The sequence below is a fragment of the Vitis vinifera genome, chromosome 10, assembly GCF_030704535.1.
Source record: "Vitis vinifera cultivar Pinot Noir 40024 chromosome 10, ASM3070453v1".
Taxonomy (NCBI): Eukaryota; Viridiplantae; Streptophyta; class Magnoliopsida; order Vitales; family Vitaceae; genus Vitis; species Vitis vinifera.
This window is the reverse complement of record NC_081814.1, coordinates 12,354,747-12,498,925: the sequence shown is the minus strand read 5'-3', so window position 1 is coordinate 12,498,925 and position 144,179 is coordinate 12,354,747. Positions and strand designations below refer to the sequence as shown.

Below are 144,179 nucleotides of genomic sequence, written 5' to 3'. Positions count from 1 at the left end.
AATGAGATGGTTAAAAGGATAATAGTTTACAGGACACCTATGTTCTTAAGTCCAAGAACAACCCCAACCCCAATTATGTGACCTACAGTTCCACATGCCAAGGTATCTGCAAGGGTGAAGCCAGCTGGGTCTCCAGTCTGCAGCCCTGAGTCCCTTACCTCAAGCTTCAATCCCGCAGTCGCCTTCCTGTTGGCCGATGGAGCCAACCCAAATCGCCCAGCAAACAGCATTAGGCTTGTTGAAGTCACCATAATCTGTTTCCCCACACGCACGTAAAAAGAATAAAAGACCCGTATTAGTACCCATCTCTTTACATAAAAGAGAAATCAATCAGCAATGGCTTTGCTTGAAATGGTTACCAGATTGGTGGGTGAACCAATGAAATCACAGCGAGCACCCAAAGCTCCCTTCCCCTTGCGCCTCATTGGTTGAACTGCTGCCTGTATGCATGATGGAGACAAAAATCTGAGCATGGATTTTCATCCCATTCATTTCTCTGACTTTTTCTGTCCTCCAAATCATTCAAATACAGTTGTCTTACAGATGCCAGCCACAACCACCAGCAAATTCAGTTGATGGGGCATTCTTTTGAATGTCATTTCTAAAGGGTTTTCAATCTGTTCATCATTACTGATGGGTCTGGTCTTAAGTTCTCAAAATTCAGAAAACTTCCTCCTAAATTTTAGATTTGGGCACTACCTCACCACTACACTAATAGCAGATACAGAATCAAATAGTGCCTAGAACATTCATGTAGTAAAAAATTAAAGAAAGAGAAAACCAAGAAAAGGGAAAAGGAGCACTGACCAGAGTTTGTACAGGAGATGTGGAAGATTTGGGTCTGAGGCCATTGAATTGTGGGAGAGTGGTCATCACAGTGGTTGCCATTGCCTGATTTCAAAGAGAATGATCACAAAACCTCTCTCCCTCTTCGGTTTTTTCAGAATATTTGCTTTCAATATTAGGGTGTTAAAAGAGTTATAAGGACTAGAGGCCAGGTGTGCATCACAGCCACATGAGGAGTTTGTGGTTTGAGGGTGCCAAGCTTGGATACACTTAGATACTTGCTGCTGACCTGGCACTTACTTATTGGGATTGGGTGATCCACATTGGATAAGGTTTTGGGTGTTACACAATATTTTGGAAATGGATATGTTGGATCTGTGAGTATTGAAATCATGAAATGAAACAAAATCAGTAAGCCCTCTCTATTAGGCCTGGGCCTAGAGCCCATCATATGGTGGAATCTGATTTTGGGCCCAGTTTGGCCCACTTAAAAAAAAAAAATATTATGTCAATGCATATTAACACATTATTTCTATAATTCAATACTTTGGTCCCATCAAAAAGTTGCTTTGGTAGTATTTTTAAAATATACTTTTAATTTAAAAAGTGTTTTTCAAAAAGAGAAAAAATAAGGCATTGGACAAAATCTGAAAAACACCTTTAAAAATTTAAACAATCATTTATGGTATTTTTATGGGAGAAACACTTGAAAAATGGTTATTGTAAAACCATATCAAGTAGAAACATTGTCAAACACATTTTTAGAGGACATTTTGATAGTATTTCTATTTGAAAATTTTTTATTGAAAGTGTTTTTTCTTAAAATATTTTTACGAGAATCATTTATCAAATATTTTTTCAAAAAAATACCATAAAAATATTTCAAGTAGAAACACTATCAAACACATTCTTAGAATGCTTTTTATGGTGTTTCTATTTGAAATATTTTTATTAGAAGTATTTTTTTAAAAGTGTTTTTAGGAGAATTAAAAGCTCATTTAACATTGTTTTTAGTGAAAGTGTTTTTACTGAAAGTGTTTTCTTCTATAACACTTATGTGAAAAATGCTTTTATGATAATCTAAAAAAGTAATTCTAATAATGTTTTTGATGATATATTATATAAGTACAAAAAGACTTTTAATAATAATGCATTACTAAAAATGATATTTATTAAAAAAAATATTATAATAAACTAAAAACTTTTATTAAAAGAAATATATAAACATTAAAAAAGAAGTGAAAGAGGAAGAGGAGCTCGAGAAGACAGCAAAGAGTGAATGGGAAATAGAGGATAGTGGGAAAATAATATTTTAGAGCCCATTTGGCACAACTTCTAGTGGAAGTGTTTTTACTAAAAGTGTTTTCTTTGTATTTTTGTGAAAAACTTTTTTATGAGAGAATTTAGAAAATTAATTTTAATAGTGTTTTTTATGATATATTGCATAAGTATAAAAACACTTTTAATAATAATAAATTACTAAAAATGACATTTATTAAATATATATATATATATATATATATTATAATAAATCGAAAACTTTTATTAACAAATATATATGAACATTTATATTGTTAAAAAAACTCAAAAAATTATTTTTATGGAAGAGAAGTGAAAGAGGAAGAGGAAAATGAGAAGAAAGCACAAAGTGAAAAGGAAACGGATGATAATGAGAAATGATATTTTAAAAATATATGAAATTTTTTAAAGTGTTTTTTCAAAGAAACATCTCCCCATGCTTCTCTAAAACCACTTTTAAGTGTTTTTATAAATTAGTAAAAGTATTTTTCAAAATATTGTCAAACACCTATTTTTTACTTTTAAAATATTTTAAAGTGTTTTTAAGACTAGAAACACTTTTAAAAAACACTGTCAAATGAGCTTTAAGTCTAATAATGATTTAAAAAAGTGTTTACAACCTTTTTAACACTTAAAATTTTTTATATTTTAAGTATTAGAAGGATTAAAAACACTTTCTAGAATTACTACTAAACGCACTAAGAGTGTGTTTGACAGTGATTCTGTAAAAAAATTTTTGTATTTCTAACACTTGAAAATTTTTGCTTTTCAAGTAAAAATTTTCAAGTATTAAAAATGTTAGAAACACTTATGAAAATCATTGTCAAACGCACTCTAAGTGTGTTTCACAATAATTTTAGAAAGTGTTTCTGATACTTCAAAAGATAAAAAATTTTAAGTGTTAAAAATAATATAAATATTTCATAAAATCACGTACTCTAAGTATTTATATAGAAAATAATATAAATGATTTTTTAATACTATAAATAATTTTTCAAAATTTAAAATTATTTTCTAAATTTTATCAAATACCTATTTTTTAAAAAAAAAAAACACTTTTTTAAATTAAAAGTTTTTATTTTTAATGGAAAAAGTGAGTTTTGATTCACTAGTATGAAAATATATAGAAAATAGTATCCGAAAATTTTTAAATGGATATTATATTTATTTTTTTAAAAATAATTTGAAATACATGCACTTTTAATGAGTTATCTAATTATTCCTCAAAATATTCATTTTACTTGTCATATCATCAACATCAATTGCCGACTAAACTCTTTTATTTAATTATTTCCCTTCTTTTTAGATATTTATTATTATTATTTCATTATTATTTGAGTTTTTTTTTCCTCCATAAATAAATACCTAAGAAAAGCTGAGACTTTTTTTTTTTCATAAACAAACATTTCGTAACAAAAGGGAGGTAATTTGAAAAATGTGACCATTAAAAGTAGATGAAACCCTAAGTAACTATAGATGAGTTTGAGTCGTGGGGAATAAGGTTTATGGTTTTTTGTATAGCCTTTGTAGGATTTTTTTTATTTATTATTATGGCAAGTTAAAGTTAATTTCAATGACTTTAATTATTTAGGGTGTTTTTTTTTTTTTTTGGCTTCATCATCAATTTATGAGATAGAGATACAAATAAAAAAAAAAGTAACATATTATTGTTTTTAATTTTTTTTATGGAAAATTCTTGATGTGATTATTGGTAGCCAAGAAAATCCAAAATGAAAAAAGAATTAAAATATAATAATAATAATAAAATATCTAAAATAAGGGAGAATATTTATATCAAGAAATCTAGTTGTGTAATTGATACTGATACTGATGATATGATAAGTAAAAAGAGCATTTTAGGAAATAATTATATAACACATTAAAAAATATATTATTTTAAATTATTTTTAAATAGATACTTTAAAAATTGGGTTTTTTTAATATATTTTTGTAAGTCAAAACTCTTTTTTTTTTTCCTCATTTAATTATGCTTTTTTATTATTATTATTGTTATCAAATAATTCCATAAATAGAATGGAAGAAAAGAAGAAAGAGAGAAGAAGGGTAAACGTAGAAACGAAAGTTGGAGAAGGACGAAGGCGTGAGTGCATAGAGGAAAAACCAAAAAGGGTGGGGAGCTGGGGAACAAAAGGCTTGTGAAGAGTGGGGTTACTTTCTGTTATCCATGCAGAGAACTCTGCCCGAGAACCCCCTCACCATGATACATCCACATATACCCCGTCTTCATAGTCATAGTATCATACCTCTATCTTATTATTATTATTTGGAAAAAAAATAAAAAATAAATATATATATATATACATATATACATATATAGGTAAAAATTGAATTTAAAAAGGCTGACCCAACCAATTACGAAGGACAAAGGATATCTCCGCAAAGATTCTATGATTTGGGCCCACTTCCTCTCCTTTCTATTTTCTCATATCTCTTTTCTTCGTATCGTCTTGTTCTCGCTTCTTTGTTTTGTGATAATTACTAAAGTCATAAGATTTACCTTATTTTATATAATTTTTTTTCTTCTCTTAAAGCTTTTTGATAACCAAACATAAATTTAATAATTCTAATCAAGATTACCCATAATTTTTTAAAATTTTAATTTATTTTTATAAAATTTTAATAGCATGGGGAATTATTTTTTTTTATCATATTTATTCCTATGAATTTACATGTTAAATTATGATTTTCTTTCATCAAATAACCTCGTAGATTGTGGACAATATTTTATTTTAGAATAAAAATAAAACACGAAATTAAAGTATTAATTATAAATAATTTATTTACCTGGGGTTACTCAAGCGTTATTGGGGCGATTAATGTGATCTTGGTGACATGACAAGTTGACACAACATGGAAAATACTTTCTTTTACTTTTTATACTTCAAAGACAATATAAATTTTAATATTATATTAAAAATATAAGGAATCCCACCGTATATTCTTATTTTTAAATATAAAATTTTCTTTTGGAAAATAAAATAAAATAACTTTCAAGCAAAATTGGACACTCCATAGAAAAAACTATAAAAATGATGTCAAGTGACAAGATTACTTGAGAGGAGGAAGGCAAAGAGGGAAGAAACATCTGATTCCCAAGACAAAAAATTGCAAAAAGAAAGAAAAAGAGAAAAAAGAGATAATTGCATACCCCATAGATTCCTAAACCTGATAATAAGATAGGAATATCTCAGCAAATCACAATTACAAAATGCTTGTCCAACCGCTTTCTTAGAGCTCTCCTCTTGCCTTTGTCCTTAGATTCTCAAGCACAAAAGCAGTAGAATGGCGCCTAATGCCCACCAAGTGAAGCTAGGTTTATACTTGGACAGTGGAGATTTGGAAGAGTTCAGAGACCTGAAGAGAAACCAAACATATCATGATCATAATTAAGAATCGTAAATTATGCAACACATAACGTTTGACAACGATTTTAAAAAGTGTTTCTAACATTTATCGTTCTCGAAAATTTTCAATTATGCTACCTAAAATCACTATCAAACAGACTCTCGATGTACTTTCACCCATTTGATTTGATTTCTGAGTTTTCTAAACTCATGTGCAACACTTAAAAACTCAAGTCGTGTGTAATTATTAAGTCAGTCTTTCCCCTCAGATTGGTTCAGAAGCTTAGACGAACAAAACAAACAGCACTTAGACGTGAATTGAAAAAACACCCAACTCATCTCAAACAAGGGGAATCATACCCGGATGTAGAATATGAACATTTTCCATAACCTGCAAGGAACCAAACAATGGATTCATCAGTACAGCAAGATGGCAAATAATAATGCAGAGAACCATTGAAGAGAGGAGATTTACTTGGGTCTTTTTTACTTAAAGTTGCAGTGCCTCCAAAATTGCAAGCAATATCCGAATTCCCATTCTGTTGGTAATAGCTGTTGAAGGCATAGGAGGCGTGAGAGACAAGGGTGTCGGGTTCAAAACATGCTCCACCGGCTTGGATGGCACCGCAATCAGCCATTCCCAGGCCACAGGCCCAGTCCAAAGCATTCTGCAAATCAACTTGAGACACCCCCGGCAGTGCCACACACCAATTGGTGCCGTCCAGGAATGTGGTGTTGCCTTCTGGAGGCGACAGTGTTGTGATCGGAAGTGCCGCCTCTGCCTTCTCTTGCACCACTCCCTCCATTGTTGACACTATAACAAGTATCGATAGTTACAATGAAATATTATAATAATCATGACCTTGTCTCTTGCTCGCCCACTCTCTTATACATCAAGATTTGGTCACACATTTCCAGGGGAAGCATTTGTATTTTAAGTAGAGCGAGTATAAACCCATTAAGGGTGTGTTTGGCATTAATGAATTTTTTACTATTCACATTCTAAAAAATAATCCAAAGACTGGTACCAAACAGGCAGCTAGAAAAACCTGAAATCCGAAAAATAAATGAGGAAAACTGCATCCTCTCAGTTTTGGGCGCCTTAAAATTCATTGAAGATGAGGTTTAGTGGTGACTTAATTGCCTTGATTAATTTTTGGTAACCCCCACCCTGGTGAAACTATGATAACAGAAAGACGAAATTGCCACCAAATTACCAATACCATACCCTTGAGAGGTCATTCAATGGGGATATAAGTGTCTATTGACTAACATGGGCAAGAAGCTGCCAAAAATTAGTGGGTGCCCTAAGTCAGAACCCTTCGTTTACTGAGATTTTCTCCCACTAACTGGGGAGATTATTGATTTTTGCCTCCATTTCCCCCCTATAGTAAATGAAAAGACAAAGAAAGAACAGGCATTTTGAATTTAAAAAAACAGAGAAAACAAAGATGAGAATATAATAAAAGAAGAAATTAACATGAACACAAAAGCTCAGCTTTAGCACTTAACAAGCAGGTTTACTCAGATTTCTTCCAAATGAACAATAAGAAAATCAAGACCCATCTAGGAGTACGTTCTTAGATTTATGGGTATAAACAAACAGCACCTTTACCTGCAACTGGCATCTTCTCAGCATGAATGTTTCAATATGAAAAAGAAAACAAAACCCAAAAAAAAATAATTAAAAAAGAAGAAGAAGAAGAAGAAGAAGGAGGAGGAGGAGGAGGAGGATGTGACCTTGCAGACCATTAGACTTCAAAGAAACAAGCTCTATGCCGAGGAACCAAAAGGAGGAAGAAGAAAGGACAAAGATACAGCTAGAAACAGAGAGAAACAGAGAGAAAACATACCCAGATAGCATTCCAGCAAAAGAAGGCTCTGGAAAATCCATATTTTCTTTCTCATGGTGGACATATGATATATGGCTAAAACATTAAAACCTGCCTTTTTTTTCTTGTAACACAACCGCTCTCTGTAAGCTGTGAGCTAGAGTGAGAAACACAAGAAGAAAAATAAAGGCCTGCTATATTAATGCAGGAGCATTTGAAGAATCAAGCGTTTCTTCGCTAAGAAATCATGTCCTCTTTTTTTTGTCTCTCTCTTTTCCTTATTAATTTTTTCCTTTCCTTGGCCCTTTTGGCTGTCCCTGTGAAGAGTGATGGATGCTCCAAGGAAGCTAAGTACTTTGACAGTGCAGAGAGGGAAGTGGCCAGTGCATTTAACGAGGGTTGGAGGACCAGTAGAAGCCACCCCATAAAGCAATTTCTCGTGATATTTTCATTTTTTTTTTAATTTCTTACCCATAGTCCTAAGACTATTGCATTATATCATTGGGACCAACATGCCTCATAAGGAGGTTTCCCCATTGGAACTATTTTGGGTTCAATTACTTATATGTTACATATGGGTGAAAAAAAGTACCACCGAGGAACTTTGTCTCAAATCTTATTACTTTAATCCTATTGTTCTATATTCGGAACTCATTTTTTTATATTTTAATCATACTTTACTTCGATAATTTAAATTTCATCGTACACTTTAAATAATATAAATTTAAAATTAATAAGATCCCGATACCTTAAATTTTTCTTATATATCATATCCAAATACAACTTAGGAACACAAGTTCATGCCTTTGGCCACATTAGTTTCAACTTTGAAATTTTTTTAATAAATTTTGACCACGAAAATAATGAATGACATTAAATAGTTTTAATTATCTTACATTTATAATTTGCATATCTTATGAAAAATTCAATTTAATTCACATATCCTAAGTCTAAATTCCATTACTAATATTTTGATATCTTTAATTATGGTAATCTTACTTATACTATGAAAGATCTCTTTAATATCAATATATATATTTTTTTATATTTCCTTTTTCCATCATTTTTTTTAAGATGCCAACATACTCTAAATAGTTCTCAATAATAAAAAAAATAATCCTATGACCAAGAAAATTTAATAATTCATCTTTTTTATTATTAACTATTGATAAGATGTTTTAATATAAAGTTAAATTATGTTTAATAATAAATATAAATATAATTTTATTTATTATTTATAATTAAATCACATTAATTCGAAAAATTATAGTAGTCATGAAGTACATTAAATAAATTTTAAATTAAAAATTAAACTTTTTAAAAATAAAGTCTTTGTATATAAAATAAAATTAGAATTTTAAATACGAACTTTATTTAATAATTATTATAATTTGGACATTTTACTTTTTAATTAATTTTCTACTTTAATATACAAATTCGTTACATTATGTGTTCATAACTTTTATATATATATTTAATAGAAATTTTCAATTGATGTAATTGAGGATTTCAATCATAGCTAAGATTAAAATAACGATTTTACAGAAAAATTATATTTTTATCTTTAATTTGAGATTATTTTTTATCTTTAATTTTGAAAGTATTTTTATTTTTATATAATGGTCTTGGACTCTTGGTTGCATTCTAATGTAAGGGGAATTAGGTATGAAATCACTTTCTTGCACTTTGGGAGGATTTTTCACCATTGTTGAATTAAATTTCCAAAATATTAAGAGAGCGTTTGTTTTTTTAGCTTTTTACCGAAAGTAATTTGCTTTCAAACTTTAAATTATTTATTTTTATAATTTTTCATAATTTATTATAAGCTTTTTACTGAATAAAAAAAGTCAAACATTTTAAAAGTTCTAAATAGAAAAAGTATTGTGTTGGTTTTGTTTTACTTTTTAAGGTTTAATATAAATAAAATATTAAAAAAATAAATAATATAATATTTAACACTATTAAACATTAAAGTTTTATTTAGAATTAAAATGATGATTGTTTTTTTACTTAATTCTAAATAGAACTTTAATGCTTAATAGTGTTAAATATTAGGTTGTTTGTTTTTGTAGTATTTTATTTCTATTAAGTATTAAAAAGTAAAAAAAAAAACCAATATATTATTTTTTCTATTTAGAAAAATCTACATATTTTGGCTTTTTTTATTTAGTAAAAAGTTTATAATAAGTCACGAAAAAGTAAAAAAATAAACTACCTAAATTCTGAAAATAACTTACTTTCAGCAAAAAGTCAAAAAAAATAAACACTACCTAAGTAAATAAAACAAACACCACCCTAAATTTTTAGAAATCTCAAAATGGACTAGAATTCACTATTCCAAATCAAGAAAATTTATAAACGAATTAAAAAAGGAATAATAAAGTAAGAGTATTTAAGATATTTTATAAAATATTTTATTTAATTCCTATATATATATATAATAGTTAAATGATATAAAATTTTATTATTAAATAATTTTATTGTAAATTTTTTCTTCTTTTAAATCAAAAATTTTATCACTTCCCTCATATAAAAAAAATTAAAATTGTTATTTTAATTTATTTATAGAAATTTTATTAAATCAAAATCTATGTTAATTGATTTTTGTTGAAATTGTGATTTATAATTAGTTTTAATGAAATTGAATTTCTTTTAGAATAAAATTCTTTATTTTTAGTTATCTAATATAATAAAATTAGAATTCAAAATAAGCTCTACTTCATTCATTTATTTTAAAAAAAAAACTATTTTTTTCTATTAAAGGGTTGATGAAGAACTAAAAACTACTATTAGACCTTATTTTAATTGATTTATAAAAATTATATTGAATTAAAATCTGTTTTAATTGATTTTTTTTTTAAATTATCTATTTTTAATTCATTTTTATTTAAATTTGAATTTCTATATATAAATAACTAGAATATATAGATATATTAAACTAAACTTTTAGGATATACAATGACAAAAAAATTTCTTTTAGATAACTACATGAATTTCAAATCTTATCATTCTTTCTTTTATAATGTTAGGATTCTTTTTCTTATAAATGGAGGAAACATGGGTGAATTTTTTTCCATTGTGAAGTTGGAGATCCTTGTCTTCTTTGAGAGAGAAAAATGAGTCTTCCAAGGTGGAATCGTATAACGAATGCAGGTTTTGATGAGGATTTTAATTATGAGGATGGCCCTTGGAGTAAGTATGAAAATATTATTCTTTTATTTTTAATATTATTCATTTATTTTTTTTCAAAATTATTAATATATTTATTTTTTAGGGTTTTAATGATGCAATTTTTTTTTTTATTTCAAAGCCATTAACATATTTTGTAGCGATGGAAAATCTTGAATGAAAAAACTTTATATGATTTTTGAAGATAGCTCATACTAAATATTATTGCTATGGTTTTTGCATATTTTTATAGTTATGATTTTATATTCCAATGATTTTTTCTTTTTCTCCCTTTCATAGATTTTTTTTTTAAATAATAATAATAATAATAATAACATTTTTAAATCGTTGAATTTTTTTTCCTATCCTTAAATTAAGTATGAATTTTGCCTTTTTTTTTCTTGGTAGGATCTAATGATCCTTAGTTGCTATGTAACTTTGGATGGATAATATTATTGTATTTTTTTTCTTTTTAATAATTATTGATAAAGATGTATAGATATACTAACTTCAAAGAAATCTTCTCGTGATGGGGGTGAGGTGTTTTTTTTTTAATTACTATAGATAAATAATTAAAACTTTAAATCTTCTCATGTTAGGATTTTTTTCTCTTATTAACAAAGTAAACTTAGAGTTTATTTAGGTGTATGATTTAAAAACAATTTTTCTATTTTTAAAAATAGAAAATTAGTTTAAAAAATTCATAATACTATTTTATCATTGTTTTCTGAAAATAATTTTAAAAAATAAAGTGAAATAGAAAACAATTTTTAGAAAATAAGTGAAGTTTTTTTTTTATTAATTTTTAAAAACTAAAGAAAAATAGAAGGCTTGTTTGACCATATTTTCTAAAAGTTATTTTTAAAAATAGTTTTTTTATTTTTTTAACTTAAAAACAAGTTTTAAAAAACATGGCCAAACATGGCCTTACTTTTTCTATTATAAAATTAGAAGTTCTTGTTTTGTTTAAGACGGAAAAAATTAAAGTCTTGTAGCGGGGTAGAATTGGTGGAGGTGTTAAGATTAGTAAATAAATATGAAACAAATTTAGGGTTAGCTATGACACCATTATTATGTAATTTTGGATGGATTTTATTATTGTACCTTTTTCTTTTTTCCTTTTTAGAAAGTTCTAAGAAATCTTTTCATACAAGGGTGAGGAAATTATGCTATGAACTTCTATGGTCTTTGTAAAATCACTAATGGTAAATATTTTTTATTTGAAAATTTTTTAAAATAAAAACAAAAAGCCTCAGTCATCTTATTTTAATATATATTATGTGATTTCTAATTCTAATTTTTTTTTCTTGCTTTGGTAGATGGTTTAAAAAAAATAGAAGCATGGTACGAGGTTCTACAATCTTTCTAAAGTTACTCATGCTAAATATTTTTTACATGATCTTTTCACGAGGGATGTTCATTTAAGGATATGTTTGGTTGTTGAAAATTTTGAAGGAAAAAGAAAAAATAAAAAGTTCAAAGCCAATAAATTATTTTATATGTTTCTTTAAATTCATTTCATTTATTTTCCTTATTATATAAAAATTAAATAATTTAAAAATGTATAAATTTCTATTTGATTTTCTTTCACTATTTTTCATAAATCAAATATGGGAATCATTTTTTTTAATATTTTTTTCTTTCCTTAATCATTAAAAAAAAATTATATATGATATTTATATGATTGGTGTTCTAAACATTTCTGATTTTTTTTTTTGTTCTTATCCCTTAAATTATGTATGGATTTATGATATGTTTTAAATTGTCTTTAACTTGGATTGAAATTCATTCATTTAATTTTTTTTTCTTCAGTTGAGGAGCTAGACGAGTTTGCGGGGATGGAACTGGGTGAGGCAGTGCCACTAATTAGATCCTTGATCAGAAATCTAAATCATTTTCATGCTGAGGTTCACCCACCGCCATTAATTAGATCCTTGATTAGAATTCGAAATTATTGTCATGCTGTATGGTTTTTAATTAGATCTTACAGGCTCTTACTTGAGAGCCTATAGGCGACCAAGATGCCTATCCAATTGTAACCAATCATATTTATGATACAATTTTTATTTTTTATTTAAATAAGACAACTCCATTAGAGTTTTAATGACACAAAATTATGTTTTTATCCGTCGTTATTTGAAAATAACGAAACAGAATTAAGTATTAAGACTTGAGTCTCCTGACTTATGAGATTGTCAACTAGGTCATATCATGTAAAGAAGAAAAAAGCTGGATTATGATTATAATTGGAAAACAAAGGTGATATATCCAGCAAAACCAAAGATCTTGTGCTTTAGGCTATGTTTGGTTCCCGGAAAATGTTAAGGAAAGGAAAAAAAATCATATGGAAAATTATTTTCCTTAGTTTGGATTACATGGAAAATATGATGGAAAAAAAATATAAAGGAAAATATGATGAAAAATATCATAATATTTTCCCTACTATTTTCCTTAAAAAATAATGAGGAAAATAAGAGAGAAAGTTGGGAAAAATTTATCGGGTTCTTCACACAGCGCCCCCCCCCCCCGCCCCCGCCCCCGTCTCTCTCACTGCAAAACTGAATTCACAAACATGATTTATTTATTTGCATATTCCTCATAGTCATATTCAAAACAAGCCAACCTGTATCCCATCACTTCACTATCCATATAAACAAGCCCGTCACCAGAGCCACAGTCACTGCAACCTAGAGAAATACAACCCCTGTAATGGCGATAAAGCTCGGGTTATTTGCAATTTTTATGCTTTCCTTGTCATTTTTCTCTTCCACCCTATCGGCTTCTGACTCCGGCGACGTCAACTGGTGGTGCGACAAAACGCCATATCCGGCACCATGCAAGTACTTCATGAGCCATGGTGGGCACAAGTACAATGCGCCCAAGCAGAAGTCCGAGTTCCGAAAGATGGCTATGGAGGTGGCCATGGAGCGAGCCCTCACCGCGCAGAGCCACAACAAGTGGCTGGGGTCCAAGTGCCGCAACGAGCGCGAGAAGGCTGCATGGGCTGATTGCTTGAAGCAGTATCAAGACACCATTCAACAACTCAACCAAACCCTGGACCCTGCAACCAAGTGCACAGACTTTGACCAGCAAACTTGGCTCAGCACAGCCTTGATTTTTAGAAAATAAAAATATAAAATTTATTTTATTATTCTATAAATTGATAAAGACAAATTATTGAATTTATTTTTCTTTCATTTTTCTTTGACTTTTTTTTCATAGTTAACCAAACAAAAGAAAATAATCCTTTTTTTCCCTTGAATTTTTCATGGATAACCAAACAAGCGAAAAAATTTATATTACTTTCCTTACCTTTTTCTTTCTTTTCATTTTTCCTTCCAATTTTCTTTCTCTCGCATTTTCCGGGAACCAAACATAGCCTTAATATATCTATGTCATTCCAAGTAGCCAGATATGAATAGATCCCCTGAATTCCCATAAAAACTGGGGTTTAGAGGAACTTGGGATTAACTGCCTTATGGACTAGTTTAGCTTACCTATCATTGCTCTTCTCTAGTTTTTTGGACTTTGCATTGTTTTGGCTTACTCCCCAAATGCGCCATATTTGCCATCTTGTAGTTGTAGCTGCAAATCAGAAAGAACCACTAGAAAAAACATTGTAAGTCGAGGATTGTCAAATCTCGAAAACAGATAAATTATGAAGCATAAACATCCTATTTTGCAGCTTTCTAGCAATAAGCTATCACTGTTCATTGATTATCATATACTTATATCATTTGTCAACAGAATGGGATCCTCCTTCACCAATGATTTAACCCTCCAAAATTGAATACAATAAATTATTTACATGAAACAAATTATCGCCTTCTAACCACACTGTTTCTTGTGTCAGGCAAAGAAGCATTGAGTTCCATGTAGAATAATCAGGAAGAATGTCTTTTTCTACCATTTGCAGAAAAAGCCTAACAGCCTTTTGGAAATCCCCTTTGTTACAAAGCGCATCAACCATAGGACTATAACTTCCCATATCAGGCAAGCAACCTCTCCCAACCATGTCTTCCATGAGCTTTAAAGCACTTCCAACTTTTCCTTGCCCACAAAATGCACTAATCAGAGCATTAAAAGTTGGTGCTGTGGGAAAATAACCATGATCCACCATCTCATTTATTAGTTCAAATGCCTCCCGCACATTCCCATCTTGGCAAAATCCATGAATTAGGCAGACATAAACAAGGACACTTGGAACACCCCCCTCCTTGATCATCTGATCATAAACCCTCTTTGCATCCCCAATACTGCCCTCATTGCAGAAACCTAAAATCCTTAAGCTCCTGTCCACAGCTCTAGGAAATAATTTCTCCATCTTGGTTAGAAATTCAAGTGCTTCCTCAAATTGGTTTTTCTTATACAATCCATATATTATACTATTATAAGGACTAATACGCCCCCCAGCTCCACCTCTACTTTCCTCCATTAGTTCCAAAATCTTGAATCCATCTTCCATCCTTCCTCCTGAACACAGACCTCTTATTAATGTATCATATGTCATGAAATTCCAGTTGATTCCATCAGTTTTCATGTCATTAAACAGGTCAATCGCTGAATCCAACATCCCAGAATCACAGTACCCAGATGCCAGAATATTGTATGTGTCTACATTTGGAAGACAACCCTTAATCTCCATATCCTTCAAAACACGATGCCCAACTTTTGCTTTGCCTAGCATACAAAAGCCCTTAATCAGGGTGTTATAAGCCACCACATCGACCACACCACCCATGCTCTCCACTCTTTCCAAAACCTCTACACCCTCTGTGACTCGGCCTGCTTTGCAGAGAATTCCCACCACCTTAGTTGCTGTAACAACATCAGGAACAAACCCCATAGAGAAACTCTTCTCCAACAGCACAAGAGCTTGAACTAAATTCTCTTCTTGACAATAAGCGGATATCAAAACATTGAAGGTAACATCACTGGGCTCCACCATCTCATTCATCAAGCTCCTAGCCCTCCCAACCTTCCCATTCTTGCAAAGGGCGTGAATCATTGTATTGTATATCACAGTATTTGGTGTTTTACCCCGTGATTTCATCACTTGCAGAAGCTTAAAGGCATCACCTATTCTATTCGTCAAGCACAGCCCCTTCATCAAAATCCCAAAAGTATAATCATCACCTGAAACACCATTCATCATCATCTTCTTCCTATAAAACTCCCTAGCTAAATCAATATCTTCCTTAACAAGAACATCGAGTATGGAATTGAAAATCTTCAAAGACGGGTTCTCTCCAAACTTAGTAATCAAATCAAGCACTTTAATCATTTGTCTGACCATTCGGGCACGTCCTAGGCCTCGCACAATTGTGACAAAAATACTCTCATCTGGGGGAGACCCAATTGAGCTGGGCATTTCGTCGAGCACTTCCTTTACAGTTTCAAAGCGACGGAAGGAGCAGAGCTTGTGGATCAAAGCTCTGTAGGTCGACTGATTGTGGATGAAATTGGGGAGATTTGAGGCCCATCTGAAGGTTTGAAGGGCTTGGGACGCTGATTTCTGTTCAAGTATGAGATGGGCAATGTGCTGATGAGTTGGGACGGGGGTGGTGGAGATGGGTTTTGATTGCAAATTTACAACTGATGATCTCCCAATATTTGATACATTGCAGAACATGATAAGTTTTGCATATTTGGATATGTTGAACATGGATTTTGAAGCTTTCCGGACTCCTTTTCTACTATTTTCTGAAACTACCTGAGCATTCTGGGGCTCCGAGTTAATGGAGTCTCACAGGAAAAATCAAATAGGGATGGAGAAGAAGCGGGATCCTCCCAGAAAACGTCCGTTGCAACAGTCGCCCGAGATGGAGGCACGGTCGCCGGCGCAGAAAGCAGGTTGAACATGGTTGGGGATGAAAGGTGAGATTGGTGGACCTAAAGAGAGAGGGTAAGGCCCAACTTCAATAGAGGCCTCTAATGGGCCCTGTAGAGACGGTTTGAAGCCCATATTATTGAAACTAGGCTTTCTGGGCCAACAAGTAACGGCATGGGCATAATTTTGTGTACAAGTTTTGAGCCCACATTACATTGAATTCTCAAGGTTTCTTTTCTAAAAATAAAAAAATAAAAAATAAAAGTAGTTAAAAACTTAAAACTTATATATTTTCAAATTATTTAATTTTCATATAAAAATAATTTATCAACATTTCTCGAAGATCTTTAAAAAATATAAGGCAGTACCACAATTGGAAAGGGCACTACAAAAATAGCAACGGATCAACAATAATGCAAGTCTATCCATGCGACAACATACTTCACAATTGTGAAATCATTTTCAAGATGCAACCCAATATACACCAAGCCATGCATTTGAAATTATCCAAATTTGTAACATAGATATTACACATATATACTCAAGCTTTGCCCCTTTAATTAAATGCATGTCGCCTCCCTAGTACTCATCAAATGCCCACCAAACCTTCAACTGCATAAATCCTTTTTGTTCCCTATCTGCTGACATGTCACTAAGCCCGTCCTTTTTGCCACCTGGCAAAACCTTTTCATACACGTCAGCAAACCACATTGCTACCAATCTCATTAAATAATAAACCCAAAGGTCTTAATTTGCGGCATCCACATAAGTGGAATGGATGTGGAAATCTTGTGATGATATAATGTGATCGCTGTGGGATATATTGAACTTAGGGACCATCCACATGCACGTCTTCTTCTAGTTTTTCTAGTGTGCTACAAGTTCCAAAGTAGATAGTCATTCCAAATCTCGATTTTTGGTCATTTCTTAATTCATTATATCTAGGTTTTGGTCTCACCTTTTTTAATCAAATAGCCCAAAATTATTCCAACTTCCTAGTCATCATATGGTAAATGTCAAACATCCACATTAAATAAGTAATTTATAAAAAGATAATATAATGTTAAAGAGCTTGTGGGTCGTGGTTATATTCTTGAAGTAGCTAGGGTTTACATACAAAAGTTAAGAGATGTTAACCAAATCCTGCGAACATAAAATAAAGAAAAATATAAAAAATTTAATATGATTTAACGATCAATATGATTTAAACATTCATAAAATGTATCAATGTTTAAGAAATCTACTGATTAAAGAAAAAATATATATAATGATAAAACTCTCACTCTCTTTTCAATTACAATTGTACTATCTAAAAAAACCTCAGATTATAATAGGATTAAATATACAATGAGAGCAAACTTGTCATTTATCACTTAAAAAAAAATCTCCAAAAGCGTTATCCCCTTCAACCCTGTGAATTGATCTGACAGCTCGATTTCCAATAGCGCAATAGGAAACTCAACCCTCGATATTTCATGCAAAACACAACAAAATCGATTCAAATTTTACAATCTAACAAAATAACTTAAGACTAATATTAATTTATTCCTAAGTAAGTTACATTTAGGTCCAAACCTAATCTTGTTATTTAAAGTAGTAGATTAAGCAAAAGAAATAATATTATATATCTGATTTGAATCAAGGGTTTAGGTAAGGGGAAATTGGAAAATTAGTATGATTTAGTAACATAATCATTTGATTAGTGTTTGGGGTAATTTAGAGTAATATTATATCATATGGGTGGGACAAAATCTAGCAGTTAGATGAGCAACCACACATTATTAAACTTAAAAAAAAAAGGGGAAAATGAAGAGACATAGAAGCAAAGCGAACAGCTTCGGGAACACTTTATATTAGTAAATGGCACTAATAAAGAGGAAGTTGGATTCCACAACATATTGTTTATTTTGGTTTGAAAATTTGGGGAGTTGTTGATACAGTGATTATGTGAAATATTATATTGAGTTTGATGTGATAAAATTTCAACCAAAACTGCATGCTTTCTTTACGTTATAAATTTATACATTTTTTTATACAGAGAGAGAGAGAGAGAGAGAGAGAGAGTGAGAGAGAAGAGTGTTGCGGGGATGTGACATATTTTGTCCGTTTGTCTCCCTATCAAAACAGCGGGAATATTGGTGGGGTGTTTGCTTTGCCTTGCTTTTTCTTCCAAATATTCTTCCTTAAAATACTTGTGCGAATCGCTTCTTATTTATTCACTTTAATTATCATACGTCTTTGCTCTTTCAATTACTAGTAGTTTCATTCTCTCTCTCTCCTCTCTTTTGAACATATATATTCAACTTTTGTTTTTCAAACGTCTAAGTCTCAATTGTCCACCACGTGCATGGAATTCCTATTTTTAGCTTTAATTGATTAATTTAATTTATATCATCAAAGCTTTTCCTTTTTCTTTTTTCTGTCCCTTTTTCTTTATTAATTTACATATGGTTATAATTTAAAAAAGGATATTATCTTTTTTTCTTTCAAAATAATGATTCTTGTCTCCGCGGATCATAGAATGTGTAAATAAATTTAAAAAAAGAGTTTAATGATATATACAACATGACAACTAAATATTATACCTTTAGAATGAAGGGTTTAACTATTAAGTTAATAATTAACCATAAAAAGATATGACCAATTAGATCGTATCACATATACATTTAATTACATTGGTTTATACCTAAAAAAAAAAAAAAAAAATGGAATAAGAATATGCAGGTTTACTTGACAAACCCTAAACGAAAAAAAAATATGCAGAAGAGAAAGAAATTCACTATATAAAAAATTGGTATAAAATGGGAGAGTGCTACTGATAACAAATTTCTCAAAAAAACCTCATAATTATAGTTTTGCCATATATATATATTACATCACAAACTTTTCGGGTCGGATCAAATAAAATTCAAGTCACCAAATTTTAACATTAATCACATGTATTGATCAAGAAAAAGAATTATATATATATTTCATGTTCATATGGATGATAGCATATGGTAAAAACTTCTCATAATAATTGAGAATAATGTTTGTGACCCATCAACTTTTTATTGGTTGTCACCACACCATACAATAAATGGTGGGACCTTATATTATTTGGGATGTTGAATCAAGTGATAACCTCTTAGATAAAGGGTAATAATTAAGAAATTTCTTGAAGTTTATAGTCTTGCTAGCTAGGCTTGCTTATAATCTTGGAGACAATGTTTTTTGATTTGCAAGAAAAAAACAAAACATTACTATAAAGTATGGATCTTCACCTAATTTATGAGCATTAAAAGAAGAATAAAATATAGAAAAACAAGTATAACACTACAAATTTAAAATTAGAAAGGAGAATCATAGTACAAACAAGTGTCTTAAAAGTAGTTCTGATGAGATCGTAATGAATCGGAAAATTCAGTGGGGCTGCTTCTTTTGGACACCTGTAGTTCGATTATATGAGCTGTAATCTCAGTGATCGCGTAAAATTTAAGGCTAAGATTTTAGGTCTTGTATTATTGCTGGCAACTTGCCAATCAATATTCTCATGGAACAGAAATAAACATGAGAAAATGCCAAACATGAAAAGAAACAAAGGACAACAATTGAGTTAAAAACGTTGACCCACAAAATCTCCTAAGTGGGATTAGCATTTTGGCTTCTTTATATTTACATCTCCAATTACTACTCCATCACAATAATCCATGTCATGTACACTGCCCTATTGCCTTTTTTAGGGTTTAGGTTTTTGCCCATTGCTTATTCCTAATTATATATGTATATGACCTAGAAAAAGTGAATGATTTGTCCGCCCCCGAGTATTTTTTGGGTTTCCAACATCTTTAGCATCTGATTATCATCTTATAATTATATGAAAATGATATGAGAGAGAGGCATAGAAGATTGAATCTCGATATGCTAGCTTATATATCTATTGTAACCATTTAATTATCACTTGTTGGATTAATAAATCAAGTGGAAGATGGATCTAAGCGCAGAATCTATGAGGATTGGATATTATCATGTTGAACTATACTAAACTATGAAAATCTATGGATTTTTTTTTGGGGGGAGGGAGGGGGAGGGGGGTCCTGAGATCTGAGTGTCACCCATGATTCAGCTCCAGCAATTGAAAAATACTGGAGTTGCATGCATGCAGTGCACCGAGATATGCATGGGAAGCATGCATTGCACCAAAGTGAGTGAGCAGTGGAGATGCAGTGACTTGGGTTGAAGGCATATTTATTCTAGTGTATGTGGAGCGGGGGAGTGGCGTTGTAGGTTTGTTCATGTGAGTGAATAGTAAAAGATGAGGTTCATGGAAGCTCCAAGTTTGTCATGGAGTAAGGCAACAAACAAAGTGACATAAATGTGGATGTTTGGCTTCCCCTTTTGAAGAAAAATGAGTTGCTTTCATGGCACCACAGTTCCCACTTGATGTACTTTTGGATGCTTCTTCCAAGACACGCCCATTTCCATCCAAACTTTGATGGGTCCCTCTGCATCAATTTCCTCTCCATCTTCTCCCCCCCAAAAGTGTGAAAATGAGGAGGAAAATCATCCATTACTCATCTGGTCTTTTGGAGACTTGTGTTTTCAATGGGTCCTCCCCCTCCTCCACTATCAAACTCTATGGGACCCCTCCCTCTACTCCAACTGTGAAACCTCCCCTTTTGCTTCTAATCTTCCTCACATCTCATGCATCTGCCTTTTCTCTTTGGCCCACCTCATTTTGACATCAATCAATTCTGTCTCCTTCTCTTTGCCTCCATCCCATTCCTTGTGCATTACTCGGACATATACTTGAGGAGGAATGTACTTATATAAATACATATACATCACTACCAACTCCCATCTATATGTCTATGGCTTAGTCCTTGGTGAAATTACTAGCTACTTTTATAAGAGACCAAGTATTAAACATATTACTTGTTCAATGAAAGTAATTAATTTCATGAACAATATTCAAGTACATATACTATACTCGTCAATAAATTAATTGAAGTCACACAATTTTGAAACAATGAGACTATAGTTTAATTAATTAGCTTGTAAAAATGATACATATATAGTTGGGTACGTGTATTAACTTCTTCTAATTTTGCTTGAAAGGGGACTTAGAGAACATCCCTAAGCACGATGTACACATAGCCACATGGGGTTACTTAAATTTTGCTAACAATTATGTAATTCCGTTATCAAGTGTTTGTGAATGAAACCAATTCGACAAGCCTTAGCCCCACATGTGTCTTGTCTTGTCCAACCTCTGACATTGAGTCCTTCCCAACTTTTTCATAAAGCAATGGCTCATTGCTTTCTAGTTACTCATGACTCACGATCCACCAAAACCATTTTATCCATCATTAAAGTTAATTATTTCTAATTCAAGTTATTCAAAATCATTCATAAAATCTAGCAAATTCAAAGTTTCAAAGATGACCTATAATTTCTTCTTCGGATTTTTTAAATTAACCCTCAAATTAAGACCTACACTTCTTGATCATATCGGCCAACAATTAGCTACCATACCACATTTTTTAATTTCCTATCTACTTTGTGACAGTATGCACTGATCATTTATTCGCATGGATGTTTCCTCAAAGTGACATATTCTTCAAAAAGACCAATTAATTACGATTCGTTTGTCTACTTCTCCATGGAAGTTACATAGCTTTTGAGCTCGTGATGAAACCAGAGTGGGAAACAAATGAAAACAAAATGAAAAGAAAGGTAGGTAGACATCCATGATTTATTCACCATTGGAGTCTACTGTTTGATTTGGTGGGGTGTAGATGAATCACTTGGAGCTCAATTCATTTCATTACAGTCTAAGCACTATCTTCCTTTTTATCTTTACTGTCCTCAAATTTACTAAAGAAGAATATTCCTAGACATGGTGCGGATAAAGCCACATGGATTACTTCTGTTTTCCTCACAATCATAGCAACATCATTATCAATTGTTTGTCGCGGCCATGCATGTCTACTTCTCGGTGGAAGCAAGAAAAGAAAAAATTCCTTAAAATTAAAATAAGAAGGAGTGCAATGTCCTTTATATTTGAGGGGCATGTCTACATTAATAAATATTTTTCCATATATATAAGGGTGCAATGAGCATAACCCACGTACAAAATTAATTAATTGTTTGTTTGCATGAGAGCAACGTCTGTGCATTAGATGCAAACAAAGCAACAAAGCCTAACCCCACATTTGTCTATTCCCTCTTCCAACCTCAGACACTAAAAATCACTTGTAATCCTCTGACATTGCCTTTAAACTAATAGCTTACCTGCTAAAATTCTTCCTTCTCATCATTGAAGTTTACTATTTCTTGAAGTTACTTAACCTATGTTTCATTTCTGAAAAGTGTTAAAAGAAAAATATATATATCAATAAGTAAAAGTGCATTTTCATACACTTCAAACACCTATATAAAAATAATTAATATTTTATACATTTTTTTATCAAATATATCATTTTCATCAACCATCTAGGTAGTGCTTTTTAATTATATGAATATCATCTTTAATCATTTTAGATATTATCTTTAATCGTCTTAAGTACTATCTTTAACCGATGAGTAAATGAAACTTAAATTATTTTTAGATGATTTTTATTTTGTAATTATTTTTTCATATTTGATTTTATTATGAAAAATATAAAGAAAAGTCAAATTTATATATTTTAAAATTATTTAATATTTATATAAAAAAGTTAAACAAGTAAAATAAGTCTGAAGCAAAATATAAAAATAAATTATTAACTTTAATTTTTTTTTTCTTTTTATTTTTCATTTATTTGTTATGGACTTTTGTAATATATTTTTTTTCCATTAATTTCATTGTACTTTGATGAGATGGCATGAAAAGAAGACGCAGGAGAGAACATGGTGCACCCATAGGCACATGGGTTATTTGAATTATGGGAATACCGTTATCAATTCAACTGTTTGTTTGCATGGGGGCAACATCACTATTTTAAATACAAGGCCTTGCCCCACACTCTTCTTCATTCCTATCCTAACCTCCTCACAACACTAAGCTCTTCGTAGGCCCTTGGAGCAACAGCCCATTGGTTACTACTACTTGCCAGTACTCATCAACTGACAAACTTCTCTATTCACTTCAAATCATGTTGCATCCCCACATGTCACCCTGAATAAATTCCATAAGATATACACACATTTTATTAATTTCCATGGAATTTTATTAGGAGCTTACCTTCTATTAAAATCATCATCTCAAATTACTTTTAGGTTATGTTTGGTTTTGGAAAATACCAAAGAAAAAAAATATTAAATAAAATAGTTTTCTTATGTTTAGTTTTTTCCTAATGAAAAATATAAAAAGAAAATAAAATATAATATTTTAAAATTATTTAATTTTTATATAATGAAGAAAAATGAATTTGAAGAAACATAGATAAGATAAGAGAGAGAGGTCATGACATGTGAAAATTAAAGCAGCTTTCATGTATGATAACTTTTATTGGAGATGTCCATGGCCCTCAAAAGTTTCTCACCTATATGCAAAATGTCACCCCATATGGCAAACCCAATCATTGGACCTTTATATATTCAAATCAATGCAAAAATAATTAAATGGAAAAGCAAAAGGCTGTGCTTGAGCTAGCTGGCTACACTGTACACATCTATGTGGGTCGACATGGGGGGCATTGGGAAAAAGCTGAATTTATAATTTGTGTTTGGATTTAGATGCATTTGCGTGCCACCCAAGACAAACTTATCACTTTAAACCATGGTGAAGACAAACACATGCACCGATATGAAGTCTCCTGAAAACCCAGGGGGATTAGGGTAGAAAAAGTCAGCTCAAAAGGACACTAAAGGTGGGGAGCCCTTAATTATTTCGAAATGTTTTCAGTTAGGAGGCATTTAAATTTCCATCCAAACACCCCCCTTTTATACAGTGGTGAAAAAGCAAGGTTTATTAAGAGCTGATACATATTGGGAGAGACATGATGACTAAGCTTCCTTTACCTGTACAGCCTGTTTTCTATATATGTAGATATGTGTGTACACATAATGCCAGTAGTACTTCTTGAAGGAGCTGATAAATAAATAAATAAATTTCCATGGTGTTTTTGAAAAGCAATGGTACTTGCTACCTTCTATTAATGAGTATTGACTTCTTATGTTCAATTTTCTAAAAAATAAAAATGGAAAAATATCATCCCAACATTTTTTACCCTAAAAAACCAGGAGAAAAAAAAGAGGGGGAAAATCCAAATAAATAAGAACTAAACTTTCCTTATTTTTTGTTTCCTTAAGTTATGTTTGGTTCTCGTATCTCATTCAATAAAAAAATATAAGATATAATTTTTAATATAATGTTGTATTCTTGAATATACATATCTTATGTATACGTTATTTTAAGGTAGCATATTCAATGAAATATGTTATATTATGTTATATTTATATTTAATTTATGAAATAAATAAAAAATAATATGAAATATATGTTATTTTTAATGTTTAAAATAAAAATTATATCACATTCTCATATTTTTTATTTATTTTTAAATGAAATTTATCTTATATTTAACAATATTCATTATTAAAATATTTAATTTTTTTATATTATGTTATTTAATATATAAAAATAATTTATATGTTATTTATTCTTCCTAAAATTTAAACAAAATTTTAAAAATGCAAAAAAAAAAAAAAAAAAAACCACACACACAATCATCTCAATAATTCACCAAAAATCAAAGAATAAACTCCGAATACTAACTAAAGAATAGTCCCTACAAAAGATAAAATGAAATAAAATAATTATAAGCTAATAAACTCTACAAAATCATTTAAAATAAAATCTAAAATAAACTATTATTATTTCTCCTTTCATTTCTATTATTTTTTATTTTATTTTCATTTTTCTATACTTTTGTTGCCGATATTTTTTTATAGGTAAAAATGAGATAATTAAAATATGAAAAATATGACTAGTGTATAAAAAATACATGGGGTTCTAAGAAATGAAAATTGTGACTAGGATAAGAATAATGGGGAGTATGAAAAATATTATTAAGTATAAAGAATGTGACTAAAATATGGAAAATACATCGAATATGACAAGGTGAGTAAAATGTGACTAAACAAGAAAAATGTAATTGGGGTATGAAAAATATGACTAGGTTACTAACGTATAAACTTATAAATTAGGTAGGAAAAATGTTAGTATATATAAAGTCATTTATGTATAAACAATGTGATTAAAGTATAAAAAAATATGACAAAAATATTAACCTAGATGGAAATATTGTGATAGTTCAAAAAATGTAATAGAGTATTGAGGTAGGAAACATGTATAGCTTTAAATTTGTATTATCCATATATTCATATAAATTACATTTTTGTATTATCCATATATTCATATAAATTACATTTGGATGACCGGATATGATAAGATAAGATTTATATTTCTAAAGATATCATATCCTATTGGATATGATATCCTTGATATTCGTATTGACATGATATTTTAAAGTAGAATATATTATATTTAATTTATGAAATGAATAAAAAAATATAAAATATGCATTATTTTAAATGTTTAAAATAAAAATTATATCACATTCTAATATTTCATATTTTTAAAAAATAAAAATTATTTTATGTTTATAATAAAAAAATTGATAAAAAATAAATCTATAATACATGAGACATGAATTTATCGTATCTTAGTATGAAATTAACATATCTCATAAAATGATAAAAAATAAAAATAAATAAATAAATAAAATGATGGATATTTAATTGAATATAGGACAAAATAAATAATTAAATAACTTGTCTTATCCTATCACCAACTAAATATGAGACAGAATATAATATTTTTTCTTTTATCCTATCCCATGGCCAACCAAAAATCATCATAAACTTTTACTTTAACTTATTTTATATATTTTTACTTAATATCAAACTACATATATAAAAAATTATGAGTGGCTTAGGAAGTCTTTTCAAATACAATTTTTTGTTTTCTAAAATAAAAAACACTTTCAAAAGACTTTAACATATTTGATAATTTCATAAATAATTATATAAATATGAAAAGTAATTTAAAATAAAGTATTACATATAAAAATATATTTCAGATCCTAAAGAAGAATACCTTTGTCAAGTTGTCGGTGGATTTTATCAAGATTTATTCCCATTGATTTCAATAAATTTCAAAAATTTAAAGTTCATGGATTTGTATAAAGAAACAACGTCAACAACTTACAACTTTAATATGAAGAAAAATTACAAGTATCATTAAAACACCCGGCCATGATGAAAACAACAAAAAATCAATTTCAACTATAACCACAAAATTAGGTTTTCAACCACTTCTAAATAATCAACAATTCAATTTCTATCACACCTTTCAAAATTCCAATAATAAAATACGAAACTCCCAAATGTGCATATTTTATATTTTAGCATGAGATTAACACATCCTATAAAATGAATAAAAAAATTAAATAATATATCTCATTATTTACCTTATCTCATATTTGATTGAATATAGGATATGATATGAAATCTCATTTCTTATCTTATTCTATCGTAAAAAAAAAATAATGATAATAACCATAAACTTTTATTTTAATAATGCTATGTTATTGACTTGTTTTGTGTATATTTTTATTTAATAAAATTATGAGTGATTTAGGAAGTGTTTTTAAATACAATTTGTTTGTTTTTTTTTTTTTAAAAAAAACATAGTTTCAAATATTTTAACGTATTTAAAAAAATTATATAAATATAAAAAATAATTAAAAATAAAGAATTGTAGATAAAAAATATTTCAAATCCAAAAAGTATTTTTAAAGATAACGTTACAAGCTAGTTTGACCAATGAAAGACGATCAAGTTGGAGGAGGTTTATAGATACGGATGAGATTTTTAGAGATTATAAGAAGTAATTCCTCCAAATCTTTCCAAACAAAGGATTCGTTTAGATATGTTTGCTTTTTATGGCACACGCTTTGTTACATTACATAATCAATCTATTTTATTTCATCTTCTAACAACTTTTTTAAAGATTTTGATTTTTTTAATCATAATTTACTTAGGATTTTCTCAAAGCACTTTTTGTTGCACACATTCTGAATATTTCAAAAAAAAAAAAAACACATACACACACAAAATTTATATGAAATATTTTTTTTTAAATTTTAAAAAATATGAATTATTTTGAATATCAGGAAAGAGGGTATATGGCAGTGGGTGAGTTCTTATAATTAATGTTTGAAAGAAAACAGGGAAAAGTGTTGGATTTATTATAGAAATAGTGTTCCCATAATTAATCTTTAAAAGAAAACAATGAAAAGGGCGGAAATTATTATTATTGTTATTATTATAATTTACAGTAAAGTGAGCGCATTATTGAGGATTGAGAGGGGAGGGCATTTCTGACATTTGCTCTCAAACGTCTTTGTAAACCTGCAAACCACACGCGCTGCAGAGTCTGAAACCCTGTGGAAGATAAAAGGACCCCTACTGCCACGTGACAGCCTAATGACGCACGTGCCACCATCCCCACCCCACGTCAGCACCAGTCTAATAAGCGCTAAAGTCTCCTTCAGACGAGCAAACCTCCCGTCCTTCGCACGTGCGAAGCAAACCATGGTTAGTTAAGTGACCTTTAACCCTGATCGCTTCCACTCTCCGCCCTAAATGATCTCCGTACGCTGTACCATAAATACCCTCAACCACCACCTCCTGTCTCTCTCTAAACTCCCATTTCTCTCTCTCCAGCGAAACTCGAACCAGAGAGGAGAGAAGAGAAGACCCCAAAAAGCCTCCTTGGTTTCTCTCGCTAACTGATTTCATTGTACGGAACTTGAGAGACTGCTCTCTAACTCTGAAACCCTAATATTCTGGTCCGACCCCAAAAAGCCTGCCTCTTCTCTCATGCATTTATCTTCAACTCTGCTTTTTTAGCTCCTTTAATGGTGGTTTCAACGCTGTGAGGAAATTCAAAACTACGAGCTCCAACGTTTGACTTTAAAGTGGCCATTCTCTCCTGTCGTCTGTTTTTCTTCGTATCTGATTCGATGAAATTCTAGAAAAAGGTGAGAGTCCATTGTTTCTAGCCCCGTCAACGAATTTGGAGAATATATTTTGGGTCTTTGGCTACAGTTGAGAATCGATCAAGTGGCGTGAGGAAGTGGGGGTTGGAGATAAAAGGGGTTAGGTTTTGGAATATGGTGGAGTCGCAACGGGATTCGGACGGTGAGGTTTTGAATTCGAGTCACAGCTCAATGAGCAGTGAGAGTTGCAGCAGTTTGAGATTGAGTTTCAGTCGGCTTTCGTTCGAGCACTCGCCGGAGAATCTGACGCTGAAGCCGCATCGCTCGTCGGACTCGGCGTACGAGGCCATCCGCTCCGCCGCATTTAGCCGGAAGTCCGGGCTCAGTTTCAGGGACTTCAAGCTGGTTCGCCGGATCGGCTCCGGAGACATCGGGACCGTGTACCTCTGCCGGTTGCGGAGCTCGTCGGACGATGACGGGTGCTTCTACGCCATGAAGGTGGTGGACAAGGAAACTTTGGCTATGAAGAAGAAGATTCAGAGGGCGGAGATGGAGAAGAGGATCCTGAAGATGCTGGACCACCCTTTCTTGCCCACGCTGTACGCCGAATTTGAAGCTTCCCATTTCTCAGGTATCGTCATGGAGTACTGTTCTGGTGGCGACCTGCACTCCCTCAAACACAAACAGCCTCAGAAGCGCTTTTCTCTCAGCTCTGCAAGGTACATTCATGGATATTCACACATTTTCCCATTTTCTTCTTTTATTTTTTATACAGATATTAATCCCCAGATACTATATAAAATTCAAAACAAAGAAAAAGCTGCAAAAAGAAGGCGTTTTTATATAAATATTTATTTGAATTATTATTATTTTGCATGCATGTTGGCTGTGTGGTGTTTTTTGTTTTTTCTTCTGCTATAAGGAGCCAACCCAGATGTTGTTTTCGTTCTATCCAGAAATGTTGTGTCTGTTTCAGCGCTGTGCAGTAATGGAAAGTGCTTTCATTTTCTCATTTTCGGAATTTTCCGGGAAACTGTCTTTCCATTTTCCTCCACGGCAAAGATTTTCTTGGATTATCCGTTTGGTTTAGCCGCAAATTTCCATTTGTAGAATGTTGTTTTTATGGTGCTATTTTTCGAACCGAATTTACCAAATCAAGTATCAGCTTCCATCCTTTTGTTGCAACTTGCAAGTAATCAGAAGATTTCTCTTTCTGCGTTGAAGCTTTAAATGTGGCCGATTCAACTCTGTTTTTACCTCCCCTCAAGTTTGTAATTTTTTCTTTCCAGGTTTTACGCTGCCGAGGTTCTTGTAGCCCTGGAGTACCTCCACATGTTAGGCATCATCTACAGAGACCTAAAGCCTGAGAACGTATTGGTCAGATCCGACGGTCACATCATGCTCTCCGACTTTGACCTCTCCCTCTGCTCCAATGCGATCCCAGCCGTCGAATCTCCTGATTTTTCCCCAGATTCCCCATCCCCCGCGTCTCCACCCAACTGCCGTACACCCTCCCCTTTCTCCTGCCTCTTCCGGTCCAGGAAGGTCCAAACCCTCTCCATCAACCGGCTCTTCGTGGCCGAACCGGTCTCCGCCAAGTCCTGCTCCTTCGTTGGGACCCACGAGTACGTGTCACCGGAGGTGGCATCCGGGAGGTCCCACGGCAACGGCGTGGACTGGTGGGCCCTGGGCATCTTCATCTACGAGATGGTGTACGGGGCCACCCCGTTCGCGGGCGCAACCAACGAGGCTACGCTGCGAAACATAGTGAAAAAGCCTCTGAGCTTCCCAACAGAGACGCCGGCGAGTGTGAGTGAGATGCACGCGCGGGACCTAATGTCGGGACTATTGGTCAAAGACCCGGCGAGTCGGCTCGGGTCAAAACGAGGCGCCGCTGACGTCAAGACCCACCCCTTCTTTAAAGGCCTCAACTTCGCTCTCGTACGTTCTCTTACACCGCCAGAGATTCCGGGTCTAAGGCGACACAAAACGCCGTCGTTTCGGCCAGACTCTGCAAATTCAAACAAGGGGCGATATCATCATCAGCAGCAGCAGCAGCAACAACAGCAACAGCAATCAACGGCGTTTGATTACTTTTGAGAGCGAGGGAGAGATGTAGTGAGTAGTGAGCCACGTGGTGGATCATTGATGCCTGATTTTGTAAACGTATGGGGACACATGTATATTGGAGATGGTAGTCCTAATCACAACACCTCACTTGCCTTTTTGTTGCAACTGCCTCCATACTAAAGAAATACAAAATATATATATATTTTCTATCACAACTAGTATAAAAATACTACAAAAGATGGAGCCAAATCAGCTAAATACTAAACACTGAGAATGCAGGCTGAATCAATCAATTGATATGCACATTTTCTTCTTAAAAGAAAATATAGGAAATATGGAAAATGTTTGGCCCCCTCCATAAGTAACCTCAGATGATGGGACATGACATGACCAATATGATGCAAGCGTGTGATAAAATGGTCACGAAGGAACATGGGGTTGCCTTCTTCGGCTCTAGGGCTGCAAATTCAATAATTGAAATTCGGTTACCACTGTAGGGAATTTTATTTCTTTTTTGGTCTACACCCTACTGAATAAGATATTTTTTTGAGGGAAGCTAACCTGCATAATTGTCTACTAAACAAGAAGGCAAGGCTAGTTGGTCATCAAAATTTTAAAAAATATGGTAATAGTAAGAAAGTACCAGAACATGGACATTTGAGGTGGTATTGGTAAAAGAGATGATGCATGCCTACCTGTGAACAAAAGTTTTCTACCTACGATTTTTAGGTTTTGACCTTTTCACTTCATTCAAGTGGTTACAAAAGTTACACATAATTATCTCATAAATCTACTAGTGTCCTTTCCTTTTGATCACATCATCCTCCTCCCAACCTTGGGCCTTTGGGGGAACACAGGGGATAAGCATCATGTGCAGAATTGGAATCATGTGGGGTACAACCAAGGCAAAGCATAAACATTAACATCAACGGCTCATATTGTCTCCCCTCACGACTTCTCTTTTTAATTAATTAAATTTTAATCAGTTTTATTTATTTATTTATTTTTTTAAAAAATCATTGCTTCATAATTTTTAGTTGAAACTAAAGCCAAAAGGACTGTGTGGGTGTCCAATTTTGCATAAGCCGAGGTTGTGAAAAGATGGGGCTTGGGACAATCCCTCATATCAAGCGCCCCAAGGGCGGTGAGGAGCACCTACAAGTGAAAAAGGAGGCGCGTGTGGTGCAACTCATAGAATGAACTTTGGTAGGGACGTATAGAAAAATGAAGGGTGTGAGCAGAGGAAGGTGAGTCCTTTGACAACACATGGAGGTGTCCATGTGACCACCACCTGCCAACCAGGCAGCCCTACCAGCTGACTTAAAGGCACTGTCCCCTTACTGTCCTACCCCTACCCCACAACCCCCCTACAAAAAGCTACCCACAGCTGTCCCACCTCCCCACCCAATCCCACTCCCCCACGTGGCACCTGGCCCTCTTGTCCACGTGTCATCCTACCCACTTGGACACGTGGCCGCCCCTCCATCCCACCTCACTTGTGACTCCCGCTTGGTCTACATAGTATTGATGTATCCATACATGAGTTGTACATGTCATCAAGTGATTCGTAGGAAAGAAAAAAAAAAAAAAAAAGTGGGGTGGAAGGACATGGGGGCATCAATGATTTGAAGGGGATGCTGAAAAGCTTAGAAATAATGATAATGGTGATGATGTTGAAGAGAAATGAGGGGTGTGGGTCAATGACTCTTGAGTCAAATATAAGATGCCTTTCATATTAGTGGATAGATTCAAATGGGAGTTTGTGAAGTTGTCTTTCCTCAAGTGGTAATAAGTAATAACCAATTTGGGAACTTAATTTATTGTATAAATAAATTAGCCCACTCCAATAATATTCATGGGTAAGAGAGATTTGGGGTTGATTTTCTTTGGGTTACCCATATTTCTTAAAAATTGGGCCAACTAAGACCATCCTCTATTTAAATACTTTGACCTTTTTCCATTTTTTGCCGACACAATCAAACTCTTCGTCCTGCAACCATCTTTAGAAACCAATATAATACAACAAAGAGAATTATTATAAGATTTGGGGAGAATGGTGTGCGATTAAATTTTCTAAATAAAGTTAATTTTGATGCAATTGGTTCAAGTATCTTGAGCCTTGAGCACCCACTCCTAAGCACATTAATTATTGATAGTTTTCACAAATTAAGGAAGAAAAAAAACACGAGGGGAGTCATTAAATTAAGTGGATTATTCTCCTAATTATTTGACAATACCTCTCATTGTTTATAATCTCAAGTGTCATATTCAAAACCATAAATGACATTAAAAGGCTTGATATGTTAATCTCTAAGATAAAGACTGGTGGTGTAGCATTAAAGTCCCCCGGGCCTCATGAAAGCTACCTTCCTCTTCAGAGTACACGCATGTACACATTTTTATGTGTGATATTTTCATTTTTTTCTTTCATTTTCATTCATTGATTATCAGATCCATGCTCTTAAAAGTATATATGCTAAGTTTGGTTAGTGGGGTATGATAAGATTGAACATTTATATTTTAGAATATCATCATCATATATGGATCTCAACGAATAAGTAATTGTAGTAGTTTAATCTTGATATAATTCTAAAAAGCAAGCAACACATCCAAGGAAATAAAAAAAATAAAAATGTATTTCTCATATTTCTAGGATTAAACAATTAAACAAAAAGATTCACAAATAAAAGTGTTAATGATACAACTAGTCCATAAATTGTTAAAGCTTTCATAAAAGCCAGACTAAGTAATAAAGTACCTCGTATTTTTCCTTCCACCTCGGGTTGTCTTGGGGTACCTTCTACAACTTGGCTCGCAACAGTACCTTGACCAACGCCAGGTCCAATAGAAGCAAGCCCTACAACCAATCCAACAACAATAACAGAAGCGACAGAAATCAAGTGGATTCATGATAAGTTCCTCGCACCAAAATAAAGAAATAGTTAATGATACAATCAACCAATGAATTATGACTTAATTATTCCATTGATAACATTCATTCCGTCAAAGTAACTAAGAACTCTAAATTGAAGCAATAATATTATTGAATCATCGGATAAAATATGATTTCTAAATAAGATATGATATCTTAAGATATAAATATCATATAGACATGATATTTTAAGGTAATATATCTAATAAGATACGTAATACTATATTATGTCTATATTTAATTTTTAAAATGAATAAAACATAATATAAAATATATATTATTTTTAGTGTTTAAAATGCTAATTATATCATATTCTAATTTTTTTTTGTTTTAAAAAATGAAATTTATTTTATGTTTAATAATATTCATGATTAAAAAAAATTTAAACTTTACAAATAAATTTTTTATATTATGTTATTTAATATATAAAAATAATTTATATATCATATATTAATATTATTTTATAAATATTTTTTTCATTTTTCCTTTTTAACTATAAATTTAATTTATAATAAAAAAATTCTTATTTTGTAAAATGAGTATATTAAAAAAAATAAAAAATTGATAAAAATAAAATAAAATTTTGATATATGGGATATGCATATCTCATATCATAACATACATTAATATATTCCATGAGAAAAAAATTAAATGGGTAATATATTACATCATTTATTTTATCATATGTTTGGTTAAATATAAAATAAGTGATATGATAATTTATCTTATTACCATCCAAACATGAGATAAGTCTTATCTTATCTTATACTATATCCTTCTAATGACTATATTTGATTGATCTAAGATACTATGAGATATAATATGAGAAATGATATTATATTTTATTTTATATTTGGATAATGATATCATATTTTATGTTCAATCAAACATAGATAGGACAAGTGGTGAAATATATTATCAATTTATTTTATTTTATTTTTTATTTTTATCCCTTTCAAATGAAATATGTTAATTCCATGATAAGATATAAGATATATATATATATATATATATATATATATATATATATATATATATATATATATATATATATCCCATGTATCAAAAATTTATTTATATGATTAATTAATTTATTTTTTAATATACTCATTTTACAAAATAAGAATTTTTATTATAAATTAAATTTATGATTAAAAAATAAAAAACTAAAAAAATATTTATAAAATAATATTAATATATGATATATAATTTTTTTTATATATTAAATAACATAATATGATTTTTTTTAATTTATAAAGTTTAAATGTTTTAATCATAAATATTATTAAATATAACAAAATTTTCATTTTTTAGATAGAAAATATTTGAGTGTGATATAATTTTTATTTTAAACGTTGAAAATAATATACATTTTAGATTTTTTTTATTCATTTCACAAATTAAATATAAATATAATATAACATATTTTATTAGATATGTTACATTAAAATATCATATTCATCTAATATTTATATCATAATATATCATATTTTATTGGGAATTATATCTTAATATATGTATACCATATCCAATGAGATATGATATCCTATAATATATATATATATATATATATATATATCATATTTTATCATTTGATTAAAAAAAATCATATTATTTCCTATCAACCAAACATAACCTAAACATATAAAAGAGATAAAATTAAGATAAAAAAAACCAAAATATAGATAAATTAAATTTAAAAATATGGAGCTCATATTTGAGAATTTTATTTAAATATTCTAGAAAATAAAAAGGCCATTTCAAACAATCCTATAATTTTTTTTTTGTTAAAATAATTTAAATTAATTTGTGAGAAAGGTAGGATCATAATCATCTTTACATGCGAGGCCGGGCCGAAAGTATATTTTTGTCCAGTCGTGGTGGATACGGTTTCATTTTTTCAAGGGGCTGGCCCAAAATTCGAATGAGTTGGGCCTCTAAGCAAGGTCAAGCCCATTTTATCAGCAAGCTTGGACAGTTGGGTCAACGCAAGAAATCATGGATAAATCTCGTACAACAATCCTATTCAATAAATAAAATAATATCTAAGAAAACTTTAATTCATGGTTTTTGGTGATACCATGCCCATTAGGAAGCCTTAGAAGGATGCAACTTTGCTTGCGATTGACCATCCATAACATCGCATTTTTTTAATTAAAATATAGCCAAAAATCCTATAAATGTCTCGTGATTATCCCAAGAATCCAATACACATTTACTATAATAATCTATGTGGAAGTAATAATAAAATACACTTCTAGTTTTAATTTTGAATGATAAATTTAATTAAAAGTAATTGAATATGACGGTGAAAAATACTTTATTGTGTTTTAATTCAAGAACTTGTTGTCAAATAAATTACCTTTTATTTTTTATTTATACTTCAAAGCGAATTAAAACTTAAATTTAAATTTTGTCAGTTTAAGATTTAAAAATTATTTTTAATAAAATAAACAAAAAGATAATTCTACGTAATAGTTCAGAATGAGTTTGAAAGCGTTACTTAAAATAATTTAATTTTGAATAAAATAAAAATGGAGGGGGGTGGGGGAATGTGTTAGTTAAACCGCTAGTGGTGATCTCTGGATTCAGAGAACGTACTCTCTCCAGGCTCCAGCGTCCTGGCAAAGACGGCGTTGTCAATGCCACTCCCATGCTCCGTAACTTGTGCCTACGCTCTATTCTTCACTAAGATGATACGTAGGCCTGCATTCCTCTCACTTGTCCTACTCATTTAACCTCACCCAACCCCATTTCAATTTTTACTTCATACCATACAAGGCCTTTCTTCCATTTTCGTATGCCCCATAAAAATTACCAAATACAAAAATTGGTGCTCATTAAAGAGGTAACATCAATAAACGCGTCTTTTTGGTGTAGATCGAAAATATATTATCAATAAGATGTAGGATTTGAGTTTGGTATAGATATTATGTTTCTTTAATACTCTTTTCATATGTGGCCACATATTCGAGAATACAAATAAAAAATACAAAAAGGTGACGCGAACTCGTGGCCTCCAACCAAAAAGTTCGAATTATCAAATTTTTTAAAAATTTGAATTCAATATACATATCATGCTTCTTAACAATTTTATTATTCTGCACTCGAGTTTCATTTATTTTTATCATACAAATCCAATCTTTGGAGCTGAGTTCTCTTACTCTTAGGCATCAAAACCTGCCTGCATGCGAAATGTAAGATATTATTCATCATGGCTTTCCCCCCATCTCCATTTCATGATATCAAGCCAAAGTGCAATTCAAAATGGATCCGTCTTTGCTGCCTTCTGCTCTACATTTTGTTTAATTCCACCAACCAAATCCCTCCACATTTGCACGTATACCATTGTAAATCAAAATTGTCTCACTCTATGTTTTTGAAATCTTTTTCCAAAATATAAGGTAAGATCTTACCATCGAATGAGGAAGAACGTGAAAAATGCTACTAACCAAAACACAAATTGTTGCAAATCAAAAAGTGGGAGCAATCATGGTGGGAAACCCAATAGAAAAAGGAAGGTATCATACCGGTTGGGAAACTAAGGGTCTGTTTGGTTGCTGTTTTTGAAAACTGTTTTGGAAAATAGTTTTTAAGAACAATTTTTTTTTTTTTTTCAGAAAAAAAAATTGTATTTGAGAACTGAATTCTAAAAAACAGTTTTTATCCTCAAAAATAAAAAAAAAAACATGTTTAGTTGAGTTAATAAATTTTTTTTTAGAACAAGTAAAACAAAAAACATGTTTGAAAGTTATTTTTTTAATTAATAAAGTGTTTTCTTCCATTAACTTGGTATTATAAATATATAAATAATTTTCATATGCATAATTCATTTAATTTTTTTTTAAAATTATTTCATTTTAAAAATTTTATACCAATTATAATTTTCTTAAATAAAGGATAACTTTGTCACCATATGTAAGTATATTAATTTTAATAATTTAAGGAAGAAGAAAAGGTTTGCGGGTGGGGGTGTGGTGGTTGGATAGAGCTCACCTTTGTGGAAACACAAAAAACAGTTAAGAAAACATAAAAAGAAGGAAAAAAAAAACAATGAAAACATTTTTTTATTGTTCTAAAAAAAATGATTTTTAAGAACATAGAAAACACAAAAAACAAAGTTGGTACCCATTAAAGAGGTAACATCAATAAATGCATTTTTTTCAGTATAGATCGAAAATATATCATCAATAAGGTGATATCATACCTGCATACCTCTAATTTAAGTTTTTATTTTTTATTTTTTTTAAAGCGTGTAGGATTTAAGCTCAGTATGCATATTATGTTTCTTAACACTCTCTTCATATGTGGCCACATACTCGTGAATACATATAAAAAAACACAGAGAGATGACATGAACTCGTGACCTCAACCAAAAAGTTCTGATATCATAATGAACTATCAAGTTTCCTAAAAATTTAAACTTATAAAATTTGAGTTTAATATACATATCATATTCCTTAATAGTTTTACTATTTTGCACTCGAGTTTCATTTTTTTTATCATACAAATCCTATTATTTTATGCCTTATTTTTATTCATTTATATCTTGATATTATTTTCTTTTATACTTTGATATTGTTTATTTCTATAATGATCTCATATTTTTGTACAATAAAAATAAACTATCAAAAAATGGAGTAAAAGGGCTAATTGTGATGCAAATATGAACGTATAATTCCAAAAATGGAAAACAAAAATAGAGAAAAAAGGAAAAAGAAAAAAAAGAAAGAAGAATGTGTCCATTTATTTGCTTTAGCAACCCATCATTAAACAACCTCAACTAACAACAATCAAGTTGAAGCATCTTTAGATAAAATTATTCACCAAGTTGAAAATGTGCACATTAATCAGAACAATTACTCCACCCTTATCTATAAGGGAATATGAAGCTTAATTTATTGGAGATAAATAATTCTCGCTGCATGTCCCTGGGCATGAGTTCACACAGCTTTCCACCTTTGCCACACCTGGAAAATACAAACAAGAAAACTATTAGAAAAAGAAACCAGATAGGGACTAAGAAGGAATAGGGATGACAATGAATCATATTTTTACGGTATTCCATCATGTCTCACCTTGTTTAATCTTTTATTAGGATGAAGATGAGAATTATTTTAAATAAAATGAACGGGACTGGAATGGGACCAATTAGTTAACCCGTCCCGTTACAATCTCCCAAAAAAAAAAAAAAGACATACCGGGATTTTGTTTGGTGCTGATATTAGAGCACAATTTGAGAGCGCAACCAAGCTTACAAAAGTGAAGGGAATCAGGGTGGAGAGGCGAGGGAATTTTGATGCATTTTGCCAGACATTTAACGGAGCATGTGACAGGAGAGTCTAAATGTAGAAGACAGAGAGAAAAACAATTGGAATAACAGCTTCCAAAAGAGGCTGTGGACTGCCCTACAAACAACCCAATCATCAAACCAACCATTACAAACTTCCCGACCATTCCTCCCTTCATATTCTCCTTGATGACGATTTAGTATACATGCCCCATCCTAGGTTTATATAGAGTTGAAATGGGAGACTGAAAAAGTATGTGCAACTAGGCTAATTCTTTACATGGAATAGAAATAGTGAATATTTGGATTTATTTGTTAAATCATATTTATATTAAGAATTTTTTTTTTAAAAAAAAAAAAAAGCAAAAAGGAGAAATTATGACAATTATAATAACAAAAATTATATGGTATTATAATATAAATGACAAAAGGAAAAATAATGATATGTGAAGGCAACGTTTGTGAATAGGCACTTAGAATTGTTGTGTATGGGTTATTTTTACCTCACAACAATTATAATAATTATGCTCTTATTCTTACGTGGATTAATATTATTTCAACAAAAGTCTAAGGTTATGTTTAGTTTTAGGAAAATTTGAGGAAAATAAAGTAAAAAGGAAAAATTAGGAGAAAAGGAAAATACAAAAAATTAAATCAATTAATTCTTTTTACACATGTTTTAAATTTATTTCATTTATTTTTTTCTCTTTTATGTAAAATTATATAATTTAAAAATATATAAAATTTTAATTAATTTTAATTTTTAAAAATAGTTTTTATAATAAAATTAAGCATGAGAAAATTACTTTCTTTACTATTTTTTTGCTCATCTTTCAGTCCCATTTTAAAAGATTTATTATAATATGTAATATCCTATTGATTTATTATGTTAATCATCTCTTTTTGTTTGTGTCTTTGTGTTTTTATAATTCATATGATAAAATGGTAAATTAGTAAATTAGTTGCTCAAGGATGGATTTAAGTAGAAGGAATAAGTGATGAAAAATGAAAAATGTTGGTGACTAAACTCCTTTATAATGAAGAATTTCTTTTATTTTGAAAAAGTTTCAGAGTGACCCCTAATTTTATTTTATTTCATTTTATTTTTTAAAAATAAAAGATATAATCAGAAAATTAAAATCCTAATAAATTCATGCTAAAAAATTAGGGAAACTTGTGTTTTGATGAGGCCATTTGACAAATATATATTTTTCGGAACCCAACTTTATGAAATCTGAAAACCAGCTTTTAATATGAAAAATTATATCTTTTTTATGCATTCTAAGTCGATTGCATTTTTTGTACCGAAATTGCCCTTTTTTTTTTCTCCTGTACCCACCATCTGCCTCTCCCTCCCTCCCCAGCGAAACCGGCCGATTGACGTCATCACCGATTGACAGGCAAAGGTTATGTTTTTCAGCCTGGCTTAAAAATCTTGGATTTAGGGTTCATGAAATTTAAATCCAATAGCACAAAAGTAAAGAGACCCCTAGAAAATATCTAGAAAACACAAGGAGAAAAAAAAAAGCAATTTTTTTTGTTTTCCTTGGGGTTTGCATGGATTTTCTCGAAAATCAAACGAGGATGAATTTTCTCAGAAATCAAATGGGGGATAGATTTTCTTGGGGACCAAACGGGGATTTTTTTTCTGCTTCCGCCGTCGCCGTCAATGATCGCGAGAGTTGCTGGTTGCCGCCGTCAATGGCAACCAACTATGCTTTCTTCCCTCCGGCCCTGGTTCTCCACCATTGCCACTACCTTCTTCTTTCTTGGTGATGTCGAAAGGGAAGTAAAGAGAGAGAAAGAGGGAATGGAAAGGGATAGAGGGGGAGATTGCCGACCGGAGAGAGGTGTGAGTGGCGATTGGTGATGACACCAGCCGGCCAGTTTCACTAGGGAGGGAGGGAGAGGCGGATGGTGGGTATGGGAGGAAAAAAAAAGGACAATCTCGGTATAAAAAATGCACCTGGCTTAGATATAAAAAAGATATAATTTTTCATATTAAAAACAGATTTTCAGATTTCATAAAGTTGGGTTCCAAAAAGTATATATTTGCCAAATGCCCCCCATCAAAACACAAGTTTCCCAAAAAAATTAAGGTAATGGTTATGAAACCTAAATTTAGTTCAAAATTAGATTACTTATATTCAAAAGCTATAAAGGCACCCTTTTAAACCTTGAGTTCAACTTAGTTTCTACTAAGGAATTGAGGAAAAGAAAGACGTTTAATTAATTAAAAAATTCAGAATCTTCTATTTCAGTTTTTGGAGCTGAGTTCTCTTACTCTTAGGCATCAAAACCTGCCTGCATGCAAAATGTAAGATATTCATCATGGCTTTCCCCCCATCTCCATTTCATGATATCAAGCCAAAGTGCAATTCAAAATCGATCCGTCTTTGCTGCCTTCTGCTCTACATTTTGTTTAATTCCACCGACCAAATCCCTCCACATTTGCACGTATACCATTGTAAGTCAAAATTGTCTCACCCTATGTTTTTTAAATCTTTTTTCTAAAATATAAGGTAAGATCTTACAATCGAATGAGGAAGTACGTGAAAAATGCTACTAACCAAAACACAAATTATTACAAATCATAAGGTGAGAGCAATCATGGTGGTAAACCCAATAGAAAAAGAAAGGTATCGTAAACCGGTTAGGAAACTAATTTGATTGTTGTTTTTTATAATTGTTCTGAAAAACCATTTTTTGAGAACAATTTTTTGTGTTTTCAAAAAAAAAAAAAAATCATTTGGGAACTGAATTTTGAAAAACAACTTTTTTGTTCTTAAAAACAAAAAAAACATGTTTGGTTGAGTTAATAAAAAAGTTTTTAAAATAAGTAAAACAAAAACATGTTTGAAAGTTATTTTTTTAATTAATAAAGTGTTTTCTTCCATTAACTTGATATTATAAATATATAAATAATTTTCATATGCACAATTCATTTAAATTAAAAGAAAATTATTCCATTTTGAAAATTTTACATCAGTTATAATTTTCTTAAACAAATGATGACTTTATCATCATGTGTAAGTATATTAATTTCAATAATTTAAGGAAAAAGAAAGGGTTTGCATGTGAGGGTGTGGTGAATCATTGTGGAAACACAAAAAACAGTTAAGAAAACATAAAAAAAAAGAAGAGAAAACACGAAAAACAATCTATCATTTGAACAATGAAAACATTTTTTTATTGTTCTCAAAAAAATGGTTTTTAAGAACACGGAAAACACAAAAAACAAAAACACACCCCCTTTCCTAAACAAGTTTTTTTGTGTTTTTTGCTTTCAAGAACAAAAAACAGTTCTTGAAAGTAGGAACCAAACAGGCCCTAATATATTTATCCTCACAAGACCTTATATATCCTAGGCAAGGAGTATGATAAGCCAATTCATATGCTCACCCTTAGAGAATGTTGTATGGATGCATACGGGATACCTAAAGTGGACCACAAGCAAAGGACAATCATCTTCATATTGAAGTATACAAATAGAAGAACAACATCTAGCTATTTACACATTTGAGGAAGGACGAAGTAATCAGTGGTAACTAAATCAAGTGCGACCCTTCAATTTGAGCAATGGCTCAAGGTATATGTGAATCGCTATGAATCAAAATTCTACTTTAAGAAATGAGAAAGGAATCTCCATCTCCTAAGGCCAGATTATATTTCCTAGAAGGTTGTACATAGTTGAACATTTGTTAATGGAAAACCGAAAACTTAAAATGGAGGGAAGAGGGAACCCAGGAATAGCTGATGATGTAAACATGTAAATAATTTTGCACTATATAGTTTTGAATAACAATAATAATTATAAAAGACAGGATCCTGAAAATGGACAGTGGTTAGTGAAAACCTGAGGTTTGCTCTACATAATCATTTGGTTCAGAAAAGACACTGGTGGAGGCTGACATTATCAACTTTAATGATGTTTCAAAAAAATGGTTTAAGAGTTGGTAACCATCTTTTCATGTCCATTTCACAATCCGTCTCAGACATTGCGGGCTTGTGCTCTTTATCTTGTTTGATTCCCACTCATTTAGCCACTGAAACAGATCTCCCCACATTTTCAACTACATATACTCAGCCTGCACTTTAAGCCTCCATATTTTCAAACTCCAGTAAACACTTTAATCAAGCTGTCTTTGTATTATTCTACTCTCACAATTATAATTCTTGCCACTCCAATTTAGGACACGTTTACAGCCCACCAATCATTTTAGTCTGCAGTTCAAGAGGTACTAGTTTCCACAGTTAAACCTCCTGGAGGCTAAACCCACCACTAAAGCCCTACCCCTAATCCCCCCATCTCCTTCCCCTCCATCTCCTGCACACCTGTTTTCTTCCCTTCACCTTCCATTTCCATTCGCATTTCTTCTTTTTCATCTAAAATTTAAAAATAATTAAAAAAAAAAAGGAGAACAGCAGCTATGGTGGTGGCAGCACCACTGCAAGCCAGCCACCATAGGCCACAACATTTGCCTCAGGCTCACACAAGATAGCCTTCTTCACAATTGACAGAAGACAGACCAGTCAACAAATGAACCATCACCACCATTACTACTGGTTGCAGCTCAATATTTTTCATGTACATCAAATATAATGCCTGTGAAGTAACCCAATGACATCATATTCCATGATAGGCAAAATAGAAGAGTCACCAAAGCATAAAACAACACTAGATGTTTATCAAAATAAGAACGAAATATGTCTGAAAGACAGATAAAGGAAAGCCAGAAAAGTGAGTATAATATGGACAAAGAAAACAGGAATGCTGATGGTTGGTTAGGGGCAACTTAAACATACTGTTGTTCCTAGATGCTGATAACAAAACCTGCTTCACATTTGTTAGATCAACAGCAACCTGCAAAAAGAGCACTGCTGGAACCTTCTAATGCCATTTCAGATATCTTCGCCCAAGAAGCAAATGATGGGGATTATTGCATCCCCCGCCTACAAAGCTTCAAAAACAAAAATAAATAAGAAAAGAAAATCAGTACTTGTAATTCATTATAATGGTCTAGCGAGAGGAAATCCAGGCTACTTGAGTGCAATGCAGTTATTTGGTTGTCCAAGTTTGTCGATGAAACTCTGGAATCTAACCTGAGTGGCATGAAGCTGAAACTGGCCATATGGGAAATATATTCTTGTAACCCTTCAATAAAACATAGCGATATCGCAATAAAGACAACTCAATGAACCCCCAGTCCCCTCCCCCTCCCAACTCCCTTCCAGAGATGGAAATTTTATAATGGATGAAAGAATGGGGCTAATTGCATTGTACACATTTAGCCTGGGTTTCCTCAAATGGGAAGACTTTAACTTAATCAACAAACCATTAATCATAAAAATGATGCTGCTCAAATGGATCATAATCAGAGGGATCATATTCAGAGAAATCGCTGCCATCAGAGAAGTCATAGTAGTCACCATCAGACAATAAATCAAGGTCAGAAATCCCAGATGGGTATTCTTCATCAAAAGAAGCATCATCATGAATTTCAGCATCAAACTCGTAGTCATCAGTGGAGTCATTGGGATATCGCAAAATTTTTATCTGTTCAGCACATCTTTTCGCCAAATTCCCTCCCAAATTTACATTGAAACATTGACGCAGGTCAAGGGATTCAAGATGACAACAGCCATCAAGAATAGCCAGCAAACCATTGTTTGTCAGCTTATTCCCAAACAGCTGAAGGCTTTTCAATCCGGGCATGTTTTGTGCAATGGCTAGGGCCTCCTCATCACACTCTATGTGTGGGTGTCTGAAGCCCTGGCAGTTCAATCTGAATGACTTCAGCCGCGGGCAACACTGCCCAATAGCTTCCAGGACCTCTTTTGAGAATGAGCAATAGCAAAGGTCAATCTCAACTAATAATGGAAGCCTTTTAATCCCTTCACTCAGTCCATCATCTGAAATGCCATAGCAAGATACAAGTCTAAGATGTCTGATATGACTGGATCTGTAAACACGGAAGAAAAAGACCGTAAACACCAGCAATATCAAACATATAAATGTGAGTGTCTAGTTAGATGCAGTGCTCAGGTTGGGTTATTTTTTCAATCAGAAAGTACATGCACTACAACCATTGATCTAGGAATTCTAGTGCCCAGATTACTCCCCCTCCCCCACAAAACAAAAAGAAGGGAAACATATGCACAGCATATGTTGGCTGATAGCTGCCATCGTCATTATTCCCTATCTGTCAAAGGTAAATCTCCCTACATAATACACATCAACCTAAGATAAAAATAAATAAATAAAATAAATAAAATAAGATAAGATAAAAAAGGAGTAAATGATACTATACAGATGTGAATTACCAGTCTAGTACTGGCAACCAAACACAAAAGTCAAATTAGATTGATAACTTATATCGGATAGGTGCATTACTAAACAATGTGTGGTGCAAATAATGAGGCATGTAATGAATCTTTCTTATGTAACCAGCCTAATTACTATACAGGGATTGCTAACAAAAAAAAATTGAAAAGAAAATTGCACAACAGAAACTCTGTAACAAAAAGAAGTTGGTGAAACTTTCAACCGCTACAATCAGCTTATAAGAAATGTTTTCTACCTCAAGAGTGTCGTGACAGAAAGCAATTTATCTTGAAGACTACTGCGGCCTTTGTAGACCAACATGGGAACAATTGAATTTGCATAGTCACAAGGACCTGTTCTTCCTGAAACTGAAAACACTAATGGTGGGCCAAATGTGAAGTTGTTACATTAGTAACCTAATAGAAGCTAGACTGACATGCAAAGCTTAACAATTTAAAACCATGTAAATTCTTAAAAATCTTAAGCTTGCTATCCCATTGAACTGTTGACAATTTTCTGTGAACTTCAGTAATTTCATGGAAAAATCACAGAAAAGTGCCTCAAATACAGCCCTTTACAATAGAATAAGTCAGCTACCAAGCATTGGCAAAAGCAATATGGATACAGTGGCATCACAAGTCCACATAATTTGATGTCACTGAAATTAAGAGGGAAAATCCTCATTTAGAAGACACACTCAAATGTTCCAATACTGGAGACCTGAAACTCTACTTACCTAGATAAGTTAGCCAACTGTTAGTACAAATATATTACTACGTTCCCACAACCTTTTTTTTTCCTTGTTTTGGGATATATGTTTACATCAAGAAATCATGATAACTTTTAGCACGCCTGAGCATAGCTCAATTAAGCAATAGGGCAAGCCTCGATCAGCGCAAAAGCATTAAATCTTTCTTTGATTGCATGTAATTGTGGCCCTACACTTGGAATTTGGACGCCCAAAATTCCAAATTCGCAACTTGATTGCTTTAAACACGATTGTTTGGAACTGTATGTGAATTCCACTAAACCTCAAACCCGACCGAGGAAAAACGCAATGGAAATCATACCCAATTAACACCATGGCTCATAGAATCCAAATGAAATGAAATTCAAGAGACTATAATAGAAAAAAATTCAAAAAATATGAAAAGAGCAAATATTACCTATCAATGATATAATTGAGAAGATTATCAGTAGCGAAGTCATCGATACAGATACTGAGCAGCTGACCACCGCTTCGATCAACAGCGTGCCTTGCCATTTCCTCGAGATCGTATCCCAAGTCGCAAAGATCACCCAGATTGTGCATATCTATGTTTCGCCACATCATAGGTTCTCTGCACAGTTTACGCCAGAAAGAACAGACGAACTGGGCACTAGATAAGATTTCCACGGCATTGAGCTTGGAGAGTATCATTGAGGTCACATCTCGGGGCAATTCCTGCCAATTTCTCTCTTCCTCTTCCTCTTCTCTGGAGGTTGAATCTGGAGTTGGGGGATCCATGTTTGGAAAAAGAGATAATGTTCTGGGGAGAGATATTTGAGTCTAGGGTTTTTGGGAAAATGGTAAGAGGAATCGGGGATTGGGAAGAGGGTCGGTTGAGATTTGATGTCGTCTTTGTCATTTTATGCTCCTACATTCTTAATTTCATGATATCAAATGTCAAGATTTGGTCTACTCTCAAAGCATGAACGCCGTCCACTTTTAAATTTCATTTCCGGAAAATATTAAATCACCCGATTATAACCTATCTAACTTCTCATCCCCACCATTAAATACTTCCGATACAAAACTATCAGAATTAAATACGTATATATGACGTCATTTGATTGGTAATTTTTTTTTTGAATATTTATATGATATACCTTTCAGTATATATCGAAAAGTACTTTATAAGATTTCTTAGTTAATGGTGTTTTTTCAACACTATCAGAAATTAAAATTTTAGGCTTTTTTTTTTTTTAAATAATCTTATACACAAAATTAACTCTTAAACTCATCTAACCTTTTTACTTTATTGTGTAAAATAACTCATTTATTACATGACCATTTATCACTCATTTTATATTTAAAAGTTAAATGTAAATATAAAATACTTTATTTATTTAAAAATTTAAAATTTAATATCATATAGTTAAAAAATTAAATAACCGAAGTAATATTTCATTATAAAAATTAAAAATCTTTTATAATTAAAACATTATGTAAAATACTAAACAAATGTAAATAAAAATTTTAATTTATTTTCTATATTACTAAGTATATATAATTAAAATTAAATAATTAAGTGTCTTTGATAGAATCCATGTTTTCTGTTTTTAAAATTAGAAAATTGTAAATAATTTTTATAAAAATTAAGAACTTTTGTAGGTTTAGATATAATAATTTTACAAATGGTTTTAAAAAATTGAGCTATCAAACAATTTTTACCAAAAAAAAAAAAATGCAAATTTATACTTTTTGTAAAAGTTGTTATACTTTTATATAAAATTTTCTAATTTCATACCAAAAAAAAAATGTATCCAAACACATACTAGATTGATTAAGATTTAAAAAAAATTATAATTTAAAAGTTAAAACACAAACAGTATTTTAAAAATAATATTTTATAAATTCAAAATTTTAAATAAATTTTCTAGCTTATATCCGCGTTTAATATATTTAATAGATTAAAATCATTTTAATAGGTTATTTAAATCATTTTAATAGGTTATTTATGTTCATTTATATAAAATCTAACTTAACGCATTTATTAAATAAGTAAAATAGGTCATCTCGTGCTATTTATGTAATAAATTGGTGGTTAGGACCAACAATAGGTCATGTCATGTTCAGTTGAAGTAAAAAATAGGGAAAATTTACTCGACTTGAAACGATATGTTTAATAATGCGCGGGTAATGCGACATTACTTGTTTAATAAATGAGTTAAATTAAATTGTGTATGAATTAACACGGATAATCCATTAACACGATTTTAACTTATAAATCTATTAAACATGATTCTAACTTGTTTAACATATTAATATGATTCTAACTCGTTGAAACTATTTAATATATTTAAAATTTAAAATTTATAAATGTAATATTTTTTAGATGCTTTAACTTTTAAGTTTTAAGCTTAATTAATTTTAATTACGAAATGTTTATAATGGAAAAATAAATTAAGAATTTATTTTTCATGTGTTTATAATTTTATTTAATTTCTCAATTATAAGATATTTTTAATCTTTATAATATATTTCAAAATACAAATGTTAAAGTTTTCAAAGTAAATACACGATTACTTTTTGAAATTACAAAAAACCAAAATTTTAAAGTTTTAATAAAATCAAATTATTAAATTTTATAAAAATTATTTTCATAAGAAAATTAATTTAATAAAAATTATAATTTATAAATATAAGTTTTTGATCATCTTAATTATATATATATTGTGATGTAAACAAAATTAATTTCATATAAAAAATCTCTTTAATATTCTTACTTGTTATTTTTTTTAAAACCTTTAATAATTTTTTTTATGGTGGGTTCAAGTACATTTTGAGATTTATAAAAATTTGGTAATTTTGACATTTAATTAAACAATAGTAAATTTATAATAACACCTATTATATTGTAGATAATTTTTTAGAAGAGGTCTACAAAATTTTTCTATTTTATCATTTTGTATTGTGGGAAGCCTTTCTTGATAAATAAACTGTTCATACATACTTTTTTTTCTTATATATATATATAAAATACATTCAAACATAAAGTTTATTACTAAACTTAAATTAAAGCAATCTCAACTTTATGTTGTAAGAAAATTCTTTATTCTTAGCATAAATCATTCACTCTTATTCGTGATACATACATGGGAAGTTAAATTTTTTTTTAAATATATATGATATTTAACATCAATAATTTTACAAATGAAGTTTAGAACATGTTTTGATTTTTTTTAAATATATATACAATTATAAATTAAGTTTTTAAAGAACTTTGATGACCGAAACCCTAAAGAATGTAAGATCGTATTAAAAATATTTAAAAGGACCAATTATATTAAAATACATAAAATTCTTTTCTTCTAAAAACTTCCATAATTAAAACCCTAAAACAAATCTCAAAATCATATCAATAATATTTATCATGATGTCATAGAATTAAGTGTTTCTTAAGCTCAAATATGACACTTCTTGTCACAAACTTAGATGTTACATAAGCTCGCGTCCACACCTAGGTCTATGACAATGAGCAATCTTAAAAAATTATATTAATTTTTTCTCTAAAGAATTTCCATCAAATAGACCATAAAAAAATATATATATACTTTAACTTTGAAAAGAATTTTCGTCCTTAAAACCCTAAAATAAATAAATAATAGCTTCCAAAAAAATAATAATATTTTTCATGCTTACTTTGAAGTTGTCAAGGCTCATAGTCATAAACGTTGAGTTCTTTGATAATACCACCATGGATTATTCCATTATTCAACCGCACCCATAAATATTCATTTATGAGTTCTTCATCAGTCGGTAGAAACCTCATACCTACACTCCAATTTTCAAGTTTACAATAGAAAATGGTAAGTTTCCCCAATTTATAAGAGTAAAAACCCTAATATGATAACATTTCTTAGAAGTTTAGCACATGTATATATTTTAATTATTTATCCTAGTTAAATTAAAAATAAAAAGAAATTATTCCTTTGTTTTTAAGAGAACCCTTGCATGAGAAGCTTTCTTATAAGTTTAATACATGTATATATTTTAGTTATTTATCCATAGTTATTAAAAGAGAAAGAGAGAGAGTAATGCTATCCTTTCAAAATTATCCACTACGTGTGCCATAGCTAATCCTAGATTTGTTTTATATTTATTTAATTGACAAATATATCTTCTATTTTCTAGAGGTTAATTAATCTATATACTTTCCAAAGACAATATAATATTTCTTGACTCAAAACAATTATCCCTTTAAAACAAAAAAACCCCTTTTTAATTAAAAAAAAAAAAAAAAAACTGGGAAGTGCCATTCCAATTATCTATTCACAATTTTAATATTTTTAATTCGAGTTAAGGTTATCATATTTTACATAAACAAATTATTTCCATTTCATCATTTAACTTTTTTTACGTGGACGTCAAGTTTTATTACTAAAATTAAACTAAAACAAACTCAACCCTACGTATGCAATCAAATGCAAGGAATCATTTTCTAAAAAATCCTTTATTTTCAACATAAATCATACACTATTATTTAACTTAATTTAAAATTCTACATGCATAAAAAATAGTTGTAGACCTGCATTTTTTACATGAGTCCCCACTTGAAGGTGAGATTGGTTTTTTTTTTTTTATATATATAAAAATTGATTTTTAGAAAAAAAACTTGGAGTCACCACTTATTTTTGTTTTATTTTTAAAAGGAAAAACAAAATAAAAAAGAAAAACTTTATGTGTGACTCCTTAAGGAAAAACAAGTGTGTGAAAAATCAAGTCTGGGTTCGGAAGTTAGGTTACCAATTGCAAAGATACGGTGATAAGTCATCGTAGCACCCTTCTAAGCCCCTAAAAAATGGGTCTCTACTAATCAAGATGAGGCAAGTGTGGCAATTGATTGGTTAATCGTGGATACCAAAGAGTAATCAAAGATATACTATGATTAGAGTGTATATCGGAGAAAGAAAAAAATGATCAAGCAAGTGAGAAAGAATAGGATGCGTACCTAAGTAGCGAATCAATAATGTGCTATCATGGAAACAGGGTTAGTGGACAATTATAGAATAGTCATATGCATATCACAAAGCAAGACAAAATCGATTAATTAATCACTTAATCAACATTGCAATTAGAGTTGGGAGTGTCATGAATGTTGGGCTCCCACCTAGGAATGGCAACGGGGCGGGTTCGAGTATGGGAATTTCCAACCCCGCCCCGTTTATTAAAAACAATTCCCATCCCTGTCCCCTTTAAAAAATTAAACGGGACGGGACGGGTATGGGAATTTTCCATACCCCACCCTGCCCCGTTTAGCTTTTTTTTAAAAAAAAAAAAATTAAAAACAGAAAAAAGAGAACATTGTGTTGCCAAACATCCAAAAATGCAATCACAGTCATTTCTCAAATCCCACAAAACAATCCCAGATTGTAATGCAACTCCAAAGCACCATGTCTCAAAAACAATCAAATACCAAAACACCCAAAAACTCCAACCATAAAAAACTCACAGAAAAAGGCCTCTGGATTAATAAGTTGAAGAAGTCCCTGAGCTTCAATGTGATACCCATGGACAACATGATTAACCCAAGTGATAAGCTATAAGAAATTGGGCCTCTCGCCACAAACCAAGCAAAAACAGATGGCTTCACACATGCAACAACCCCTCCAGTAGTGACATAGAGAGGGTACAAGCTTGCTGCAGTGGAAAGCATGTTATCCCATCTAAGTGTTGATCGAGTAAGAGGCTGGTGATCAAATTGTTCTTGGACAGATCTGATTGGGTGGAGTTTTGAGAGCTTTCGTGAAGGAAAAATGGTGGGGTTTCTAGGTTTGGGAAGAGGAATTCTTGGGTGGAATTTAAGCTCGTTGAATTAAATTAATTTTATATGTAAACGGGGCAGAATGGGGCAATACCCGAACCTGCCCCGAACCTGTCTCGGGTTTAAAAAAAATATCATACCTGTCCCAAACCTGTTTATTAAATTTAAACCCCGTCCCATTAGGGGTGGGGCGGGGCGGGTACCCGAAAAAAACCCGCCCCATTGCCATTCCTACTCCCACCAAGGCCCGGTTTATTTTTACATGAATTAATTTCACAAATTCCCTTATTTTGGAAATTCATTCATGTTTATAAAGAGATTTAAAACCATTTGAAAAACTGATTTTTGAAAATCAAGTTTTGAAAACAATGGTGAAGGATTAAAAAATGAGCAAATAGTCTATTAAAGAATGCAGAATTGAATTTTCAGCACAAACGAATATTTAGGTATCGACAAGAATTCTCTTGGATTCTGAAACAAGAGCGATCATATGAGATCCAAGTGCCTTTGAAGACTTTACATGTAGCAATATCTAAAATCATGGAAAAGAACTGTGATTAGGGAAATTTTGTAGAACCAAGCTTCATAAATGACATTTTCAAAACTTACTCTCTCATAATCATCCTAGTTCAAACAACCATCTTTTCGCTTCCTGTTTCTCATCTTCTGATGTTCCAGTTTTAACTAATCCAGTGTAATAGGCGGTTGACCCAGATTAAAGAAGATTAGGCAGGCAAGATTCTTAGAGCGAGTAACAATCTCAACACCACCCAAAAGAACCTCAATCACCCTCAACATCCATGAGTTGAGATCTACTTCTAACCATACCTATGACCCATTTTGAGCATTCTCACAACTTGACGAGCATGTTGTAACCCTTCACACCCACGAACTAAAAATATTGTATATGTAGTTCCCAACTCCTTCAGGTAGAGATGTGAAACCTGATGCGCGCCATGGGCAGATACCAGAAACAGAAGAAGATGGCAAGACAAAGCACAAATGATGGGAACAAAATGAACTAGCAAAAGCCACGTTTCATGTTTCAATCAACGGGCTTAGATGTAGGTGAGTGAGCCAAAACATATTTTAAATAAGAATCAAAACATGGTTGCAGACATCTTACAAAGGAACTAAAATAGAGCCAAACTAATCTCAACAAAACTAATTAAAAATGAAACATGAACACATTCTGACCTGGAAAATTCTAGGGTACCTCTTCGGTACCTACCCAAAAAGCTTTTCAAGCCATTGGATGTCCAAGATTACATCTTGGCCATCCATTTTAAATTTGAAATAAAAATTCCACTTAACCAGTTAAGGGAAGAACCGGTTGTGGCATTCTTTCTTCCTCCATTCTCAACAATTTTGGGTTTAAATAAAATAAATATTAGATAAAAATAGAATTGGAAAAAAATAAAAAATAAAATGATATAAAATTTGAAAACATATTTATTAACAATCATCATATATCATAATTACATTATTTTATTTTTAACAAATTATTAAACATTTAAATTCAACATAAAAATGAATATGGTAATATTTTAATATGAAATAAGTATTTTAATAAAAATTCAACATTTTGGTAATCATATGTAAAGTTTAGGTAATTAGATCGTCCTAATTTTTTTCCGTACTCTCCAAATTTTACATTTTTTTAATTTAAGGTTTTTAAAGTTAAATTACAATAAAATAAATTACTAATACTCTTTTAAGTTACTAATGATAGTATTTTCGAAAATAAATTTGTAATTTCAAAAATTTTAAAACTAAAAATCAATATGAAAAATGTGATAAAAGTACCAAACATGTATTTATCACATTTTTCATACCGTTCTCATATTTTTCGTACCCTAAATTATTTATATTTTTAAAATTTTAGATTTACTTTTTAACTTGAAATAACAATAACATAGTTTAATAATATTATTTTGAGTTATTATTGATAGAATTGTTAAAAAAAATTAAGCATTAAAAAATTTTTAAATTGGAAATAATGTAAATTATCCTAAAAAATTAAAAAATTAAAACACTAAAAAATTAGAGAGGATATGAAAAATGTGAGAAAAGATATGAAGATTATGAGAAATCCTCACATTCTTCATACCTTACCTTACATTTTCCGCACCCTAAAATTTAACAATTTTTCGATTTTTTTTCCACTTAAAAATATAAATAATATTGTTTATTGATATTAATCAAGCTTAGAAATGATGAATATTACTTTTAAGAAAATTAAAAAATTAAAACACTAAGTAATTGTAGAATGTACGAATAATGTGAGGAATTGTACAAAGAATGTGAGAAATCCTCACATTCTTAGCACCCTTTGTCACATTCTCTTTACCCTCGAAAATTTTACAAATTTTCGAACTTTTCAAATTTTTTTTCCACATGGAAATACAATAATATTATTTATTGATACTAATTAAGCATAGAAATGATGGAAATTACTCTTAAAAGAAATTAAAAAAATTACTCTTAAAGAAATTATGGAAGTTCGTACCCCATCTCACAAAGTTCGTACCCCATCTCACAAAGTTCGTACCCCCTCTTACAAAGTTTGTATTATCTCTCACAAAGTTCGTACTCTCTCTTAGAAAGTTCGTACCCTCTCTTAGAAAGATCGTACCATCTCTTAGAAAGTTTGTAAGTCCGTACCCTCTTTGACAAAGTTTGTACCATCTCTTACAAAGTTCGCATCATTTCTTAGAAAGTTCGTACCCACTCTTAGAAAGTTCATACCCACTCTTAGAAAGTTCTTACCCTCTCTTAGAAAGTTCGTACCCATTCTTAGAAAGTCTGTACCCTCTCTTAGAAAGTTCGTACCATCTCTTAGAAAATTCGCATCCTCTCTTAAAAAGTTCGCACCCTCTCTTAGAAAGTTCGTACCCTCTCTTAGAAAGTTCGCACCCTGTCTTAGAAAGTTCGCACCCACTCTTAGAAAGTTCGTACCATCTCTTAGAAAGTTCTTACCCTGTCTTAGAAAGTTCGTACCCTGTCTTAGAAAGTTCGTACTCACTCTTAGAAAGTTCATACCCTGTCTTAGAAAGTTCGTACCCTGTCTTAGAAAGTTCGTACACTCTCTTAGAAAGTTTGTACCCACTCTTAGAAAGTTCATACCCTCTCTTAGAAAGTTCGCACCCTCTCTTAGAAAGTTCGCACCCACTCTTAGAAAGTTCTCTTGGAAAGTTCGTACCATATCTTAGAAAGTTCAAACCCTCTCTTAGAAAGTTCGCACCCACTCTTAAAAAGTTCTCTTAGAAAGTTCGTACCATATCTTAAAAAGTTCGTACCCTCTCTTAGAAAGTTCGTACCCATTCTTAGAAAGTTCGTACCCTCTCTTAGAAAGTTCGTTCCCTCTCTTAGAAAGTTCGTACCCTCTCTTAGAAAATTCATACTATGTCTTAGAAAGTTCGTTCCCTCTCTTAGAAAGTTCGTACTCTCTCTTAAAAAGTTCGTACCATGTCTTAGAAAGTTCGTACCCATTCTTAGAAAGTTCGTACCATCTCTTAAAAAGTTCGTACCCTCTCTTAAAAAGTTCGTACCCTATCTTAGAAAGTTCATACCCATTCTTAGAAAGTTCGTACCCTCTTTTAGAAAGTTCGTACCATCTCTTAGAAAGTTCGTACCCACTCTTAGAAAGTTCGTACCCTCTCTTAGAAAGTTTGTACCCTCTCTTAGAAAGTTCGTACCCTCTCTTAGAAAGTTCGCACCCACTCTTAGAATGTTCGTATCATCTCTTAGAAAGTTCGTACCCTCTCTTAGAAAGTCTGTACCCTTTCTTAGAAAGTTCGTACCCTCTCTTACAAAGTTCATACCATCTTTTACAAAATATTGATGACAATTTCATAACAAATTACTAAATGCTCTCAATTTGATTAAAAATAACTCAGAAAAAAAATTAAAAAATCTAGATATTATAAATCATTATATATTTAAATGTCATTTAACATGACATTTCTACTTACAATAGTTATATGTAAATGGAAAAAAAAAAATCAAATGTTACCTTTTAACATTTGTAATCACTTAACATCCTTCAAGACATATAAAGCTTCATCTTCAAATTTAATCTTTGAACAAAAAAAAAAATTATATAAAAATATTAATAACAATTTGAGAACAAAATTTTATAATAAACTCATAAAAAATTCTAAAATCGTTATTTAACATCACATTTCTTCTTACAACAATTATATTTGGATAAAAAAAATATCAAATATTACCTTTGACACTTGTAATCACTTGAAATCCTTCATCTTCTTCATATAATACAAATTTTAAATTTTCTCTCTCAAAAGGTTTTAAACTTGATCTTGAAATTTGATTCATCAAAATACATCTTACATATTTTGTAATTTGGTAGTTGAAATTATGTAATTTTCATATTAAATTACTATCTTTTTTTTTTATATATGAATAATGAGAGTATAAAAGTAGTAGGTAAGATTTTCCTTTTTTAGATAGAGTTAGGTAATGCATTAAATAACAAATTATATTTGATATTTAATAATAAATTATAAAAAAGTTGTAATATTTAGATATATATGAAATGCATGTGATTATTTCTCACCAACAAGTCATCTTTACCTGTTTGATAAGTTTTTTTAAATTTTTTAATGATATGCACTTTACACATGTCATATTTTTATTGGGGTCAAATGTGGGTAGGTACCTCAAAATGAAGAATAGGTACCATAGAACAACCCTTCTGACCTAATCTAAACAATTCAAAGATCAATGAAAAAGTCAAATGCATGACATGATATCCATACTTAAAGTCAATAGCAAGCAGATAGGGCTTGGGTGGCCACACCAAAGTGTAGGGACCCCTTCCCCTGATAACACGTGGCGCGCCTCGCTGTCCGGAGTGACTCCATCCGGACTCCCCAAAGAGGGACACGTGGCGCGCTCCCCTATCCGGACTTCCTCAGGGAGAAGCACACAACACTCGCAAACATCACATCCGGACTATAGCATATCCTATCCGGATATGTTGTCCGAATCATTGACTAAAGTGAGCAAGTCTTACTACGTCATTCCGACAGCCTGCTACAGCCCACGTTCCGCCACCTGTAGAGTGAAAGGATAGGAATGATGGCAAGTCACCTTCCACGATCTCTAACAGCCGCGTCGCCTCCCACAATCTCTAACAGCCGCGTCGCCTCCCACGATCTCTGACAGCCGCCCGTAGGGTGATGATGGCCCTATCACCACCTAGAGGCATCATAACAAGCCAAAAAGTCTTCCCACCATTAAAGAGGGAGGCAGAGCTTCTGTCACTATATATATGGACCTTCACACAAGGAGGAAGGTAAGCTTGCTATACCTAGTAAAAGGTCAACTGTTTAAGCTCTCAAACCATGGTTGACAAAACCATCGGAGGGTGTGTCCGGACATTTTTTGCAGGGACAACTGAAACAGAACTTAATCTTGGTTGAAAGCGTGCGTCCATTTGGCAGCTACGTGGATCATCGGGACGCAAGGCCTCAACATTGGCGCCGTCTGTGGGAAATTCGCTGATTCAGTCACCGGCAAAGATGGACACACCTTTCAGAAGCCACTCGTCTGCTAGGGAAGAAGAAGATAATTCTGAATGGCGCCAAGCCATCGAGAGAAGACAGTTGGCAAGCGAGCGACAAGTGCAAGCTCTCCTCTAGGAGACAGTGAGATTGAGAGAAGAAAACGTTGTGCTGCGCATCCAGGCTTCATCGACGGGGCCTCCCCGTCGTCAGCTTTCAAAAGGCCAGGTAGCAAACTCAAGGCCTGACCCAGAGTCAATATACCCTAGGGCAGCAGGAGCAATCCCTGAAACATGCAACGTTAGACCACATGAGCGACACATGCCCATGCACCAAGCTCCCCATGAGGAAAGCTCAGACTCTACTCATTTCTCAGCAAAAAGACAACGCGACAAAAAACCCCAATTGTCATACGCAATGCGTGCGAGGCTAGGCCCGCACGAGACTGGGAGGCCAAGGCCGCCAGTAGTCACAACCTAGGGAGCGCACCCTGACCCTATGGTCACCCCTATGGTGCAGAACGTTCCCCCGCACCAAGTGGTACAACAAGTTGGGAGAAACCTCCCAAACGAACCACCTAGTGCCTCCATCAGCAAAAGGCTGGACGACATGCTCTCCACGCCTTTTTGCTCTCATATTATTCATTACGAGCCCCCAAGGGGATTCCTCGTGCCTAAATTCTCCACGTATGATGGGTCCAGCGACCCCTTCGACCATATCATGCATTATCGACAACTCATGACTCTCAATATAGGAAACGACGCGCTGCTATGCAAAGTATCCCCGCCAGCCTACAAGGGCAGGCCCTCTCATGGTTTCACCGCCTACCTCCCAACTCGGTCGATAATTTCAGGGACCTGTCGGAAGCCTTCGTGGGACAATACTTGTGCTCCGCTCGGCATAAGCAGAACATCAGCACTCTGCAAAACATAAAAATGCAGGATAACGAGTCTTTGAGGGAGTTCGTGAAGCGGTTTGGTGAGGTCGTGTTACAGGTAGAGGCTTACAGCATGGATGTTGTTCTGCAGATCTTCAAGCGAAGCATCTGTCCAGGCACCCCATTTTTCGAATCACTCGCTAAGAAGCCTCCTACGACAATGGATGACTTGTTCCGGCGTGCGAGCAAATACTCAATGCTCGAAGATGACGTGCAAGCAGCCACCCAGCAAATCTTGGTTGCCGGACAAGTATCCAAAAGTGGTGCGGAAAGAAGTGCCAAACTTCCAGACCAGCCAAGGTCGTCCGATCGAAGGCAGGAAGGGCCAAGTCGCCCGGAAATGCCGCCCCTCACACCCCTTTCCATATCCTATGAGAAGCTTCTCCATATGATCCAAGACATGTCCGACTTCAGGTGGTCTGGATCCCTCAAAACGGACCCATCCAAAAGAGATCATAGTAAAAAATGTGTCTACCATAAGGAGCATGGTCACACAACGGAGGTGTGCAGGTGCCTCCATTATTTAGTCGAAAGGCTCATAAGGGCGGGACATTTGAAACAATACCTCTGCTCAGATGCCAAAGGTAGAGACACTTCCCGAAATCACAACTCTGAAACCCTCAGGGCTCCAGCCGCCCCCAAAGCCATTATAAACCATATTGACGGAGGCCCATTCGACGAGGAGTATGACTCTAAACGAAAGAGACAAAGGTTGTTGCGGGCAACATCGGTGAGTGAGCGTGTCAACTCCATCCAACCTGTGATAACTGGGGGGGGGCGCTCGCCCCATACATGGGATAATCATTTTCCCACCAGTAGACCCCACACGGATATTGCAGCCGCACCGCGACACCCTCATCTTGTCCCTAGAGATAGGAGACTTCGACGTGAGACGCATCCTAGTTGACCCGGGCAGCTCGGGCAATCTTGTACAAGCATCGGTCATTAGCCACATGGGACACAGTCTCACAGGCCTCGAAAACCCTAGGCGAATCTTGTCCGGATTCAACGGAGCGTCAACTACTTCCTTGGGAGATATTGTACTGCCGGTCCAAGCTGGCCCAGTCACTCTCAACGTACAATTTTCGGTGGTACAAGATTTATTACCCTTCAATGTTATCTTGGGGCGCACATGGCTGCACTACATGAAAGTCATCCCTTCTACGTATCATCAAATGGTAAGCTTCCTTACCAAGGATGGGCAAATCGACTTATACGACAGCCAGTTAGCCGCTCGCCAATGCTACCAGATAACATGAGAGGTAAGAACCAGTTAGGAGAATAAACCCCTCCCTGAGTCCCCCCACGCGCTGGACCAATAGCAATCACTGAGTCCGGCTGACAAAGATCCCCCGGTAGCGGATCCCTTGCAGACGATCCAAATTTCGGAAGAGGAAACTCACCTTACGTATATCAGTTTCCTCTTGACGCCAGAAGAGCCCCGGAACATCCAAGACGCCCTCCGACAAAGCCATGACGTTTTCGCATGGGCGCATTCTGATATGAAGGGAATTCACCCCTCCATCGTCTCCCATAAGCTTAACATCTTGCCAACAACAAGACCCGTCCGACAGAGGGTTAGACGTTTTCACCCGGACAAGCAAAAGATTATCCAAGATGAGATTGACAAATTGCTGGAAGCCGGATTCATCAGAGAAGTGGAGTACCCGGACTGGTTGGCAAATGTAGTGGTGGTACCCAAAAAGGAAGGCAAATGGCGGGTGTGCGTCGATTACACCAACCTCAATAATGTATGCCCAAAAAACAGTTTCCCTTTGCCACGGATAGATCAAATTGTGGATTCCATTGCTGGGCAAGGGATGCTCTCCTTCTTGGACGCCTTCTCCGGATACCACCAAATCCTCATGTCCCCGGCTGACGAAGAAAAGATAGCCTTCATAACACCACATGGTCTTTATTGCTACAAAGTCATGCCGTTCAGACTCAAAAACGCTGGCGTCATTTATCAGACTGATAACGAAGATCTTCAAACCTTTGGTCGGCCGGACAGTAGAGGTACATATTGACGATATCGTGGTTAAAAGCAAAACCCGAGAGGAACATGTCCTCCATTTACAAGAAGTCTTCCACCTCTTAAGGAAGTATGACATGAAGTCGAATCCTTCTAAATGTGCCTTTGGCGTAAGTGTTGGCAAATTCCTGAGATTTATGGTCAGCCAAAGGGGAATAGAGGTTAGCCTGGATCAAGTGAAGGAAGTCATGGAAACACCACCCCCTAGGAGCAAAAAGGAATTACAACGCTTCACAAGCAAGCTCCTCGCACTAGGACGTTTTATAGCTCACTTCACTGATGAACTGCGACCCTTCTTCTTGGCAATACGAAAAGCTGGAGCGAGCGGATGGACAGACAGCTGTCAGAGCGCTTTTGAAAAAATTAAACATTGCCTCATGCAACCGCCCATCTTGAGCAGCCCCCTCCCTGAAGAAAAATTGTATATGTATCTAGCTGTATCGGAGTGAGCAATTAGCGTTGTTCTATTCCGTTGCCCATCGCCCAAGGAGCAGAAACCTATTTACTACGTTAGTAGAGCGTTGGCGGACGTAGAAACTAGGTATTCAAAGATGGAGCTAACGGCCTTGGCTTTTCGAAGTGCCGCCCAGAAGCTCCGCCCCTACTTCCAAGCCCACCCGGTGGTCGTGCTAACTGACCAACCCTTTCGCAACATCCTACACAAACCGGACTTAACCAAAAGAATCCTTCAATGGGCTATAGAGTTGAGCGAATATGGAATCGAGTTCCAACCCAGGTTGTCCATGAAAGGCCAAGTGATGGCTGACTTCGTGCTGGAATACTCCTGAAAGCCTATCCAGCGCAAGGAACCAAGTGAAAAAGAGTGGTGGACTTTGCGGGTCAATGGAGCCTCCCTGTTATCAGGATCCGGAGTAGGGCTCCTGTTGCAATCCCCAAGAGGAGAACATTTGGAGCAAGCCATCCGACTGGGGTTCCCCGCCTCTAACAATGAAGCGGAGTATAAGCCCATCCTATCCGGATTGGACCTCGCCCTGGCTCTATCCGTCTCCAGGCTCCGGGTCTATAGTGATTCCTAACTCGTGGTAAGGCACATCCAGAAGAAATACGAAGCTAAGGATGCACGCATGGCGCGATATCTGGCTAAAGTAAGGGACACCTTACAACGGTTCACCGAATAGACAATCGAAAAAATTAAACGAACTGAAAATGGACATGTCGACGCCCTGACAGGCATAGTTGCTTCCCTCCCCATCAAAGAAGCCATATTATTGCCTATACATGTGCAAGCCAACCCTTCCGTCACGGAAGCCTCCACTTGCAATACCATTGAGGCAAGCCAAGCAGACGGCCAAGAGTGGACGGAAAACATTATAAGGTACCTCCGGACAGGCACTCTGCTCGAAGAGCCCAAGCAGGCACACAAGATCCAGGTGCATGCCGCCCGTTTCACCCTGATCGGGGGGCACTTGTACAAATGGTCCTTTATAGGTCCCTATCTCAGGTACCTAAACCACTCAGAGGCCCTGTACGTTTTAGCTGAGTTGCATGAGGGGGTATGTGGGAACCATTCCGGAGGTCGATCTCTGGCGCACAGGGCCCATTCGCAAGGGTATTACTGGCCCACAATGAAAAAGGATGCAGCAGCCTATGTAAAAAAATGTGACAAATGTCAAAAGCATGCCCCCATACCACATGTACCGTCAGAGACGTTGAAACCAATTTTAGGCCCCTGGCCCTTCGCGCAGTGGGACATGGACATAGTAGGACCCCTACCAGCCGCAGTTGCCCAGAAAAAATTCCTGCTCGTCGCCACGGATTATTTCAGTAAATGGGTGGAAACTGAAGCATATGTTAGCATCAAAGACAAAGATATCACCAAGTTCGTATGGAAAAACATCATCTATCGCTTCGGAATCCCCCAAACCATTATAAACAACAACGGTCCACAGTTTGATAGCATCGCTTTCCGAAATTTTTGTTTGGAACTAAACATCCGGAATTCATACTCCACACCACGTTATCGTCAAAGTAATGGGCAAACAGAGGCCACAAACAAGACCCTAATAAATGCCTTAAAGAAGAGGCTCGAGCAAGCCAAAGGGAGGTGGGTAGAGGAACTACCTGACGTCTTGTGGACTTATCGAACCACACCCGGACGTCCGACAAGAAACACTCCCTTCGCCCTCGCATACGGTATGGACGCAGTCATTCCTACTGAAATAGGACTACCCACTATCCGGACCAAGGCAGGACAGTAGGATGATGCGAATGCAGAGTTAAGAAGAAACTTGGATTGAGCAGACGAAATAAGAGAGACCGCATCCATCCGAATGGCAGACTATCAACAAAGGGCAGCCGCTCACTACAATCACAAGACAAGGCCTAGGAGTTTCAAAAGTGGAACGCTGGTTCTTAGAAAGGTTTTTGAAAACACTGCTGAGATAGGAGCAGGAAAGTTTCAAGCCAATTGGGAAGGCCCCTATATAGTGTCCAAGACAAGTGAAAGTGGAGCCTATCATCTACAGAAGCCAGACGGAACCCCATTGCTCTGACCATGGAATGTATCCAATCTAAAGCAGTATTACCAATGAAAGAAAGATAGAAGTACAATGTGAATGAGTATGTTTTATTAATATTTGTGAAATTGTATACAAAAAGGTTCTCCAGACTACTAATACAGAGAGAAATAGTAGTAAAAGTTACAAAAAGAAAAGCTCTCGTTGGGAGGGCTTGCGGTGCAAATTTTCTTCCTCGCCTAGGGGAATCGAAGGGATGTCCCGTTTGATGCCACGCTTCTTCATGCAGCAACGGTAGCCAAAGAGATACATTTCATCTACTTGCTTCCGGTACTCCGTCTCGAGTTCCTCCCTTTCCGCAGCAAACTCAATCTTCAACTCTTCTTTTTGTGCTGATAAGCGCAACTGCAAATCCTCTTTCTGTTTTTTCTCAATTAATACCTCTATCCGGAGTTGTCTCACTTCCCCCCTTAGCTGGGCCGTCTCGTTTTCCGCCTCGTGCAGGCGAGCATCTGTAGCTTCCTCCCGGCTCTTCACCTCTACTAGCTCTATCCGAAGAGCCTCGTTGTCATCTTGGGACCTCTTCAAGGTTTCAGCACTCTCTTCAAAGGCTCTTTGGGTAGCGGATAAGTTGACTTCGGCCTCCTCCAATCTCGAGCGCAATTCCTCTTCACCGCTTATGCGCTGGGAGACGAAGGTCTTCATGTGATCGGAAATCCGCAGCAGGTCTATAAAAAGATCGTGTTGACTAACCATGCCGCGAATACCGCTCACCAGCTGCAGAAAAACCCACAACAAGAAGTTCAAATTGCAAGTCATGTAAAAATCACATCAGTATGGCAAGAAAAATCAAAGGAGGATAAGCTATACTATTTCCGCCGCTTCAAACATTTTCGCTGAAGGCGCAGCAACATCTGAGCCGAATGGAATCCGTTTCAATATCTCTCCCAACTCCGCATAGCTGAAAGAGCTAGAGGAGATGCAAACTGCATCATCAACGGGACTCCCCCCTGACAAGGCACTAGGGTGTGACTCCTTCCCCGGCTCTAGGCCCCCATCATTCGCGGCCAGTTGGATCTCTTCGGGCGAACCCTCATTCGGGACCAGCACCGGGTCAGTTGGGTTCTCTTCCGCCATCTCCATCTCACTCTCCTCCGGATGATCCTCCTAGGCGGATGAGTACCTGACTTCGATGGTTTCCAGAAGAATATCCTGAAGCCGCCCGCTGATGCCAGACTTTAAATCGCTGGCAGGACGAGACCTCCTCATAGCTGGCCCCTTCACCGGTACAAGGGCAAGGGAGCTCGACTCACAAGGGGGCAAACCCTGCTTTTCAACCCCCGTTTTTTCCATTGGAGGCGCCATAGGAGGCAACGTTTCAGCACAAGAGGCCCCGGTTACACCCGCGTCCGGAGGGGAAGAGCCGGGCTGATACACTGAGGTTGCTTCCTCAGCCAGAAAAGCCATCCGTTCAGCCGCTGGCATTGAAGGCCCTGATCCGTTTAGACTCGCGAGACATTTGGAACCGCTTGAAATAGAGGGCAAGCCGGAGGGAGTTGGAGATCTTATTATTATTCCCTTCACAGGAGCTGGAGAACTTATTACTATTCCCTTTGTGGGAGATGGCGATTTTATTACTACTCCCTTTGTGGGAGTTGGAGGTTTTATTGATTTTCCCTTTGTGGGAACCTTCTTCTTCTTTCTCGTTGGGGCGCTAGCAGGAGGAGAGGGTGCGAAGCGTTTATCACCAGGGGCCTTCCGCAAAGTCCCCTCTTGCCTTCTTTCCTCCCGTTCGGTGAGACGTGCTCGACGTGCCTAGGCGTCTGCCTTGCGCACCTCCTTGTAGAATGGGAGATCTTTAAGAACGAAATGCTCCCCAGACACTACCTTTTTTGGTAACTTCCTAGGGAGAATATTGATAACGTACGCCTGGGGCTCCCGGACAACGACCAGCAAGTTTCGCGCAGTAAGCAGCGTCTGATGATGCCTCTCAGCGGCAGTAATCTCAAATAGATTGTTCAATCGGTCGAAAGACGCTTTTTCCACCCACTCGACTACACGACCCCTCTTGTCCGTACCTGCATTATCAGCAACCAAATATGTTAGCCATCTGATAACCCCAAAATAAGAAGCACAACAGACGAACGTCGGACAAACCCCACAAGTTGTCTTACCCGGAAGCACCAGCGAACAGTTTGGGGAAAACGGTCTCTCCGGATGCTCCGATAACCCAGCCCAAACACCCCAGACTAATACATGTCCCTTGGCTCCTCCCTTCGTCGAATCCGGAAGATCAGTCACCAAGTGGAGAGAAGGCAAGTGGGTAGCCAGGCTGAAGATGTCATTTTTCCCCTTCTTGATGGAGAAGATGAAAAGGACCTCCAACAATGAAAGGTCTAGGTTGAACAACATACTTAGAATGCTGCACCCCATCAGCACCCGGACTATGTTAGGATGGATGTAAGCCGGGGGAATCTGGGTGAAATGAAGAAATTCTCTGAACAGCGATGGGAGGGGGAACCGGAGCCTAGCATTGAATTGCTCCTTGGTGAAGAAGATAGAGTTGTCCGTAGATTTTTTAGTCGATACGGCCTCTCCGTCCACAAGCTGAACGGACACGCCATTCGGGATGCAGAAGTGTTCACAGAACTCCCTCACGTTCAGCTTGTCCACGGATTTTTCCGCATTGACCTCTTCGGACGCATCTTTGCCGCTTTGTCCGGCTGCGCTAGATGAAGCAGCGTCCTTGATCTCAGACATTTTTTAGAATGGGGTTGAAACGGAACCTGCATGGCAGAATGCCAACAGTCAAAAACAAAGACCAGGCCTCAACAACTCTAAACATAAAAAACGCTCAGAAAACCTAAACATCACCAGCATACCCATCCCAACCCTTGGCTCTACCACAAACAAGAATCGGTAGCCCATAAAAGGCGTAGGGGGACATCAGAAACCCTAACGCACCCAAAACACGATCAAAACCCCCCGAAAAAGCCCTAGAAACCAATATCGACTCCTAGTCGCAAGTAGCTTGCCCAACAAGCCAGAAACAACCACAAAGCAAACACAACAAGGAGAAGACAGGAATAGAGAACATACCGAGCATAAAATGGGAAAACGGAGATGAAGTCCACGATGCAATCACCATCACGGCACGGGTATTGCTAGCAAAAAACCCTAGAACCTCACTCACAGACGAAGATACGCAGAAGGGTGAAGAGAAAGCACTTCTGATAGAAAATGCAGAAGAAAAAATGCAAGAGTGAAGGACTCGATCTGCTATTTAAAACGAAAGACAGCCCCTCGGTATTCTAACCGCTCAACCACGCCATTATTGAAAAGACACGCTGCCTGGGAAATCCCAGAGACGGCGACTCATTATAAATGTTCTTGTTCCTCTTCGCCTCCGCGCACCACGTGGCCCAATGAGCACAAAAAGTAACCTCAGTTTCAAAAACAATCATTTTTAACCCGCCCATTCTGCCCAGGCAAAATCGGCAAGTTAAAAGGGGGGCATTGTAGGGACCCCTCCCCCTGATAACATGTGGCGCGCCTCGCTATCCGGAGCGACTCCATCCGGACTCCCCAAAGAGGGACACGTGGCGCGCTCCCCTATCCAGACTTCCTTAGGGAGAAGCACACGGCACTCACAAACATCACATCCGGACTATAACATATCCTATCCGGATATGTTGTCCGGATCATTGACTAAAGTGAGCAAGTCTTACTACGTCATTCCGACAGCCTGTCACAGCCCACGTTCCGCCACCTGCAGAGCGAAAGGACAGGAATGATGGCAAGTCACCTCCCACGATCTCTAACAGCCGCCCGTAGGGTAATGATGGCCTTGCCACCACCTAGAGGCATCATAACAAGCCAAAAAGTCTTCCCACCATTAAAGAGGGAGGCAGAGCTTCTGTCACTATATATATATATGGACTTTCACACAAGGAGGAAGGTAAGCTTGCTATACCTAGTAAAAGGTCAACTGCTTAATCTCTCTAACCATGGCTGACAAAACCATCGGAGGGTGTGTCCGGACACCCTGTCCAGACATCTTTTGCAGGGACAACTGAACCAGAACTCAATCTTGGTTGAAAGCGTACGTCCATTTGGCAGCTACGTGGATCATCGGGACGTAAGGCCTCAACACAAAGCATCCAACAAGTCTCAGTATTAGCAAATGAAAGAAATGTAGAAAAAAGCAGATATTTAATCGTGAAAAACTTACCTCTCAGAGGATGTAGGCTAATGAATCCTCTCTTCCTACTCTCTACTCCAGCTTCTTTCTCTATTTTTCTTTGGTCTATTCTTCGAATCTCCTCCATCTCCTTCTCACTGCTCGTTTTCTTCTATACTCCCCCCTTCTCCAAAACAATGTTCACTCCCTCTCCTAGATAAAATACCCAGCTCATTCTCGGGTGGCCAAAAAGTGGTGACAAGGAAAAAGCAATATATATATATATTCTCATAAAATGAAATAAATAATAGTAATAAAAAACAAATGTCTATTGGTCCAAAAATGGGTTCTACAATAGTATAAAGAAAATACTAAATCAACCTAATACATAACTCTTCTCTTCAAATATCTACTAACTATAAATTGTCACTATGAATAACAAAAAACTATTACACCATGTTTGGTTGGTCGGAGCATGGGACAGGATAAAGGGAGGGGATATTATGTCATATCTCATGTTTAGTTGATGATGAAATAGGATAAGTTATCGCATCACTTATCCTATCATATGTTCAACCAAACATGGGGTAGGATAAGTGGTGAGATATATTATCTACCTTTTTTTTCATCCCTTTCACATGGGATATGTTAATTTCAAGATAAGATATAAGATATACATTGAATAAAAAATTTATTTATTCTATCAATTTTTTATTTTTTAATAAATTCATTTTACAAAATAAATTTTTTATTATAAATAAAATTTATGATTAAAAAATAAAAGCTAAAAAAATATTTATAAAATAATATTAATATATGATATATAATTTATTTATATATATTAAATAACATAATATAAAAAATTTATTTGTAAAGTTTAAATATTTGAATCATGAATATTATTAAACATAACAAAATTTTCATTTTTTTAAATAGAAAATATTTGAATGTAATATAATTTTTATTTTAAACATTGAAAATAATATATATTTCATATTATTTTTTATTCATTTCACAAATTAAATATAAATATAATATAATATAGCATATCCCATTGGATATGCTACATTAAAATATCATGTCCATAAGATATGCATATCCAAAGATATCACATCCCATTGAAAATCGTATCCTAAGATATGCATATCCTAAGGATATGCATATCCTATCATATCCTATCTCGTCAACCAAATGTAGCCTTAGGTCATATTTGGTTGGTTGGATATAACATAAAATAGGATAAGACAAAAGATATTATATTCTATTTCATGTCCGGTTGATGATTAGATATAATAAGTTATTTCATCACTTATCATATCCTATATTCGATCGAATATGGAATAAGATAAGCAATGGACTCTATTATCCACTCTTTTTTTTAATCTCTTCTATATAGGATATGTTAACTTCATGCTAAGATATATGATATGCATATCTCATGTATCATAAATTTATTTTTTTATCAATTTTTTATTTTTTTTTATATGCTCATTTTGCAAAATAATAATTTTTATTATAAATTAAATTTATGATTAAAAATGAAAAACTAAAAAAAATTATAAAATAATATTAATATATAATATATAGATTATTTTTATATATTGAAAAACATAATATAAATTTTTTTATTTATAAAGTTTAAATATTTTAATTATGAATATTGTTAAATGTACGAGAAATTTTAATTTTTTAAATAGAAAATATTGGAATGTTATGTAATTTTAATTTTAATTTTAAATATTAAAAATAATATAGATTTCATATTATTTTTTATTCATTTTACAAATTAAATATAAATATAATATAACTTAACATATCACATTGGATATGTTATCTTAAAATATCATGTTCAATGGGATATAAGATCATATGATATGCATATCCTATTTTATTCCATCAATCAAACGTATCCTTATTACATCTAATCCTCGAGACGTTTTGATAAATCTTCATTATAATAAATTATTAAGCTATAATCATGAATAACAAAAAACCATAATTGCATCTAATCCTTAGAGAGTTTGGTTCATTAGACAAAGCGGTTGGTTAGGGTTATTTATCCCCCAACATTTATACATCAAAAATATCTGTCATGGTATAAATATGATTATCATGATTAGGGTTAGGAGAAAAATTACTCGTAGGATGAGCCTCAACTACTTAACTAGGTTAGGAGACTAAAGCTCTTCAATGACTTTGCTTAGCGAGTCGATTTATTAAAAACATTTTGATACTCCTTATTTATAGAGATATAGAAATACATCTCATAATTAAAAGCAAAGCCTAAAATTCCAAAAGATAATAATAAAAATTGCAAATCTTGTACCTTTCTGTGAAACCAAGGTTTGGTTAATCTTGATTTTGATGATAACAAAACAAGGTTTAGAACTAATGATCATATTTCAAGTGTGATTAGACAAGACGATTTCCAAAGTGGCAATCACAAAGACAAATCAAGCCAAGGAGAAATCATGAAGAAGAAGATCACCTCAAAGAGAAGAGTTTTTCAATACCAAAGCTTCATAAGATCTCTTTGTAAGGTTGTTGGTGCACTAGGACTTTCAGCATTTCATTCTTTATTTATGCACCAAAATCATCCAAGAGTAATATTGTTTTAAATATCTTAAGAATTGGATGATTTCATGTTTTCAACTAAAACCTTGTGTTAAATGATTTTCAAACTTGTGTTAAAAGGTTTTAAGTTGAAAAAAATTGGGTGTTGAGCCAAAAAAATGGTTCAACCGATTCAACCGATCGACCGGTTGTGCTAGTCCGGTTGAAGACCGGTTGTGCTCGTCCGGTCGAGGACCGGTTGAGGGAAGCCAAAAAGTTTCTCTCTCTCCCAGTGGCCTTCTCTTCCCAGTCAAAGTTGAACCTCAACCGGTTGAGGTTTGGTCGAGTTCCGGTTGAGGTCGGGTTGAGGCCCAATGGTCACCTGCCAAGCATTTAATGCTAACGGCTAGTCGACCCCTAGCTCGACCGGTCGAACCCCTAGCTCGACCGGTCGAACCCCTAGCTCGACCGGTCGAACCCCTAGCTCGACCGGTTGAACCCCTAATGGCTAGTTTGGCTTTTTTCTTCTATAAAAAGGCTCCAATCGCCATTGTTTCATGAGCTTAACCTTCCCAAATCTTTCTTGATTATATTTGAGCCTTGGAATAGTATTTTTGAGTGCACCATTATTTCAAAACTTGCATATCTTTAGTGCACCATTCAATCCTAGTTTTTCTTGTATCATTTGAGCTTAAAGTTCTTGTGCTAGGATTTTTGAGAGATCATTCATTTGTAAATCTTTGAGAGGAAGTTTCTCAAGTGTGAGGTATCACTTGAGGGGTTGTTCAAGAATGGGATATCTCTTGAGAAGTGTAAAGAGTGTTTGAAGCCAAAAGTCCAAGAGGGTGAATTGGAACCATAATCCAATTGTATTGCTTGAAGGCTTGGTTTGAAAGCCTTGGATTAGTGGAACCTCAAGCTCAGGATTGAAGCTAGAGAGGAGTGGATGTAGGTCGGGTTGCGTTCAACCACTATAAACTCTTGTGTTTGCATTCTCTCTTCCCTACTCTTTAATTTATATGCAATTGTCTATATATTGATTATTATATACTTGCATATAATTGTCTCTTGCATTCACTTGTTTAAATTTGCGAAAAGAGACCATCACCCTATTCACCCCCCCTCTAGGGTGATTACCATAGGTTGGATTAGCCTCAAATTTCTAACACTTTCAAATAATAAATATTTGTTATAAAATATCATGGTTCAAAAGATGGATATGAAAAAGAAATTCTTTGTCACCTTAAAACCAATAATTTCTCAAAATATTGAAAATTAACATGATATGAGGATTAAAAAAAAAAACATATATAATAATTAGTGTAAATAAATCTTCAACATTTAAGAATATTCAACTAAATTAGTTTTCATATATCAAACAATTTTAATTCCATGATAACACTAATTAAGAACTTTTGTAACATGAGAAAACCAAAATTTTGGGTAAAAATTCTTTAATTTCTTATCATATAAAACTTTATACTAAAATTTTGAGATGATTTCACTTACTTCCTTTGAGGTTTTATCTAAATACAATTAGCCTCAATTGATTTGAAAATTTATCAAATACTTCCCTCATTTTAAATTAGAATGAATGCGAATGAAATTGTCAAATAAGAAGGATATGGGAGACATGTAATGAAATTATCAAGTGCTAAGTGTATTTAAGCAAAACCTCCTAAGAGGCCAATGAAATTAACACAAATTTTGATGATAATTTTCGGTTACAATATTTCGATATTTTTTAAATAATTTAAGGGAAAACTGACTTAACAATCATATTAAAACTATTTAAAATAAGCAATTATATAAAAAGACATATCTAAAACTCTAAACAAACCAATATTAGAATATTTAACTCTCGTGTAATTGATTTTTAATGATCCAAAGTTATATGAAATATTATAGGATTGAAAGCAAATTATTTTCTTAAATTTTAAATAAAAATAATTAAAATAAATGAAATATTCATAAAATTTCTTTAATATTCTTCCTTATTATTCAGTTTAATATATAAAATGAAGTTTTATATTTATGATATTTACACCTCTTATATTGTATCAACTAATTTATATTATTTTTTAAAAGAATGTTAAAATGTATTAGAGAAATTAAGGAATTGTTAAAAAAAATTAAATTTTTTCTATAAGAATTACAAAAAATTATTAAAAAAATCCTATTGAGATTTTTTTGCAATCCTTGATTGTTTTAAAAAAAATCATTTGAAATTTTAAATTCCTTTTTGAATTGTTTTTTTTTTTTAAATTCTAGTACAAAAATTATTTTTCTTTCTTCAAGACCTTAAATTACTTCATTTATTAAATTACAATGTCTATTAATTATTTGTAAATCATGAAAATTTTTAAGTTTAGGATTCAGAGCCGGAAGTCGAGATATTATGTATCATCCCAAAAAATCACTTTAAGGGTATGACAATTATTTCATACCTCAAATTCAAAAACTTGTAGAAATGACTCAAATAATTATCTTACAAAAATATATTAAATTCCTCGGAACTCAACTTCAAAAAAATCTAACACATGGATCGTCCGTTGGGATTGCTATTACACATGGAACCTCGGTAACACACGTGGTAATAGTTGATTGGTGGCGATTTTTCTGTCGAGAAAGTATCCTTATATTTAGATACAAACGACCAAAAGAAAAATGAGGGGAGAGATGCAGATAAATGGTAAGAGGGTAGAGCTGTGGTGTCATATGAAGTCAAAGCAACCAACGGACGAAGAAAAAGTCGAGCAATCACCAAAAACATCGCAGAAATAATCAACATCAACCAACCACATGTCACATGACTGCTCAACAAAAGTGGAGTATTACATAAAGAAAGGGTTCAACAAAACTCACAGAAAGAGAGAGAAAGGAGAGGGTGCATATGCCCCATGCAATCTCTCTTTTTTGGATCTCTCAATCTGCTCTCAAATAATATATTTTCTTAATATAACCACCCTTTTTTAATTTCTTTCTCCTCATTTTCATATCTATTTTCATGATTACTTCTGCTTGTTTGATCTTTGATCATACTTCTTTCCTCTTGAAATTTTTCTCTCTCAGATTCTCCCTTCACTCTCCTTGGAAAACATGAGCCGGGTTCGTGCCATTTCGTCTCCTGATTTGCTTCCTTCTTCCTTGAATGATCATACCAATCACAACCAGAATATTCAAGATCGCCCAGATGATTTGAGCTTAGAAGGTGATTACTGATATTTGCTTCTATGATATATTTTAATTTAGAATGCAGATGACCATGCTATGTGTTCTGGGTCTATGATATGATCAAATGCAGATGATCAGCTTCTTCTTTTTTCACATTTGGATTGGTAGTAATTTGGCATTCAAAATTAGCGCATGATATGAAGGAATTCAAGAATTGTGTGATGGATCTTGCTCGTCTCTTCACAAAATGTAGGCTGCATTGAAGCTTTCTTTGTTTGTGTTTCTCATTGTTTAATTAGGTGTTTCGACAAATATAAAGCTACTGCTAAAACTGATCCAAGATCACAATGAGGCATGCGCGAAAGACATTAACGATGAGCGGAAACTACAGAGAGTGGCAGGAATGATGACAAACATTCTTGATGATGTTAAATTCAGAATCCAAAAGTGCCAAACTCTTAGCAAGAAACGAGAGGCGGAGCTCAGGCGGTGCAACACTGACCTTAGGCCTGGCCATGTCCCCAGAGACAAAAAGCCTACTGAAGCAGGAGGCGAGGAGAAACAGAAGATGAAAAAGGAGCTGAATGCGAGCTTGGCAGCACAGAAGAGCCTTGAAATAATGTGTTCAAGCTTGGGGAAGGAGAAGGAGATTATGGCAACAGAACTTGCAAGGAAGGTCCAAGAATTGAGTGGGACAGAGGAGCTTGTCAATGACCTCAAAGCCCAAAATGAGATGCTGTTGGAGAAAGTTCAAAATTTTGTCGCTGAGCACAAAGAGGTGGAAACTCTAGGAAATGAAGCCCTCCAAGATCGTAACAAGGCGCTCTCAGAGAAGCTCCTCAAGTCCATTGATGGGTATCGATCCTTGAAGAGGAAGTTGAAAGAGGCCCAGGAGGAGAATGCAGGACTTCACATGACATTGGAGGAAGTGGGGGTGGATGTAGCAGCTGGCCTAGACCAAATCCGTAGCTTCAGGCAGCGGATCATCACAGGGAATGAACAAGCAGTGGATATTGAAGAGGAAATGTCGGCATTGGCACATATGTTTGAACGCTTTGAAATCAAGGCAACAAAGCATAGACAGAAGAAAAGTGAGTGTGTAAAACCAAAAGTTGTGATTAAAGCCAGTAGCCCTTCAGTTCTCGCATGAGAAGCAAGGACTAAGAAAACAAAGTGACAATTGGGGCTCTGCTAGTTTTGTTTTTTCCTGTCAAGGAAAATGCAAATTATCCCATAGTTTGGAATTTTAAATAAGAGGTTGAGTGTTTGTAATTAGTGACCCAATAACAGGTTCAGCATTCCAACCTATATCCCCTGCCCCGGAATAGTTGTGTAATTCCCTTTTTTGACCTTATTCCCCCATCTTGTATGCCATTGTTAATGAGAAGATTTTCTTGAATTCTTCTGACACTTTCCATTTTATGCATCCTTGAGCAGGATTCTGGTTTCTACTTACTCTCAGGCTCACAACCACAATACCAAAGAGTGAATGCTGTTTGGAAACAGGATAGGAAGCACAGCTAGAACTGAGAATTTGTTCCAGAATTCTAGCATTAAAATCCATCATAGCATACATAGCATTCGTTGCAGAGGTAGCATACAAAAGGTTTCCACAAAAGCCTCTTTGATGATGCATCCATTAATATACCTAAATATTCATGCATACAACAGGATACAAGATGGTGAATTTGTCAAATACTGCTTTGAATTGCTCAACAAGATACTTCAGGCTCATAATATTCTCAATGTTGTATCTGAAGCAAACTCCCAGTTGTAAGATATAGACATACCATAACCTTTACATAATATCACCAGCCAAGGGTACCATTTACTTTTGAGAGAATAAAGGATGAAATTTAATCCCGAATCAAGAAAGTCTATTACTCAGAAACATTTTGCACCTGGCAAGCAGCAATGGAGTTCAGAAACCATGAATTGCTTGCTACTTTGGCTCCGGTTGATCTTGCAAGGGCCTCAGCTTCAGATCGGCGGCAGGTAAAAATCTGATTCTTCATGTCAGGACCACACTTCTCAGGCAGTTCAAGGCTGTAAATTATGAAAGTTTCGTATATGGAGGATCCAGATGATAGAGTTTCCTGGTTTCCCAAAATGGGTTTTCTATGTAAAACAGTTCCTCCAGCCGCAATTACAAGATCTTGTAGGTAGCCCTTGTATGAAGGCATGAAGTCTCCAAAGAAATAGAACTTAAAGCCATTGAAAAGCTTTGGTTGCTGCGTGGAATAAAACTTGTTAATAAAATGTCTAGTTCTTTGTGCATGCAGACATATATAAATACCACACAAAGACATCATTTTCTCAAGCTTCGGAATCCACATTGAATAATGAAGAAAACTTCAAATTAGCTTATTTCGTGCCTTTGAGTGGTGAAAGGAGAAACAAAGGGAAAACTGATCATATGACCTAATAAGTGGAAATTTATTGTCATGATAATACATGATGGTATTACTGAACCACCTTCAAATTTCTGAGAAAGATCATGCTAAATTACAAAACTCCCTGAATTTTGATCTATGGCATACCACAGATTTCAGAATAAAATTGAAAATCATTTGGTAGGACAAAAGTTACCTCAAAGAATATAGAAATATATATCACACCATTAAGACTTATATAAGAAGATGTTTCAGATGGGCCAAAGTTACAAGTATATCAGAATAAAATTGAAAATCATTTGGTAGGACAAAAGTTACCTCAAAGAATATAGAAATATGTATCACACCATTAAGACTTATATAAGAAGATGTTTCAGATGGGCCAAAGTTACAAGTATACCTACAAATAGATTGATTCAAGGGGAGTCTAAATAACAAAATTAGTCTATGCGAGATGCAATTGAAAGATAATCAAATGATGGTTACAAGAAATAACCTTATTCAGGAGTCTTAGTCTCCCAAGTCGAGGACCATCTCTGATTCCATGAATGTCAATACCAATTTCATACTGCTCCTCTGCAACAGGCTCCTTCGCTTTCATGCAAGCTTTAATCCCTGTAAAAAAAAAGTAATAATAAAAAATCAAAAAGATTAAGAAAAGAAAACTCAGTGTATATATGTATACACTGGAGCTCTGAGATACTGATCCATTGTGTAAGAAAAAAAAAAACTAATACTAACACTCAGTGTTCAGAATCCACTTTCCCTCCAAGATACCCATCAAAAATTTTAGGGTTCTTCTGCATGCTCCATTTTCATCTGTTGATGCAATGACATGGGTGATACCTGGACCCCATTTCTTCAACACTGTAACTCCAGATAACCTCTCAAATTCTGAAACAATATCCTGCCAATTCCAATGTGAAGTTGAGAAAATATTGGAATTATACTTCCTAAGATTCAAGCCTAAACCTATTTAGATGTGTATTTTACCTTCTCTGCAACTGTGAGAGCTGAGCAACAAAGGACCAATTTACCAGGTGATCCATGGGAATTCCAGCGCTGACTAGTACTGATGTCATGTTTAACAGCAACTTGAGCTCGTTGAATGTCTGATTGTCTGGAAAAGAATGGAAAAAAACAAGGCATATAATGAGATTTTTATATTGCAGAAATACTTGAAAGTTCACTCGCAGCAACTTTTAGAACGAGTTTTATATAAATGTCAGTGTACCCTTTTGTACTGCATTTCTTTCTAGTTTTTGCTGGAGGTCCAGAAATTTCATTTGGCAACTTAGAAGAGGCATGAAGAGGACACAACATGACAAAGTTGTCCTGTAGCACAATTAAAAAAATGAATAGGTAGATACATCCCATGATAAAAAGAAAAGAAATGACCTGATGTTCTCTATGAATTTTTTTAGACAGCATTTCAATCTATTTAACACTTACAGTATCCCATCGACATTGTGGGGTTAGCTTTGCACAAGGAAAATGAAAGCTTTTGCGACAACTCTTCTCATAGCAACCTAGAGCTGCCCCTTTGATACCACAGCAGCAGCATGTAATCCTCCGACTTCTTGTTAATTCAGCTTTGAGATTGACTGCGGTACCATCCTCAAAATAAACATTAGGGGCCCTGCACAAATTTGTTTAATGGCTAAACCATATCAACAACATGGAGCTTGTAAACATTAGAAGCAAAAACTAATTGCTGAGTTTTAAAGAATGATTCTTATTGAGTTTCTTTACATAAATCAGAAGTTCCATAAATTCATAGAGATACAATTTTTTGAGTAAGCATTTCACCTGACTTCTTTTGATTTCATATGACATATTGACATAAAATTGAGGCATCTTGATCAATAGTAAAATGATAATCCTATTTGATGTATTCTGGTTCATAGTAGAAAAAATGCATCTGTATTACATGCTGATCTGAACATATCTGACAATTAAGGATATTATACCATTCTGTGCAGTTCCTGTGCGAATGTATGATGTTAGATCCTCCATTGTGATCTGCTGCAATGGGCCTCCCATTGAAGTAGTGGACCATCTCTCCTGAAGCCTGTAATTTTGGTTGCAGATTTTACAAAATAATAATAAGACAACGAAAAAAAGAGGGAAAAAAAAAGAAGGTATTTTGTTGGTATAAGCATTCAAATAACAGACCAGCATATACATAAGGGAAAGAGATGCATATATTTGACATGAAGGCAAGGCATACCTCTGAATCTTGAGCAGAATGACAAAAAGCACAACTAATTTTATTAGGAATGCTCTCACATTTCCGCAAAGCCCCTCCACTAGTGGCAGAAAGAGCCTTCTTTGCTGTTGATGAATAATCAAGAACTCTGACTTCAGGATTGCATTGATTGTTATTAATTGGTTGGGTACTCTTTGCAGAAACCTTGGTATGGCCTTCTTGAGTGTCATCGATCAACCCATATTTTGAGATATCATCTGTTGAAACCTTCAACTTTTTCGAAGGTCTCAATCTTTTATCACGCTTCTGATTAACTTTACTAATTATTCTGCCATGTTTGCTGGCTTTCTCACCGCGATTAGAAGCTTTCCCATCATCAGCCATAGGCAAAGAAACACAAGGTGAATGGGAGAACATATCATAATTTATTTGGTTTGGGGTAATTGCACCTTTCTCAAGCATGTCATCCTCAGCAGATTCTAACTTCTGATTTTTAGATCTTACAGTATGACCTTTCTGGCTCTGGGTGTTGACATTAGCACACCTTCTGCCCCTTTTCTTTAAGTTAAGATTTTCATCACTGACATGTTTCTTAACTAATGAAGCAGGCAATGCAGTAATTATATTCTCATCATCCTGATTCAGAGATTTTGATCCAACAGATACGCTGGAAACATTTTCTGGTGCTGCACCAGTAGCATTGTTATCAAAGCAAGCCTTCTCACACCCTTTGTGAGTTTTTTTCCTCAAATTTGAACTGCCATCCTTGTCACAATCTTGTACTGGAATAAAATCTTCAACTACACTCTGTGCATTAATATGGATTCCAAGAACTTCATCAGCACCTCTCTTGGCACGTTTCTTTTGACCCTTTTTATTTGATTTCCTACCTCTCTTTTTGGATATTCCAATCCCATTTTGACCATTGGCATTTTTGGTTTCTGGGGAGGACATAGCAGGCAATCTCATAGCTGCACAGCCTGTTCCTTCTTTGCAGTTCATGCCAGTCATGTTCTCTGTTCTAGGAGCTTCCTCTTCTTTAGTTGCACTCTGTGAATCTGGTTTATTTTCCCCTTTTTGAATTTCATCAAATTCATCAGAATCTGGAACCTGCATTTCACTTCAAATTTCAGTAATGGCAAAATGACAAATGCACATGGCAAGGTTTTCTTTTCTGAAATTAACAAAATATTAAGGATAATATATTTTTAGGAAAAAAAAAAAACACCTGAAATACAAAGAGATGATGCCATACCTGCATTTCCATGGGACTTGAACAGAGCTCAGGGGAGCAAGCTCTTTGTGTCCATTCAAATATCTCACTATCAAATGGGTCTGCAACATTGAATTCGGTATCCACCTTCCCCTACATAACATTATCAAGGTATGACAAATCAAATTTAAGTTATCAAATCACTCCAGTTTTTGCAATGGCTTAAGTAATATGTAGAAATTGAATATCTACTATTTTCAGATTACATGTCAAAACAGCTTATTAACATTTGGTTAAAGACATAGAACATCGACTGCTTTTTACTACCCCCTCTACCAAACATTCTTTGTAAAGTTTACAAAGAACTTCCAAATTAAGTCCATAGTGCAATATACTGACTACTTACTTTTGGGGTCAATTCAGAAGGCATTTCATCATCTGAACCCTTGATATCACTGAAAGAAGGAACATTTGGCAGTGATGAGCTCAAGGTAAGATCCCCATCCATCTGCTGACTTGAGTTTTCTACATCTTCATCCTCTCGCAACCAGAAAAAAGGTGAAAATACCAGTTCTCCATTGTCATTTAGAGCAGGTTTCTCATTTAGTACAACTGAATTGTTCTTAGGCCCACCTTTGCTCATTTCACTCAAACCACCATCCAACTTTGCAGGCCGTTTGGGGGTTTCTGACAGAGGATACTGTGGCACCTGAACCCTTTTCTTGCCTGGAAAGGAAGGTTTTGCAGGATTGAGACCAGAATCTTCTGGATTGGTTTTAAGTGATCTTTTTGGTCCCTTCCCTTTCAGTTTTCTTTGATTCCTTGCTCTCTCCTCACTAGCATTATCTGCTTTTTGTCCCCCACAATTTTGATCACCTTCAGTTTGCTGTTTATCTTTAAAATAGAGACAAGGCACAACAAAAGAGAAACATGTAAGATAGAGAAACACTGTAATCTCCCTCAGAGATAAACAGGCAGAATTCTCTCAAGCCAGATAGAGATAAACAGGCAGAATTCTCTCAAGCCAGATAGATATCTTCTACAAGACTACAACTGAACATAAAAATTGGTGTCCAAATAAATTGCAGTTTCAGAAAAGGAATAATCATGCAGACTTAATGATACAAAATAGACACAACTGCAGCAGACATGACTGTGAAGAGCAAAGCTCAAAACAAATCTTCAACTGAATTCTGAAACTGTTTCTGTATTTCATAAAAACTAACATTTCACAGTCAAAAAATTTCCTGACAGGATCTCCATGCATAGTAATGCAAAGGATGGGCAGTCCATTCTTTTTTGGCTCATAAATGTCATATTCAAAATATTAGTTAAAGGGAACAAAAATCCCATATGTTAATGCACACATTCATTCAGTCATATCGATTTAATTCTTTCCTTGTTTTTCTTATCACTACAACCTATCGATCCCACAACACTTACACATTCTCATATTTGGAATGCATGTATCACCTGATAATTTAGTTGATGGTGCATTCTGAGTGACAAAAACATTGATTCCCGAAGCAGCTTCCATGCTTTTGTAGATGCTGACCAAGCTATCCATGTGAGGCACAGGGCGAACCTCTGCAGCAAAGGGTATAAGCAAGCATACAAGACAAAGAAACTTAGAGAAAAAGATCTAGCAACAACAAAAGCAAAAAGATTATTTTGATTTGGATGAATGGATTTGGAGTATACATTAACTTGTGCAATTTAATTTAATGAAAATGATAAACCAGAAAAAGATTGAAATGGTATTTTAGAAAATGGCATGAGAAGCCTGTTTTTTGTTCCTGAAGCATTCAATAGGTCTTTGCCACCCAAGGTCTTTCTTGTGGGCATGGCACATGTTACAAATCAATAGGTTTTACCCATTACAAATTTATAATGGATTCATTATAATTTCAATTAACATGGTTACATTTGCCTAACCACATACATCATTGCTTTTAATGCTAACAGTCATTTATCTATTTATCAGTTATTAACTGCTAAAAATTTAGCCCCTTTAACATGACATTCAACAGTATATTTCAATGATGAAAATTCTTTCCCTTGTAATATCAATTATCCTATGCAGATAGACCCAAATATGTGCATGATACCAATCTGACTGCTTAGATTTCATAACTTTTTATGTACAATGGCTATGCATACCTCGACGCCCATATGGCACTTTACAAACTGGGCAATTTGAACCTGACTTCATTGACTTCATGATACATGAACTGAAAACAACCAAAAAAACACAGAACGAGGTTTGCATTTCTCAATTTTAAGAACAAATAAACATATAGCCAAAAAAGAAAAATGACACGAAATGAACAAGAAGAGCTTACTTGCAGAACACATGATTGCATGTAAGCGAAACTGCAGAATTTAGTAAACTCAAACTGCAAAATGTAAACAGAACATACATTAGAGATACAGGACACTATAGCCCCATAAGAGAATGTCACACTCGTAAACTTTTAAGGCAAAATCATGGAAACCCACAAAAAGCAAATTGATGAATTAGAAACCCAAATGAAAAAAACGACATTGATTCAATACATATGATTAGGGTTCCTATGTAATAAGGATATAGCAACCAACTAACCAGGAAAAATATTGAAGTTAAATGTTAAAATAAAAATAAATTTTGAAAGAAAATTGATAAATACAGAAGCACACACGTTCAGGTTTCTGGATTACACAAAATTTCTTGATAAATCAACAGCAACAACCATAGTAGAAGTTGTGCCTTGTAAAATTGGCCATTCTGTTTGGTTACTCGGAAAATGTGGGAAATAGATAAAAATCTCTGAAAAAATGAAAACTTCCCATTGTTCAGTACCCGAGAACACAAACGGGCTCGACCCAACTGAGCCAAACACAACAGAAAGCACAAAAGAAAACAGATTTTGACTTGTTTTTATTTTCCTCTGGCTCCTCAGCAACCAAACGCAGGTGAATCAAATGAGAAGGCAAAGAAGAAAGCAAGTGGGGATTACAGAGATAATGGGTAGTTACCAAATGGGGCAGTTGAGTTCTCTCCCCATCCTCTCCAGGTGTGAAGAATCGCCCATTTTGCTGCAAGCGATTTGGAGAGAGAGGAAGAAAGATTGAGGAGGAAGAAGAAAAATGAAGGATCCGAATACGTTCTGAAATGTAAAGAATTAAAGGGATGGAGAAACAAGTGGCGCCACTTTTGATTTTGGGCTTTGGGGGTTAGGACCTTTTTCAAAATTTCAACCCGCCAATCTGACTCCGCTTCACCCGCCACACTCGCTATTAATGTTATTAACTTATTATTATTATTTCCTTGCTTTTGCCTTCGTTACTATTAAACATTTAAAAGTAACTTATAAAAAGCGTTTTAAATATTTTTAATATTTGAAAAATTTTATTATTAAGGTGTTAAATAGATCAAAAACGTTTTATAAAATTACTACCAAACATACTTTTATTTTTATTTTTACTTTAATTTCCCTTTCACATTTTTATTTTCCATTTTCTTAAGGGGGTGTTTGGTACGTCGGAATAGGGAATGAAAATAATATTTTGTTTCATTTCCTATTTCTTAGTGGAATGGAATGAATTTGATGATTTCATTTCTAACATTTGGATGAACTTAGGAATGCAAGATTGGAATGATTATTTGTTTTCATTCCAATGTTTGATAATAATAGGAATGGAAATGAAAAAGAAATAAATTTACAATAATATCCTTACATATAATTTAAAATATTTTTTTTATTTTTACTTTTATTTTAAAAAAATAAAATTTGAGAGGTTTTTTGTTATTAAATAATAAGACTAAAAAATATATATATACTCAATAAATAAAAAATTAACCATAAAAAATCATATAACCCTAATACACAAATATTCAATTATTATTTTTATTAAAAATTTGAATAATTTGTCATGCTTAAGTAGTTATAAAATTATATTTTTTTAAAAAAATTATTTATTATAATATTTAAATTCGGAAACGTAGCAGATTTTCTGTGAGACGGCAGAATCCATAGCTTTAACTAGGAAAGGAAGACGCCGATAATAATAAACAAATGGGAAAAAAAAACCAAAAGTTTTGTTTTTGTTTGTTTTTTTCTTTTTAGTTTTTTTCCTAACCATTAAAAATTTTCAATATTGTAAACACGTGAAATCGAAAAATCTTTTTTCAACCATTTCAATTTTTCTCTCCAGTTTCCATTAATACAAGATAAAGAAACATCAAAGATTCCAAACATAAATTAATAAAAAAAAAATTAATCGATTTATAGAGAAGAAGAAACACATATAAAGAAGTAGAAGAAGAAAGAGAAAATAAGGTAAACCTGATCGAAAATGTAGAAGAGAGTTTTCAAAACCTAGTTGTAGCAAACAATGACGAATCCTAGATCCAACAATCAAAATGAACATCCAAAACCCTATAAATTATAAATTGATTTTTTTTTTTTTTAAATATCGTGGAAGGTTTAATTGATTCAATTTGGAAGAATCACTTGTTGCAGAGAATTGGATGATGAGTGGGTCTCTAGCTTTGCAAAGAAGATAAGAAGTGGATGATGAATGGATCTCTACCTTTGCAAAGAAGATAAACATCGGGTTTGAAGAACAAGATAAGAGGGTAAAATAGTAATTTAGGTTATTTTATTTTATCAAATAGGTTTAATGAATCAGAATACCACCTACTTTTAATGAATGCAAATCCGACTCATAAGTTGGATTTGATTTATGCCGGAATAATTTGTTATTTCATTTCCGTCTTCTTAACATTTATCCAAACATAGGAATAAGGGAGAAAAGGAATGAGATGTCTATTCTCACTCCCTATTCCCGTGTACCAAACACCCCCTAAATGAAATACAATACATACCTATAATTAAAATCAATTAAACATTTATACATTTTCAACTTATTTAATCTTTATATACAAAAATTTTAAAAAATAAAATAAGTTTGAAACAGTATATAAAAATGATTTATTAACTTTAAATCTATTTTTTTTATTTTTCTTAATTTTTTTCAATATTTTTCCTCTATTTTATTTCCGTCACATTTTCTCTCAAATTTTTAAAAAATCAGACATGGCCTATTATTGACTTTCAAATTTAAGAAGTTACAGGTCACAATGATGTGGTTGGAATTTAGAATAACCAAGGGAGCTTTTAGCACAGAAACAATTGATACATGCAAAAGAACATGATGGATAAGATGCTTCTTCTCCACCAATAATCAGCCATTGATGCCACACAGAATTCAACAGCGGTCTTTGATGATTGTCATCAACTCTCAAGTTCAATTCTTCAACATCCCAATGGATGCTGTTTGGAATACACAAAAACTCCGTGGATGCCAGACATCATATGATTTACCAATAATCCTTGCAAGAACAATGTCCATCTTTGAAATGGTGGAACCGGCTGCGGTCCCTCACAACTATCTCTCGATCAAATACCTTTGAAATAAGTTTAATTGCTAAGTGACAATCTGCACACACCCTCAGATTCTTCACAACCCTGATTGGGATGCCTGCTGCTGTATTAATCAGCATAAAAGCAATTGCAATCTTCTCACTGTGATAAGACAGAGCAGTCTCCTTTTCCTCCTCCTCTATGTCTGCAAGCACATTTGAGATGTGAGGCACGTAACCTTCCAATTTTAACAACTTTGTGATCTCTGCTAGCTTCACATATATTTCCTCAGTTTGGGGATGGGATCTATCTCCCATTACAAACTCATGGAGGCGATTTCTTAACTCAACAAGGCTATGCCCCGGAGTTTTCTTCACTCCTTCCCTCAGCATTGTCCTCCTCACCTTGTGCACGTCTGACCAACGCTGCTCAGATGCATAGAGGTTGGAGAGGAGCACATAATCCCCACTGTGTTTAGGCTCTAACTGGAGGAGTTGGGCTCTTGCAACCTCCCCAAGAGCCAAATGCCCATGTATGGTGCATGCTCCCAGTAAGGTCCTCCAAACAACAGCATTGGGCTGCATTGGCATGTTTTGGATAAATTCATGTGCTTGTTTCACCAAGCCTGCCCTACCCAACAAATCAACCATGCAACCATAATGCTCTATCTTTGGTACAATGCCATATTCCTCTTTCATCCTCTTGAAGTAATCAAACCCCTCGTCCACCATCCCACAATGACTGCAAGCATACAAGACCCCAACAAAAGTAATCTCACTGGGCATCAAGCCCTTCCTCTCCAACTCCTTGAAAAGCTCAAGTGCTTCCTTTCCAAACCCATTAACAGCCAATCCCACAATCAAAGAAGTCCAGGAAACCACACTCTTTTCCTCCATCTCGTCAAACACTTTATGTGCTTGTCTAATGCTCCCACACTTTGCATAAAGATCCAAAAGGGCATTGCCAGCATGCAAGTTCCCATCCAAACCCACTTTTACCATGTACACATGAGCCCTCCTGCCCAAAGCCAGAGCCCCAAGCTCAGCACATGCAGAAAGCAAGCTAACCATGGTGAACCCATCTGGCTCCACGCCCCGCAAACCCATTTCCCTGAAAAGAGTCAAAGCCTCATTAGGCCTCCCATTAAGAGCATATCCATTAATTACAGAATTCCAAGTCACAAGATTCCTCTCAGCCATCAACTCGAACAGCTTGTGAGCACTCTCAGCATGCCCACAAGCCGCATACATATGAACCAAAGTGTTCTGAACAAACACCAACGACTCAAACCCATTTCTTATAGCAATGGAATGAACCTTTTCCCCCTCCCTAACGTCCATCAACTTAGCAATGGCCTTGAGAAGAAAGGGGTAAGTGTGTGTATCAGGTTCAATGCAAGATACATGCATTTGGCGGTACAATTCAAGGGCTGGCATAGGATTTTCACTCTCTGCATAGCCCCTTATCATAGTATTCCACGTGAAAATATTTGGGTTTTGGATTTGGGAAAAGATTTGGTGGGCATAGGACATGGGCGAGCAGAATGACAAAAGGGTGAATATCAAGTACTTGCCCATATCCGGGTTGGTGAGGGGGACACCATGTCTGATAGAGAATGCATGGATTTGCCTGAATTTGAATTTGGAAGAAGCACAGCTTAACAAAAGAGCAATGCATTTCTTGAGAATATAGGATTTTGGGCTTTCTGGACAGGTTGACGTGGAGATTGTGAAAGAAAAATGTTTTCTGGGGCTATGGGTTGGGATTAAGGGCTGCCTACCCAGCTGATTCGAGTGCATGAGATACGTGGGTGTGTGAGGAAGGAGCCTCCTTTTAGTATTGCCCTTTTACTTTTGTCCTTTGATTTTGGAAGGGTTTTGAGGTTTTCATCAACCTGATAAGGTTAATTTGATCAAATGAATTTTCTCTCTTAAAAATATGAAATACGATTTTTTTTTAGACAATATTACCCTTCAACAGATAGGGGACAGGGGTTCAACATGTTAGAATATTAAGTTTATTTTATATCATATTAATGTAATCACACCATGTCTCCGGCAGCACTACTGATAGAGTACTTAACCCTAAATCAGCAGAAATATTTTCTTTTTCAATGAATACAAGCAGTAATTACTTGAAAGCTTCGATTACTTTTAAGTTGCGTTTTGACTCTGAATCTTGTGAAAAAGTTAGACCTGGGTTTCTCAGGAAATCACATTAATTGTCCTAAGTACTCTTAGCCCTATAATTTAGGCCTTGGTCCCAACTGTTCATAACATTATCAGTGCATTATGGAGAAATGATGCTAGCATCTACTCCTCACTGTTATGTTGGGATGTTTAATATATATGACATGTTGCCCTATAATTAATTTTTAGCCCTCATCCTAAAGTTCTCCAAGCTTCAATATCAACAAAAGCAAGCATGGCACATGAAGTGATCATGGACAACTTTCTCAAGCCATTTTTTAGGTTTCATGCCCATTACAGAAGTTGACAACCTCCGAGGTAATGAGGATGAAAAATATTTTAATGTGTAAGAATGAAACAAAAGCTTGAAAATACCAACAAAAACCAAAACTTCAATAAAAAAGCAAGGTGTAACTGGGAATTTTATCAAGCAATTAGGTGTAGTAGCTTTCAAATCTCTATCACCATATATACCAATTATTAATATATTATTCAGCCCATAATTCAGCACTCTTGTCCTTACTTTCCACGGCAATAACATTAGCAGAGCAATATAGGCAAATAATAAATTTGGGTCTCTCCCTTACATGTAGTCTAGTCACTGTCATGTTGGACTGTAGGAGATATGATAAGTTGCTGTATAATTTTAGCTCTCATCCAAACATTCTTCATGTTTCGATGTCAATAAAAGTGGGCATGGCACATGGAGGACATTCTCAAGCCAATGCTTGGGTTTGCATTAGGCGATTACAGCTAAAAAGAGAAGCAACCACACATGAATGCATCCACAAAGACAGAAAGTCCAAGAATTCTCCCGCAGGTCCCGCATCATCCATCAGTCTGCCTTTTGATAATTGGTTTCAAGCTCATGGCATTGGCATGGTAGACTAAGACAAGTGCATAAGCTGTAAAAGGAAATTTGCCCTTTCAACTCTATCCACATTTCCTTTTCGATCCATATCCTTTCTCTCACAGTCTTCGAATCTGACGACTGAAAAATGATCATTTGTCTAATATTGAAACTAACTTCATTCAATGTTCGAGTTGTGTTGTGTATCATTGTACAAAAAGTTACATTAGAGCTCTCAATGATTTAGTTAGTGAAGGAGAGAACCAAATTAATCAGGGCTTTTTGGTTCTTCTTCTCGCCCTATTGCACCAACATCTTAATCATTTTATTCCTTTAATTAAACCTCAAGTTAAAAAGTAATAACTGTAACCAAAGTCAAGGAATAATCGTGCTAGCCTGCACGTCCATGTAACTTGATAAAATATATGACTTGGGTCCCAAGCTGTGAGAACCGGGAAGAGACGGAAAGTAGGTTTTCTTGTTAACCTATTGGCTTCCCTCTTCCACCATAGAACATGGGCTACATTTGTGTTGAAGCACCTTAACTCTTAGAGCTCTTTGATGACAGCCCTCAAGCCGATTCATTGTGTCCAATCCATCCACCTTCAATATTAGTTGAAATCTTATGGACCTATCACCATGAGACGATCGATGCCTTCAAAGGGGGTGAAGAGTTGGGGAGTGGGTGCACAAGTAGTGTTGGGAGTAATCACAAGTGTTGAGATTTTAGTAGTGGTACTGGTAGGTGAAAGTGATATGATGGTGATGTTGAAATGCTTGGCGGAGGTAGGAGATGGTGGTGTGTGGAATAATGGGGGTGGTGGTTGTAGGGCATAGTAGTGATAGCTGATGACGCACAATGTTGGCACTATGAAGAGCCGGAGGTGCTGCTGCATGTGAAAAAAAGAATAGGTAGTGAGGATGATGAGACGGTGGCAATCGATGTTTATTTTTTTAATCTTTCTTGGTTTCTTCTTATCAATCAGGACTTAGTACTTGTGGAAAGTGGAAGTTGATTTTTGGGCTTGCTGTACCCAAGTACAGTTTCCAGTTCTTCCTATACTGGACAGAAATACAAATCTCGAAAATGATAATTTACTATTCTTAATTAGGCTTGAGAGAGCTGATTGAATGCACAAACTTGTTTCTAATTTCTGATAGAAATAGCCATATATATATAGATATACACCAGAGTGTTCAACAAAACTGCAATTATCTAATTAACCAATGCTTATTGGCAAGTTCATGGGAAGGAAGGGCCATAAGTACAAGTAGAGTTGCTCGCTCATGCATCTCTCGAGCTAAATACATAAAAATGATGAATGAACAAAAATGGAAAATAATCAAAGATCAATCAAAAAATTCCCAATGAGCTGTGGTTGGAGGAGGGTCAAAGGTCTCCCACTTGGTTGTGACAATCACAGGCTTTACTTTCCCATTTGATATCTTCAGCACATCTAGCGTTTCCACACACTTCTGCACTCTCTTTCCCTGCAAACATTACGTTAAACAGCCATCTAGTATCAATGCTATACTCTTTTGGAGTCCACATCTACAACATCCAAATTCATAAATTCTGCAGCATAATGGAAAAGGAATAAAGGGTGCAAGTGCAACGAAAGCCACTGTCGATAAGATAATCACTTCGACACTTTAAAAAGTATTGGTTGATAGCTAAGGCACTATTCCCTTAGCATTATACAAGTTTTTACTCGTATTGCACGTTTAAATTTTTGATTGGTTACTAAATGTACTTCCCGCGTTTTGAAAAGAGTAATTATTATTTTTATTTCAAGAGCCAAAATAAAGGTGAAATCTGCATTATGCTTTACAGTATTTCACTATTTCCCAACTTGGGTGGTCACATTGTATATGTAGATGGTATTAGTAATTTAGTGGCACCACAAATTCCATCATAATTCCCAAGCTGAAAAGGCAGGCTGCGGGTTCCCATATGGCATCAATGGGCAAAAGGATGAAAATATTATCATTTGCGCATGGAAATAATCGGAGCAAACAATGGCAAAAAGTACCTGCAAATTTTTCTGAGCAGACGCATCTCCTTCTGCAGCAATGCCATCCAGTTTGATAGCCTGTCTCATGAGCATCTCAATCAATGTAGTGATCTGAACCTCTGGTACCTTAGTCCCATTCGAAATTGACTTCTCAATTGCAGAAACCTATGGAAGATAGAAGAAACACATGATTTTCAAAATTCACTAATTATTCGGGGCATTCAACATATTCCTCATATCCAACTACGTTATAGTGTATTTACTGAATATGAATATGAAAGGGACAAGCTTGAAGCTGCCACTCTGGATGGGGCGGCCCACCGAGTGGCAACAAGGCACTATCTCATCTTTAGAGGTGATTGGCCCCATTTAATAGCCACTTGACGGTCAAGATTCCAAGGCCGATGATGACACAAAAACCATATTATATACTGATGTCGCACCCCATCGTTGCCAGCTGTGGGATTATGACTCAATGCTGTCCGCCAACTTTTTTAACACATCATTATTCTCCAGATCTAACGGATGCCATTGAGTCGTACCACTACAAAAATGCCTCCAAAACGTGTTCCTATTTTTTTTAATTTAATTAATAATTAATAGTGAGTTTTGTAATGTGTAGTAAACTTCATGAGATGGGCTTACCTGCTCCGCCAACTTATCAACCTCCATGGACACGTCCGAAATGGCGCGATGTGCGGTCTGGATCTTGGCGTTCCTGCGCATCTCGATGGCTCTCCTCTCTCTGCTCGATGGATCCTCCATTAGTATGACTTTTGATCGACCTTTGACGCCACACATGTCCAAATAATCCCCATTTTCTCTCTCCTTTCCTCGGAATATTAACCTCTGTTCACCCGGCTGTAACCCAGTCTCCGCCGTCAGAAGCTTCTTCAACTCTCCTGCCACCACGCATAACCACATTTACGATATTACCCTCTAAAGTTGCAATTATTATGCCTGCTACATTATACAAACTTCGTGATTTTTTCGTCTTGATGAGGCCATTATGGTCAGATAAAATTGGCTCCTTCCAAAACAATTATGAACGCATGAAATTTCCCGAGAAAGGATGACAACACAAAAGGAAATGCAAAATTGCGATTTTCTAGGGCATGAAAATAGTATTACCTTGTTTGCTTGCCGAGAACACGAGGGAAAAGAAAATAACAGAAAAATAAAACGTAGATCTTGAGGGAAGAAAAAAAGAACCAATAAAACAAAAAGACACAGGAAAAGAAAACATGCAACGCCTCTCATGTAGACGTGTCGTGAGAATCCTCTGTTTTCAGGAATCAAAGAGGACTGTGCCATTCAGCATTTTCGTTTCCTCTCCTCCATTTTCTCGGCAGTCAAACAGAAAAAATAACACATAAAAAAGACACAGATCGATCAATCATACCAAAAGTCGCCTGAGAATTGACGGAGATCTCGTACCGAAGAGCACCATAGGCAACGCGAATCAACAAATTCGGAGCCAAAGAATCCGATTTCTCGGTTCGCTTCTGCACCAACATTCCTCCGGGCCTCATCTCCCACTCAATCTCTTCATCTTTAGACGTAGACGACGTCGTCGTCGCCGAGCCCTCGCTCATGCACCCACTATAATCCGATCTCCCCTTCATCATCTTTGCCGGAAAAATCACTACAATTGAGCGTTCAAAATGGATTTTTCTCGGGAAAATGAGAGAAAATATCTAGGGCTGTGAACTATATTCTGCCGACACAAACACGCTGTAGCGCGGGGGATGCGGTTTTATACGGCAATGAAAAGGTTTGCTTACAAGACAGTAGAGAAATGACAGGAAGTTTTGTTGACCAATGAGAGGCCTCACACGTGTTGAGTCTGTCAGATAAGTCTAGTGACAGCTAAGCACAGAGGTTGCCGACAGTCTACGGAAGCATCCAAGGGAAGCAAAAGCAAATGCTTTATGTGTAATGTTCCATCGGACGCGTGGGTCTCTGTTATTGGTCTGTGACATTTGTGGGTCCTTTGACGGGGATGTTGAAGAGTGGCTCCGCTCCTCGCTTGTGATCGGTTGGGTTTAAGGACCCTCCTGTTGAAAAAAGGAAGGAGTGTGGTCACGTGAAGGGACTGTCTGACCCACGATGTTGATTTTCTATTGAGTTGGGTCCTGGGAGTAGGGCTTTTTTGGGAAATTTCTTCTGTTTTCGGCTCATCACAGCCGTCGGATGCAATTGACATGGTTGACCCTTGTTGCTGGATTTTTGTTTTTTTTTTCCTGAGTAAGCTTTTATTATCAATGGCTTAAATGAATAAAAAATATAACATTTAAAATGATTGAAATAATAAAAGCACTTGAATGAAAAATAAAGCATAATAGATTCAACGAAAAATATAATTAAAAAAACCAAAATTATTATTCAAATTTATTTCATAAATAAAATGAATTTATAACATTAAATAAGCCAATGTCCATAAAGAGGCAAGAAGTTATTGCATACAACTTAAACAAATATATATATATATATCAACTTTTGACTGGATTACTGGTCAACGTCAATTACTTATGAGTCACGAAAAAAGCATGGTTTTGAATGTCCCAAAGCTTGATTCAACCATCCATTACTCGACTTGTTTAATTTAATTTGACTATGATTGTTTATTTCTCATATTATAGTAAGGCATAATGTGTACAACTTAAAGGATCCATTTACTATTTCAAGTTATTGCAATGGGATCCGCTTCTAATGCGACTGTCTTGTGGGATAAAATTAAATGGGTTCGGGATGGGTTTGAATTTTTTTTTTTTTTAATGAATTGGGATCGGATTTAGTGCGGTACAATCATTGTCCAAACCATGTCGATCCACCCTATATAAGTAATTTTTTATTTTTTTTACTTTTCCATTTTTTATGCATAAAACAAATAAGAAATCTATCTTCCGAAAAGTAAATTATAAATTTTTTATATTTATTTTTAATGTATTTAAAATTATAAAAATTTAAAAATAATTTATTTTTAATTAATAAATATGTGAGTGCAATTTTTTGTGATATTCTTTAAATTGAAAATGTATATAATTATTTGATTTGATATTTGAAATTGAATTAATATAGTGAAGTCCCTATAGGCTTAATTTTGACACTTAAGCTTTGAGAATAACTTGAGAAATAGTTAGCCTTGCAAAGCTTTTATTATTATAAACGTTAATGGTAGTTGGTAGATGATAGTATTATTACCAACATTGTAATAATACCCTTACCATATGAATAAGGGTTTTTGAGCTACTAAAAAAATGAAATCATTATTTGTTTCCTCTTAGGTTTATTTTCAAACACATTATTCAATGATGTATTATAAAGTTTATATTATTGTATGATTCACACAATTATTTTTCTAATTATGTTGTATTTTCTCATAATTAACAACTATATAAAATTAATAAGTTTTCATAACCCAAAAGATTGTAATCATTGATATTTTAATTTTATATAGTCAAAAGCTTTACAAATCTTTTTTCATAGTTAGAAACTATGAATGATCCGACAGAAGCTTGTAATTATAAATATTTTAATTTTATATAACGAGAAGTTGTATAAAAACCTTTTAATTACTAGAAGCTATGAATGCTAAAGTTAGAATCTCGTAAACGATGATATTTTCTTTGCCAAAAATTTATAATTTCTAAAATCTTATATAGTCGGAAATTATATTATTATGTGTCAATTGTTTATAGTTGGAGGCTATAAAATAGGAAAGTAGAAAATTAGCATTAACTAAAAGCTATTACTCTAAACTTTACCAAAAACTATATAAAACAAAAATTTGTACTACTTTTAACTATTGGTTATGTGTTAGAGAATATTGATTTTTTTTTATTGTCACCATAATTTGTATTTTATTCATTTACAATATTTAGAATAAAATAAATTTATTTTATTGGACAATAGTTTTTTATATAATCCTAATTTAATTATTCAATATATAATTATTGGATAATGTCAAAATTACAAAGTTTGAGTTTGTTGCACTTAATGTTTTGGATAAAAACTAGATCCTTGATGCTGAAATTCGTTTAGATGCAAGGAACCTTAGGACAACCATTAAGGAAGGAAGCAATGCAATCCAGTAGGATCACACAAAGGTACTAATATTCTTTCGTCATTGTATTGATGAGAGTTTGAAAAGTAAATACCTCACAATAAGAGACCCTTTCATCATCTAAAAAAATTTATACATAAAACAAATAAGAAATCTATCTTTCGAAAAGTAAATTGTAAATTTATGATATTTATTTTTAATGTATTTAAAATTATAAAAATTTAAAAATAATTTATTTTTAATTAATTAATATGTGAGTGCAATTTTTTTGTGATGTTCTTTAAATTGAAAATATATATAATTATTTGATTTGATATTTGAAATCGAATTAATCTAGTGAAGTCTCCAATAGGCTTAATTTTGACACTTAAGCTTTGAGAAGAACTTGAGAAATAGTTAGCCTTGCAAAGCTTTTATTATTATAAACGTTAATGGTAGTTGGTGGATGATAGTATTATTACCAACATGGGAATAATACCCTTACCATATGAATAAGGGTTTTTGAGCTACTAAAAAAATGAAATCATTATTTGTTTCCTCTTAGGTTTATTTTCAAACACATTATTCAATGATGTATTATAAAGTTTATATTATTGTATAATTCACACAATTATTTTTCTAATTATGTTGTATTTTCTCATAATTAACAACTATATAAAATTAATAAGTTTTCATAACCCAAAAGATTGTAATCATTGATATTTTAATTTTATATAGTCAAAAGCTTTACAAATCTTTTTTCATAGTTAAAAACTATGAATGATCCGGCAGAAGCTTGTAATTATAAATATTTTAATCTTATATAACGAGAAGTTGTATAAAAACCTTTTAATTACTAGAAGCTATGAATGCTAAAGTTAGAATCTTGTAAACGATGATATTTTCTTTGCCAAAAATTTATAATTTCTAAAATCTTATATAGTCGGAAATTATATTATTATGTGTCAATTGTTTATAGTTGGAGGCTATAAAATAGGAAAGGAGAAAATTAGCATTAGCTAAAAGTTATTACTCTAAACTTTACCAAAAACTATATAAAACAAAAATTTGTACTACTTTTAACTATTGGTTATGTGTTAGAGAATATTGATTTTTTTTTATTGTCACCATAATTTGTATTTTATTCATTTACAATATTTAGAATAAAATAAATATATTTTATTGGGCAATATTTTTTTTACATGATCCTAACTTAATTATTCAATATATGATTATCGGATAATGTCAAAATTACAAAGTTCAAGTTTGTTGCACTTAATGTTTCGGGTAAAAACTAGATCCTTGATGCTAAAATTCGTTTAGATGCAAGGAACCTTAGGACAACCATTAAGGAAGGAAACAATGCAATAGGATCACATAAAGGTACTAATATTCCTTCATCATTGTATTGATGAGAGTTTGAAAAGTAAATACCTCATAATAAGGGACCCTTTCATCCTCTAAAAAAATTTATACATAAAACAAATAAGAAATCTATCTTTCAAAAAGTAAATTGTAAATTTATGATATTTATTTTTAATGTATTTAAATTTATAAAAATTAAAAAAAGAATTTATTTTTAATTAATAAATATGTGAGTGCAATTTTTTGTGATGTTCTTTAAATTGAAAATGTATATAATTATTTGATTTGATATTTGAAATCTAATTAATATAGTGAAGTCTCCAATAGACTTAATTTTGACACTTAAGTTTTGAGAAATAGTTAGCCTTGCAAAGCTTTTATTTTTATAAACGTTAATGGTAGTTGGTGGATGATAGTATTATTACCAACATGGGAATAATACCCTTACCATATGAATAAGGGTTTTTGAGCTACTAAAAAAATGAAATCATTATTTTTTTCCTCTTAGGTTTATTTTCAAACACATTATTCAATGATGTATTATAAAGTTTATATTATTTTATAATTCACACAATTATTTTTCTAATTATGTTGTATTTTCTCATAACTAACAACTATATAAAATTAATAAGTTTTCATAACCCAAAAGATTGTAATCATTGATATTTTAATTTTATATAATCAAAAACTTTACAAATCTTTTTTCATAGTTAGAAACTATGAATGATCCGGTCAGAAGCTTGTAATTATTAATATTTTAATTTTATATCATCAGAAGCTATATACAAACTTTTAATTACTAGAAGCTAAGAATGCTAAAGTTAGAATCTTGTAAACGATGATATTTTTTTTGCCAAAAATTTATAATTTCTAAAATCTTATATAGTAGGAAATTATATTAATATGCGTTATGTTTATAGTCGAAAGCTATAAAATAAGTGTGAAACTAAGGTTTGGTTAATCTTGATTTTGATGATAACAAAACAAGGTTTAGAACTAATGATTATATTTCAAGTGTGATTAGGCAAGATGATTTCTAAAGTGGTAATCACAAAGACAAATCAAGTCAAAGAGAAATCATGAAGAAGAAGACCATCTCAAAGAGAAGTGTTTTTCAAGACTCAAGCTTCATAGAATCTCTTTATAAGGTTGTTGGTGTACTAGGATTTTCATGCATTACATTTTTTACTTATGTACCAAAATCATCCAAGAGTTATTTTGTTTTAAAAATCTTAAGAATTGAATGATTTCATGTTTTCAACTAAAACCTTGTGTTAAATATTTCAAACTTGTTTTAAAAGGTTTTAAGTTGAAAAAGGTTGGGTGTTGAGCCAAAAATGGCTCAACCGGTTGTGCGCGTCTGGTCGAGGGAGGCCAAAAAGTTTCTCTCTCTCCCAGTAAACTTCTCTTCCCGGTCAATGTGATTCTCTTCCCGGTTGAGGTCCGGTTGAGGCCCAATGGTCACCTGCCAAGCATTAAATGCTAACGGCTAATCAACCGGTCGACCCATAACTCGACCGGTCAAACCCCCAAACGGCTAGTTTGACTTTTCTCTTCTATAGAAGACTCCAATCTTCATTGTTTAAAAAGTTTAACCTTCCCAAACATTTCTTGATTATATTTGAGCCTTGGAAGAGTGTTTCTGAGTGCACTATTGTTCTAAAACTTGCATATCTTTAGTGCACCTTTCAATCCTAGTTTTCTTTTATCATTTGAGCTTAAAATTCTTGTGCTAGGATTTTTGTGAGATCATTTATTTGTAAACCTTTGAGAAGAAGTTTCTCAAGAGTGTGGTATTTCTTGAGAAGTGTAAAGGGTGTTTGGAGCCAAAAGTCCAAGAGGGTTAATTGGAACCATAATCCAATTATATTGCTTGAAGGCTTGGTTTGGAAGCCTTGAGTGGGACCTCAAGCTCGGGATTGAAGCTAGAGGAGAGTGGATGTAGGCCGGGTTGTGCCGAACCACTAGACACTCTTGTGTTTGCATTCCCTCTTCCCTACTCTTTTAATTTATATGCAATTGTATTTATATTGCTTATTATATACTTGCATATAATTGTCTCTTCATTCACATAGTTTAAATTTGCGAAAAGAGACCATCACCCTATTCACCTCCCCTCTAGGATGATTACCATAGGTTGGATTAGCCTCATATTTCTAACAATAAGAAATGAGAAAATTAGCATTAGCTAAAAGCCATTACTCTAAACTTTACCAAAAACTATATAAAATAAAAATTTGTACTACTTTTAACTATTGGTTATGCGTTAGAGAATATTGATTTTTTTTATTGTCACCATAATTTGTATTTTATTCATTTACAATATTTAGAATAAAATAAATATATTTTATTGGGCAAAATATTTTTATATGATCCTAATTTAATTATTCAATATATAATTATCTGATAATGTCAAAATTACAAAGTTTGAGTTTGTTGCACTTAACGTTTCAGGTAAAAACTAGATCCTTGATGCTGAAATTCGTTTAGATGCAAGGAACCTTAGGACAACCGTTAAGGAAGGAAACAATGCAACCCTGTAGGATCACACAAATGTACTAATATTCCCTTTCATTCTCTAAACAAATTTATGACCATCTTAGGACAACCATTAAGGAAGGAAACAATGTAACCTTGTAGGATCACACAAAGGTATTAATATTCCTTCATCATTGTATTGATGAGAGTTTGAAAAGTAAATACCTCACAATAAGGGATCCTTTCATTCTCTAAAAAAAATTATGACCATTAAAAGACTGTTATACTACCCAAGGCTTGTTATGATTGGATACATTTAAGGTTGCAAAATTTCAAAACTGTCAACAAATATATATTCACTTTATTTAAAATTAGTTTATAATTGAAGTTATGTAAAGAAAATTAGAAAAATTTATTGAATAAGACTCATTATAAAAAATGTTAGCCTAAGGGTTCTTCTAATCGGGTTTTGATGATAACAAACCATGGTTAAGTAACTAATTGGTTTAATGTTTAAGAATCTCAGGTATAAACTCGAAAATTCATCAAAGGACCAAATGGATATAAGATCGAGACGCTTGGAAGACTTGAGATCATAGGAAATTAATGTAAGATGAATGCATGAGTGCACTTAAGATTTTCATACGTTTTCATGTATCTTAGAAAACTTGGTTTATTCTTTAAAACGTCGACTTCATTAAAACCCGAGTTTTTAACTAATTTACCTTAGGCAAAATGTTTCAAAATTGGCTTAATAATTTACCTAAAAACCTTGCCTAAGTGTTAGAAAAGAAAGGAATAAAAAAATAGGTTTTTCGAGGCAAAAAAGGCTCAACCGGTTGAGGTCGTCCGGTCGAGGACCGGTCGAGGAAGGTCAAAAACCTTCTCTCTCTCCCAGTAGCCTTCTCTTCCCGGTCGAGGTGATTCCCTTACCGGTCGAGGTCCGGTTAAGGCAACGGTAACCTGTCATGCATTAAATGCTCCAATGGCTAGTGAACCGGTCGACTCCTAGCTCGACCGGACGAGGTTACCCTTTGCTGATTTTGACTCCCGAGCTTAGAAACCTATAAATTGAGAGCTCCACTTCATTTATTGACAAGATAACAATTGCATTCAAAGCCTACCTACCTGTTCTTGATCAAAAAGCTCTCATTTCCTTCATTGTGCATTAAATCACCACTTGCGTATCCTTTAGTGCACTCTTGCTTGTCATCCTAACCTTGTCTTGTATTTGAGCCATCTTTAAGTAAGGTTGAGTGATTATATCTTGTAACAATCCGAGTGTTAAAGCCTTCAAGAGGGTTGAATCTTGAAGAGGTTGTGTAAGAGCCCATTAGAGCCGGAATCCAAGTGTAAGAAGATTGGAAGCTTGGTTGAAGTTTCAAGTTAGTGGAACCCTCACTCGGTTAGGAGGTTGAGGAGAGTGGACGTAGGCAAGGAAATGCCGAACCACTATAAACTCGAGTTTGAATTCTCTCAACTCTATCTCTTTACTTTGTTTATCTTTTGTTTAATTTTGTTGTGATTGAAAAGATTTTAAAAACCCAATTCACCCCCCCCCCCCTTTTGGGTGTTTTTCTTAACTAAACATAGCCTTTGTTTTCTCAAAAAATATTAACTATTTTTCATGCTTCGAATATACTATCGGAGTAGTAATATAGAGAACATGATTTACTAAATCTTCGAAATTGATGTCATATTTTTTTAGTGGTTGAACAAAATAACAAACTTTTATTAAAAAATCACCAATCTTGTCTAATTGGTTTAGTGTTATTCCCTTAAGCAAATGTTATCACATTTCATGGACATGGACAATGATGTGGACAAAAACACAATCATATGCATGAAAAGAATAAACCATGACATCGTGTAGGTCATAATTATTCTCATAATTGGAAAAAAAAAAAAAAAAAACCTTTACCACCATAAATGGAACAATGCAGTAAGTGCATAAAAAAAGGGGTCAAGATGTACAAACCAAATAGACTTCTAAGAATGAATGTAACAAATGTGGGATGAAAGGCTACCAAATGTATAGCTTGCATACGCTAAAACATTTAATTGATCTTCATTGGAGATGAAGTTGAAATGAACTTCATTGATGACGATAGGACAGTGGACATAACCCACTTGGATGTTTTTGATTTCTTTAAAGATCCAAGTTAAAAAATTGATCATTTAATTGGAGATGACAATGTCAGTTTTGATTAAGTGTTATATTTATTTTTCTAATTGTTTTATGTAATGCAAAACATGTTATCCTTAATACACTAAAGTTTGCTTTTAAAGTTATACCCTTCTTGTGGATCATTTTGGTATTTTATAGTCATAACAGATCCTTATACAAAGCAATCAAATGTTTGTCTTCATTCTTCTTGCAATGTTGCCTTCGCAATGCTACTTTCTCAAATGATTTGGCTAAGAGCACACTTTCCATATTATCCTATCAAGACAAATTGTCTTGATAATACAAGTGAATCTACATTCCAAATGTTTATTGACTATTGCATGTCAATCAAGATTGACATTAAACATCTTGTTGTTCATATTGATACCCAAATGGTTTAGCTAAATCACTTACCAAACGACTTCAATTAGTTGTTAGACCACTGCTTCTTAGAACACAACTACCCATTTTTGCTTGGGGTCATGCTATACTCTATGTTGCATCTTTAATCCATCTTCAACCTTCTGTTGACCATGAATCCTTGCCTTTTCAACTTGTACTTGGCTAATAACCAATTATTTCTCACTTACGATTTTTTTTTTGTGTTGTTCATGTCCCCATTGCCCCTTCTCAAATAACTAAAATGGATTCTCAAAGGCATCTCAAAATTTATCTTTAGATCTATGTTTTTATGTGCATATTGCTTCTACTTGTTAGATCTAAAGAACCACTTAGAAAGTTTTGCATGCACCCTACAAATCCAAGGCTAGGAATGGAGTAATCTAGATTTTCTTAACTATTATCATGTCTTAGAGTTATTGAATGGATAATGAAATAATTGAAGCAGACTTACTAGCTTGTCTCTCACCTCATATTAACACATAGTTCACATATATTCTCTTGAGGCATAGAAATAGACGGGTGTGATAATATTTGATTTGAGTCATCAACATTTTACTTCTCTAACCTATTCATAAATGGAAACAATTTATGAGTCGTTCTCTTAGTAAGCATATCAATAGCCTAAGTCATTTTAGTCGATTACACTTTTATCGAGGTAGCATAAGTTGCCATGAGTGACCGCCATTGAAGAAAAGTATAGTAGTTTAATCACTTTAAGGAAACTTCACATTTCTTTATTCCAATTGATAAGTCAAACTTTGAGTATGTGCTTAAGTTGGTATCAAATATGTAATCAGGGGATTTAACTCTTCAATCATTTAATGCTAATGTATATTTTTTTAGTTTAGGAGAAACTCATCTTCCTATCTTCAAAGAGGCTAGATTGATTATTAGTTGATATTTGTTGTGTCCCTTCGTAGGTATTGACAAATGAACATGCAGTAATATATGTTTGATTAAAAGAATATATAATCCTCTAATTCAATTTTCCAAGCCAATCTCGATTAAGGATAGTAATCATGTACCAAGGTCCAACTAGACTTGATATTGATTCTTTCGTTTTAGATTTTAAAAACACTTGAACTTTACAAAAATTTGAAGAATGTTGGAAGACTTTTATGAAATCCTTTGAATTTAACCATTGAATTAGGTAGGGTGCATGTTGGAAGAATTCAATGGTTAATTCAATGATCAAATTAAATTCAATGGTTGAACCTAAAAATTAAATTCAATGGTTAATTTGATCACCCCACAACATTCAATGCTTCTATTTGTGATATCGATTCCTTTGTGTTTTTTTAGGTTTAACCATTGAATTTAATTTGATCATTTGATGGTAGAAATAATTAAGTCTGAATTTTTATTTTATTTTATTTCATTTTTACAAATTTAGCGATGATATCCTTTGAAATTTAAACATTACACATCGTACCTCATAGAGACAAAAGTATATATATATATATATATATATATTTAAATAAAGTGCTTAAATCTTTATTTAATAATGCAATTTTATATGTTGTGATTAAACCTAAAATAATATTATTACTTTTATTCTAAAAAAGGCAATGATTATTTTTTAACCATCATTTATTTCAAAAGATAAATATTTAAAATTTTTCTAGATAGTTACCTTCCATCAAAGAAAGAATTGGTATCAAACCTTCATCCAATATTTTTTCTTAACTTTAAAAGTTAATTATAGGCGTAAAATTGATTAAATAATTTGTTTATTTACAATTCTATTTTTTTTATGTAGACTTTATTTTAAAAGAAGTTTAATTTTTAACTTTAAAAAGGATTGTACTTCTTATAAATCCATTACTTTTATTACTATATTTTTCATTTGAATTAATTTCATTTGATTATAAATAATAAATGAATTATATATAGATTTATGTTTAAACATAATTTAAATTTATATTAAATATGTTATAAATAATTAATCATAAAAAATGGTGAATTAATCAATTTCCTTGGTCATAATATTTATTTTTTCTTTTAAAGGAAGCTATTAAGAGTATGTTGGTTTACAAAAAAAAAAAAGAAGGTAAAATAAATTATTCTCTTCTATTTGGATGACTGAGATATAAAAAATAAAAAAAATATTTTCCTTCATTTTTTTTTTCTCAAAGGGAAACAAGAAAATTTTGGGAAAGTTCATTTCACATCAACTTAATTTTACTTATTTTTTTAAAGTAAAGAAAGTTTTATTCAACAATTTATTTTCGCAATTACTATTGTAACAACATTTTTATTAATGCAACATTTTACATTCCTAAACTACCCTTCCTTATTCCTTTCTCCGTCTCTCTCCTCTCCCTTCGCTTCTCCCCACCTCAAGTCCCAATTGCACCACTTTTTGATTTTTTTTTCCCAAGCCCCACCTCACATTTTAGCATTCTTTTTCTTTTATTTTTATCTTTCTTTTCATCTCTACCCACCCAACCCCCACCCCACGTATTTTTTTTCATTTCTTTTATTTTTTTTCACACTCAAAATATTTTCTCTAAAGAATAAATTATAAAATGATTTTTTTCACCAAAATATATTATGTTAAATGATTTTATTATATTCAATGTTTTAATGTGAAATTCATAACTCAATTTTTTAAAATAAAAATTATTATTAAAATTTTAAAATAAACAATATTTAATTGGAATGGTTTTTAAAAAAATATATTTTTTATTGTATTCAATATGATTTTTTTTTTGTAACCCAAACAAAAATATTGCATATAACTAGAGATTGATTAAGAATATAAACAATGTAATAATTATTTGTGTATATGTGGAAAAAATATAAAAGTTATAAATCTTACCTGAAAAATTGTTATCAGATGATTAAATTTCTTGTCATTCATTGTATTTCATATGTGATTCGTAGTCTTAATCAACTAGAATTTAGGTTCAATATGTTGAGAGGAAGTTAGAGAGAGTTCTTTATTAAAAATGGTATATGTGGAAATATATGACAAAAAAAGTTTTACGTTTAACAAAAGGAATGTTGCAAATAGCAACCCCCTTTATTTTCTTCTAATTTTTGTACTTCAAATTTCCTAACATTCAAATATAGAATTGAGTAAACAAATTGATTGCGTAGGAAAAAAAATCTTATGTATATAACTTTTTTTCTCCATCATTTTTAGCTTTTATCAACATTATTTTAAAATATATAATTTATGGATGACAATGGGGTGAGTTTTTTCACCTATAATGGGACAGACATGAACTTTAAATAAACAAATTTTAAAAGAATTTGAGATTTTTTTTAAAATATTACCTTATCCCATCGTGCCCGATTATATAAAATTAATTTTAAAAATTAATTAAATTTTAATTTTTCTATTTTTAATATATAGATAATAATAATAATAATAATAATAATAATAATAATAATAATACTTTTTAATAAAATAAGTTATAAAAATATAATAATTTAATATTTATAAAACATATTTATTTTTATTTTAATGTAATTAAAAAATTTTCTCATACCTGCTCCACTCCACCCATTTTAATTTTTTTAATGGGACAAGGATGATAATTATTTTGAATAAACAAGGTGGGGTTGGGATAGGAGCACCCTTCCTGAAACTATCTCGTTGCCATCCCTAATATAATCATAGATTTAAATTTTTTGTTAACCATTTAATAAAAAATTACTTCTTATAAATAAATGAAGTAAAGTTCATCTTGAATTCTAATTTTATGAAATTAAATATCTAAAAATAGAAATTCTAACATAAATTTAATTAAAAAAATCAATTACAAGTATATTTTGATTTAATAAAATTAATACAAATCAATTAAAATAGGTTTTCTATTTATAATTTTAATATTATTACATGAGGAATTGATGATACAAACATTTGATTTAAAAGAAGATAAATTTTAAAATAAAATTATTTAATAATAAAAACCTTTTATTTTATAAAAATGATAAATATCAAATAAAAAAGTTACGAATTTTTAAAAAATAAGTTAGTAGAAGGCGAATTTCGTAAATCAATCAAAATAGATAATTTTTATAGTTTTGATTTCCTCGTATCTAAGGAAGTAACAATAAAAGGTTTTAACTTGAAAGAAGTGTTTTAATTTAAAAGAAACTCAATTTTGTTATAAAAACGATAAAATATAATAAAAAATTATAAACATTTATAAATTATTAACCATGTTTTTCTATAAGTGATTAGTATTAGTAGGTGTTTCATAAACCGACTTAATAATTTAAAGTAATTTAATAATTTAATTCAAATCATTAAGTGTGTTTGGTAAAATTATAAACATTTATAAATTAAGTGTGTTTGATAAAATAATTTAATGATATGATTTAAAGTAAAAAAAACAAGTATAAGTAACAAATAAAAACAATTAATTTATTTTAAATTTACATTTTCATTTTATATCTTTATTCTCATTTATCATAATTACCTTCATGAGCTCTTTTGCTACTTCACAACTTCCATTGTTAACTCACGTACTTTGTTATAATTATAATTTATGAAGATAAATATATCAATTTGATAATTTAAAATAAATTTTAAGTTAATTTTATCAAACAACCTTAATTAATACTAAGTAAAAATTAAGTAACAAGTTTTAAATTAATAATTTAAATATGATTTAACTTAGAATGAATTTACGCTATTAAGTAATAAGTATTAAGTTTTACAAAACAATCTCTTAATCAACTTCTTATTATTAAGATTTAGTGATTTTTAAGTAATTTTAAATTTGATTTAAATTATTTGAATTATAGCTTTTCTTGCTTTATTTCTTATTCCATGATTTTCATTTTTCTCACTCTTTTATTTTTAACATTTTTATTTTTAAAAAGTAAATATATATATATATATATATATATATAGGGAACCAAGTTGATAAGATCTTATCTTAGCAATATAAAACTTAGATAATAAGAAATCATTTCCTAAAATATCGAGATTTGTTTGAACAACAAATCTAAAACTAGATTAGAAAGCAAGCCAGTTGAGGTAAAACTTGTTTTCAAAAACAGTTATTAGAGAGCTATCAGATACTCTTCTCATGGAAATGTAGTAGGCGAGACAGGGGCATCCCCTCCGACACCGCAACTCAAAGTCCCTACCTTTCACATTTTGCAATGGAATTGAATGGGACCTCCTCTCAAATTCACTCTTCCAACTTCCATCCAATCATATTTTTTGCCACAGCTATCTTAATTCGGTTGAGTATGATAACTTATTGGATCAGACATGTTTCTGCATGCTGAGACAGCGGACAAGAGTAATAATTTTGATAAGTATTTTTATTCGGAATAATGATAATATGATGAGAAAGTCTAAGGTATAGTCTAAACTCCTTCGGTGTCCTTACCTCAACCATTGAATTTATAGGATAAAATTTACATCATTGAATTACAATACAAACAAATGAGATAATATATAAAAGTATAAATGAATGGGACTTGAGTACACAATTATGCGATTTGGAGGTGTAAATGTCATCGGTGCATCGTCAATAATTACTCGATGCAAATAGCTCTCTACACTTAGGTGGTGTTTATTTTTTTTGGATTTTTGCTGAAAGCAATTTGTTTTCAAAATTTAGATTGTTTGTTTTTTTATTTTTTCATAATTTATTATAAATTTTTTACCAAATAAAAAAAAAGCAAAAAATATGTAATTTTTTTAAAATAAAAAAATAACATATTGGTTTTTCTTTACTTTTTAATACTTAATAAAAATAAAATACTATAAAAACAAACAACTTAATATTTAATACTATTAAGTATTAAAGTTCTATTTAAAATTAAGTAAAAAAATAAACACCACCTTAGTCCTGCAAAAAAATGAGTGATTAGATGATTGTTTTAGACGACGTCACATACATTTGTTTAATGTGTTTGGTTTTTTTTTTTATAATGAAGGTTCTTGTAAAGTTGTTTGTGGTTTTATGATTAACATTTATTACTATTTTAATGTAATTAACACATAACGACAACTGATGTCATGCAATGATTGCTCGTCTTGAATGACGTATAATGGTTGCATTTATATTTTTACTATTGGAACGTAATTAAGGTCTTTGATCGTGTTTTACATTGAACGGATGACATCGTCTGGCAAAACTAGATCATTGCTTAGACTCACACATGTGACACTATTTGATTGATGATATATTTTTGGTATTTACTAAAAAAAATACCTTTTGATTATATAATAGAACTCTTATATGATAAAATTTATTTTTAAGGCTAGTTTACCATTTATCAAATAAAAGCAAAAGAAAAAAAAATGATTAAGCTATATTTCTTAATTTTTATTTTTAAAAATAAAAAATAATAATAACTTCTACATCAAAGTTAAAAGTGCTTAATCGATGAAGCGGCCAAATTTTAAAAATCTAAAATTATTTCCAATTAATAATTTAACCCAAAAAAATGGAGAAGTCAGATCCAATTGCCAACTTGAAAACATTATCGTAGCCAAAGGAAAGACCATAAACACATCTCACAAAATTGAAAACCCCACCCTCAACGAACCTCCCATGATTTTTGAGGAGAAAACGAAAAATGGGATTCATTTTCCAGCCGACGTGTCAAAATCTGAGTTGACAATTCGGCTTGATAGTAAAGTGTATGGTGGAGCTGGGGCTTGTCCATATGATTGCCACGTGGAAGTTGGTGGAGAGGGCACGCCGCATGAGCTGTCCTTGGACAGACATTGATTTGTCCTCTTTGTTGTTGAAACTTAAAAGCGACAAAAACGCCTATCTTCTTTTTCTTGACCAGGGAGAATGGGGCACTCCCGGGACCCACGTGACAATCATTTTGGCTAAGTTCACCTTGCCCAATGGTGGGATGCCACGTCTGAGAATGACTGACACATCAAGCCACTGATGGCCTTGTCCGAGCTGCTTGGGTGGTAGACTGTCGTTGTAGTCTGGCGTCTTCTGGAGCCACCAACGACTGTGATGGAGAGAGGAAGTGCATCACCAACTCTCAATCCTAAGGCCATGTTTGACATACATATAGATATCAATTTTTGACTAAATATGGTATTAAACTATAATATAAATAAATAAATAAATATCTTATCCTAATGGATGTTGGAACTCAACATTTGAGCTGCGACCTACGAATGGTAGTAGCAGTACCATGTCGGGCTCAGGGTACGTAGCAGCTTGGGTTTAATTTTGGGAAGTGTTGAAATAAAAAGTAATGTTTGTGAGTCGGGTGGACAAGCCACGTGGCTTAAAAATTAATAATGACAATTTTGATTGCATTGGATAATTGTGGATGTTGGTTTTAGAATCATTTTGAAGTGAATTTAAAGTTAGGTTAAAATTAATAGTGACAATGTTGATTGTAGTGGATAATTGTCCATGTTTGTTGGCTTTAGAATAATTTTGAAGTGAATTTAAATTAATAATGACAATGTAGATTATTCGATTTTTTTTCTTTTGGTTATGTTTGGTTTCCGAAAAATATTAAGAAAAGAAAAAAAAATGTAAAAGAAAATGATTTTTTCATGTTCAGTTGTCTTACGAAAAATGTTAAAGAAAATCAAATATAATTAAAACTAATTAAAACCTTATGTATTTTTAAATTATTTAATCTTTATATTCATGAGTTAAAATAAATAAAATGAGTTTGTAATAATAAAAAAAATAATTTATCAATTTTTAATCTATTTTTTTATTTTTCGTCATTTTTTATTTTATTCTACTTTTCTTTTATATTTTTTTCCCTTGCATTTTCTTTCAAATTTTACAAACCAAACGTAGCCTTTAATTATTAATATCTGTGCTAGGCCCAAGGTCACTGAAAAGATGTAGCCGACTGGGCTTCAACGTGGGCTAAAGCTCGGCCCAATTAATTATTTCAATCATCTACTGATCTACATGATGAGATCAAATTTAATCGAACGGCCCGGAACTCTGTAGACACCGGGTTCTTGCTTCTCCGAATAAACCCAGACCTTCGCTTTTCTCCTCTTTCCAAAACCTTCCAAGAACCTCACGGGCCCTACTAATCAACCCAGCCGCCGTTGAATTTTTCTCCGGCGGTGCTCTCAGGTGATTACTCTTTATGACTCTTGAACTGTGTATTGCTGATCTGGGGAAATTTGAATCGACGTTTTTGATGGGTCTCCTACTTTTTTCTTTTCCTTGCAATCTGTGGCCAAGATAATTAATCATAGGGTTAGAAGCTGGCTTGATTTCATGTGGGTCCAGTCTGTATTTCTTGATGCATTTTCATGGATATTCAAAACTCAGTAACTAAATTGGATTTTTCTAATGTGGGTTTTGTTTTTGTGGATTCTCTAGGGTTATTTTAATTCTGTATTGAAGTGGGTGTAATGCAATAGTGAATGATTGTAGTCAAATTCATCTTTGGGGTAGTCAGAATTTATAACTTTTGGGTCACAAGCCATTGTTATAGAGAGTGATTGCAGCGTGTACTTAATGCACACAGTGAACTATCTTCCGTACAAAGCTTGAGAAAAAAGAAGGAAAATAGATGTATGCTGGACCAAAATGACAAATATACATGTAGAGTTCAAATGGTCAGAACATAATGATCTATTAATGACCCAACATTTTTTCTTATATTCAAATTTGGTTCATCATTCTGTTCATTTATTGATTAGAGTTCTGGGCTTGTTGAGGTGGGTGGGCATAGTTGAACATAGCCTTTGCTGGAAAAGATGGGAGGAGCAATGGATCCCCTACTTTCACCTTCATTTTTGAAACCTCATGTCTTATTCCATGCTTTGATAATGCATTCACCCCGTTTTCTTGATAGGCAATTCACACCTTTTTAATATGTGTGGGTGTGCATATTTGCTTATGTATCCAAAAAAGAAAAAAGAAAAAAAAGAAATTATCAGCATTATTTCAATAAGAACCATAACCACAGTTACATGTAGGGTTTCCTTTTTCAACTATACATGCAGCTTTCTCTGATTTTAATAAGAATTTCAGAACTCAAATTAACTTATGAAATCTAGTACAGAGGTTTGTGGAATGAGAGGCACCAAGAACCTCATTGATGATATGACAACCTTTTCTGATCTACCTATTGTCTTATGTGTTAGTTTCCTTGATATCCTTATGAATTGGAAGCCACTTGATCTTCATACTAATTCTCTCTTTGACTAGGTATGTGGTGCAAGTTCCAAAAAATGCCATAATTTGTCTGTAAACCTCTTTGGAAGGCCTCATTTGTGGTTTGATGAATTCATAAGAATTTGCACTTGTTGCCTTTTGATTTTTCCTGGAGATTCCTTGAACTTCTGTTTACCACCTCACTTTGATCTGACCTGACCTTTTTTAGTGTTGATGACCACCTCAATTTAGCAATTTTTTTATAGAATGGTGAGGTATACTATAATTTGACATGGTTTTTATATATTTTTTTCGGTTGTTTTATTGTTTTAGTTTTCTTTAAACAATCTAAACCATGTTGTTCTTGGTACAAAATCTATATTTTTTAGCGGAAACAAACACATTTTCATTAAAAATGAAAATACAAGGGAAGGATGAGAAATCCTTCCCTACTTTGATTAAAACAGAGGAAAATAAATAGTCCTCAAGAACATGAAAGAAACTTGACATTGCTATTTTAACCCTTTGGATTTACATGTCCACATCCAATCAAGTTGAAATGTGTTGAGAGGAATGCCCTAGAAATTTGTAGTAGTAGAGGCCCAAAAAAGTGTATAGAAGTAGACTAGATCCCATATCGTTTTAGTAGACCTACCTATCAAAACAAAAAAAAATAATAATAATCGTTTAGGTATATCTCTACTTGTCCTCAAAGATCCTTGCATTTCTTGGTACAAAATTTTGGGGCTGGGATTATTTTGGTAGACCTCCGCTTTTGGTAACCTGATGATAGAAATTTAGATTGTAACTGTTTGAAAGGTTTTCTGCAAATTGTTCACAGGGGCTGATTTTGCTGCCTTTGTAGGATTTCCCCCTTTTCCTCTTGGCCTTGCTAGGTGGCATAAGAAATTTGAGAAAACCAGGTTTAGTTCTTCAGTTAGTTTTGTGTGCCTAACTTCTTATACATTCTGGTTCAAATTTTCATGATCTCCAGCATTTTGAGATTCTATACAAAAGTTTGAAGTGCTGGGCTTCTCTTTATAGATGTATTTGATCTTGTTTACAGTGTTTCATACCATATACTGGTTCATGCACCCAATTTCACTGGAGAAACAACATAACCTTTTAGGGTTTAATTTGGGACATGGGAGCCAAATTAAAACTGCTCTTATGACTCCTGCTTGCATCAAGGTGGGAAGGTAGTGAATGACGCTCTTAAAGTATTTGAGGAAAGTTGCATTTTAGTTACTATTCCTAACTGTGCAAATACCATGCCACCTGTAGAGTTTCTGAGAGCAATAAAATAACACAATCTGTTGCATGGATGGTATTAATGTACAAAATTGGACCCTTCATCTGGGAAATATTGTTAGGGTAGTGATCAGATTTTGTTCAGGTGCATGTATCTCACATGTTTTCTAGCATCTTTGTTTTGTTCTATGCCTAGTTATTTGGAGTGATAAGTCAAACAGCTTACATTCTTTTTAGAGCTTAAATTTTCCTACCTATTTACATGCTCAGCTCTTCCAGATTGTTTAGTTAATATGTATGCACTTGGTATTCAAGTCAGCAGTTGCTGAATTTTTTAATATTATTTTCCTCTTAAACTTTTTAATATTATTTTCCTCTTTCATTTCAACAGCAGCTGAGATGACACATTTTATTGTGTCATTAAACTGATGGATGCTGATTACAAAAAGTTTGGAAAGGGTAAGATGTTTAGGATATGAGTGGCTTATTTAATAGGTTATTTGGCTGTGCAGTTGAAGTTTGTTTGACCATAGAAAAGATGTGGCATAAGCGCATGATATTTGATCTCTGAGGTTTTAGATGGCAATCCGTTTATTAATTAGTTCATTTATTTATTTTGATATTAGTAAATAGATTGTCAAGTTATATGGATACAATACATATGATACATGGTGCAATGAGACAGGTTATTTTGGCAGTTTGTAAGAAAAATCAAATTTGAATTTTTTTTCTTTAAAGAAATACTTTAAGGATGATGGGAAGATAAGGAAAAGATAGAATGATCCCATGTGAAAACACTTCATGCTTGTTATTAAAGGCATTGTTGTTAAAAACTTACGAAACATGATATGATTGATAGGATACATTTCTAATTTAAATCAATTCGTATCATTGGTGCATATCTTATCTAAGTGTATCTTATTATTGACTATTTTTCACAGTTTCTAAGAAAAATCAGATTGGTAAAATTTTTTCTTAAGACAATTATTTATTAATTGTTTAAAATATTCTTTAAGATTGGAAAATAAAATATTGATCATAAAAGTAAAAGAGAAAGGTTAAATATTCTCCACAAAAAAGCTTCATACTTATAAAATGTACACATGTAGGGCTTGAAACTTACGTAAATGTGTTCTTGCAAGGAATATTTGAGAATTATTATTGGAATGATTTAAATGTTAGCATTGAAATTGATGGTGAAATAAAAATTGTACTTGATGTATTAGGTTGCGTTCGGTTTAGAAAATGTTTTGTGGGCCTTGTTTGGTAACCGTTTTCGAAAAAAGTTTTGAAAAACTGTTTTTTAGAATAGCTTTTGAAATTTCTTTTCTAATGTATTGTAAAGCAAATGTTTGTTTGAGATCTTGAAATGTTTTTTTTATCGAACATGCCCTTATTATTATTATTTTTTTGAAAATATTTTTATTTCCTTTTTTTTTTCTTGAACATGCCATTGGTTAAGAAAAGCCCAAACTTTTTTCAAAAAATGAAATCTGTAAAATATTGTTTGGTTTTGAGGTTTTAATAATTTACAAAACTGTGAAGAAAATTATGATTAAAATTTTTATGTAACACATATGTCATGTTATGAGATATATTATTATAAAAGATAATATTACTGAATTTTTTTTAGTATTCATATATTGTGATATTATATAATAATTCATATATATTGTTATAAATATGCACATTATTTGTGAACTTAGTATTATACTGCTTTTTTTCATTATTGTATTTTCTTTACTATATTTTTTATTTTAAAATGGTATAATAATATATTCTAATATGATTATATTTAATCAACTAAAATAATTAGTTTCTAATTTAAAAATATATACACCTATAATAATTCATATTTTAATAAATAAAATAAAAAGTACTTATATTGTACTTTTAAGGTAATGTTTGATTTCAAATATGCATAAGATCATATTTTATTCATATTAATATTTTTTTTTATATTTTTAATATTCATATTGCTTTTATATTGTGGGTTCCACAAGGTCGTTTATGTGATTTTATTCCCTTCTTTGTTTGTAACTTTTTAACTTTTACAAAATGATTTTCACTTTCTCTTAAGAATTTTGAAAATGCCAAATTGGTGTGTGATGATTGAAGCTTGAATATTGACCTTGAAGATGATGATAAATGAAGACTTCTATTTGATATATTTTCTTTCCAAATCCTTTTTCCTCCTTGGGGGAGGGAGTGATGATGAGCTTGGAAAGTTAGTACATTGAAGATGATACATAAACACATACATATCAAAACTAAAACAATATGTGATTGGTTGGAACTTAGAATTAGAAAATGTTATTAAAAATTGAAAATGTTTATTTTGAGGATTTTGGGATGAGTCTATGCAATGAATGTTGGGAATGTGTGTAACTTGTTAAACATTACAACAAGTAATATTTGGGTGGCTTTGCCAATCCACAATAATTATCAATTAGTAATTGGGTGACAATGCCGATTCATAGGAAATTAAATGAGCAAGTTGGGTGGCTATGCCAACCATTAGAAATTTAAATAAGTAGTTGGGGGGTGGCTATGCCAACCTTTGTCATCATATCAATGGTATTCTTATTTGTGCGGTTCTTTCTTACTTGGTCCTTGCATGGTACATAGTGTTTTTGCTTAAGTCTATAGCACTTTGACAGTCGCAATATACTATGTAGTCTTTCTGTCTCAAATCTAGTTCCTGAAGAAACCACTTCATCCAAAGCATCTCTTTTGCAACTTCAGTAGCTGCTATGTACTCTGCTTCTATAATAGATAATGAAACACACTTTTGTAACTTTGCCTGCCATGATGTAGCTCCGTGTGCAAATGTAAATAAGTGCCTAAAAGTAGATTTTCTACTATCTAGGTCTCCAACCATATCAGAATTTGTATACCCTTCAAGAAATGGTTTTGATCCCTCAAAGCTTAGACATACCTTTGAGGTTCCCCTGAGATATTTGAAGATCCATTTCACCGCTTCTCAATGTGTCTTATCGGGATTTGCTAGAAATCTACTCATGACTCTTACTACATGAGAAATATCTAGACGTGTACACACCATAGCATACATCAAACTTCCAATTGCCGATGAATACAAAATGATTGACATTTCATCTTTTTTTTTTTCTCTGTAGATGGACAAGACTTCTTGCTTAATTTGAAATGTCCAACAAGTGAAGTAGAAACTGGCTTTGAATATTTCATATTGAACCTTTCTAGCATTCATTCAATATATCTCTCCTGTGATAGCCACAACTTGCCTGCCTTCTTATCTCGTAGGATCTCCATCTCCAAGATATATATTTTTTTTTGATAGGTAAAGGAAATTCATTAAAAGCCAAAAAGGCTAAAGTAAGAGTATACATGGAGTATACTAGGATACAAAAGAGCAGAAGACAAAAAGGCAAACAAGCCTGACCCTTACTTGGTAGTTAACTAGTCTACAAAATCTATCAAAGAGAAAGTGTGTTCCTCTATATACACCCTAGCCCAATCCACAAAAGTGTACAAAAAAATGGATTTGATTTCTTGGTCATTCCTCTCAACATCATCGAAGATCCTCCTATTCCTTTCTTTCCAAATGGTCCACATCAAGCAGAGGGGGGCATCTCTCCAAGCTTTCTCCCTTTTCTTGCCCACAAAGGAACCATGCCATCCCAAGAGGTTCCTCCTCACAGAGGAGTGCATCACCTATTGCACCCCAAAAAGGGAGAAGATCAGAAGCCATAACATTCTGGTCTTCTCACAAAACAAAAGAAGATGATCTGTGGTTTCCTCCTCATTTTTGCACCAATAGCACTTGTTGGGGGTGCTCTAGCCACTTCTCTTTAGGCGGTCAATGGTGAGCAGCCTGCTCCAAGCTGCCTCCCAACCAAAGAAGCTAGCCCTAGTTGGAACCCAAGGCGACCAAATAATTCTAGCCGGGAAAGGAGGTCTAATGCCCCTTGAGAATGAGCTATAAAAAGACTTGACTGAAAAGGTCCCATTCTTGTTCTCTCTCCACCGGAGCAAGTCATCCACACCTCTTCTAATGGTCAAAGGATGAAGCTTGCTTAACAAGCTTTCTACTTCCCCCACCTCCCAATCATTTAGGTGTCTATTAAAACGAAGCCCCTAGTTGCCCCCAACTCCGTTCTCCTCCCAAGCCTTAGCAACCCAGCCTTCTTTGTTGACGGTTAGATTAAACAAGTTTGGGAAAGCATCTTCTAGAGATTGATTTTCACACCACAAGTCCTTCCAAAATTTCACTCTAATGCCATCCCCTACGATGAAGCGGGAGTGAGTTCGAAAGTTCTCCCAACCATTTTTGATGGCCTTCCAAACCCCCACCCCATAACGGTCTCTTACACCTTTGGAGCACCACCTCCCTTCTTGAAAGTTGTACTTTCTAGAGATAATTTGCTTGCATAGGGACTCATTCTCATTAGCAAATCTCCACAACCACTTCCCAAGTAGGGCCTTGTTAAAGATAGCTAGACTGTGAATGCCCAGGCCTCCATACTTTTTAGCAGCACAAATAACCTTTCAACTCACCAAGTGAGGTCTATTCTCTAAGGCGCCTCCGCCCAATGAGAAATCCCTTTGGATCTTTTCAAGCCTTGCACACACTCTCTTGGGAATCACAAAAAGAGAAAGAAAGTAGGTTGGGAGGCTAGAGAGGGTGTTTTTTACCAAGGTAAGCCGGGCCACCTTTGGAGAGGTATTGCCTTTTCCAAAGATACAACCTTTTCCTGAATCTTTCTTCCACTATATCCCATACCCTAGTGGATTTGTAAGGGGCCCCAAGGGGGAGACCCAGGTATGAGGTAGGTAAACTCCCAATCTTACAACCCAAGACTGAGGCAAGAGTCTCCATAAGAATGCCTTCCCCCACTGGGATGGCCTCAGTTTTGCTCAAATTAACTTTTAACCCTGAAATCGCCTCAAACCACATGAATGTCCAGCTAAGATATTCTAACTGTTCTGCATCGGTGTCACAAAAAATCAAGGTGTCATCGGCAAACAAGAGATGGGACATGATCAGCCCCTCTCTTCCTCTTCCTCCCACTTTGAAACTGGAAATAAAGCCTCCATTTCTTGCACTTGACAACAATTGGCTAAGAGCTTCCATGGCAAAAAAAAAAGAGATAGGGGGAAAGAGGGCCGCCCTATCTCAAACACCTAGAACTACGAAAGAAGCCCGAAGGGCTCCCATTGATGAGGATTGAGAAGGTAGCCGTAGAGCAGCACCATTTCATCCAATTAATCCATCTATGCCCAAATCCCATCCTGGACATCACATCCATAAGAAAGTCCCAATTGACATGGTCGAAAGCCTTCTCAATATCCATCTTAAAAAGGAGGCCCGACGTGTTGTCTTTCAGTCTAGAATCAAGGGCCTCGCTAGCAATTAGAACAACGTCTAGAATCTGTCTCCTTTGGACGAAAGCTTGCCGAGAATCAGAAATCACCTCCCCCATCACTAATTTCAGCCTATTAGCAAGGACCTTGGCAAGTAATTTGTACACACTCCCTACTAGGCTGATTGGTATGAAATCTCTTAGGTCTTCGGCTCCCTCCTTTTTAGGAATGAGCACAAGGAACGTGGAATTTAAGCTTCTCTGGAAGGTCCCATGGATGTAAAACTTGCTAAAGAGTCCCAAAATCTCTGATTTAATGACATCCCAACAAAACAACCAAAAGGCCATTGTGAAGCCGTCCGGGCCTGGGGCTTTATCACCCCAGTAGCTGCTCAAGGCTGCAAAAATTTCTTCCTCAAAAAATATTACTTCTAGGCTGTTGGCCAAGCCTTCCCCCAACTTCTTGAAGTTAAGACCATTAATACTAGGCCTCCAATCCCCTGATTCTGAGAGGAGGGACTGGTAGGCTTTGCAAACTCCTTCTTTGATTTCATCATTAAAAGAGAGAGACACCTCATTCACTTTAATTTTTGACAGGAAGTTTCTCCTTGCCCTAGCATTGGCCATTTTGTGGAAGTACCTAGTATTTTTATCACCTTCTCTTAACCAGATTTCTCTTGACTTCTGTCTCCAAGAAGTTTCTTCCAAAATGGCCCATTTCTTATAGTCCTTAAGAGCCAACTTTTTAGCCTCCGCTTCTCTAGGAGTAAGAGAGTTCTCATTCTCCTTGGCCTCCCAACACTGTAGGCAGGAGAAGGCCTCTGCTCTATTGAACGAGACATTGCCTACCACCTCCTTGTTCAAATTCTTCAAATCCTTCTTTAGCGCTTTGAGTTTCTTGGCAATGCAATGACTGCTATAGCTTTCAACAGAATAACCATTCCACCAACTGCTTACTAGGTCTTTGAAACCTTCTATTTTCAGCCACATTTTTTCAAAACAAAAGGGGCTTTTGCCTGAAGAGAAGCCTCTAGCTTCTAGGACTATGGGATTGTGATCAAAAACCAGATGAGGAAGAGCAGATTGTGTGATGGCAGAAAAGTGGTCCTCCCATTGGTCCGAAATCAAGAAGCGGTCCAATCTAGAGGAAGCCTGAGAATTCAAACCCCCTATCCAAGTGAAAGGTCCTCCAGCCAGTGGAAAATCCCTCAGCCCCAACTCCCCTATCACCTCTGAAAATCTCCTCATTTCAGCTATGAGTCTAGGGGCATTCCTTCTTTCCTTTAGGAATCTTACAGTGTTAAAGTCCCCTCCTATGCACCAAGGGTCCTCCCAAAGGCCACGGATGGCTCCCAACTCCTCCCAAAAATCTTCTTTCTCGCAACCAATCACTGACCCGTACACTCCAGAGAAAATCCAATAGAAGCCATTAGCGCAGTTTCTAAAATGAACAGAGATGGAGTACCCCCCGCTTTCTACCTCCAATTTCTCCAAGACTCTATTATCCTAAAAGAGAAGAAGGCCTCCTGCCGCACCCCTAGCATCCATTGAAGCCCAATTAAGAAATCTTCCTACTCCCACGCTTTTTACCATTTACAGAGACATTTCTTTCACCTTCGTCTCCAAAAGGCAAACCAAATCTGGTTTCTAGTTCCTCACCACACCCTTGATCAACTTTCTTTTCTCAATATCATTAAGCCCTTGAACATTCCAACAAAGGATTTTAATTCTCATTAATCAACTGGAATCAATTCCTAGGAGCTTTGACCGGATTTTTTAGCTATCCCTGATGTCCCCCCGTAACTAACTGAGCATTCTACTCTTTTTAAGTCTCTTTCAAAACGGGTAGTGCAAGATTTTTTCTTCTTGCGTCTCTTGCAAAGGGTGCTACTTCTAGTCCTCAACTTCAGTTTCTTAAGCAAGGCCGGAATTTCGACTTCATGCCCTTTGACAGGCATTCCCAAGACTTTACTAAAGTGAAATAGTTTGGAAAGGTCCTCTTCCGACCATCCTTCTTCGCCAGGAGGAACATCCGACAGATCTCTCTACTTCGCCACATCATTTTCCAAATCAGAACTCGGGGCTTTAGTCAGAACCACTGTCAACCCATCTTTGAGCATCATGGACAGGGGATTCGGCGAAGCTTCAGCCTCCCTTGGCATCGATTCCACAAGACCAGAACAGGATCCCCCTTCCCTCTCAAACCCCGTATCCCAGAAAAGAGTAGAAGAAGAAGAGAGCTCCCCTCTTGAGGAAATCGGAGGTAAAGAAAGCTGACCTTGAGAATTGTGGGTTTCGACGGGGGGGGGTGTGGAGGGGAAGTCTCAACTACAGGCGACGACGCTTCCATCTGAGGGGTCCTGTTGGTGGCAGGAGTCGGTGCGGGGATTCCTTTCCTCAGACATGGCAAGCATCTAAGGCTTCCTTGCCCTAAGTCGCCAGAGACAATGGGCTTAAAGGGGTTCCCCAGTTTGGCGGAGACGTGGGCCTTCCCCAGCCCAGGCCCAAAGGTTTTAATGCAGGCCAAGCCCGATTGGGCCTTAGCATCCAGATGCTGACCCATTTCCTCTTCGTAGGCTTGGGTAAGGCAGTCAGTTGCAACGGTCTTGTCTAAGGCAGGGGCACCACTCCCCAAGACCGGCGGAGGCAGCTTTTCAGGCTGCGGAGAGGTTGAGGAAGAGGGCGAGGTGCTCACGCTCCCCTCAGCCCGTGAAGGGGCCACCTCGTCATCCCTAAGCTTCCTTGCACCGAGCCCGTGAGAGGGGAGGCACAGTGGAGATGCAGGGCTCTTCTTCCCACCAGAGTTGCAGAGCGAAGCAAGAGGAACTAGCTACCACCTGCAACGAGCTTGGATGCTGCCAATCTCTAGTTTCGACGAGGACTCTGGCCCACTTAAGATTCCGACGCTCGACTGTGTTTTCATCCACAGCCACGAATCTACCACAAGAGTCTCCAAACCTCTTGAAGAGGCTTCTTCCCCAAAGATGCAGAGGGAGGCCCAAAATTTTGGCCCACACAAGGCGCGCTCCCCCTCCATCTCCCTCAAGACATTCAACGGATGGATTCCATTTTTCTAGACGGAGCTTCTTCCTCTGAAGTGTCTCACCCCTGATTTAGACACCCTCTCCGCTTCATCTGCAAATTCAAACTCCAGAAGCAAAAGATTTTCTCTCACGTCTGACAGCCAGAGGTTCCCTTCCAAGAACCAAGAGTTTTTCGCCCACGAACCAAAGGAGACAAGGTCAGGGAGGCGACCTCCCTCCCATATACCCACAAGACACTTGCCCAACAACTCCTCATTTCTAACGAGGAATTCTTTCTCAATTTCTAACCAAACGGCATCACGAGGCACGAAGCAATCCTGAAGAGTTGTTGTGTCTTTGTCTAGTTGATTCTTTTTTTCCTCAATTCTGCTAGGCGAAGCTTGAGATGGCATGGGGTTTTCCAATAGAGCTCCTTTCCACAGAAGGGGAGAGACTCCCAAACTTCTCAGTTTGCTAGCGAGAATTTTCCAGCCTCCAACAAGCCCTCTTCCTTTAGGAAAAGCCAAGGAGAATCTTTTGTTCTCCGCATCTCTTACGACACAAAACAAGAATCTCCCTGCTCTATTACTATGGAGTTCCAGACTGTAGTCTCTTATCTCCTTCCGACCAAAACTTCCTAAAAGGAACTCTCTCCTTTAGTCCACAACATGACTCAACCCCTTCTAGCAGCAAAAACAAACCTTTCCCTCCGAATCTGATCCATGAAGAGAACTTGGGATCTCTTTCACAGATGTTCCCACGCACTTTTCCTTTGAACTCCTCTATGCCAATCTCAAACGTCTTCAACTCAACTCCAAACCAACACTTACCCCTAGGGGAAGTTACCGGCATTGTCGTGCATATCTTGGTGCAGATCTTAAGTTTCACTTGATTCTTCTAGAACAGAAAATAAAATTTCATTGATGAACTGTTCAACCAGGTAAAGCTCACAATTGTTGAACTACTTATCTCCATTTCCAAGATATGCTTTGCAATACCCAAATCTTTCATGTCAAATGTCTTTGACAATTCCCTTTTTAGTTTTCGGATTATGTCTGCATTTTGTCCTACAATCAACATATCATCAACATATAATAAGACAACGATGAATTTACCATAAGGGAATCTTCGAACATATACACATGGATCCGCAACTGTTCTCTTGTACTCTTGACTCATCATGAAAGAGTCAAATTTCTTGTACCATTGTCGTGGTGTCTATTTTAGTCCATACAGACTTTTCCTTAACCTACAGATCATGTTCTCCTTCCCTTTTGGTTGCTCCATAAAAATCTCTTCATCAAGATCACCATGCAGAATTGCAGTCTTTATGTCGAGTTGCTCCAATTTGGGATTCATACTTGCTGCTAATCCAAGCATAACTCGAATTGAACATATTTTTACAATAGGTGAAAATATTTCATCAAAGTCAATACCTTGCTTTTGATTGAATCCTTTCACCACTAATCGAGCCTTGTACTTTAGTAGCTTCTTGTCGTCTTTCTTTAATTTGAACACCCATTTGTTTTTGAGTGCTTTCCTTCCCTTTGGTAGTTTTGTCAACTCATATGTATCGTTCTTCCGCAAGGAATTCATCTCTTCTTGCATGGCTTTTATCCAGTAGTCTTTGTCTTTGTGAGACTGCACTTCCTGGAAGCTCTCAGGCTCTCCCTCATCAGTAATTAAAATATACTCAAAATTGGGATACCTTGTAGATGGTCGATGTTCTCTAGTAGTTTGTCTCAATTGAGATCCTTCTTCTAGTGGAGGGGCTTGCTCCTTTTAAGAATGGGTTATACAGTAACACATTTACATTCTTTTATATTGATTTTCTAAGGTCAAAATATGTGCCATTTCTAGGAAGAGTTTAGTAGATTTTGGTGTCTTATTGCTCTGCCTTGGAGTTTGTAGGGTATTTCCCTCTATAAAAAGAATGATGGCAAAACTTTGCCTTTTGGCATATTCTTGGCAGAGATAATCTTAATTCTTATGTTGAGTTCCAAGATTTTAAATCTGGTGGGGTCCATCCTATTAATGAGGTTGACATAGGCAGCCATCTTGAGAAACCAAAAACATTTTTTGGTTGCCATTTTTACTTTTCTCCAAATGCTCCATGTTGCACATCTCCCAAGCCCTATTTCTAACAAATAAAATTTTGCCTTCTTTTTCTTCTAATAAGAATCTGCCTACATTTCCATCAATGGAGGCCATATTTGGCCTTCAACTGTTACCTATAAATAATAGGCTTCCAGGAATCATTTGGTGATATAGAGAAACTTCCAACCATAGAGAGTTGTGTAGAAAAGTGAGAAAAGAGTGGTGGGTATCATACCAGAGAGAGTGTGAGAGAGAAAAATTAGTGCTCCACAGAGAGAGTATTGAGGGATAAAATTGTGAGGATTGTGAGCATAGCTTGGGGTGTGTGAAATTCAAGTAAGGGCAATACTTGAGTAATATTTTGTCCCAATTTTATCACATAGTGAATTCTTTTCTCGGCTTTACCTTGTTGAGGTTTCCTTCATTCTGAGGGTTTTACCACATAAATTGGGTGTTTCTTTTTTCTTGCCACTTTATTTTCTGTAGTTTGACACAGCCATCCAACCGCACTTTTATTTTATGTGGATTGGCACTACCACCCATTTACTCATTTAAATTTCTAAAGGTTGGCATGGCCACCCAACTTGCTCATTTAATTTCCTGTGAATTGGCATTGTCACCTAATTACTAATTGATAATTATTATGGATTGACAAAGCCACCCAAATATTACTTGTTGTAATATTTAACGGGTCACACGTATTCCCAACAAAATCTACCCTTTGTTCACTATGTCTGGACTCCTGAATTGCATCCTAGAACTAATAGGCTCTGATTTGATACTTAAGCTGCTGCCTAAGTGGTGAATATTTAAGATTCATGTTTGTATCAGCTTTGATGGCATCTTGGACCCATTGTGCTTAGATTGCTTTGCCTTAAGCTCATCTAAGATTCTTTGCCTCAAAGGGGTTGTAGATGCTCTTTCTAGTCTTTGGGGGATAAGGCTCCTACTAGGCTAGATGGCTTCATTATGGTGTTTTAGTAGTCTTGATAGGACATTGTTAAGCCCAAAGTTATGGGTTCTTTTAGGGAGTGCTTCGTTCAAGGCTCCCCCCAAAAACTCAAACACCACTTTCTTGGTTTTAATCTTGAACAAAGATGGTGAAAAAGGATTTTAGGCCCATCAGTCTAGTAGGGGGTTTGTACAAGCTTTTAGTTGAAGTGTCGACAAATAAGCTTGAAAAAGTGGTGGGAAAAATGGTTTCAACCTCTCAACATGCCTTTGTAGAGGGTGGATAGATTCTAGATGCAGTTCTTATTGCTAACGAAGCCATTGACTTTAGATTAAAGAGCTACAATGTGGGGTTTATTTTAAAGGTGGACATCAAGAATGCATATGATCACGTCAATAAGGCCTTCTTAATTGTGGTTTTGTCTAAAATGGGGTTTGGCTAAAAGTGGATTATATAGATTAATTAGTGCATATCCACGACAAACATTTTTGTTTTGTTAAATGGAATCCCATGTGGCTTCTTATGGAAGTCGTATCCCTTGTCCATTAGAAGGGAAGTGGTGGACAAATTGAGTTGGAATGAAACAAAGTGTGGCAATTTCTCAATTAGATTTCTCTATGCATCTTTAACCAAGGGAGTTAGTGGGCCTTTCCCAGCAAGCGAAGTGTGTATTACGTGAGGACCTACGAAGGTAGGTTTCTTTGCCTGGGAAGCAACTTGAGGCAGACTTCTAGCACTTGATTAGCTCAAAAGGAGGGGTTGGACTTTGTTGAATTGGTTTTTTTTGTGCAAAGTTGAGGAGAAACAGTGAACTCCTTTCTACTTCATTCTTCCAAAGCTAGAATGTTGTGATAATTGATATTCTGTCTCTTTGGAGTGGTTTGGGTGATGGACTTCTCCGTAGGAGGAAATCTTTTAGGGTGGCATGACTCTTCCTTAGGTAAGAAGCAGATAAAAGCCTTGAGGGCCACTCCATTATGTTGTTAAATGATGTTGAGCATTCAAACCAAACAATCAAATGTTATTTTATGTATACTTTTCAAAATTGGGTTAGGTTGTATATAGAGGACCATTCCATGCCTATGATAGATCTTGTAGGTTGGATGTGCTTTAAGTAAGGAAAGGGTGCCTTTTGTTTGTCCTCTTCTTGCTTAGATTAGGCGTCTAGTGTATACATTGTGTGTATCTTAGCGTGTTTCCCGTAAGGCTCTTTTAATACTACTTCTCATTTGCCTATCAAAGAAAAAATGACTGTGGAAAATAATTTTTTTTTAATTGCTTTTAGATTTAAAGGTTTAGGTGAATGTTTTCTTTAAAACATAAAAAACAAAAATGAAGTAAAAATAAAAAAAACCCTTTGGTTACATTTGGTTGGTGGGATAGGATAGGATAAGATATGTATATCCTAGGATATTATATTCAATAGACATAATATCCTAAGGTAGCATATCCAAATCTAATGAGATATGACGTTCTAGGATATTATATCTAATGGACATGATATTTAAAGGTAGCATATCCAATGAGATATGCTATGCTATGTTATATTTATATCTAGTTTGTGAAATGAATAAAAAATAACATGGAACATATATTATTTTTCAATGTTTAAATAAAAATTATATTATATTCTAATATTTTCTATTTAAAAAAAATGAAATTTCTCTTATGTTTAACAATATTAATGATTAAAATATTTAAACTTTATAACTAATTTTTTTTTATATTATGTTATTCAATATATAAAAATAATTTACACCTATCAATATATATATATATATATTAAAAATATTTTATAATATATATATTTTTATTTTGCAAAATAAGTATTATAAAAAAAATAAATTTATGATACATGAGATATGCATATCCTATATCTTAGCATAGAATTAACATATCTCATGTAGAAGGGGTATAAAAAAGAGGATGGATAATATATCCCACTACTTATCCTATCCCATGTTCAGTTGAACATAGGATGGGTTATGTGATGAGACTACTTATTTTATCACATCACCAACCAAACATGGGATATGATATAATATCTCCTCCTTATCCTATCCCATGCTATATTCAACCAACCAAACATGACCTTTACAAAGGAAGAAGTGCAAGCAAGACTAAGATATCCATGTCCTTCACAAAAATGAAGTGCCCCAAGGCTAACCATGGTAAACATCAGTTGTCTCCACTGGAAATCACATTATGATTTATTGTGGAAAAGCTGGTATGTTTGGGACCTCTTGCTTTCTTTGTTTGAGATGCAGTGGGTGTTTCTGTGGACAACTAAAGAGTTACTGGTTGTGTTGACATGAGGAAAAGTGTAGCTAGAAGTTGTAGAGGATGGTCTCTCTTTGCTTGTTTTTTGTGTATGCATGGAGGGCACAATAGAAAGGTATTCAAAGAGGAGGAGCTTTAGAATCAGTTACTGAACTCTTTTCAAGTGGCCTAGGATTCCTTTTGGGTTTATAATCTATCTTTTTGTTTTGGATTTTATTGATTGTCTTAGCACGGCCCAAGGTGTGGTAGCCTTTGTTGTTTTGTCTAGTGTTTTTTGATGTTTTATCCTTTTTTCTTTTTGTTCCTTTGACACTCTTTCTATACATCTTATGTGCTTGGGTTGCACCACTTTTGGTCTGGTGCTATTTATTGTATTTATTTGCCTGCAAAAAAATGTTCCCTCTGAACTCCTCATGAGTAGCCACATTGAGGGAACAAAGAATCAAATTGAACACAATTTTCATGCTATGAGTAATAGGTGAAATCTCTCTTCTGTGATAGATAATCCTATGTGAACCTGTGAACAATACCTTCGTGGATCTTTCGCTATAGAGTAGCAATGTGAAAAAAGTTCTAAATTTTCCAGCATGAAGTCCAGTCAGCTTCTTTTTTTCACTATGTTTTTGAGACTAATATGATTGAACAGTCACCTATTTGGTGGCTAAACATCAGATTAAAGGGAGAATGCATCAGTCTTTTAGTTTTACTAACTACAGAAGATATCATGGGCCCAGGTTCTTGTCTCTAATTCCAGTTCAGTAAAGAGACTTCAAACATTGTCACTGTGGGAAGCATTTTTTCCCTTGTGCTTTAGAAATGAGTATTTAGGTGGATCCTTCCCTTTATGCCAATATTTTCTTTTCTTCCCAAGTTTGTTATTGTGGTGTCATAAAATTTGGTTCTGTTTCAAGTTTCATAATAAAAAACATGGAAATCTATTATTGTCTCCATGCGGCTTCCAAGTTTATAAAATCTGGTGCTATCTAACAAAAACATGAGATTGTGCTATGGAAGAAAAATTGGTGCTATTGAGCTAACATCTTTTATTTATTTATTGGATAGGAGACCAGAAATCTTCATTCTGGACAGGAGAATCCCAGATCTAGTCCGGGACTTTTTAAGATAATGATATCCTGGCCAACCAAGCTAGGTTTCCTTTATTTATCAATAGAATCTCTCAAAACTAAGAATTTGGAAATCCTGGACACCACAAAAAGAATCTGAAAAGATGCATTTAAATATTTGGAAACAATGTCTGATTATCAGCATTGATTTCTTATTTTCTCAAGAGATGTTGATTCATAGTAAAAAAGATCATTCAACTATGATAGTAGCCAAGGAAAACTGAAGGGCTTCAGAATATCTTCAAGTTCCTCAAATTCATCTTAAACTTATTCTTTTTAGTTTTTCCTGATTGAAAGGAATGTCTTTTTATTTTAACCAATTTTCACTATCTGATGTAACTTTAATGCTATCTAAAACGTTTTACATTTTTACATGCTGGCCATTCATTGCTTCTGTGGTTGTCCTTCCTTCATCTGGATTCACTGTATTAGAGCTTCACGATTGGAAGATTTCTCGTGAGGTTTAAACCAGTGATATAGCAGTATTAGAGCTTCGCCAATCCCTTCTGATCTTGAAATGATCAATTGGGAAGGAGTCTGTAGAAGACAATTACTCTGATATACAAAAACGTAACATCATTGCAGAGAATCATTTGCAAACATTACCTTTTTTGTTTTCTCCAAATTATTTATTGACTGATGATTCAACCCTAGATTATTTTGCACAATAATTGAAAAGACAGTCATTATTATTAGTATTTTTTCTTTTTCTAGGAGTGTCTAATTTCTTCATCAACTCATTGTTAGCATTTAGATACTTGTTCTTTGGGAAGTCAGCTTTCACTTGATCATTTTGGTTTATGCACAGTTATTGCTTGCAGAACTAAGCAATCTTTCTACAAGGGGCCAAAAGGAAGAAGGATTAATATAGGGAACGTACTCTTTTTGAATTGATCTGAATTGCATGGAGGGATCCTTGCCTAACAATTTATAGGCTATTTGTAGCTTGTGTTTTAGAAACATTATATTTATCGTTGTTCTCTATCAAGATTTATTGCTATGAATAGACATTTAAAATATCTAAGGTCTCATGCATTCTGACAAGCTACTATTCCAACATTACCTGGTTCTAAATTTGATCCTACGCTTTTCATGAATTGAGTTTGATTATTTCTGTATTTTTGCCAACTTTTATAAAATTATGTTGTTTAAGGTTTGCCATAAACTTCTTGAAGTGTGGAAGTTTGCAATATGCAATATTACATTTTCTTGTACAATCCTGCACCCTTATTTTGTATTTACCTATGGTCTAGTGAGAATTACAGGAGTGCTGGTACCATGAGACATGAAATAGAACCCAAGGGAAGAATGTGGTTTGGCTTTCCTGGACAATCACCCAGATTTGGAGGCAGTGGTTTATATTCAGTGATTCAATCTTTCCCATGATTTGAGTGGTTTAGATCAAATCTTTTTTGCACAATCACGTGATTGTTGTGCAACCCAACAATCATGGCACTTGTGTGGGGTGATTGAGTCTCTGAGACTGGGCATACACCTTAACCAGCAATATAATGAATTGTTACCAATATCTTTTAGTCTTTATTGTTGGATGTAGAATGGAATTATGTTGTACTGAAATCATGTATGAAAAATATTGAAATCTTGAGGTTTTGAAATTTTTTTTTTCTTGCTATTGTTTATTTTAGTGGAAACAGGAAAGTGTGTTTAGCTGGTCAATTGGAAAAAGAAAAGAAAAGAAGAAAAAAGGGAATGAAAGAAAATGTCAACCAAGATGGAATTGTTTATTGTGGTTTCAATTGCCTCATCCTTGACCTTAGGACTTGTTGGAGTTAGAAAGTTTGATTGGCCTTGATTGCCTTTAGAAGGACTTGCCATAACTGCGTGAAGTATATTTCTAAAATCGTGAGAATATATATATATATATGTTCTATTCTTCTTAGATTATCATAGTTTAAGTGCATTTTATGTAAATTGAGGTTTCATTTAATCTTCAGGACCTAGAGAACTCAGTGGTGCGGTTGATCTGATAAATCACTACAAACTTTTGCCTCACCATGAGTTTTTCTGCAAGAGGTCACTTCCTTTGTCAATTTCAGAGACACACTATCTTCGGAGTGTGGTGGGAGGCACAGAAATTAGGAAAGGAGAAGGAATGGAATTGGATCAGCTCTTTCACAGTACCTTTTATTTGAGAGAAAGAAATGCAGGCATACATCCATTTGACTTGGATATTCTCAGGGAAGCTTTTCAGATGAGAGAAACAACTCCTGTTGAGCTGTCTTCTGTAAGACACGTAACATTAATCTATTTATTTATCTTTGTTTCTCTTCTATTTTTGATGGATAAAATGCATATGTTCCTAGTTTGCTTTGTGCCACTGTGATTGTCAGATGCATGCAGTGACATATAATTTAAAAATTCTGTGACCTAAGTACTTTTTTCATGGTGTTGACAGGCTGAAAAGGGTATCCCTACCTGTGTGCCAAAGTCAAAGAATGAGCCTAAAGACAAGGAGAGGAAGCATAAAAAGTCAAAGGACAAGGCTAAAGATCGTAAGAAACATAGACACCATCCCAAGGACAGTAGTAGTGATAAAAACAAGGATAAGTGTAGAATTGGGAACCGGGATTCTGGTATTGAGCAGAAGCAGCAAGACAAGGTTTGAACATAATTCCTCTTTTTTTTTTTTGTCATAGTATAATTCTCTGGCCTATCTTTCTCTTTTTCTTGGATGGAAACAGTTTTTTCTGAGTGAGAAATTTCAGGATGAGATTAGCTGAAGAATGGACACTTTTTTGTGCACATCTTCTTATATTAGGCACATGCTACCTACTGGAGTTGGGTAGAACTGTGGAAGCATGACTTAAGCCGTCCTGGTTGCTAACCTATAAAATAGTCAACTTCTTTGTTCTCTGTGATTCACATAACTTAGACCTTATTTAGTTAAATAGAAAATAAATACTGAAAAATTTAATGTTCAGTTAATACGCACAAAATAATTGAAGTGTTGATTGGAAGTGTCAACTTTGTTGGTGTCATCTGAAACTTAAGTTTCTAATCTAATCAGATTCTAGATTATGTACACACCTATAATGACAAAAATAGCAACATGGGTGGGTTGATTTGGGATGGGGACCAGCCCAAGTGCAACCCAGCCACACCATGAGTTGGAGGTTGCTGCAGAAGGTTGGGTTCATTGGTTTTGAGCAGATTGATAGATCGGATTTTACCTCATCTACATTTTCTATTAATCAAGTGTATCTGTAACTGAGGCTTTACGAAATAGCAGGTTAAGAATATATAGAAGGACAATATAACAGGTGATAAATATAAAATAAATATTGTCATTATTTTTTATCAGGTAGATAACTAATATTTCATGTAATAGAAATAACTGATATCAATTTGAATTAATTGCCATGTGGATTATATATCCAAAAAGGTCTGTTCTCATGGTCTGATGGAGCTGATTAGATCCACAGCCGAGATGGATCCATCATTGTTAAAATCTCCGTGGTTAAAGATAATTTCTTGCAATTTTGAAATTGTCTTGGGTTTAATCAAATAAATAAAAAAATAAAATAAACATCTATATTAAAGATATAGCCATATGATAACCATTCTTAGATGAAGTTGGAATTTCTCCACTTAGTCTTTTCATTTTGTGCTGTTGGGATAGGCTCAACCTATCCTCACTTGTTCCAATGAATTATAGAATGTGTTGACTGACACATGGATAGAGACTTAAAAATAGTTATGAATGACTAAGTAATTGCAGAAATTTCTCAATTAATTGAAATAGTAAAGTGGAAACAGAGCAAAGAGCAACATGTTGCCAGTGAAATTCATTACACCAAGAATTAAGTGCAACCACTTATTTTTTGGTTTTAAATAAATAAGACCCTTTACTTCCTACATTAATCCTGACATTTTTTATTGGCCATTTGGGAGAACTTAAAATTAGATTTTCAGATATTAGTGGCACCGATTTAGGTGTACCTCCGATCATGTTCTGCTGGTTAGCGGAAGCAATTATATAAAACAACCATGGATTGAACTTCGGTACGGGCATTGATTGAGTCATCATGTTCCCCTCTTAACTATGACTGAATGATGGACTTGAACTTCCATAAACTTTCAAAACATAAGGGTGAAATGGATCCACATTTGGAAATTACCATCTAATCTCTATCTTGGACTTTGAAACCTTGTTGAATTTGAGTCTTGAATTTCAAGATCTTCCTGTATCTTCCCTTAATGTTTGCATTCTCAATAGTTATTTTCATTTATTTTTTCAGAAGAGGAAGCATGATGGGAATGGAGATGTTTCATATATTCAAAGCCACCTGAAAACTGAGGTATCAAAGCTAATTGCCATTGCTGTCCAGTTGTCTTATGAGCATGTACTTGGGCTCTACTTCTCACCATTATCTGCTTCCTTTGCGCTTTTCTTTTGTGACCAGATTTTATTGTGTGCTTTTTCTCATTTGGTTTATAGCCTGATTAAACTTTCCTCCAGTTACATCTATGTGAGTTGTGTTATTTCTCATGTGGTATAGCCTGATTGCTCTTCTGCTATATTTTACCAGCGTAGGAATTCCCAGATCAAAATGGGCATGCAAAGGGAAACAAGATGAAAAGGTTTTGAGTGGGCTCTGCCAGACCTTTTTCTGTACTTTCAGAAGTGATGTTTTCACCCTTTCTGTGGTTTGTGAATCATAATGGTAGTCAATTTTGTGCACATTCCATAAATTAACCATGTGGTTCAAAGGTAACAGTTGCTTTCAACTTGTTTGCCACTTGAACAAGTTCTAGTTCTTGAAATGCAACTACTGACTGTTGGATCACTGGATTTGTAAATAGGACATATATGGAGAAGGCATTTATCCTCTATCCGAGAAACCTTGAAAACCTTTATTTGTGCTGCAGGCTGAACGTTCATACTGTTGAAAGGTTCTTGACAACAAGAAACAGCCCAACTTTGTTGCTTATGATTTGATACACACTAAAGCTATAACCTTGATTTTCCTTTTCACTAAAGCAGTTTTGGGCCGGATTGACATCTCCATTTTGCTAAAATTTCAACCTATTGCTACTGGTATACCAGAGAATGATGGTTTGGTAGTCTCTTATAAATGTATGTTCCATACAATGGCTTGAGTAGCTACTAGCTTCTTTCCCACAAGAATTGCAATTTCACTGGTCTTTTATTTTCCGAGTCTTTTTTAATTTGGTAATTATTCTTGAAAATAATTTTCTGCATATGGCCTGTTTGGTTGATATTTTTAAAAACTGTTTCCTATTATTAAAAAAAAAAAAACACTGAAAACTCGTTTGGCCAAGGAGTATTAAGTTGTTTTATTTGTTTTTTGTGTTTTCAAATTCCTTGATTTTAGAGAACATCTTAAAGGCGTTTTTGTTGTTTTTTACACTATTCAAAGAACAATAAAAAATGGGATGTTCTCCGTGTTTTCGCCTTAATCTCTTCTTTTTCATGGCTGGTTTTCGCCAACACGGATGTTCATTCTTCAGTTGCTCTGGTGTGGAGCAACTGTTATCCAGTGGACCTTGCATGTACTTTTCTCTTTCTTTTTTTTCTCTATCTCTCAGGGAAGATTATCCCTATTAGATGAAGGAAACACGGGAAATGAAACAAAAAAAAAAAAAAAAAAAATCCAAAACTCACTCATCATTTCTTGTTCTACACAACCAATAACAAAAACCTCAAAATTCTCCCTCCCTCAATTTTCTCAACAACCAAACCAAACAAGACCATATCTAAAAAAATATTGGAGAAAAAAAGAATTGGAACAAAAAAATAAGAATAATAACAAAAAAAAGGTAAATCAAACAACCAATTTTTTTTTTTTGTGTTAGAATTCAAAAATTTTGGAAACTTCACCCTGTTGATTCCATTTATTTTTGTGTTTTTCTCTTTGGAGTTGAATTTTTTTAGATTTTAAAGAGGTTGTAGTTATGGGACCGTGGGGGTACCTGGAGTGTTGGGAGAGAAAGTAGATAGAGAGATCTCTAAAGCCTTGCGGCTGGGCATGGGCATGATGGTTTTGAAGAATAAATATTTTAAAACTATCAAACAATGGCTAACCTTCCTGCATATAAGATTTGGGTTGTTATGTTGAAAGGTGTATTTTATATGGTATTACAAGAATTCCCTTTTCATACATTTTTTTTAAAGGGAGAATTACCCAAAAGGGTGGGCTGGGCAGAACAATTACTAGAAAAGGTGATATCTTTTAATAATTCTTGGGGAGGACTTTAAATAGCTTAATATACCAAAACTGCCCTTTAACTAAAACTTTTAAAATTCAAAGCATTTAAAGCACTTCACTTGATTTGTCAATACATTTATAGTACATAGGTTCCACATTTATTGTAATTATTGATATTTATATTTTAAATCAAAATTTTGGGTTTAACTCCTACAATTATATATAATTTGTTATTTAAATTTACTATTTAAAACAAAAATACTTTTAAAAAATATTTTCAAAATATCATTTATTGTTTTTTTTTCTTTTTTTTTATTGTTATTCTAATTTTTAATTTTATGAAGAAAAAAAAATAAGTTTTATAATTATATAATAAAAATGATGATTTTTTCATATATATATATATTTTAAATTGACAAATTATGTTTTTGTATTAAATTTAAGGAAGATAAAATATTTAATTTTTCATTCAGATTCTCTAAAAGGAATAAGAAAATGATAGAGAATATTTAATCATTTTTTTATTTTTATAATAAAATAATTTAAAAAAATTTATATGATTTTTTTCCTTTGCATAGTGTTTTTTATTTATTTATAAATTTTCATATAATTTATTTTTTCAATGCATCGAGTGGATGATGTTAATATATTTGATATGTTGAATATTAATAAGGTATAAAAGGTGATACTCAATATTATTACTTTTATTATAAAATACAGGCACAACAAAAATATGTTATAATTATAATATAAATACACTTACATTACAATACATTACAATAAAACCTAATTAAGAAATTTATGAATTTTTTTTATAAAAATGGTAATTTGTATGATCATATCATATTTCACAACATACCTCTATCATAAATAATTTCTGAAATAAAATGAAATATTAATTTGAATTCACGTAGTTTATATATATATATATATACAAAAATTATTAAATAATTTCAAAACACTAAATAAATATTGTTAATATATTAATATAATGTGTTAATACCAATAGAGTATGAATAAACATTTTTAGAATTATTACTTTTATAATGAAATATAGGTACAACATAAATGCATTATACTTACAATATAAATACACTATCATTATAATATATTACAATATAATTTAATTTTTTCACGTGCTATATTACCCAATGAATAATTGTGAGTTATTCCATTTAATAGGTGTGTGTTAGTCAATTGAATATTTATATATTATTCAATTGATGAGTGCTCGTAAAAAATAATTATTTATTATATTATGACAACAAAGTTTTTAATTGTATGTTTTATATATAAAACGATATAATAACTTTAGAATATGGTTTTTATTTATGAGATATTAATTTTTTTTTACAAGGTTTTTTAAAAAATCTCAAGTTTTTTTATAAAAAAAATAGCAAATTTTTGCACAGTTAATTATTTAAAATTGACAACAATTTTTTCAAGCGGAGAAATATACCGTTGATTGCCTATCAACCGGTACTTATCATCATGTATGGGTCCCACAACATTTATCAACTTGTACTTATCATCATGTATGAGCCCCACATAATTGACAATCTCAATTTATTTATAAATAATATAGAAAACATATTTAATGGTAAAATTGTTCTCTAAAACAATGAGCCTTCATAGTTATTATTTTTTCTAACCCATCCTTTAGGGTAATTCTCCTTTTTTAAACATGTTTTTTTTTTTTACGTACTTTTTTTTCCTGGAAACAACAAAAATTACTCTTAAAAACTGTTTTCAGAACAGTTTTTAAAAACACTTCCCGCCTTATTTTTCAAATTAAAAAAATGTGTATCATATGTTTGATAGAAAACAGTTTATGGCAGATTTCCTTCCACCTGCTACCTACTCCCGCCCATAATGGTACCCAATGGTCCCCAGTGTCATGATTTGGGCCGGTCGACCCGATCATGAGAGTCTGTTTCTCCCGAATGAGCGCCCAATCATTATTTGTGCTACCCCCTAACAACCCCCCTGGAGGGGTAGCCTTACCATTTGTTGCGGAGTAAAGGCTGTTGGAGGAAGGATTGGAAGATGGTGCAAGAATCCATTTCACATGAAAATTTCCAAAATTTTAAGCATTTTGAGTAACTATTAAAAGGATGGAAAATTCTTGAAAGCTTTTACGTTATGTGTGGTTTACAAAAAATATTAAGAAAAATAATTTTTTACGTTTGATTTTATTATGAAAGATATGAAAAAAAATTTAAAAAAAAAAAAAAATTATATAATTTTAAATTATTTACTTTTTACATAGAAAAAAAGGTAAATAAGTAAAATGAATTTGAATTAGTGTATAAAAATATTAAAAACTTATTAAGTTGTTAAATGAAGAAACAAAATTCAATAAAAAATATTTAATGTTTAAGTTCGAAAGTTATTAGACTTTTAGAGAAACATGCAAAAAGTCATTAGTTGTGCGAATATTTATTTAAAAAAAAAAAAAAAAATCAAAATTGGTACCTACTATATTTTGAAATCATTTGAGAAATTTCACTTAGAAATTATTAATTCAAAGTTGGTTTTGTCGAACTTTAAACCAATGCCTGAACTAGAGTGCAAAAAAGAGTGATTCCTTTAATAATTTGACAGTGAGTTTATAATTAGAGACAAAATATTGGTCTTCAACAAGTTCAAGGGTTAAAGTATTGAATTTTGAATGTAAAGGGTAAATTGTAAAAAATATTAGAGATTGAGGAGGTAAAGTGTATGTAACCCTTATTTTTATTATTATTATGAGTCATATGAATTGGAATAATCTTGAGCACCTATAAGTTTGTTGGACCTTCTATTTGCCATGAATGTGAATTTTTTTGTGCTCTTATATGTCTATGCTTTTATGGTTCGAAGGCTAAAATTGTCTTAATGTGGTACAATTCCGAAACTTGGCCGCAATTAGCAATTAATAAGCGGGCTACTAATGGTGCAACCTAGATGGTTTGATTTTATTGTTTGATTATCATTTTTTTAATTATTATGAGTCCTTTAAATTGAAATAATCTTGAGTACTTGAAAGTTGGACGTACCTTCTATCTAATTTTTTTTTTGGTTCTTATGTACAATGTATAGGCTTTTATGGTTCCAATGCTAAAATTGTCTTAATGAATGAGCCATTAAAATTGTAAATTAGTACCAATGGTACAAGCCCAAAACTTAGCTGCAATTAGCAATTAATAAGTGGCTACCAATGGTGCAACTTGGAAGGGTTATGTTGGGTTGGGACTTGGGAGTCAATAAGAATCAATCACATTATCTTGTTCAAACGTTGATGCGCTATTAGTCATGGATTCAACCCATTACCCATATTTGGAATTTTGACTGTATATTTGAAGTATTGGTGCAATATTGGAAGTTTGTCTATTATCGACAAAGAAATAAAAAAAATATGAAATATCTGTCACATGCTCAAGATATTTATGTCGGAGTCACGCTCGATACATGATATTTTGATGAAATATCATCAATACCGTGACATTTTTATCCTTGATCAAAACACACACATCAAGAAGATGAAGATACAAATATTTTGTTTTTTATAAAATATATTTTCCAAGATTATATAAATGCTTGTATATTGAACAAAAATATTATTATTTTTTAAAAATATAGCAATTCAAAAAATATTTTTGAACCTCAAGGCATTGAAGGAATCAAATTGAAAGTTATTTATTGAAAAAACAGCTTTAGTTGAGATTTAGTCTCTTCATTCATTTGTGTATTTGTATCTTAATCTTATTAATTTATGCTTTTATTCAACGATAAATTTCACCTTACACATTCATCAATTGAGGTGGAGAGTTGATGGGAATTCAATTTCTTTGTATTTTCCATTACATCTAATTCCTGTCATTTTTATTTAGTGCTTCCCTCTACCGTTTTCCAGGTTTCTTTAAGGGGGTGTTTGGTACACGGGAATAGGGAGTGGGAATAGACATCTCATTCCTTTTCTCCCTTATTCCTATGTTTGGATAAATGTTAAGAAGGCGGAAATAAAATAAAAAATTATTCCGACGGAAATCAAATCCAACTTATGAGTCGGATTTGCATTCATTAAAAGTAGATGGTATTCTGATTCATTAAACCTATTTGATAATATAAAATAACCTAAATTACTATTTTACCCTCTTATCTTGTTCTTCAAACCCGATGTTTATCTTCTTTGCAAAGGTAGAGATCCATTCATCATCCACTTCTTATCTTCTTTACAAAGCTAGAGACCCACTCATCATCCAATTCTCTGCAACAAGTGATTCTTCCAAATTGAATCAATTAAACCTTCCACGATATTTATAAAAAAAAAAAAATCAATTTCTAATTTATAGGGTTTTGGATGTTTATTTTGATTGTTGGATCTAGGATTCGTCATTGTTTGCTGCAACTAGGTTCTGAAAACTCCCTTCTACATCTTCGATCAGGTTTACCTTATTTTCTCTTTCTTCTTCTACTTCTTATATGTGTTTCTTCTTCTCTATAAATCGATTAATTTTTTTTTTATTAATTTATGTTTGGAATCTTTGATGTTTCTTTATCTTGTATTAATGAAAACTAGAGAGAAAAATTGAAATGGTTGGAAAAAGATTTTTCGATTTCACGTGTTTACAATATTGAAAATTTTTAATGGTTAGGAAAAAAATAAAAAGAAAAAAACAAACAAAAACAAAACTTTTGGTTTTTTTTCCCCTTTGTTTATTATTATTGGTGTCTTCCTTTCCTAGTTAAAGCTATGGATTCTGCCGTCTTGTAGAAAATCTGCTGCGTTTTCGGCTCATTTTGGAACTTTAGCATGGGCCACAGTGAAGATCTCTTCATATCATTGCTATTTAATAGTAAACAAACCATTAAGCACTGAGAAACCAACATTGATTAATTTTTTTATTCCAGCTGCTATTGATCTATATCGGCCCAACTTTAAGTTTGATGTAGATAGCCCAAGGAGGTTTGCATGATGCAAATCTCCCGACCTAAGCCACATCACATCACAACACCAATCCCAATAAAACATGATTTTCATACCTTTCCAGATCCAATAAATTAGGTTTGCATGATTTTCATACTTGTTGAAAATTAGAATAAATTTGAATTCTTTTATTTCCTCTTTTGAAAATAGGAAAAACATTTGCTAGTTTTGAGAATTTAAATATTATAATAAATAATTTTTTTTTTGAAAAATATAATTTTATAACTACTTAAGCATGACAAATTATTCAAATTTTTAATAAAAATAATAATTGAATATTTGTGCATTAGGGTTATACGATTTTTTATGGTTAATTTTTTATTTATTGAGTATATATATATATATATATATATATATATATATATATATATATATATATATATATATATTTTAGTCTTATTATTTAATAACAAAAAACCTCTCAAATTTTGTTTTTTTTAAAATAAAAGTAAAAATTAAAAATATTTTAAATTATATGTAAGAATATTATTGTAAATTTATTTCTTTTTCATTTCCATTCTATTATTATCAAACATTGGAATGGAAACAAATAATCATTCCAATCTTGCATTCCTAAGTTCATCCAAATGCTAGAAATGAAATCATTAAATTCATTCCATTCCACTAAGAAATAGGAAAGGAAACAAAATATTATTTCCATTCCCTATTCCGACGTACCAAACACCCCCTAAAAGCTTTCATAATCCTCGTTTAATGAAGTTAATATTTTCAGCATTGTCATGAATGTTCCAACCAACCATTGAATTCTCTTGTGTAAGACAGACTAAAACCCATCATTTTTCAGTCTTTTCTTTACAAACCTTCACAATCCTCTTTTGTGAAACCTCATTAATTTTCCCAACTAACTCAACATCGTTCTAGTTCAATCAAGTTCCAATAAAATTAAAATATATAGCATACTTGCACCAATAAATTATTGACACATGTATATTAAAAAATAAAAATAAAACATAAAATTATTGACATCTGTATAATAAAAGATAAGATAAAAAAAGAAAATATTATTAAAATTAAAAAATTTACAACTCTCTCTCTTTCTTTTTTTCTTTTTTTTCTTTTTATTTAAAAAAATTGAAATAAAACAATCAATTCAAAGAAAAATTAATAACATATATTTTATTTAACACTGATCAAAATTTAATAGATTCTAATGCACACAAATAAGGAGAATAAAATGTTAAAAGATTTAAATTATTTAAAAGATATAAGTGAAATATAAAAAAAAACATTTAGTTATTAAAGTTGTTAGAAAAAATATAAAAAATAGTTAGAAATTTATACAATTTTAAATTATTTAATCTTTACATGAAAAAAATTAAAATAAGTTAAATGAATTTGAATTAACACATAAAAATATTAAAAAGTTATTAAAAGGTATTAAGTGAAGAAACAAAGTTCAAATGCAATAAAAAACATTTAATGTCTAAGTTCAAAGTTGCCAAACTTTGTAGAAGAACGCAAAAATCACAGGTAGTTATGTGAACATTTATTTAAAATAAAAAATCGATATTGGTAAATACTATATTTTGAAGTCATTTGAGAAATTTCACTTGAAAGTTATTTATTCAAAGTTGGTTCTATTGAAGTTCAAACCCATGCTTGAACTAGAGTGTAAAAAAGAGTAATTCCTTTTATAATTTGATAGAGAGTTTATAATTTGAGGTAAAATATTGGTTTTCAATAAGTTCAGGAGGTAAAGTATTGAGTTTTGAATGAGAAGGGCAAAGTGTAAAATACATTAAAAATAGAAGGAGTAAAGAGTATTTAACCTTTACTTTTATTATTATTACGAGTCCTATAAATTGGAATAATCTTGAGCACCTAAAAGTTTGGTGGATCTTCTATCTAACATGAATGTGAAATTTTTTGTGCTCTTATATATCTGCTTTTATGGTCTGAAGGCTAAAATTGTCTTAATCGATGAGCTATTAAAATTGTAAATTAATACCAATGGTACAATCCCAAAACTAGGCCACAATTGGCAATTAATAAGCGGCTACTAATGGTGCAACTTAGATGGTTTGATTTTATTATTTGATTATCATTTTTTAAAATTATTATGAGTCTTTCAAATTGAAATAATCTTGAGTACCTGAAAGTTCGATGTACCTTCCATCTAATATGAATGTGAATTTTTTTTTGTTCTTATGTACAATGTCTAGGCTTTTATGGATTGTCTTAATGAATGATCCATTAAAATTGTAAATTAGTACCAATGGTACAAGCCTAACACTAGGCTGCAATTAGCAATTAATAAACGACTACTAATGGTGCAACTCGGATGGGTTAGACTTTATTGTTTTATTATTATTTTTATGAGTCATTTAAATTGGAATAATCTTGAGCACTTGAAAGTTCAATGAACCTTCTATCTAACATATGTGGATTTTTTTTCCCTCTTATGTACAATGTCTAGGCTTTTATGGTTCAAAGGCTAAAATTATTTTAATAAATAAGCTATTAAAATTATTGTAAATTAGTACCAATGGTACGAGCCTAAAACTTAGCCGCAATTAGCAATTAATAAGTGGCTACCAATGGTGCAACTTGGAAGCGTTATGTCGGGTTGAGAGTCAATAAGAATAAATCACATTATCTTGTTCAAACGTTGATGCAAATAGGTCATGAATCCTACCCATTACCATATTTAGAATTTTGATCGTATATCTAAAATATTGGAAGTTTGCTTCTTATTGATAAAGAAATAAAAAAAATACGAAATATCTCTCACATGCTCAAGATATTTGTGTTGGAGTCATGCCCGATACATGATTTTTTGATGAAATATCATCGATCGTGATATTTCCATCCTTGATTAGAACATAAATCAAGAATATGAATATACAAATATTTTGTTTTTTATTAAATATATTTTCTAAGGTTATATAAATGCTTGTATATTAAAAAACATATTGCAATTTTTAAAAATATAGCAATTCAAAAAATATTTTCAGATCTTTGACACTTCGAAGAAATCAAATTGTAAGTTATTTATCAAAGAGACAACTTTATTAAAGGTTTGAAGTTGTCTTTTGAAAAAGTAAATTTTACACAAAAACCACTATATATTTTGAAAATGGTTTCAAAATTATCATATTTTTGTCAAAATCCTTTTGTATTTGTTGTGATGAATGTGTCCCAATCATGAAATGCTGGCAAGTGGAGAAAGTGCAAACAAGACTGTTGATTTTGAACCAATTGGTGTCAAGTTTGTCTAGTTTGATGGAAATCAGGCAACCTTCCTCCCTTCTTTGTGCCTCTTAGAGAGTTTGCCTAGCAATAATAAAACTAGGTGGACTCCTTTCTTGCATAAAAGGATGTCTGGATGGGTAGTTTGGGCACGCCCCTCCAAAACTTAAGTCAAGCAAGAATAGCTTAAGCTACTTAGTAGGAGAGAGTGAATGTGCATATGCGTGCGTACCTCGTTTGTGGTTTTTGGAGGGTTTATATAGTGCTGATGAGAATGTGCTATAGTGCTAATTAGATACTTTGACTTTCTTCTGTAATGATGATTATCTTGCAGGCGGCTGGACAATCATCATAGTTTTGGGTGGTTGACAGGTGCTATCAACTGATGTGCTATGATGTTGGATTGTGTAGCCGTTTGTCCTCTCAACCTGTTGACGATTTGGGTTTATGTGCAACAATTAAGTGACATGGACTTGTGGGCTAAATGGAGTCCCATCGGCCGTTCACATGTCAGACGTGAATGATTATGCTTGTCAATGGGCTTTAAAAACTTGATTGGACAATCCTACCTGTTTGGAGGGTCCGGTCTCCCCTTGTCGTTTGACCATGTAGGGGAAATGAGTCTTCTCACGCTTGGTGCTAGACGGAACTGGTAGTGGTCCGGACGGGTTGCATACTTGTGCTAGACGGTCAAGGTGTCCGGGTGGAAAATGGACAAGTGGAGGGGAACCGCCCCACAAAGACAACAATATGAAAATGCTTTATTTTGTCAAATTTATTGAAGTAGTTGAAAACCAATTAGTGAAAGTAGATGAAGTTTATGATATGAGATTGTTTTTTCAAAACTAAATACAAAACGTAATTGAACTAAGACCTTGGGATTGAAATGGATAGCCCTTGCCATTAGACTAAATAAATGAATTAAAATAAGATTATTATAAATAGGCTAATTTTAATTATCTTATTATGCATTTTATTTAATAATTAATTACAAGATAAACATAAATTTATAAATAAAAATACTTATATATATATATATATAATTTTTTTTGTTAAAACAATTTTAATACATGTATTACATTTTTTAAATTTTTTTTGGAGTTTTCTTCCAATATTATTATGAGTTCTTTTATTAATTTTTGTTACACTGATGTAATTTATTAAAGTTTTCACTGTTTTTTTTTTTATATATATTATGACATACCTGTAAAATCTAACTATTGATATATCCATGAAAACTTATATTTTCATCTTTAATTTTGATACATATATAGTAGTGACAATAGAAAATTTGATTAATAGATATAAAAAGACTGAAAATTGAAAGGGAAAAAGAGTTGAGCTGCTATACAACATAATCAAAATTATGATTACATTTTTCTAGATGAAAATGAATATTGTTTTTCTTATTTTCAATTTTATTATTAATAAATGATTTCAATATAAATGTCAAATAAAATAATTTTTTCCTTACAATACTCTACCAATTTCCATTTCAAAATAGTTTATGATCTGATTATATTTTGCTTATTTCACACTATTTTAGTATAAAGAAGACCTAATATTTTTTTATTGCTCATATTTAAGGTCCTACTACGGTATGACAAGGTGTTTTGTCTCTAGGTATACCATCAATCAACAATTGACTAGTATCACATGTATACCTTTGGTCTCTTTATTTTATGTCGAAGTCCCATTTATTTGTATATTTGTATTTTAATCTTATTTATTTTATGCTTTTATTCAACGACAAATTTTACTATACACATTCATCAATTGAGATGGAGAGTTGATGTGAATTCAATTCCTTAGCATTTTCCATTACATCTAATTCCTGTCATTTTTATTTAGTGCTACCCTCTACCATTTTTCAGGGTTTCTTTAAGAGCTTTCATAATCCTCTTTTAATGAAGTTAATATTTTCAGCACTGTCATGAATGTTTCCAACTAATCATTGAATTCTCTTGTGTAAGACTAAAACCCATCATTTTGCAGTCTTTTCTTTACAAACCTTCACAATCCTCTTTTGTGAAACCTCATTAATATTCCCAACTATCTCCTCACGTTCTAGTGCAATCAAGTTCCAATAAAATTAAAATAGCATACTTGCACCAATAAATTATTGACACGTGTATATTAAAAGATAAAATAATCGTAAAATTATTGACATGTGTATAATAAAAGACAAGATTAAAGAAAAAAGATTATTAAAAAATAAAAAATTTACAACTCTCTCTCTCTCTCTCTCTTTTTTTTTTTTTTTTTTTTTTTTAACTTGAAATAAAAAAATCAATCCAAAGAAAAATTAATGACATATATTTTATTTAACAGTTATCAAAATTTAGTAGATTCTAATGCACACAAATAAGGAGAATCAAATGTTAAAAGCTTTTGTAAATTAGCATGATGAAGATGGATTTCATTTTTGTAATGCTCGAAATATAAGTTGAAGGTGTTATTGTCTTGAAGTAATATTCTTTTATTGATTTTATGTAAATATTAACATGTTAAGGAAAATTTTATATTAAATAATATTAAATTATTTATTTATTTACACACATTCTTTGTACATTTATGATTGATTATATTTCTTATATCCCGACTAAACTTTTCATACTTAGATCACAAACTTCATATCTCAATACTATTGTCACATTTTTCGTACCTTAGTTACATTTGTTTTATATTTTAATAATATTTTTTTGTACCTTTGGTCATATTTTTTATACCCAAATCTTGTTTTTGATCGTAATTTTTATATTTAAGTCACATTTTTTGTACCTACCTTAGTATTTTAGTAACATTTTTTACACCTAAATTTTTTAGGCACATTCTTCGTACCTAAGTCATATTTATTGTACATTAGTTAGATTCTTTGTGCTTAGATTATATTTTTCATACTTCAGTATTTTAGTGACATATTTTATATCTTGGTCATATTTTTAACATCTTAATTATGTTCTTTATAACTAGATCAAATATTTTTATTATTTAATACCTTAATAATATTTTTGGTATCTTTACCATATTTTTTGTCCCTAGCTCGGTTACCTTAATACCTAGGTCATATTTTTCATGCAAGTCGCATTTTTCATAATTTAGCACCTAAGTCATATTCTTCATACTTAGATCACATTATTTGTTCAATAGTAGTTAGGTAACTTTTTTTCCCCGTATTTTTGTATTTAAGTCACACTCGTTATACTTAGGTCACATTATTCATACTTGCCAAGGTCACATTATTCATATCTTAGTATCTATGTTATATTTTTCATACCTTCTTAACAAGGTTACGTTTTCCATACATAGGTGTGGACCCTGCATTTTGGCTCGATGCGTTCCCACTCGACGGCGTGACTCTTTTTTTTTATTTGTTTAGTGAAAAATTGATTTTTAGAAAAAGATTTGGAGTTGCCATTTATTTTAATTTTTTTAAAGGGAAAAACAAAATAACAAAGAAAAACCTTAAGTGTAACTTCTAAAGGAAAAATAGGTATGTGAAAAACCAAATCGGGCTTAGGGGTCAGGTTATTTATTGGGAAGGTATGGTAAAAACCATAGCACCCCTCTAAGCCCCAAAAAAAAAAAGGTCTCTACTAATAAAATGAAGCATGTATGACAATTGATTGATTAAACGTGGACACCAAGATATGATCATACATTGGGAGCCAAAACAAAGCATGGAGAATGGTTAGAGTGAGAACGGGTGCATACCTTAGCAACAAGCAAGTAATGCACCATCATAAAATGGGGTTAGTGCACAAGAATGAGCATAAAATATATCACATGCATCACCAAACAGAAATTAAAACTGTTCGAGGGAAAACTGGATTTTTGAAATTTATTTGAAAATTGGAGTCTTAGAGATTATTTGAAAATTGGAGTTTTAGAAATTAAATGTATGAATGAGAATTTCAGAAATTAAATTTGAAAGAAATTGGAATCTTGAGATTTATTCGAGAATTGAAGATTTGAAAATTAAATTTGATTTAATCAAAGGGCTAAGAACTAGTGAGATTCCAATTTCACCGAAGCCCCTCTTGCTTTTCTCATCTCTACCTTAACTGCTCTCATCTCATCCCTCATCTCTTGCTCAAAGATGTCTCTCTCTCAACCACCACCATGGCAAGTTGGTGGTGGTTGCCACAGTCCATGCAGCTCGCCCCCTCCAGAAAGAGGTTCCCCCCACTTCAAAAATGAAAAAATTTCAATTCCCGGGTCGTTCGCAAAAGGGGTCTACAATAGGTTACTTTTTTGTACCCATATTTTTTGTAACTCAATACCTAGATTAGGTCACTCTTCGTACCTATGTTATATCATTTGTTACCTAAGTTATTTTTTTGTACCTTGATACTTAGATCACGTTATGTGTACCTTAATATCTAGGTCATATTTTATTAACTAGGTCACATTCCTTGTACCTAGGCCATATTTTTCATATTTTTGTATCTAGCTATGTACCATTTTTCGTACCTAGATTAGGTTATATTCTTCGTATTTAGGTCATTATTCGTACCTTAGTACATGGGTTACCTTTTTTGTACCTCAGTACCTATGTTATATATTCTTTCTACTTAGGTCATTATTTGTTCCTTATTACTTAGATCACTTTTTTTGTACTTAGGACTTAAGTATTTTTTATTTTTTATTTTATTTTTTTGTACTTTAGTATCTAAGTCTTAAGATTCTTGTTATATCAGTTTAAGGTAATAATTTGAAGGAGGGGGTTTCCTTTCTGTACTTAGAGCCTAAGTTATTTTTTTATATCTTAATATTTAGATAATTTTTTGCATATCTTAGTGTTTGAGTGTTAGGATTCTAGTTATACCAACCTAAGGTAAAACATCAGATATAAAAATTATTTTTAAAACGTATTTAAAAATATTTAAAACAGGTTAAAAATATTTTATATTTTCAAACAAATTTTTATTGTACAAAATATCAGAAAACAGTTTTCAAAAACTATTCTCAAAAATAGTTTTTCAAAATTATTTTTGAAAATAATTACCAAATAAACACTTAGTTACTTCTTTCAAATAAGAGCTAAAGATTTGACCATATTATCTTTTTGAATAAAGTAAAACTTGATAAGAGGATTAGTAGCACATATGAATTACATCAATCATGTGGATTATGTTTGGTTTTTGAAATAGTTGAAGGAAAATAAGAAGGAAATAAAATTGAGAGAAAAAGTTAAAAAAAAAAAATTTAAGTTAAAAAATTATTTTTATTATGTTACTTTAAATTCATATTACTTATCTAAAAATTTTTACAAAAATTTAAGTAATTTAAAAATATAATTAAGTGTCTATTCGAATATATTTAATGTTTTCCACTTTTAAATTAAGAAAATAATACTATATTCTATATACACTCGAGAATTCTTACAAACTTGTATTAAAAATTAATAGTTTTAAAAATTAATTTGAGTATGAAAAACTCTTTACTCCCTTGAAATTTAAAATTTCTAAAAACTTTTTTTAAAGATACAAAATAAATTTATATGGTTTGTATCGGATATTCTAAACAAAAAATAAAAAATTATTCAAATGGACTCTAATTTTAATTTCTTTTAAATACTTTC

At 33.3% G+C, this 144,179-nt stretch overlaps 10 protein-coding genes across 16 annotated transcripts in view; 3 read left to right on the top strand and 7 right to left on the bottom strand.

The window, feature by feature from the left end:
- Positions 1 to 1,023, bottom strand: part of LOC100261762 (photosystem I reaction center subunit psaK, chloroplastic) — a 1,113-nt gene extending 90 nt beyond the window's left edge. The window contains exons 1-3 of the mRNA XM_002280651.5: positions 808 to 1,023; positions 360 to 440; positions 1 to 254 (exon numbers count right to left, since the gene is read on the bottom strand). The exon at positions 1 to 254 is cut by the window's left edge and continues 90 nt beyond it. Of these exons, the coding sequence (XP_002280687.1) occupies positions 27 to 254; positions 360 to 440; positions 808 to 888 (390 nt within the window). The 5' untranslated portion in view covers positions 889 to 1,023 and the 3' untranslated portion in view covers positions 1 to 26. The remainder of the gene's footprint in view (positions 255 to 359; positions 441 to 807) is intronic.
- Positions 1,024 to 5,106: 4,083 nt separating this feature from the next.
- Positions 5,107 to 7,631, bottom strand: LOC100261744 (glucan endo-1,3-beta-glucosidase 13). Its single transcript, XM_002274258.5, has 4 exons — positions 7,304 to 7,631; positions 5,926 to 6,264; positions 5,811 to 5,841; positions 5,107 to 5,460 (listed from the first exon to the last, which is right to left on the bottom strand). Exons 1-4 carry the CDS (start codon positions 7,365 to 7,367, stop codon positions 5,361 to 5,363), a joined length of 534 nt encoding a protein of 177 aa, XP_002274294.2. The 5' UTR covers positions 7,368 to 7,631; the 3' UTR covers positions 5,107 to 5,360.
- Positions 7,632 to 13,013: 5,382 nt separating this feature from the next.
- LOC100244613 (pentatricopeptide repeat-containing protein At2g17525, mitochondrial) lies at positions 13,014 to 16,352 on the bottom strand. Its single transcript, XM_019222464.2, has one exon. The coding sequence runs from the start codon at positions 16,113 to 16,115 to the stop codon at positions 14,223 to 14,225; it is 1,893 nt and encodes a 630-aa protein (XP_019078009.1). The 5' UTR covers positions 16,116 to 16,352; the 3' UTR covers positions 13,014 to 14,222.
- Positions 16,353 to 27,995: 11,643 nt separating this feature from the next.
- On the top strand, positions 27,996 to 30,543 carry LOC100254888 (protein kinase PINOID-like). Its single transcript, XM_002274117.4, has 2 exons — positions 27,996 to 29,027; positions 29,598 to 30,543. The coding sequence occupies exons 1-2, from the start codon at positions 28,483 to 28,485 to the stop codon at positions 30,406 to 30,408; spliced, it is 1,356 nt and encodes a 451-aa protein (XP_002274153.1). The 5' UTR covers positions 27,996 to 28,482; the 3' UTR covers positions 30,409 to 30,543.
- A 12,590-nt stretch (positions 30,544 to 43,133) lies between these two features.
- Positions 43,134 to 46,678, bottom strand: LOC100265193 (F-box protein SKIP19). The gene is made up of 3 exons (XM_002274057.5): positions 46,092 to 46,678; positions 43,937 to 44,563; positions 43,134 to 43,561 (listed from the first exon to the last, which is right to left on the bottom strand). Exons 1-2 carry the CDS (start codon positions 46,430 to 46,432, stop codon positions 43,939 to 43,941), a joined length of 966 nt encoding a protein of 321 aa, XP_002274093.1. The 5' UTR covers positions 46,433 to 46,678; the 3' UTR covers positions 43,134 to 43,561; positions 43,937 to 43,938.
- A 25,180-nt stretch (positions 46,679 to 71,858) lies between these two features.
- LOC100251421 (uncharacterized) lies at positions 71,859 to 73,738 on the top strand. Its single transcript, XM_002280574.4, has 2 exons — positions 71,859 to 72,370; positions 72,633 to 73,738. The coding sequence occupies exons 1-2, from the start codon at positions 72,259 to 72,261 to the stop codon at positions 73,481 to 73,483; spliced, it is 963 nt and encodes a 320-aa protein (XP_002280610.1). The 5' UTR covers positions 71,859 to 72,258; the 3' UTR covers positions 73,484 to 73,738.
- Positions 73,739 to 73,854: 116 nt separating this feature from the next.
- On the bottom strand, positions 73,855 to 81,328 carry LOC100256563 (protein BREAST CANCER SUSCEPTIBILITY 1 homolog). The gene is made up of 14 exons (XM_002273799.5): positions 81,164 to 81,328; positions 80,491 to 80,544; positions 80,309 to 80,379; positions 79,622 to 79,735; positions 78,555 to 79,042; positions 78,191 to 78,301; positions 76,957 to 78,045; positions 76,697 to 76,797; positions 76,179 to 76,365; positions 75,961 to 76,061; positions 75,720 to 75,846; positions 75,468 to 75,633; positions 75,223 to 75,341; positions 73,855 to 74,564 (listed from the first exon to the last, which is right to left on the bottom strand). The coding sequence occupies exons 1-14, from the start codon at positions 81,217 to 81,219 to the stop codon at positions 74,214 to 74,216; spliced, it is 3,135 nt and encodes a 1,044-aa protein (XP_002273835.2). The 5' UTR covers positions 81,220 to 81,328; the 3' UTR covers positions 73,855 to 74,213.
- Positions 81,329 to 83,209: 1,881 nt separating this feature from the next.
- Positions 83,210 to 85,464, bottom strand: LOC100854051 (pentatricopeptide repeat-containing protein At4g21065). The gene has a single exon (XM_003632946.4). The coding sequence runs from the start codon at positions 85,350 to 85,352 to the stop codon at positions 83,511 to 83,513; it is 1,842 nt and encodes a 613-aa protein (XP_003632994.1). The 5' UTR covers positions 85,353 to 85,464; the 3' UTR covers positions 83,210 to 83,510.
- Positions 85,465 to 87,743: 2,279 nt separating this feature from the next.
- Positions 87,744 to 90,424, bottom strand: LOC100266950 (BAG family molecular chaperone regulator 3). The gene is made up of 4 exons (XM_002280501.5): positions 90,010 to 90,424; positions 89,253 to 89,509; positions 88,626 to 88,772; positions 87,744 to 88,083 (listed from the first exon to the last, which is right to left on the bottom strand). Exons 1-4 carry the CDS (start codon positions 90,233 to 90,235, stop codon positions 87,943 to 87,945), a joined length of 771 nt encoding a protein of 256 aa, XP_002280537.1. The 5' UTR covers positions 90,236 to 90,424; the 3' UTR covers positions 87,744 to 87,942.
- A 16,539-nt stretch (positions 90,425 to 106,963) lies between these two features.
- LOC100244629 (mediator of RNA polymerase II transcription subunit 19a) lies at positions 106,964 to 129,401 on the top strand. 7 transcript variants are annotated; one of them, XR_786775.3, is made up of 7 exons: positions 106,969 to 107,124; positions 109,799 to 109,866; positions 126,181 to 126,470; positions 126,642 to 126,845; positions 128,485 to 128,544; positions 128,776 to 128,957; positions 129,116 to 129,401. XR_786775.3 is itself a non-coding variant. In XM_002280475.5 (6 exons), exons 2-6 carry the CDS (start codon positions 109,836 to 109,838, stop codon positions 128,821 to 128,823), a joined length of 633 nt encoding a protein of 210 aa, XP_002280511.1. In that variant the 5' UTR covers positions 106,969 to 107,124; positions 109,799 to 109,835; the 3' UTR covers positions 128,824 to 129,079. The 7 variants fall into 7 exon arrangements, 5 of the variants coding, with proteins under 5 accessions (XP_010655700.2, XP_059596120.1, XP_059596121.1 ...); XR_786774.3 differs by lacking the exon at positions 129,116 to 129,401 and adding an exon at positions 129,050 to 129,079; XM_002280475.5 differs by lacking the exon at positions 129,116 to 129,401 and having other exon boundaries at positions 128,776 to 129,079.
- Positions 129,402 to 144,179: the final 14,778 nt, after the last annotated feature.

Coding starts and splice junctions, on each gene's coding strand:
- LOC100854051 (XM_003632946.4), bottom strand. CDS start 85,352: ATGCACTCGAATCAGCTGGGTAGGCAGCCCTTAATCCCAACCCATAGC.
- LOC100244629 (XM_010657398.3), top strand. CDS start 109,836: ATGGATGCTGATTACAAAAAGTTTGGAAAGG. Junction 109,867..126,180: donor TTACAAAAAGTTTGGAAAGG/GTAAGATGTTTA, acceptor TTTAATCTTCAG/GACCTAGAGAACTCAGTGGT. Junction 126,471..126,641: donor CTCCTGTTGAGCTGTCTTCT/GTAAGACACGTA, acceptor TGGTGTTGACAG/GCTGAAAAGGGTATCCCTAC.
- LOC100244613 (XM_019222464.2), bottom strand. CDS start 16,115: ATGTTCAACATATCCAAATATGCAAAACTTATCATGTTCTGCAATGTA.
- LOC100261744 (XM_002274258.5), bottom strand. CDS start 7,367: ATGTCCACCATGAGAAAGAAAATATGGATTTTCCAGAGCCTTCTTTTG. Junction 5,842..5,925: donor TTTAAGTAAAAAAGACCCAA/GTAAATCTCCTC, acceptor GGTTCCTTGCAG/GTTATGGAAAATGTTCATAT. Junction 5,461..5,810: donor TGTTCATATTCTACATCCGG/GTATGATTCCCC, acceptor GTTTCTCTTCAG/GTCTCTGAACTCTTCCAAAT.
- LOC100266950 (XM_002280501.5), bottom strand. CDS start 90,235: ATGATGAAGGGGAGATCGGATTATAGTGGGTGCATGAGCGAGGGCTCG. Junction 89,510..90,009: donor CAATTCTCAGGCGACTTTTG/GTATGATTGATC, acceptor GCGTGGTGGCAG/GAGAGTTGAAGAAGCTTCTG. Junction 88,084..88,625: donor CTGCTCAGAAAAATTTGCAG/GTACTTTTTGCC, acceptor TAATGTTTGCAG/GGAAAGAGAGTGCAGAAGTG.
- LOC100265193 (XM_002274057.5), bottom strand. CDS start 46,432: ATGGATCCCCCAACTCCAGATTCAACCTCCAGAGAAGAGGAAGAGGAA. Junction 44,564..46,091: donor CTCAATTATATCATTGATAG/GTAATATTTGCT, acceptor CCGTGTTTACAG/ATCCAGTCATATCAGACATC.
- LOC100256563 (XM_002273799.5), bottom strand. CDS start 81,219: ATGGGCGATTCTTCACACCTGGAGAGGATGGGGAGAGAACTCAACTGC. Junction 79,043..79,621: donor ACCATCAACTAAATTATCAG/GTGATACATGCA, acceptor TCTATTTTAAAG/ATAAACAGCAAACTGAAGGT. Junction 76,366..76,696: donor CACAGGAACTGCACAGAATG/GTATAATATCCT, acceptor AAATTTGTGCAG/GGCCCCTAATGTTTATTTTG.
- LOC100251421 (XM_002280574.4), top strand. CDS start 72,259: ATGAGCCGGGTTCGTGCCATTTCGTCTCCTGATTTGCTTCCTTCTTCC. Junction 72,371..72,632: donor AGATGATTTGAGCTTAGAAG/GTGATTACTGAT, acceptor TTGTTTAATTAG/GTGTTTCGACAAATATAAAG.
- LOC100254888 (XM_002274117.4), top strand. CDS start 28,483: ATGGTGGAGTCGCAACGGGATTCGGACGGTGAGGTTTTGAATTCGAGT. Junction 29,028..29,597: donor TTTTCTCTCAGCTCTGCAAG/GTACATTCATGG, acceptor TTTTCTTTCCAG/GTTTTACGCTGCCGAGGTTC.